The sequence below is a fragment of the Ostrinia furnacalis genome, unplaced genomic scaffold (genome assembly GCF_004193835.3).
Source record: "Ostrinia furnacalis isolate ACB-3 unplaced genomic scaffold, ASM419383v2 OfSCF2887, whole genome shotgun sequence".
Classification (NCBI taxonomy): domain Eukaryota; kingdom Metazoa; phylum Arthropoda; class Insecta; order Lepidoptera; family Crambidae; genus Ostrinia; species Ostrinia furnacalis.
In genome coordinates, this window is record NW_021133126.1 from 156,146 (window position 1) to 300,324 (window position 144,179).

General features: G+C 39.9%; 7 protein-coding genes across 17 annotated transcripts in view; 4 read left to right on the plus strand and 3 right to left on the minus strand.

Annotated features, from left to right (window-relative positions):
* Positions 1-3,165: 3,165 nt before the first annotated feature.
* On the minus strand, positions 3,166-13,487 carry LOC114356736 (mitoferrin-1). Its single transcript, XM_028310074.1, has 2 exons — positions 13,168-13,487; positions 3,166-3,255 (listed from the first exon to the last, which is right to left on the minus strand). The coding sequence occupies exons 1-2, from the start codon at positions 13,285-13,287 to the stop codon at positions 3,166-3,168; spliced, it is 210 nt and encodes a 69-aa protein (XP_028165875.1). The 5' UTR covers positions 13,288-13,487.
* Positions 6,296-7,015, plus strand: LOC114356740 (general odorant-binding protein 69a). The gene has a single exon (XM_028310082.1). It carries the CDS (start codon positions 6,342-6,344, stop codon positions 6,744-6,746), a length of 405 nt encoding a protein of 134 aa, XP_028165883.1. The 5' UTR covers positions 6,296-6,341; the 3' UTR covers positions 6,747-7,015.
* Positions 13,488-15,521: 2,034 nt separating the features above from the next.
* On the plus strand, positions 15,522-17,976 carry LOC114356747 (uncharacterized). The gene is made up of 4 exons (XM_028310096.1): positions 15,522-16,181; positions 16,306-16,438; positions 16,898-16,989; positions 17,263-17,976. Exons 1-4 carry the CDS (start codon positions 16,133-16,135, stop codon positions 17,328-17,330), a joined length of 342 nt encoding a protein of 113 aa, XP_028165897.1. The 5' UTR covers positions 15,522-16,132; the 3' UTR covers positions 17,331-17,976.
* A 289-nt stretch (positions 17,977-18,265) lies between these two features.
* Positions 18,266-94,213, minus strand: Unc-115a (actin binding LIM protein Uncoordinated 115a). 7 transcript variants are annotated; one of them, XM_028310088.1, is made up of 19 exons: positions 93,678-94,213; positions 50,027-50,187; positions 46,778-46,896; positions 46,137-46,378; positions 45,120-45,177; positions 43,984-44,146; positions 41,932-42,117; positions 39,731-39,802; positions 37,029-37,203; positions 35,497-35,624; positions 34,707-34,818; positions 33,896-34,029; positions 33,490-33,569; positions 32,361-32,497; positions 28,687-28,814; positions 26,836-26,905; positions 23,700-23,740; positions 22,240-22,428; positions 18,266-21,124 (listed from the first exon to the last, which is right to left on the minus strand). In XM_028310088.1, exons 1-19 carry the CDS (start codon positions 93,880-93,882, stop codon positions 21,011-21,013), a joined length of 2,514 nt encoding a protein of 837 aa, XP_028165889.1. In that variant the 5' UTR covers positions 93,883-94,213; the 3' UTR covers positions 18,266-21,010. The 7 variants fall into 7 exon arrangements, with proteins under 7 accessions (XP_028165889.1, XP_028165888.1, XP_028165892.1 ...); XM_028310087.1 differs by having other exon boundaries at positions 22,240-22,449; XM_028310091.1 differs by lacking the exon at positions 28,687-28,814 and adding an exon at positions 28,176-28,255 and having other exon boundaries at positions 93,678-94,212.
* On the plus strand, positions 82,186-84,989 carry LOC114356746 (uncharacterized). The gene is made up of 3 exons (XM_028310095.1): positions 82,186-82,298; positions 82,552-82,770; positions 82,856-84,989. Exon 3 carries the CDS (start codon positions 83,281-83,283, stop codon positions 84,811-84,813), a length of 1,533 nt encoding a protein of 510 aa, XP_028165896.1. The 5' UTR covers positions 82,186-82,298; positions 82,552-82,770; positions 82,856-83,280; the 3' UTR covers positions 84,814-84,989.
* Positions 94,214-94,798: 585 nt separating the features above from the next.
* On the plus strand, positions 94,799-97,257 carry LOC114356737 (sodium-dependent proline transporter-like). Its single transcript, XM_028310075.1, has 7 exons — positions 94,799-94,803; positions 95,004-95,094; positions 95,699-95,833; positions 95,942-96,045; positions 96,126-96,363; positions 96,615-96,743; positions 97,246-97,257. Exons 1-7 carry the CDS (start codon positions 94,799-94,801, stop codon positions 97,255-97,257), a joined length of 714 nt encoding a protein of 237 aa, XP_028165876.1.
* Positions 97,258-116,877: 19,620 nt separating this feature from the next.
* Positions 116,878-144,179, minus strand: part of trbd (ubiquitin thioesterase trabid) — a 36,936-nt gene continuing 9,634 nt past the window's right edge. For 4 of the 5 annotated variants that reach the window (XM_028310079.1, XM_028310076.1, XM_028310077.1 and 1 more), the window contains exons 7-19: positions 142,670-142,774; positions 132,894-133,041; positions 131,125-131,210; positions 130,018-130,131; positions 127,638-127,766; positions 126,023-126,164; positions 123,963-123,981; positions 122,910-123,806; positions 122,045-122,153; positions 120,245-120,377; positions 119,320-119,413; positions 119,090-119,238; positions 116,878-117,031 (exon numbers count right to left, since the gene is read on the minus strand). In XM_028310079.1, the coding sequence (XP_028165880.1) occupies positions 116,956-117,031; positions 119,090-119,238; positions 119,320-119,413; positions 120,245-120,377; positions 122,045-122,153; positions 122,910-123,806; positions 123,963-123,981; positions 126,023-126,164; positions 127,638-127,766; positions 130,018-130,131; positions 131,125-131,210; positions 132,894-133,041; positions 142,670-142,774 (2,201 nt within the window). In that variant the 3' untranslated portion in view covers positions 116,878-116,955. Of the gene's footprint in view, positions 117,032-117,759; positions 119,239-119,319; positions 119,414-120,244; positions 120,378-122,044; positions 122,154-122,909; positions 123,807-123,962; positions 123,982-126,022; positions 126,165-127,637; positions 127,767-130,017; positions 130,132-131,124; positions 131,211-132,893; positions 133,042-142,669; positions 142,775-144,179 lie in introns of all 5 variants that reach the window. The other variant, XR_003656242.1, reaches the window with a different exon arrangement.

Here is a 144,179-nt window from a genome sequence, read left to right on the forward strand (position 1 = left end):
ACTCAAGAACTTTTCTGCCCCAGCGGCCATCATCTCTTCGAGCTATGTGCCCCGCCCACTGCCACTTGATTTTAGCGATTCTGCGGGCTATGTCAGTCACTCTGGTTCTCCTACGGATCTCCTCATTTCTGATTCGATCACGCAGGGAAACTCCGAGCATAGCACGCTCCATCGCTCTTTGGGTGACCTTGAGCCTTCTTATGAGGCCCATAGTAAGCGACCACGTCTCAGAGCCATACACCATCACTGGCAACACACACTGGTCAAATACTTTTGACTTGAGACACTGCGGTATTTCGGACGTGACATTTTAGTATTTATCACCAAGGTATCCCAGTGGCAAGTACAGTAGATACTAACTTACGTACTACCAATTTTGTTGAGAAATTATTAAGGTAAAAGACCCGACCATGGGACGGGTTATGTAGAATATGTAGATGTCCTGAATATTGAGAGTAATTAAAAAAAATCTAGACTATAAATCCTTCTTTTTCTTTTTTAATTCATAATTTGATACCTTTTAGAGTAAAAAGGCACTTTATAAGTTCAATTTTAATGCAATTTAAAGAGAAAACAATAAAGTCTGACTGATTATAATAACGTTTTCTTTATTTTTTCCTCAAAATATGAGCCTTGTAAGGAAGTTTCGGTTTCGGTTTCGGTTTCGGCCGAAATAGACACCGTTGCCGAAATTCGTTTTCGGTTTCGGTTTCGGTCGTAAAACTAGTTTCGGTCGGACACTATAAATAGTTATTATGATTTATAACTAAATATTGATATTTTTCAGACCACCACCAGGAAAGGTAGAGGAAAGGTGTTTAAAAATATAGATGCTGAAAGCATGCGCATCTTCATCTCTATGTTCTAGAATAGAAAATAAAATAGCATTCTACGAGCACATGTACTAGGTAGGTACTACTAGTACTACCTATTTAACTCATTAATGATTTCTTGAATCATTTGTAAATAAGGCGAGTCATAAAAATTATACACTCTTTTACAAAATGATAACTTGTTACCAACTAAACCGTCTGCTACACTATCGTAGTTGCCTAATATGGAAGCCTCCACTAATAAACCAATAAAAATTGCCAGTTGATTGACATCACGATAAAAGTTAAAATGTTATCTTACTACAAGCAAGGCGCAGGCTCACGTACACTGATATGACTGATAACTGATAATGTGGCACCTCTCGTCTGCAAAAACTAAGATTGCACCGGGATGCCCGGACTTAATTGTTTTGGGAACATCAGAACTGGTATTCTTCTTTTAATCTTCTTAAAATATACGAGTAGGTACATATGGGCTGATAGATGTGCAACTTTTTCTGACATGACTCGGTGGACCACATGATCCGTGTTCCCTTTGTGATTCATACCCTCCGCGTCAAAAACCAACTCACTAACAGAGGGTTCTTGCATAGGAACACGAGAGGTTAGGTAGTGATCGAGGTTTGAAAGAGACATAAGTACTATATTATCATTGGAACTTTTTGGACCAAACGTGATCCGCTAACCGACTCAGATAAGTGATAACAAGACGAAGCGGCAGACTGGTGTCGTAGGCGCAGCGCGACTAACTTCGTCGCGGATTCATACTACATTTATGAATTTTAAATCGACCAAGAACTAGTACCTAAAATTGAAACGCAGTGTGAGCAGGCAAATATTTGCTATAAATAATGATGCAATTATCAGTCATTGTAGTAATGCACTACGGATGACAGTCATTAACTCATTAATTTGAGTAGTGCAGTAAATCGGAACTGCACTGAGGTGGTAGTCACACACGTGCCGGAATATAGGGAAATATAAACAGTAATAATTTATCAGAATATCATTTAGCACAACGTAATTCCCCAGAGCTGGAAGACGCGCTTATTCATGATCTTGGACTCGTGCGAAGAATATTAAAAATATCATCGCTACCGCAAGCGCACACATGCCGTATGTTCTACATCCTATGTCTACATGCGAGTGTAGCCAGTGAATCGGCGAGAGCATTTTCTATAGACTGGACCCCTAACACTGATTAACCTGCACTCCCAATCACATCAATCAATTCACAGCCAAATTAGTGTTTTGTCAATCAATCAACGGTAAACGCAACCCGAAGCAAATCAAATAGAGTTCTTTACATAAATTGATAATGCACAAAGTCATGTTCTTAGAGAATTTTAGGCTCAATACTCAATTATTTATTGCATCCATAATGTCACAGAGGCTGTCCAAAGGGTGCCTGACCAATAGACTTTAATAATAAGCCTTGGCTTTACGTCTGTCAGTGGGCAGTATCCGTAACAGATAGACGCTTGAACTTTTTTGACAGTGTGTATAGCTATGGCCTCTATAACAAGAAATAATAAGAATGCTTTAAAATTCTATCTATCTTCCTCTATCCAACTTGTTTATTACTACTTACCCGATGTTTGCATTGTTATTTATTTTTAATACCGATTCATCCGTATTCATATTATTATATAATTTCACAATAACTTAATTGCATTACAGATCATGACGAAGAAGTAGTCATGACAAACTTTACTTGTTGAAGTTACCAGAGATACCGTGTGTAATCTGAAATCTAAGAACAGTTTCAACACTTTCAGTTGTTTAAATTTCCTAACAACATCGCAAAGAAAAGTAAGATAAAACATTCATAGTTCACCAGTACATTATACTAATGCATGTATGACATCAAAATTTATAACGGGGTACAGAATAACGTAAAACCAACCAATCCCTGTCTACGAGTATACCTACATTACATAGTCGAACAGTAACTAATTAAAATATAATAGCTAAGATTTACATAGCACCAAAACTATGCAGGAAAATATATTATCCGTGGGTGTGTCTAGAGTTTACTAACCTTATCCATTATTTGAGCGCATTGACAACCGTCGACGACAACAGCTGACCTTTGTTTGTACAGAAACATGCGCAAACAGAAACTACAATGAATACTACACCGTAACAGAACCAATACGCGGTTGTCTTTAACGTACAATGTCCTATCCTAGGTTTGAGATTTTTGACAGCCTGACTCAAAGTTTGAAAATCAGTCAGTTCAAAGCTCTGATTATACAAATAAATGCTATCGCGGTGCGTCTAACTCCCCCACGCTTATTATAATGTCATGCAGTCAGAAAGAAGAATGATGTTACCTGAGCAGACCCTCCCGCTTGACCATGTACCGAAATGTCTCCGTGATGGTGCTGTTGTGTGCTGTCCGTAGCGACTGCATCCGCGTCTGCAACGACACAACAATTTGTTACAAATAGACCATTCAAGATATTATACATACGCTAACTCAAAATTATTGAGATTCAATAACAATACACAAATAGAGTTATACTCGGGATGTATACGTAAAAAAAGTAATGAAGAAGAATACTAAATGTGGCAAGGCATCGAACAATACTGTATTGTAAAACTGCCTAAATTGTAAGACCTAATGTGAATGCTAATGTGGTTATGCAATAAACGATTGAGTATTGAGTACTGAATACCGTGTATTGTCATCACTAGTTAATATCATCATGTCATCGAGCTTTTTTTTTAGTCACTTGACTGTAAATAAGAATCGCAAAAGGACTAGAGCGGTTTCGCGCTACATCCGATCCGATCCGAATATGTACGTAAAAATATGGATTCAGGTGAAATCGGATGACGGATATCGGATCATTCGGATCTAATGTGTAAATTACCATACATTAGCTCTACGACAACTTCGGACCATATTGTTGCAGGTTCAGATCCGAAGTAGAGTCACAGAATAAGTAATAGTACAGGTACAGAAGGATTACTCCGCACGACGATTTAAATAAATGCGAGTCTTGCTGCGACGCGATACAGTGGAATTCAGCTCGCACAGCACTACGTACCTACAATTTTATTCACCTACAAGTTTTGTCTCTTTCTATCGCGTGCCTCTGAACTCTTCTTACGCTGTTAGGGTTGCTGTCTAGTGAAAAAATAATTAATCTACTTATTTGTATTTTCTTATTGTACGGATGTAGGTAAGTAAAAATAACATTTCAAATATACCTAATTAGGATTAAAAAAACTTGTTCTATTACAATGTCTTCATTCATACCTACCTATTTTAACATAAGACAGATAAATTAAACATACTATTACAGAAAAATAAAGAATCCTATACTATCCTAAGAATTTTATTATTGATTACCTACATGGCCAACATACCTTTCAGCATCTTTGGGAAGCGAAAAAATAAATAAATCCGGTAATTTCTCTTCGAATTTAAACACCCGAACCCCGCACAATATTTCTTTCTCTTTTTGTCCATTTTTAAATAATACTTCGATCATAGAATTATAATCATACTAAAACGCAAGCCAGCGTCCTGACGGGCGAGCGCGTGACACTCGACTGATATAATACCCGCCGGCGGGGCGCTTCGCTGTAGGTAATTATCGGATGTACCGCGCGGAGTGAGCCAGGCCTGGTAGAGTGAAACTGCTCTAAGAGACAATATGAATCTTTAAACATTTTTCATGACCTGACATCTTGGAACATGACATTGTGCTTTAATTTCCATGTTCACAGAGCTCTCATCGAGGACTTCTGTTAATTTTGCAGACGAGGGTCATCCCACGCATTTCCTTCTTGCGTTATCACCAGTGATCAAAATTATCTAACTTCTAAGCCTAGTCTCAGTATGTAACATATCTCAACTGGCTTAGATCTTAATATGTACACTGTTACTAATACTCGAACTAACCGAAATAAGGACGCAAATCTGAAATATTATTTATGTACCTTAGGTAATTATTTTATTCGAAGTAGAATAAAAATAGCACAGAAAGCTCAAATAAAAAATGCATCAATGCATCACCATGTCACCATGATTGGAATAAGCAAGAACGTGATGTCACCCTACACGGTTACATTGTCATTCAAAGTAGGCACCAGACGACTCAGCGTGCTTGCGGCTACAATAGATAATATGCAATAGAAACTTGCAAACATAAGTGGGAGCAATTGTACTCATTTAAAAGTGATAAGAGAATAAGAGCAAAGCCTGAGTCATTCGTGGCACGACTCCCGACGGACTGAATCAGTGTTCCTTCTCTGCAATGCTTGTTTTTATAATTTTTCAACTCCATGAATTTACACATTCCACATACAAGCGTAAGTTAACCTAAAAGAAGTAGTAAGTAAGAGTGTCAATAGTGAAAGCAGCAGCAGGCCTAGTAGCACTAAATATACCATCATGCCAAAAAATTCAGCGTATGAGAGATGTCAATTTGTAAATGTACATAAATATGTCACGCGTGTATAATTATATAGGTTGACCTACATACGCATGCCTATGAAATATTTATATACTGAAAGAGACTGTCTAAGGTGGGCGGCATTCTTCATTTTTGCACGAAGAGTGCGGCTCTTGCGGCAGTGCTGCGTGGGATGGCACGGATTGTGAATAGCAGCAGAGAAAATGCTGAAGAATACAAAATAAGTAGCCTTCTTTCGTTTCAGCCCAATCACGTCCACTGCTGGACAAAGGCCTCCTCTAAGGATTTCCATAATGACCGGACCTGTGGTCCTGCTAGTGGGGGAGCTGTCCACACTACATACGTCTTCCAGTCCGTAGTCGCCACTCGACAACTTTTCTGCCCCAGCGGCTATCAGCTCTACGAGCTATGTGCCCCGCCCACTTCCACTTAATTGTAACAATTCTGCGGACTATGTCGGTTCTTCTTAATTAGCCTTATCCCTGTTGCAAACAGGCATCGACAATCAAATCAACAAAGAATTTTGCTTCGTATCAATATAATTAATTTTACTAACCAGATTTATCTTCTAAGGCTTAGAATTGATATCCTTATAATTCAAGGAAGGGAATTAAACCAAAACGTAAGTACTATGCCAAAAATAAAACCATTAGGCAGTAAATTGCTTTAGTACGATAATGAATGATTGGAAGCACGGTCCTCGATGATATTCTCGTCAAGCTGGCAGTTATGTGTTTAACAGAGGTGACACCTCAAAAATCATTTGGACACAAAACACCAGTTCCAGTCCTACAATTTTTCTATGAAAAAAATATGCCCTGCTCGTTAAATGTGTTGCGGAGGCGTGCAATTTTTTCAGATGACTCCACAGAATGGAGCAAAAAATTACAGTTTACACAAGATGCGCAAAACACACCGAGTCCACACAACGAGGATTTTAATCGCCAACTAGAAATGTGTAATTTAAGCGTCAAACTGAGGAACCAGGTGATCACAGCGTGACATTGAAAGGAATGATATAAAACGATGGGAATCCGTTAATCGATCATCAGTCGACGGAAGCGAGTCCATCAGAACCATGAAAGGAGCCTTGGTCTGCGCGGTGCTAACGGCGCTGGCGGCGCGCGCGTGGGGCATGGACGACGAGATGGCGGAGCTGGCCAAGATGCTGCACGACAACTGCGGCGAGGAGACGGGCGTGGACCTCGGGCTGGTGGACAAGGTAAACGCGGGCGCGGACCTGATGCCGGACGCGAAGCTCAAGTGCTACATCAAGTGCGTCATGGAGACGGCGGGCATGATGTCGGCGGGCGAGGTGGACGTGGAGGCGGTGCTGGCGATGCTGCCGGACGGCTTGCGGAGCAAGATCGAGGCGCCGATGCGCGCCTGCGGCACCCAGCGCGGCGCCGACGACTGCGACACCGCCTTCCTCACGCAGGTCTGCTGGCAGAAGGCCAACAAGGTGGACTACTTCCTCATATAGTCGCACTTGTCCGCGACCACTCCAGAATACATTTTTACCATTTAAATTTATTCTATGTAACCGGTGACTTTACTCTGTTATTCATAACCAACAATTTTTAATGCTCTCAATTCCTTCAAAATTACAACTATTTACTTTTTTATGGCAACTTTAAATTGGAAATTTAAATTGGAAAAAGAAACATTACACATAATGATAACGATTTGAATTTGAAGTAAGGCATCTTGTCTCTAGAAAGCAATCTCATCAGAGAAACCGGGAGAGACAGTTATTAAAAATAATGTATGGTCCAAACCAATTTAAATAAAATTTTCAATAATAAAACATGTAGTTTATATTTTTACTAACCCCTCATAGTAAGCTATACAACGTGTCCCAAAATTCAAGGATAAGCCGGCGCCGCAGGATGGACATAGTCATGACTACTTTAGGAAAAATAAGAAAAAAAATCTATCTTAATTATTTTTAAAGTTACACAATAAATTATGAAATTCTTCGAAAATTGACACCCCTTATGATATTTTACATTACCACGACCACTATTTTTTAAATATTTCTGTTTTTTTGTTTGTATCGGCAACTTAAATAGTGCTGCTGTCCACTCCAATTCTTAAAACCCCCAGAATCCTTGCAGTTTTTACACAAAAGTTAATCAAAATATGATATTTCCTAAAAATTTTGAACGATTTTTACTTTCACTCCACTTTGACTCGTCGTTTTGTAAAAAAAAAGTATGAACACTACTGCGGCAAGTTTTGTATAAAGTTGACGCAACTATCCAAGATTCCAAACTGGTATAATACTCTAAGAAAACTAGTCGCAAAAAAGATATGCGTACCATTTTTACAAGCACTTCGCTTGTTAGTTAGTGTGGGACAAATCTTGCAACTGAATTTAAGATCAGTTTTCCTCAACCGATTGAGCTGAAATTTGGTTACATTATGTAAGTACGATGACGATGCATTATTATGGTACCATTGAGCTGGATGGAGTCTGGAGGTGACCATAGGAACTTCTAAACGAAACGGCGGAATCGCATCTAGTTTGGGTTCGTTGGATTTGTCTTTTCGAGCACTTTAGTGCTAGATGATATCCAGGATCCTGATAAGGGGGCGTCCATAAATTACGTGAGACAATTTTGGCTATTTTTCAACCCCCCCGCCCCCCTTGGTGAGATTTGGTGAGATTTTGCCTAACCCCCTCCCCCACCCCCTAATCTCACGTGATATTTTAAAAAATCCGAAATTTAATAGTTTTGGAGTAATTTAACTGAGAAAGTTTGTTTTACAATTTTCTTAATTTCGTCATTTATTCTGCATTTTAATATTCACACATGCAGACGGAAGCATTTTTAGTTTTATTTGTTTAGACGGTATAGAATTAAATGTCGTTATCATATTTTGAAAAAACTTTTTTTTAGGGTAGCTCCCCTACATATAAACCATGAATTTTTTTTCGTCTTCTACACCATCGTGTAGGATATCGTTGGATGACTTGGGGGTTTCAAAGGCTATTTTTCGATTTAGGGATACGTTAAAGTTTAAAGTGCCAATTTTTGTTCGAGCAGGGCGTCCCCTCCCTCTAAAAACTAGACTGTTGGCTTGAAAAATCTGGAAAAATTCATATGAATACTGCTTTTTATGAACTTTCAAGAAAACTATAATGGTTAGGGTAGGTCAGTTAGTTTGAGAGTACCTAATAGTCATTTAACTCATGTATTATAAAATTTCATATCTAATAAAAAATTCTTAGAAGAAAATATTAAAAGCGACTTTAGATGAAGTAATTGCTTGCTTCTGAAATATATTTTGTTAACGACGGACAACTACGGAATCCTACACTGCGCGTGGCACACCACGCACTTGCCCAATTTTTTTTCTTATGATTTAAACCCAGTTTTCTGGCAAATTCTATTTCTCTATTTCTTGCGGAAAAAATTACGTGATATTTCCTGAGACTCCCCCTCTCCCCCACGTGAGATTTAGTGAGGTTTTTGTTGACCCCCTCCCCCCCCCTAAAAGTCTCACGTAATTTATGGACGCCCCCTAATGAGTCAAGAGGTGGCCAGGAGCTGGCCAAAGGAACTCCTAAACGAAATGGCGGAAGCTTATCGAATTTGGGTTCGTTGGATTTGACTTCCCGAGCACTTGGACCATAAGATTGAGAAACAACTAAAAAGTGTAAAATAAAGTTATAATAAAAAAAAAACTTTTTTTAAAACAAGCATTAATGCGAAATTTTAAGAAAAATAATTGTATGCAAGATTCAAATAATTTCGAAAGCTTGTAGCGCGAACAGAAAAAAAGAGGAATAAATTCCATGCGCGATTATAACTTTATTTTAAACTTTTTAGTTGTTTCTCAATCTTATGGCCCAAGTGCCCGGGAAGACAAATCCAACGAACCCAAATTCAATAAGTTTCCGCTGTTTCGTTTAGGAGTTCCTATGGCCAGCTCCTGGCCACCTCTTGACTTCATCATCAGCACTCTGGACATCAAAATCAAAAATCAAAATCAAAAATATTTATTCAGTTTAGACCACAAGTGGCACTTATGAACTGAACATCATCTAGCACTAAAGTGCACGAAAAGACAAATCCAACGAACCTAAACTAGATGCAATTCCGCCGTTTCGTTAAGAAGTTCCTATGGCCACCTCCAGTCTCCATCCAGCTCAATGATACCATAATATTACATTGTCATCGTAATTTCATAAGTATAGGGTCATTCCATCGTTTCGGGTGTTACGTTCGTACACACATATTCAACAATTTCTTGTATTTTGAACTAGTATTCTAATAATGTTAGTGCCTTAATCTGTCCGTTTTTAGTTGTTCTATCTAAATAATAAAGTTTGTGCAGCTTAGAATGTAGGATAACGAAAATATGAGTCGAAAAGTGTGCGTTTCGGGCGTTACGAGATTTTGCCTCTATGTTCTGACTGTTGCTGCATTTACTCGAAATTTAGCGAATTTTCCTAAGGAATCATACCTAAAACTTACAGGACTTCTTAAGTATGAAATTTACAAACCATGTAACATACAATCACTGTTACATAAAACGTGTTACTATTTTTTTATAAATTTTTTCTTTGTTTCGGGTGTTACAATGGTTCTGTTTCGGGTGTTACGAGTACGAAAATTCAACGCGTTTTATCGATAAAATCGATGTTTTATTAGTCTCTAGGTACTACTAAATAAGGAGTACAACAAATAAACATAAATAGAGCGAATTCTGGTTTGAAATTACGAACCAGCTTTTTTTTTAAATATACAAAGTTCAAGTTTAATTTTTCCTCAGCATACAGCTTTTTCTATTGTTTTTGGCTTGGAATAGCATTACTTTAATTTCGAATTACGATATTTATTGGAAATGTCGAACATCGAGGCTTTTTAACAATACCTTAATTTTAGTGTTAAGTCGACATTTCAAAAAAGTCTCAAATAGAGAAATATGACTCCTTTTCCGATGCCAGCGCTAGTGGGAGGTCGAAGGAGCCTCAGAGAAATACTTTTTGACTTCTCCAAGCAATATATACGCATTATCGACTTATAAATAAAAATGTAATACCCGAAACGTTTCGGGTGTTACAGTTTTTAATCAAGAAAAAAACATACTAATTTAGTATCAAGCTCAGATATTAGTATTTGAAATCATTACTACCATGACCTTACTTTTACCAAATATTGTTACCCTAATCCATGTGTAAGGTACAATAATAAAACAAATACCTGTTTTTTTTGTTTCGGGTGTTACATCGCCGAAGTAACAAGAAAACACACTTAAAACTTGATGATTATCAATTTTTTGGGACTATGACGCCATCTACCAATACTATGATAAATACCCTCAAATAATGTAGTGGCAAAATGGTTCACAGATTGATAGTTTTTTTTTAAATCGTATTACCAATAATAAGAGAGAAAATGATCATTCAAACAGTTGACTTATGTATAGACTTTGAAGACTAATAACTTAAAAATTACTTGTTTCTTCCAGATTTTTTTTGTTGCACATTATAATTTGGAATGTTTACTTTCTAAATTCATAACATTTAATGCGAAAAGAACATATTTAGTTTTTCACCCTCGGTAACATTTGTCATGGAATGACCCTATACCAAATTTCAGCTCATTTAGTTGAGGAGAACTGGTTTTAAATTCAGTTGCAAGATTTATCCCATACTAACTAACAAGCGAAGTGCTTGTAAAAATGGTACGCATATCTTTTTTGCGACTAGTTTTCTTAGAGTATTATACCATTTTGGAATCTTGGATAGTTGGGTCAACTTTATAAAAAACTTGCCGCAGTAGTGTTCATACTTTTTTTTTTTACAAAACGACGAGTCAAAGTTGAGTGAAAGTAAAAATCGTTCAAAATTTTAAAGAAATATATTTTGATTAACTTTTGTGTAAAAATTGCAAGGATTCTGGGGATTTTAAGGATTGGGGTGGACAGCAGCACTACTTAGGTTGCCGATACAAACAAAAAAACAGAAGTATTTGAAAAATTGTGGCCGTGGTAATGTAAAATATCAAGTAATAATGTAATATAAAGGGTGTCAATTTTCGACGAATTTCATTATTTATTGTGTAACTTAAAAAATAATTGAGACAGATTTTTTTTCTTATTTTTCCTAAAGTACCCATGACTATTTCCGCCCTGTGGCGCCGGCTTATCGTTGAATTTTGGGACACGTTGTATATAAGTCCAGCAATCAATCAATAAATTGGAATTTAACTTGAATAATAGCTTCAACTTACAAAAACATATTGTAACCTAAATTGATATTGTGCTGTGTAGTACTATCCCTAAAAAATAAAAGCACAGTATGTAACATAGATTTATTAAGATACAATGTATTTGTTTTAAACATAAGATTTGTATTCTGTTGCTGTACCAAAAATAAATAAATACTACATATTGATAGATTGGTAGCGGCCTGAATACCAGCATAGAATACCTTAGATGGAATATTTTAGCAAGTTCGTGTTCCCAGACCCCAGATTAAAGACATTAATTTGTAAAAAGTTAAAAAAAATACAGCGGCGCAAGCTATGCTTAGTGCAGAAGCCGCTAGTTATAAGAATACTCAGTATTATTATTTATTGGCAATAAACATTTTATTATTATTATTACAGTATGCAAACTATGTATGTAATAACATTTTCTTTTTACACCCTACAGCAATACATTGTTTAACCTCTTCTTCTTCTTCTTTTAATTTGACGACGACTATTTATTTAAAATATTTTAAGCCCAGTCAAGGAAACAAATAAACTGAGTTATCATTGTAACTCAATATGTTTTTAGAGGAGTTTAAATATTACTTTCATTTGAAAAAAAAACTATTAAAATGATACAAAACAAATAATTAAGTATAAAATCTTATAAAAATTAATAAAGCTTTCAAAGGAGTTATGTACATAAAACTAGGTACATGATTTATTTTTCAAATAGTAGGTAATTTGTTTTTAACAAAATTACACTATGCATAACATAGTGAACTTTAATTTTATTTTATGAAGTAGGATATTAAACCAGATAACACAGGATCTGTAATGACAAGTAGAAGTGAACAACAAAGATCACAAGTTAACAAATAAATCCTTTAATTGGGAACCTCCCACTTCACTTGATAGTTTATTTTATGATATAATGTTATGATTTTAGATGTTTAATTGAACAGTCAAATGGATTACATTTATATTTAAACAAGAACAGGTAAGGTTATTTATGATTCATTGTGTTTTTTTTATTTAAAAGTAGAATTTTATTTACCCATTAAAGTAACAGACAAGTTGCATAGACCAATGTAGATATAATGTGGTCCCTTGTTAATTTTAAAACCTTTTGTGAATTCTAATTATGGTAAAATACTGAGGCAAGCTGTCAAGGTCATGGGGCCATGGATGTAAACAAGCATGAGATTGAGGTTATGTATACAAATTTGCAACATAGTTAAATGTTAACTTCTTATCATTGGACATAATGATCACTTTAATTGAACATACTGTACCTACTGCTACAAAATCAGAAGCTCCAAGTTAGTAAGTCATTGCCTAGACTGTCAAAACTGATATTAATTTAAAATCTTTTGAGTATATCTAAGTGGATTTCTCATTTGTGTTTTGTTATCCTTAAATGAAGTAAGAAGATATAGATTGTTCGGCAATAACAGATACAGACATATTATTTACGATTAAAATTTTATAGGGACATAATAGAATAGAAAGCAAACATGTTAAGTTAGACAGGAAGTATTATCATGGTATGTAGGTAAAAAGTGAAGCATGGTGAGATGAATGGTTTTACATAATCTCGGGTCACAAATTGGTGGCGTAATAGGCCAGCCGATGGAGCTGTCACTGAAAGAGGTTAGGTCGGGATGTTCGCTCGCAGTCGAGGCCCGGGCCGCTTACCTTGACGGAGTCGAGGGGATACATTATGCAATGCTCCATCACCCCCGCAATTGCTCCGGCAGTCATGTGTGTGGTGAAGTTTTGACTGGTCGGAAGGGTTTCATAGTCCTCAAAGTTCATAATACTCACTGAATACTGACACTTAGCACAAAATAAACACTGATTATATTAAATTATAGGAGTTTCGCCTTTTTTACCGAATTAGCAATATCATTTTCACTAAACACTATTTTCGTCACAATTCGAAATTTAGAACAATCAAAATTGATTCCAGCGCGACTACAAGCACGCGCGACAAATGTCAGTCTGAAATTGTTTTTTTTTAGATAGACACAGATAATATAGCAAAGAAGTCACTGTTATTATCTGTCATCATAGTGATGTTATTACTGAAAATGTGATAGAAAAATCGATTATGAAATCAATTTCATTTTCACTTATAAGATAGACACAGATAATATAGCAAAGAAGTCACTGTTATTATCTGTCATCATAGTGATGTTATTACTGAAAATGTGATAGAAAAATCGATTATGAAATCAATTTCATTTTCACTTATATTCACAAACGTCCAATCCAACGTTTCTGAAATATCAAGTGGCAAAAACAGGAACTAATCTATTGTCTAATGGTCTAACGATTCTGAAACGTCAAATGGCTTAAATGAAAAACTAGTGGCTAAGACCCCAGTGGTGATATTAGCGCCCTCTGGTAATATCAGGGTATTTCGCCAAAAATGGTCAATTTTGCTTAATTTCCTTGGCACTAATTTTATTTTTGTTTTTAACTATTTTTAGTTTCCCATTGCATTAAGTAGTAAAAACTAAGCTAATATATCTAGAAGGGGTGTCATAATTCGTTTTAGAAACAAAGTTATGAGGTCATAAATTTTTGGTAGCCAAGGAAATTATTATAAATATTTTTTTCTCTAAGTTTTCTTCTGTGGTTTGCTTTTTTTTTTTTCGACCTATTTTTGTGTACTTTCGCAAGCAAACATGCCAATGAATATTATATCATTACGACCTTTTTACACAACTAAGGAAGATAAATGCAGTAGATTGAGTTAAAAGTTAAAAACAAGTTTTTCTATATCTATTCTGATACCTATTTCTTAAAATGTAAATTTTAAACTTATTCCAATAAAGAAATACTCAAAATTTGACTTTACGCCGAATTATTAATGGTCTTTTATAATTTCCTAGGTCATTTTATGCCACGGAAAACAAGGAAATTAGGACCAAAGAAATTAGATTTATGCCTAAAAGACACCACAGACAAAAACCTATTTACCCTATACATTTACTATTTAAATCATGGGTTTACCCCTACAGACACTACATTTGTGTAAATAAACAATAAAATTAATCCATTGTTTGGTTGCAAAAAACCGTCCAAAGAAATTGACTTTTTAGTAAACAAAAACCCAAGGAGGGACCTATTTATGCGATTTGTCGCAAAACTGATCAACGACGTGCTATCCTGCCTCAATGGCCTCTTGGGACGAAATGGCCGAGTGTAGTGGTGCAGTGCGTTCCATTCTAAGTTTTTTCGTTTCGTTACAACAATGGTCGAAACGAAGACCCAGGGAAATTATACTTTTGACCTGGACAAGAACTTAACTTCACTTTATTTTCTTCCTATAAGTATTTGACATTTAAAGTTTTTATTTTCCGATAGCCAAACGTTTCTCAAATGTAAAGAGAGTGCTATTAGAATTAAATTACGCTTCAATTTGTTATAATGAGCCTTCATTTTGGCAAACAACAGTAATGGACATGACAAGGAAATTAGAAAAACGACTTTTGATTAAGTTTTTCTACGGTATTATTTGCAGTTTCTGCTGTTGTAATAGCGAAAACAAATAAAACTTTTGATGAACTTTCCCATAAAAATAGTTTTATACAGATAGATATAAAAAAACATGTGTTCGCCTGCCTGGACACAGAAAATTTACTGTTTCGGCGAAATACCCATCATCATATTATTTGGTTGTCCCATGAAGCTAAAGATAAAATTCTTCTTTTATAGTTCTAAAATACTGGACTGTCCTATCGATGACATTGACAGTGGGGCGCCACCGTCAATACCGGATCGCTGGTTCCGATTTTTGCCATGTTGGAAACCATATAGTTGAACGATGGTAGCGCCCCCCTGTCATTGAGTTTGGTGGGACAGTTCAGCGTGGGTCATCTATATTTTGGCAACGAAAAAAGGTTGTCAAATGTGGCAATAATCGAAACAGAATCCAGTACTGATAGTAGCGCCCTCTTAGGCTGGGACGGTTTAGTATAGGTCATCTCATATCTACATAGAGTTGGTTAATATAAAAATCGATTGATAGGCTCTACGCACTTGTTTCTTTGCTTCTTAAAACAATAAAAAAAGTGTAATCATTAGGGCGGGATTCTTACGACTTACGATCGCTGAAGAAAAAGGCGCTAAATTAATTAAAACGATTTAAAAATAAATTAATTATGAGCATAATTTTATCTATCCTGTAATACTTGTACAGTTACATACATAGCTCATACTAACCACTTACCTTGCATACATCAGCGGTTTACTAATCTGCACAAAGCCTGTGGTGCACTGCACAAGTGGCACTTTTTGTTCGCACCGAAAATTGAATCCCTAATCTCTTCACGGAATGAAGAAACTCCTTATAAAATGCCGGTGCGACGAAGGCCTTTCAACATTACAACCACTTGTGGGACGTGCCATAGAGTAACTTAAGGTTGTACTTGTATATTTTAGGTACTTAACTGGTTCGACCATGTATCCTTTATTATTTAATTAAGCATTTGTGGGGGACATGTCTGTCTACTACTTGATTGACCCTCATATTCAAAAGATAATTAGTGTGACGAATCAAACCTTCCAATCATCATTAACGTTCTTTACTAATTACTTATAGTGAGAGTAATAACTGTGATTTGGATTAGTTTCTACATGCGACTGCACGAAAATGAAGTCGGTTATATTTTTTATAGGTATTGTTGGATTTGTGGTATATTGTAAGTAGTGTAAATTGGAATTACTCTACATGTTTGATTTTTACAATTAATATTTAATACATAATATTATGTGCTCAATTTACTTTAAACCAACAAAATTATAATTGCAAACGTTGTCGGGCAGCGTCCACGCGCGCTCAGCTGTTCGAGGACCCGTCCAAGACGTTCCAGAACATGACGTTCGACATGGTGAACCGCGGCAGCTACAACGCCACCGAGTGCGTCGTCGACATGCTCAACTGCTGGGAAGCCGTCAAGTGAATACATTTTTCAATAAAAAAAAATCTAAATCAAATCAAAATTATTTGTGAAATCCACAACGACTGGTCCTGCGCCGTCCGTTTTCCGGTTCGTGGTTTTAATAGAGATAAAAATGAAGAAACACGATTAAAATGTTTTTTTTGTAGACTGCTATTTTCTTGCTGTAAAGACATCAGTAAACACCCCTCGAATCCTCAAGCTGAACAAGTCAGTTCTTTTTTAAGATTATTAGCTATTTGTATTGCCCAAATTACTAATAGTCCCGTTAGCCCCTCGTGTTAAGCTAAATAAGCTTGTGTTGCGAGTGGGCTCACCACAATAGTCGAGCGGCGGTGGGATTCGAACCCGCGTTGCTCGGATCTCGAGTCGGCCAGTCCGACCCCTTCACCGTTCGGCTATCGTGGCTATAAAGTTATCTTGCTGCACGTTACATATTATCTCGGCGCACTCCGCAGGCCGGACAAGATCTGCACGTACTGGTACTGGTACGCCAGCATCTGCAGCATCATGCGCGAGTTCTGCGCCGAGTGGCTCGGCGACCAGGACAGTGAGTACACGCCTATACTTGCTATTGTATTATGTTATTACTTAATTAGGGTTTTCGAGAATGAAAAATCCGCTAGATGGAAATACGTAGACGCGAGGTCCAAATGCTGCATGATTGGTTATTTTTGACATGACATTGACAGATATGTCAAAATCCACCAATCACGCAGCAGTCAGACCCCACATCCACGTCCCGCCGTCTAGCGGATCTTTCATTCGCGAAAACCCTCAGGATAATCATACGGGCTAAAACCTGTTTATTTATAATTTTCAGATTTCTACAAAAAGTTCAGCATAACTCAAGGCATGTGCTTGTACAACTCGGAACAGATGTGGTCGTAATCAAAATCAACGTGAACGCGCGTCTCGCTTGCACTAAATCCTAAAGTAGATGATATAATTTTTAGAAATACATATTATATGTGTTTAAGTCGAGGTTTTGTTTCAAGACATAGTCACAATTGTATTGAATGTTAAACCTAAGTAAATAAAAATAAAATAAAACTTTATTTGTAGCCAATTACAATTTTGCATAGACAAATTGAAACGTTAATTACTGCAGTAGTCAAAGAGGAAGTATTAAACAGCGCGTTGCGCAGTCTATTAATTAAGTATAAAGTGTTTAAAAATAGTTAAAATAAAGACAAATTTAATTTGAAATGCAGGTTTTATTACTTCAAAAGCATAGTCTTCACTTTAAAAATCACTGATATAATTCCTTTCACTCGACTCTCAAATTGCCATAATATTATGTAATTTACATTACTAATTATAAATTATAATGTACAGCGTGACCCGTTTTGACAGCAATTCTGTTGAATACCTACAGATGTAATATGAATTTCTTATCATAGAGATATCAACAGCTTTTACGAGATTTCAATAGGGATGGTGTAGTAATCAGTTGAAGTGTGTGCAGTTCTGTCGAGACGGGCAACGCTGCACTGTGAAGTGAACGCCGGCGCACACGCCACCAGATATATTCTCTGTCGTACATACATATCGGGATATTACAAAATAAACTCTATATACATCTACATAGTACATACAATATAAATAATTTAGATCACTCGCACACATTCCGAAACATCGAAAGCGACGTCGACTATCACGCGGCTGTCGGCAGTAGTCCACCTCATCGGGCCCTCAACTACAGACAATGGGCGGGAAACTGAAGTCCAATCGTTTTAACTGGTTCATAGACACACAAATAATTTAGTACACATTGACCAAGGCTTCAAGACTAGCCAGAGACATTTAGCGAAATTTATATTTACTTATAGTAAAACAGTTGGACTAATTCTTCAAGCCACTTATTTCCTAAAAAGAGGATTTTGTTCTTTGAGAACTTTTATTGCGTTTAATATAAGATTTTAAACTTTATTGCGTTTGTTTGTAATTTTGATTTATTTGTTTAAAATAACATACAATACGATACGATTTGGAATTGATATAAATATTTTTTGATTGACTCGTTATCAGTGTCCCCAAGTGCCCATCCGTCTGTCACGTCATTGAAAAGCAAGTCTTCCTACGATCAACCCAAACTCACACACATTTAACATAATTATGTAATGTGATACTAATGATGAACCATAACAGCAAATATTTTGATGTATCCAAGTATAAAGATTTATTATTAAGCGACTACGGCTGTAACCTCAATAAACGCATCTCTAACGAACAAGCGAAAAGTTCTGAAATGTACAATGTATACAAAACTTTCTAAGCTGTTAGAAAAGTTACACTATAACGAAAACTCTTAATCTTCTGATGCTAATTTCATGTTAAATATTTTGATACACATTTAAACACTTAAATATAATTGAACATAATATCTGTATAAAGTTACTTCGCTGTCAGATTAACATTTCGTACAAATGGTAGATAAAGATATGTCGATCCAGTTGATGACAATGTTTACGACGAGGACAGAGAAGTCGGTCGTCTCTTTTCTCCAAAAGCAAAAGCGCAGTGAGTAAAAAAGACGACCGAGATGTCGGGATTAAAGTGTACTTCGCGACTTCACTAATGGTAACGAGTTAGGCATCTCAATTGTTTGTAAGCTATCTAACCTTACAAATAACCTTACGACTATACATATATCGCTTATAAGCCGTCCGAACGCCGAATGAAACGCTTCAATGCTTTATATCAATCTATATTGCAACCAAAATAATATCTGCCTATAATAAAATTAAAAACAACGACGGGCGACGCACTCGCGTCAACACTCACACGCAACACACACACTAGCATAGTTTAGGAACATTCACGTGTACACTGACGTAGCCTAAAGTGTTGTAAGAAACGTAAGTAAAGCAATCGTGTCTACGGTCGCGGTCGATTCGTCTCGCTTGCATTCCTTACCGATACCTAGCACCTTTCGAACGTATAAACTACTAGAAGTGCAAGTGCAGGGTCTGGTCGGGCGGTCAGCACTCGCGGGGCAATGTTCCTGCGCGCGCGCAAGCGGGGTCACAGGCGAAGGTCAGTCCAAGAGCACCGCCATTCATCAAATCAGCCTTATACAAAACAACGAAAATCTTGCGAAACTATAAAACAGATTGATAACCAGAAACATCAGGGCATTTCTCTTTACTGCTCACTGAGTAGCCTTTAACTCCAATTTTTTTCTTTGAGACGAAATAAATATCTTTGCTGGACCGCTTCCGATCACTCGGGCGCCTTCGCCCCGCTTGCGCGCGCGCTCGCCACTTACTCTAACGCAAAATAACATCTCTTACATATCGTAATATATTTGGTTCTCACTAACTTGTGACGGCGTCACGCGAACGAAGGCTTCCACCCGCGGCCACACGGGACGCGGCAAGGACAAGGCAGGTAAAGTAACAATGGGTAAGTGAACAATCTAAGGTTAGTCGTATCCTAGACACCCTGACACTTGCGCACCATAAAATATGCAAGTGTTGTAGTTTGACAAGTGTGCACGTCACGACCGGTAACGACATGTCCGTACCGCGAAACGTAAGTGTGGACCGCGCCTTCTACTAAAGCGGTGTAATCTGCCGCCTTGTTTCCTCTTTAATTTACATCATAGGTATCATTTATACCACACGACGGTGTGGCCAGTAAGTAGGTGCCTCATTCAGAAAAATTTTGGGAAGAAAAGAAGCTACTGTGGGAAGAAAAGAAGCCAGTTTGGGAACACAAGCTAAACCTGCAAGCAACAAGGCGGCGGACGACACCGCCACCAACTAAATATGACAGAGCAAGTTCTATGAACTTCACGCATTACCGTCAAATCACACCGCATATACCCTAATTTAATTTAAATATATTATTATGTGTAATAGTTATTATAATATCATCACTATATTATTTAAATAAAATAAAAAGAAGTCGTATTTATAAAAGGTAGCAGCGTTTAGCTGCTCTCTAAAGTTACATATTAATTAAATAAAATAACGGTAAAATTGTAAAATTATGCGAACCTCAGCGCATACGCTACGTACGCGGCGAGCCCGGCCCGGGCACCGGAGCGTCGAACAAATCGTCTCGTATTTATCAACGTCAGTACCGTGGCATTGCCGGGGCAATCGCATCTGAACCATAAGAATAACACGTCAATAACTAAAACCGGTTTTTAACTTATTTTATGGTAAATCGCCATTTTCTCAATTCAAACATTGCGACACAAGCCAAGAAAATTTATCTATTCGTTCACCTAGTCAAACGATTTCTGCAATCGACTCGTCGTAAGACGGAGATCCGGCTCGAAGGACCAACCGAGAACTGCCATCGGCGCCGGAAGCACTGTACCATTCAGGCGGATAATATTTAAAAAATGTTTATGCCCGGGTTCTCCAGCATGTGAAAAATTTGAAATCGTGTTTCAATTTAGGAAAATTAATGATTATTGCACAAAATTTGTGGCCTAAATCAGCGAACTGTTAAATTAAATTTTTCACGATGACAAAGACAGCCGGAGCGGCTTTAGCGCGCAGTAACATAAGATAAAGAGCGGCGTGTTGTCCTTCCGGCTGGCCCGAGTGGTGCGCCTAGAACAGGCGCGCGCGGCGCTTAAGCTCGTTGCGGCGCCACTGCGGCAGGCGGTAGAAGTCCTGGCGCCCGATCTGGAGGATCGCCTCGAATTCCGCGTCCGATAGATGCCTCTGTAACATGAAACGAGTTTGTTTAAATTAAATACACACTCGCTAAAAGTAATTAATTTAATCATCATGATCATTTCAGCCATAGTACGGCCACTGCTGAACATAGGCCTCCCCCAATGACTTCCAAAATGACTGGTTGGTAGCGGCCTGCATCCAGCGCCTTTATGAGGACGTCGGTCCACCTTGTGGGTGGACGTCTTACGCTGCGCTTTCCGGTCCACGCTCCACTCCAGAACCTTACTGTCCCATCGGTAGTCAGTTCTGCGTACTATGTGCCCTGCCCATTGCCACTTCAGCTCACTTCACTATCATTGCATTAATTCAATAGTAATCATTTTACTATTCTAACCCTCGAAGGTTCCATAAAAATTTAAGAAGAATTATTTGAACTGAAATTCTAGCAAGCGTCATGATTTGGAAAAATCCTTGAAGATGATTTTACTCCCATTGTGTGCAACTGGTTCTGTGAGTGTAGCAGTTCATACCCACGAGTTGTATGTGTTTGGTTGCGGGTGCAACCTAATAAGAAAATAATCTTCAAAAGTTTTTCCAAATCATGTGTGTAATGTGTGGGTATAGAACTATAGATCGTTTCATCCACGAAGACGCGCCCCACCAATTTTTGGTCTCGGTCGCGCGGGGTGCGGGAAGTTAGATCCGAGCAATCCGAGCGTCATTATTGTAGTGTGCGTGTGCATACATGGATAATTTAGCGTGTACCGTTATCCGATAACATTAACGGAAGAATGGTGAGGCGCGTCTTAGTGGATGACACGATCTAATAATAGGGATGATGATTGGGTAATGAAATCGAAATTCTATTTAGTCTGTCAGACAGATAATAAAAAAAAAATTTGGACACATATTTTCCACGCATATAATAGAATAATTACAGTATTATATTGAGTTGAAATGTCGCGTGACGTCACTTATGAGTAAAAAATCTACTCAAGCGTGACGTAACGCGCCATTTTAACTCGATATAGCACTGTTATTATTTAATTATGAAAGAAAATAAAAAAATATGAGTCTAATATTTTCTAATTATCTGCCTGACGGACAAATAATTGAAATTTTGTCATCTAGCCTATTGACGCGGGTAGGTATACGCGTACCTCGAGGTTGAGGCGGTCGACGTCGGGCGGCAGGCGGTAGTTGGTGATGAGCAGCAGGTGGTAGGGGTAGAGCTTGGCGGGCTCGTGCAGCAGGTGGCTGGTGGCCATGTTGGGCAGCGAGCGCCGCACGCCGCCGCCGCGGGCCACGCCCAGCGCGCTGCCGCCGCGCGCCGCCGGCCCGTCCGTCGTCTGCGGGCGGAGCACGGGCGACTGTCACCACCACACCACGGCACGTTATACACACACGATACTCAACGCTACTGACCAATGTTAATAAGGCGTACCTGAATGGACTGTAGGTTAGTACTGTGGGTCTAGTGGAAAATATTGCACATACGGTACAATAACGTCATTTATGCAAATGGTGTAATTTTTCTGCATTTGAAAATTCAACATCCTATGGCCGGTACAGTTCTCCTCGACTAAACAAATAACGAAAGTAAAGATAAAACCAAACATCTTACTAATTACTATAAAAAAAATTCCTCATACTCAGTTCAATTTTGTGTAAAGTGGCATAAATAAAAAGTAGTCTTGATGAATAGGTATTTTATTTTTCAAACGAACAGAGTTTCTGCTTAGCAAGTGATCAGTACAAAATAATAATCAAAATGAGCTCGCACGACATTATAAAGGCTTGCCCCCCACCAAAAGTTCGCTCGGCTGACAGGCATGGCACGTGGTTGGGTGGGGAGAGGCTTGGCATTGGCGGGAACGCTTCCCATTGGCTGGCGCTGGCAGGCTCGCTGTGATTGGCCGTTACATTTGACAAAAATTGCAGAAGTGACGTTATTGTACCGTATGTGCGAATATTATGCGATATAAAGAAGCGGGAAGAGCCTGGATGCGGGCAGTGCAAGACCGGTCGTTATAAAAATCCTTGGGGGAGGCCTTTGTCCAGCAGTGGACGTCATTTGACTTAAACTAACGAACGATAAAGAAACAAGAATGCTGTTTTTTCCTTTATACTTCTTTTAGCAAAATATCGTTTCAGCCAAATAACGTCCACTGCTGGACAAAGGCCTCCCCCAAGGATTTCCACAACAACCGGCCCTTCAACGCCTGCATACAGACACCTCCCGCAATCTTCACCTGATCTTCGTTCCACCTAGTGGGGGACCTGCTAGCATAATATATTTACCACCAAAGGTTACAGTCCACGATTATTTATATTATGTATAGCAATTCTTGCCCTGCACCCTGCAGTTGCCCTTGCAGTAGATATTATTATGATGTTCCGCTTTTTACACACGATGCATTTTCATGTCATCGAAAAACATTTTGATGGAAAAGAAGAGATCTTTTAGAATTGATCTCATTCTGGATTAAAACATTATTCTTTAGAAAACTAAGTCGGAGTAATGACTGAATAATATCACATCTCTTTTGTAAATCGGATCATAAATAAACTTGAGGACTATTATATTACTATGCTATGTTTAAAATAATTGTTGACTCACCACAGCACTCCTGTCTACGTCAGTAATGGAGCCGGCAGATACTGAAATAAAAACATATTGATACATTAGATTATTATTATAGTGTACTCGCTTATGATTGATACTTCTGCTGTATGATATGTAGAAACGTTTCAAATGTAATATGTAGGTACTAATACTTTATATAAAAATACGAAAACTATTGAAAAATAAAAAGTTTTTAGAGAATTAAGTACTTAATAGACCTTTAAAAGTTAATGAAACAATGTAATTTACCTTAAAAATAAATTATTCAATGAAAAAAATACCGTTAAATACGAATTTACGAAGCTAAGCAGTCATGCTATGAGACGGCACAAATAATTTACCATAGAGTAATATAGACATACTAGCGGCCGCCCGCGACTTCGTACGCGGATCTCGTTTTACCCCCTACATCTATCTTACGCGGTTTAGATTTTTTCATACAAATGTTTTTTCCCGCTAACTCTCGATCCCGTGGGAATTTTGCAATATCCTGTTGTAACTAAGCTTTAGGTTTACTAAGGTACCTGCATACCAAATACTAAGGTACCTGCATGCTAAATACTAAGGTACCTGCATGCCAAATTTCAAGCGTCTAACTTAAGTGGTTTAGATTTTTCATACAAAAGGATTTTCCCGCTAATTCCCGTTCCCGTGGGAATTTCACTTAGCTTTAAGTTTACTAAGGTACCTGCATGCTAAATTTCAATCGTCTATCTTACGTGGTGAAGATTTTTTCATACAAATGTTTTTTCCCGCTCACTCCCGTTCCCGTGGGAATTTTTCAATATCCTATTGTAACTACGCTTTAAGTTTACTAAGGTACCTGCATGCCAAATTTCAAGCGTCTAACTTTAGCGGTTTAGATTTTTCACACAAAAGGATTTTCTCGTTATTTCCCGTTCCCGTGGGAATTTNTTACTGATTATTACTTTTCCGCTTATTTTCGTGAGTGTGTTATATTAGCCACTTCTTAATGTAGGTACATGTTACTAACGTAAAATATTAAGAATCGTTTTACTGCAAAACACACACACAACAAAAAGTATTTTCGTTATTTCCGATCGATAAATTAATTTTAAAAACACCATCACTTATCTTTATTATTACAACGGGAATATCACTCTTCACACATTTACACTTTGGTGGTTGAGAAAAAATAAAGTAAACACTTCATATTTAAGCACAATCAAAATAGATACTTTGTTTGAAATTAATAATGTTCCGTGAGTTAATTTATAACTTTAACTTATACGTGTACCTACTCACTTCTTTTTTTTTTTTTTATACACTCCTTTTTAATCCTCGTCGCCATTGTATTGTACACCTTTATCTCCGCCATTAGATTATTATTTGGCTCGCCTACGCACACAGCACGACCTGCCCGCACCACGGTCGGACGCCGAATGCCCCCACCGCTGACTGGGCTGTGACGTATGCGCTCGAGACAAATGTCTATACACTACAATTATTATTAAGGTACCTGCATGCCAAATTTCAAGGGTCTATCTTAATCGGTTTAGATTTTTTCATACAAATGTTTTTTCCCGCTAATTCTCGTTTCCGTGGGAATTTTGCATTATCCTGTTGTACCTAAGCTTTAAGTTTACTAAGGTACCTGCACACCAAATTTCAAGATTCTAACTTAAGCGGTTTAGATTTTTCATACAAAAGAATTTTTACGCTAATTCCCGTTCCCGTGGGAATTTCGGGAATTCCTTTCTTAGTGCACCTCTACCACAGTAGATAAATCAAACAGTACGGAAGCTTCATACAAACGCTCGAAATCAGACTCACGCACACAGACGCACGCTTTACACGAGCTCTAAGCGAACCTCGCAGTCCATCCGTCGCGAGTGTCGCGCGCGTTGTGTTTTTAAGGCGATTAGAGTCCTCAATGACCTTGGGCGTTTGACCTTCACGCCGCGAGCAACACCCGCGTACCCCGCACCAAAAACTCCGATTTGACACCGATCAAAAATACACGGGCATAGGTAGATACAAAATAGAAGCTCTTTCTTCACACATTACTGCCTATTATTTTAAACTTAAATTGATGAACCTTGATGTCGGTGTCATTTAACTCAGGCGTAAAGGTATTTAATAAAAATAACAAAATCCATGAACATTTTGTACGGGATAAAATTNTATATATAGAAGAAGATGACAAATATTGGGTTGTTTTGTTTATTATTTAAATAAAATACATTTATAAACAATAAACATGTATACTAAAGGCGTGTGCAATATGAAGACGCAATGATTATTTCATGTTGCTGGGTGTTGATGCCTAAAAATGTACTAAATATACCTAAATCTAACGACAATAATAATTCGTAAGCTTGGATATCCTCAAAATGATAGTAAATGTGTCGTATAGCGATTGGATAATATTATGCCACGTATGTAAGCGCGTGAGTGGCGTGGACGGGCGAGGCGAGCGGTGGGGCTACCGTCTCGCTCGCACGTACGGCGACTGTCTCGCTCGCACGTACGGCGACTGTCTCGCTCGCACGTACGGCGTGTTTCGCTCGCACGTACGGCGTGTCTCGCTCGCACGTGCGGCGTCTGTCCGGTTCGCACGTACGGCGGCTGTCCCGCTCGCACGGCGCGGCACAAGCGAAGCGGCTACTTACTGCACAGGTCCGTCCGCACTGCGCGCACAACAACCAACAATACCAACGTACATTTCTTATATGTACACATTACAATAAATAGGAACTGCTCTAATATTCTGCTTTTCAAAGACATTTTGATTTTAATTTGATGAAGGTATTTTATTTAGCCCCTAAAAAACTTTTAACTGGTGAATACAATTGTGATTATGGGATATTTCCTATACAAAACATCAATCACGTCTTTATACCTACTACATTTACAGCTGGATCTCTGTGTTATGGATACCTATTCATATGAAAAATATATACGCAGTTGAGTATACTTTAGTCGACCTAATAGATATTAATGGTGGAACACATAACACAATAGTAAACCTTATAAAAATACACAAATTATGATTTTAACTTGGTGAGTAAGGAGAACTTGAATTTTATAGTGTATATTAGTTGGGATGTAACAATAATAAAATTAATTTGATCGTAAACACACGAAATAAATAAGGGCAGACACTCACTGTCAGACTTGCCGCTGCTAAAGTCGGTGCTATGCGTCTTGTCGCCCATGCCGCTGAACGTGAAGTCTCCCTGCACACACACGAGGCAACTATTATAAACAACAGTCTACTTTCACGAGGAATTCATACAATACCTTCAATCGTAGCAGCAGCTATACCAAATTAAATTATAAATTAAGAGTAACTTAACATAAACATAAATGTACACTTATTAAAAGTAAATAAAAACGTTACAGAATGGCCAAGTTATCCAAGAAATTAACTACTAAATGTCCTGCTTACCGCATTCGTGTGGCTTTAATGGTCTAAAATCTTAGTTCTTTAACATCACAATTTATTATTCCGTTTTACTGGTCTATGCTAGCTTATACATAGCTTACTTAATTTACATTAAGCCAAATAAAATAAATGTCATGACTTAAGGCGCTACCTCGTAAAAGTTTTCGGCCGACTGAATGCCTCGCACACAGAGGGATAGAAATATGATTTCTCAGTGCGAGGAAAGGGACAGCAATAGCGCGCGCGGCGCGGAATAAAATAACGTAAGCGACATAAATCGGAAATCATGTATTTATTGAAAAACCAAACACTATTTAAAGAAAATAACTCGACCAGTACTTAGAATATGTTATTACCTTACCAATATACAAAATTTGGTATTGAAATATTAGCCTATCTGCTTATGAAACGAAAAACCGAGTAATAGAAGGGTCATCTTTGGATTTTTTTCTATCGAGAAAATTGTTTCCATTCATGTTTCGGCTTCGACCAGACACTAGATTTATTAGTCAACTATGACATATTTCAAAATAAGAACATAAGTAATAAGAAAAGTACGATTAAAACTAATTCTGCGCTTCTTTAAAACGCCCAATATTCGCAAGGCATCACCTTAAAAGCTGTTGAAATACTATTCTTTTCCTATAGATTTTGTATGACCACGGAAATACTGGTTTTCCAACTCGACTAACTTTTTTAATGATTTCAAAGCTACCAAAAATCTTATTTAACAGCAATTTGATAAAAAAAAAATTTAAGTTGTGTGAGTTGGTAAATAAAGGTAATTATAGTAACTAGGTGTCCATCAATTACGTATGAGGGCTATCGTTTGAGTTGGCATCAATGGCAATTGATATGACTACTCTACAGTGGCGCCATCCTGGTGAGTGCAACTGCAAATGTGAAAGTCCTACCGGTCCAGCGCTCACGAATTGTTTTTACCCCAAGCATCAGTGACCTCACTCTACAGCGTTGCCAAGTGGTGAGTGCTAAACTGATAGCCCTCATTGCAATGAAATCCTTGGCCACTCTCGGATGTGAAAGCTAAGTGCGGCACTTACCGCGGTGCTTGAAGAGAAGGTGTGCGAGCGGTTGGCCAGCCCGTAGCCCGGCCGCGGCGCCGACCGCAGCGACGACACCACTGCAACACCAGCCTTGTACCACACGCCTCACGCCTAGCGCTAGCGTCTACCGCCTAGCCTAGCCGGCCCTACTGCCCTAGCCTTACGCTAACTTACACCTACGCGAAACGCAATCGGCGAATACTTCAACAGTCGTGACGAAAAGCTATTTTAAATTTTTCAGCAACAGCAACTATTTTAAAGTTCGATTATTGTCGACAACTTTAATACATATTATTGGTAGTTCATGACCGTGTGCTATAGTATTGGACGATTACGTTTCTTTATCGTTAAAAGCTAAACTTAGCGACTAATTATTACTAAGGTTATATGGGACAAAACGCACAGTTGACATGTTCCTACCATAGCTCATGTAAAACAGTAAACACGCTCAGATCCAAGCCTCAAAACTATCAGCCAGCACACGTCAACACACGCCCTTCCCAGTTACCTGTCGCGCCGAGTACGGCAGGGTGCCGGCGGTGCGCGCATAACTCACGTTGTGGTGCGAGTGGCCCACGCCGGCCGGCAGCGTGCTGGAGCGCAGCGAGTAGCCGGGCCGCGGCGCCGCGTGCGACGCTACACACAACTCCGCTACACTACGTGCTCACAACGCTACTTCACGAGCTATGGCGTACTGATCTTGCATAGGCTGTGCCATCATTTTGCCAGGTTTGTAACGAAAATGTCAATCAATGCGGTTCAAGATGTTTAAAATTGCCTATGTGATTAGCATAATCAAATAATTTTGCCCTTCAAGTATCAGCGAATCGAGACACAATAATAGAAATCGATTGTTACCGTGGTCTCATGCAACCACTTCGGGTTCCACAAGTTAAAAAAATAAGTTTATTAATATCACAAAAAAAATAAGAATCTTTGATTGTAACTTTGAAAAATATATTTTTATGTACCCATAGCTCTTGAAAGTAGAACATTGTTCTCACACATTAACACATGTGTGGCCAGAATCATACTTCTAAAATAGATCTGTGATAATAACAGAAACTGCCTGATTCTGACCTCACGACATCACTGACAAATGCATAAATAATTCAGTCGATTACAAGAGTTGATGAAGAAATTTTACCGGTAAAATAATATATTATCCTTAAAACTATGACCAACTATGACTTAAGTCATTCATAAAATCAATAGTGTTTAAAACCGTCTCAAATTATTACCATCTTTAATCTTTATTTGCAAGAAATGTCCACAATGGTAAATTGGAAACATTTAGATTGGAAAATAGCGATAATTATGCCAATTTTGAGCTATCACTATTATGTGGATAATAGTAGTAGATTATTTCCACTAACATCATGTATTTATGCAAATGTCAGAATCATGCAAAAACATTTCACAATACAGCAGCAACATAAAATAAATTTCAAATTACTAAATACTTATAATAAACAAATTAAAAATGTAATTATGTAAAATCATAATTAAGCGTTTTACTGTAACGTAATGTAAACAAAATGTTGTGTTTAATGTAATCTTAAAAAGATATGATTGTAAATGTAGAAAATATGAAATAATGTATTTAATGGTGATGATAAGATCAGACGACCATAAGTGACCATAACATAAAATTTCAGCTGTCCCTGAATTTTAATAATATTACTGTTAGTATTATTGTTAGTATAATAATAGTGCAATTAGATAGGTTTTGTTGGTTTTACACAAAAATAAAATAACGCAGAAGCATAATACATTTACTTAGATAAATCGCTGTATAAGAAGCTGTAAGCACCACACGCCCACTGCTACACAACCAAAGCTTGAACTTACGACGCCTATACAGAACATGCACTTACTGCCATATCATACGAACCGAGAGAAATCATTTGAATTAACCGTTAAATACAAAGATAAAACCAATTATTAAGTAATTCCAAAAGTGGAGAACTCTATAAACTAGCCCCTTTTCAAAAATCTCTCTAAGTAACAGACGAAACTAAATTATATTCTTTTATCTGTTTCATGGCTGTCAGGATAAGTAGTAAGATTTTGATTGAGGCCAAGTATTAAGTACGCCAGTTCATCCAAGCTGTCTGAGTTGGTGACAGTCACTGTCAAAGTGCTGTTAAGACCTTCTATTTCCTGATACTGAAACTAGATCCCAGTTTAAAACCCAGGTGTAAGGCGTCGCGACACTCTTTAAAGGTACGTGCAAACTCACCTGCTCTCGCTGCTCCAGGATCGCTCTCCTTACGGCTAGTATGCGCACCACAACCTCATACTTTTGTTGCTACTCAACTCAGAAGAGAGAAAATAACCAGAATGTGCAAGAGAAAGAGAGAGAGAGAGCGAAAGACATGGAACCGAAACTATGAAACCGATTTGCGATGTAAAATCTCTCAATCGTCTGACTGAAATTGGAAAGTATGAAATTGTGATGCCGATTATAATTCATGGTTAAGTACTTAAATTCTTAATTTAGTGGTATGCGATGAAAGACAAAGCATAGATGTATCGAACGCATGAGTTTATGTAAATATAAATATAAATCTGCTAAGCAAAATCAATAGGTTCTCAATCAGCTTATCATTTGACATGGTGATATTTTCAGCTTTTATCCAAATAAGGTATAAAGCCAAAATACTAGCTGATGCTTCTGTAAGACTCACCATCTTCTATGTAGTAAGAATGTACTGTAAACGTGCAAACGCGTCAGTTACACTACGCTCTGTCACTTCATACGTATTGAAGAGCAATCAGCAAAAAATATCAAGATTACTTTTTTGATTAATGTGTTTAGTTTACTTTATACTATGTAACGTTATCGTTTATGAATTTTAAAATGGAATACATTGTTTTTTTTTTGCTGACTACCTACTTACTGCTTAATTTAACTATAGATCAGAGAAACACTATTTGTAATCAGCGAATCGAATGAAGTATGGTAAATACTTTAGTTTCTAATAAATTCGCAGAAAATTATGATTTATGAATTGTGCCGTTTTATTGTAGGTATATTTTTAAGTTTACATACTCAATTATTAGAAACCGAAGTACCCCAAGAACACGTTAGCAATGGTCGTGATGTATTTTCAGCTGAAAATATCTCACAACCACTTAGAAATATGAGGGTAGTTTAGGAGGTCTGTGCACATTAGTCGGTTACACCAGAGAATAGGTTTCAGAATTAGTACAAGTAATGATAATTATCATCCGCAGCAAAGAGAAAGAACATGTCACCTTATGAAATGAATGTTTTATAACAAATTGATTGATGATAAGGGGCCATCCATAAATTACGTCAAACGTTAATGGGGTCAACGAAGTGTAACATTGTATAAAATTTTAAAATATGTGACGTCACAATAGGAAGGAGGGGTATCACAAATGTGACCAACTGTGACAAGGACGGGGGAGGGGGTCAAAAATCACGAAATTCGTGTGACGTAATTTATGGATGCCCAATGATGATTTTGATTGATTTCTGTGTGTAATGTGAAAGTATAATGTTTAGTACATAATATGCACCCACAATAAAAGGGAGAGATATTACGAGGGTGCATCATACGTTTTTGTGTGTGAGACTTTTTGGGTAATTGCGTGTATGCAGGTTGACATTTAAATCGTTGGCATCATTTTATACTAAGAGTCTACTAAGGATACATAGTACATTCCCTGAATACATATTTTTGAACATCCTGGCAGCTCATATAAAATTGAGAACAGTGTTGCTTACATGATATTGACTATTTTGGGTGTCTCAAACAATATGCTTACTTTGACTGGTTACATTAATATTAAATATTGAATATTAGATCTATTTGATGTTGACTGTACCATGAGTAAAGCCTGGTCCGTGAGCACGTAGAATTTTGTCCAATGACCCCAAGCTACCCATCCTTATCGCTCTCGTGTAATTATGTTGCTGTCGCGCTCGCACACTCACTGCGGGCGCCCGTCGCACAGTCGTGACAGCAATATAATTACGCGCGAGCGATAAGGATGGGTAGCTTGGGGTCATTGGACAAAATTCTACGTGCTCACGGACCAGGCTTTAGAAGGATGCCAGCTAACGATTTAAAAGTCACCCTGTATACGTATCTGTTGTTCGATTGATTTCTGTGTGTAATGTGCACGTGTGAGGTGGGTGTGGACACGTACCGTTGTAGGTGGGATGGTGGTGCGCGGGGTAGTGCTGCGCGTCGTGTCGCGGGTGGTCGAGCGAGCGCGACGGCGACGCGCCCACCGGCGACGAGTAGCGCAGCCGCGTGCCCGCCTCGCGTGCTGCTGACGGCGTCCTGCGACAACACGCGACACGTCACAACTGGCCTGAGCCCCGATTACTTTGGTCTAGCGATGGGCGTTATTCGTTATCACTGGTTATTAAACGAGTGATTAGCCTGACCAGTGATCACTCGTTATCCAAAAACGCCTAAACTAGTTTTTTTCTTAACGTCATACAACGTTAGAATCTCTTCGTTATTCAACACGATTGTTTCCACAACGCTCTAAAGCTAAACTGAATTCACTCTTAAGCAAACAACATAAGGTAGATGTTTGGTTGACACAAAAAATAACGTGTTTCCCGCTTCGTTATGACAGTTTTGAGGACAACGTCGTACATTGACGATTATTAAACATATTTTTTGTAACCTAAAGGAGTAAAGCGAGTAATGTATGGTGTCCAAATAATAAGGATCGCAACGAATCGAGTGCGTGTGCGAGTGAGAAAGCCATAGGACGTTAACATAATTGTGGATGAAATAGGTATAATCTTCGTCATACGTTAGATATTCAATCGAATTTGAGTCTTATTTTGAAGGTCATAAGTTCCTAAAGGCCTTGCAGCTAACCAAACACCTAACGTTATTATTATCACTCTTGCTTGAGCGTTGTGGAAATAACTTCGTTTAAAAAAACTAGTTTTGAAAACGTTATTCGTGATTCGAAAACCGTCGCGTTTCGTTATTTCAAAAACCCATAACGACACATCTTTACTTTGGTCAGCGTAATGATCAAAACAGCGTACGTCAGCTGTTTTGACCAATCGTATCGCAAAATCGATGAAGCGCGTCTGGATTGGAGACGTTAAAAATTACCGTAATCAGGGCTCTGATATCACACGCGATACGATCGCTATCACAAACAATGGTGGTTAGAAATTACAAACTTGTAAGCCAAAATTTCTTTCTCTACATTGTGTTTTTATTGCTATATTATTGAAAATTCATCTGCTATGATGCTGGCATGACGCTATGATAAAAAAATATAATTAAAAATCAACGGTTACCTGCTAGCATTTCTTGGATCCAGGTTCTGTTTTTTCCACTGTTGAAGTTTTTCCCTTTCTTTTACTTCTTTTAAAAATACCTGAAAGGAAAAATTTTATGCACTAAAGATCATGGTCATATTATGGGCATATTGAGGCAGCATATCCACTTGCTCTGTCTCGGGGCGAAGCAGTCACTCGGCCCGAGAATGCCTCTAGTGGATACGCGGCCTTAGAGCTTTAGATAATAGCGTTTGATGAGTAGTAAACAACACTAGATGGGCACTGTTGCTGACTGCTGAGTTCCGGTAACGTAGGATCATCAATCTCAGGATTTGTAGCGGTGGAAATAGTCCTATAGAGGAGTTATCACGGCGCTAGACGGGTGTTATACAGGGTGTCCCTGGTCTCGTAGGGAAGTGCGTACCTGCGCGATGCCGGTCTCGATCTTGGCGAGCTCCTGGTGCTCGCGCTGCAGCTGGTGGTCGCCGTTGACGGCCGGCGCGTCCTCCGAGTCTGACTCAACTCCTTTGTACGTGTCCGACCAGCGCCGGCGCCTCTCTGTACACAACAAGAGATCGTTACGGACGGGCATCAGCTAAAGCCTGGTCCGTGAGCACGTAGAATCCCGTCCAATGACCCCAAGCTACCCGTCCCTATCGCTCGCGCGTAATTATGTTGCTGTCGCGCTCGCACACTCACTGCGGGCGCCCGTCGCACAGTCGCGACAGCGACATAATTACGCGCGAGCGATAGGGATGGGTAGCTTGGGGTCATTGGACGGGATTCTACGTGCTCACGGACCAGGCTTTAGCAATAAATAGGCCACGCCCACTTGGCACTCATTACAATGTTTCACCTTAAAGCCGCGCCCACTTTTCAGTTATTGTTTCAACTGTGACATATTTTATCAAGTGGTGCGTGCAAGCTGATACTTGAACATGAAGAGAACTATTAGTTGTTCTTCTTCTTGATATGTCGACAACAAATCTACGGTGTCAACCCAAAACTTTGCTACAAGAGTATCGTTGTCAGTAGAAAGAAGTTTAATAACGGGAACATAACCACATTCGCACTCCAAGTTTGAATCATCTGGTAATCCCCACCTGAACAAATTGTCCTTACTACGGCAGAGTTGAACAGTAAAGACAAAAGATATTATTTAAAGTTTTTCATTTGTAGTAACAATATTCTTAATGGAAACATATTCCCAGTTAGTAAAAACTTCAGTGACTCACCTGGGTCTGTGTAAGGGTAGGGCGGCGCGGGGAAGTCATCTCTCTCGATCTTGGGCTTGGTGCCGGGCGGCGGCTTGTACGCCGACGGGTAGTGCGACAACTCGATGGGCTCCTGCCAATACGCCACACAGCACAGGTATTAACATGGTCTAGGTCCGATCAGGGCGTACCAAACAAGATAATATGCAGAGTCGTAGCGCTAATTTTAATATATTATTCTTTATTACAGAACAAGCACATTAACATGTGTTCTTGCGGTAGTGAAGCGGTGACGGAAAGGTGTTTTTGCTGTGTCAAAACCATACCGGTCCCGCACCACTAACGCAAATTGCTTACAGTAATATGTAGGTCATTTTTAGTGTATTTATGTGGTCCTGATACACTTGCGCGAAGACACAAGCACGAAAAGTCATTTGCGCACATGGACACTTGCGCGAAAATACATTATCACAAACAGCTTGCTCTACAATTACTTCAGGAGAACATGTCGACTGGTGCTTCGAAGCGGTAGAAGAAATATGTTCCCTATGTAATGTAGGACGCTGGATTCAGGCCGCTACCAACCGACCTTTGTGGAAATCATTGGGGGAGGCCTATGTTCAGCGATGATGTGATGTCCAAATACTCTAAGCTGCCCATCCTTATCGTTTGCGCGTAATTATATTGCTGTCGCGACTGTGCGACGGGTGGCCGCAGTGAGTGTGTGAGTGTACGCGCGAGGGATAAGGATGGGTAGCTTGGGGTCATTGGACGAAATTCTACGTGGTCGGCGACCGGGCTTCAGTGTTACCTCGTTGTTCATGTGCGGCGACTTGGGGCGCGGCGTCTCGGAGCGCATGGAGTCCACGAGCGCGCGCATGCCGGGCCGCGACGACGCCTTGCTGCCCGCGCGCGACGACGCCCGCGTCGACGCCGCCGCTGCAACAAGCAAACGCTCATTGTATCTGGGGGCACGGACCGAGTCGAGCAAAAAAGCGGCACGGCCGTACCATCCTTTTCTCGAAGCAATTCAGGCCATTTTCGACTGCCTGTAACTTCGTTGTGGATAAAACTAGAAGGCTGAATTTTCATTAGCTATGCAGGCATTGTAAAGACACGGTATATTTAAAATTTCATTCAATTTGAACCAGTAGTTTAAGAATTATAACGGGTCAAAGTTACTTAATTTTGTCACTCACTGAAATATATTGACTTGGCCATCGCATGAAAACACGTGTAAATTAAGTTATTTAGTGCGATGGCCAAGTCAATAATTTATGTAAAACGTTAAAGATTTCCTGGCCTGGACTTGGTATTACATGGATCTCACAACTTTTTACCGTAGAACAACTAAGTTGCGAGACTTGGTTTTTTTGACAAGTATTGTTTTTGATGGGATTCTAATTTCAAGATGCTTCCTTAGTACACAAAGTATCAAACGCGTACATCATCATGCTACATGTAGTCACGGTAATACTATCTATACAGTATTCCAACTCGGCCATATTTTTGAAATAAATGTCAACAGTCGCGCGGTACGTCACAGTATGACAACATGCGATAGGGCTGCCCACCTACATTACCCATTAATTACATCTGCCTACTTAGAATTTCTATCTAGTTTTGTGATTGTATTTTTTTATTTAGTTAGACAAACAAAAAACTTTGTGAATAGAATAGGTTAAAAATGTGTGTTGTTTTGTGATTAGTAGATTTAATTTAATAAAAACTACTTAAATAATTTTGAAACTTTAATAATCATAATGATCTGTTACTTTAATTTCGGGCGGGCAAAGTCGTGGGCAAAAGGTGGTTTAATACAATATAATTTTCATTTCAAATCAAACTGACTGAAAATGACAATTTGACTAGTTTTTGACCAATTTGACCGTAAATGAAGGTCAGTCAAATTCAATCAGTTTTGTCATTTTTAACACTGCCACCGACGTCCATTCGGCACATTCGCGACACCCCCGACTTTTGCATACCGAGCGCATACTGAGATTTGAATTTCGAAAGAAAGTTCTCGTTTCGTCTGTTTATATGAAGTTACAATACTGTATGATATTATTACCGTGGTGTAGTTGACTGAATAAACAGCATCCATATTCTTTATTACACACCATGGCAGCGACAAAGGTCACGCCACCATGTTGGCTAGCTCTAAGAGCTGCTAAATAGCTGCATTTTCAGTTGTTGGCAAAAATTGGTTGCGCCACCGAGCTGACACCAGGTAAACGGGACTATTCCCACTTCTCGTTCCCACCACTGCAACTCCTGGTGGGCGGGCGGTCGTAGGGCTGCACGGGCGGGTAGTGTGACGAGTGTGACGAGTATACTCACAGGGCGGGCGGTGGAAGTGCGGGCTGGTGGGCGGGCGGTCGTAGGGCTGCACGGGGCGCCGCAGGTAGGCGGGCTCGCACGTGAGGTACGAGTACGTGGTGATGCGGTGCGGCGAGCCGCCCTCCGAGCGGTACTCGCGCAGCGCCAGCCCTGGCGACACCGCGCGGTAGCCGTACTGCACACCACCAACAACCACGTCAGAAACACGCCACAACCAGAGTAAATACAAATGAGTAGGTCATCTTCATAGAAACGCACGGGCGCGGTTTGTATGTGAGCGCGCGCCAACACGTATGCGGCGCGCACGCACACACTGACTAAATTTAGCGGGGATTAGCGGGGAGCCAGTCGTGGTTGCGTCGAATTTTGTCAGTGTGTGCATGCGCGCCGCGTACAAAATGTTAGTTAAGGAGGTATTGCTACTTCACCGTCGGTATGTATGTTAATCACGCCGTCAAAGTGTTTATACGAGTATTGGCGTGCTCACATACAAACCGCGCTCGGTGCGTTTCTATGAAGATGACCTACTCATTTGTATTTTAATCTGCCACAACGGCCGATAAAGTTATTGCGACGTGTGTAATGCGAGGATCAGACTAGCGATAAAACTTGCAGAAGTTGACTTGCGCCAGCTGTTTACCACTGTTTAAATAGCTGTGACAAGCCAACTTCTATTCTTCTTCTTGTCGTGTCGACAACAAACCTACACAGCGTCAGAACAAAACTCCGCGACATGAATGGCGTTGTCAGTAGCCTTCATTCATAAATCTTCCTGCGTGCAGTTGTTTGGGCACACAGGGCACGACATCTTCTATAAGATTTACACAGTGGTCACAGCTTGCGGAAGTCAACTTCTGCTTTTGCTAGTCTAAACCTCGCTTATGAGACAAGGAAGAAGCCCGCTTGCTTATTACTGATCTTTTTGTGACGATCGTAAGCCGCGGAGATTTATTGCTCGTTCAAACTGGCATTAGTTGCCATTCAAGGGAGTGGTACAAGTTTCCACAATCATAAATGCACTCAGCGATTACTTATTCGTCTCGCAGTTGCGTTGCTATTGTTACAATTAGCAATAAGCATGAAAGATCGGTAATAAGCATGTCGGACATGCACCACGTCTCATAAAATGAAGCATGTATTATAAAGTAACCAAACTTAATTCTCAGAAACACTATGCTTGAGTATGAAAAGGGATTTTAAAATCGTTCAGTAACAACTTTTTAGAAAGAAATTATGCAAATAACCCTCCTTCTGCCGCAGTCGGGTAAAGATGATAATTTTTCATTCTAACAAAGGTTGTTACTTTAATGAACACTCACTTGCACAATAAACTTGATAAAATTCGAATCAAAACCTTGACTCTTTGTAAAATCCAAACGAATGACAAAGGCAAAGCGATACTTGAAATATAAATAATTCACTAGACCTTGTGCAAATGAGTACTTAATTTAAATTGCATTAAGTTGATAAGAACCTTTATACACATCGATTTACAAGAGTAATGATCATCAAATTGAGAGACAGTAGTCAAGTAGACGAAATTGTGAAAAAAGGACTTTTTAGAAAACTTTATTCTGTGCAGAAACTTCAAGCCTACTTATTAACCTAATTTTCTTTTATTTTCGCTGTGTGTAAAGGCCTGTTTAAAACGTAATTTATCCAAATTAAATAGATATTATGCAGCGAAAGAACTTGTTCAACAGCCAACGATTTTAAATTTAAATTAGTTTCCAGGGAGTCAAACTGTAGCCATAAAAGATATCATTTCGAAGGCAACCTAAGTCGTTTACCAATTTATACTTACTTTTGTAAAGATTCAAAGTTTTTCTTTTTTTGTATTGTTTCAGTTAAATTAATATTTTTAAGAAACAAGCGACTGCAACGTGTACTGTATCTACAATCCAGTTAGTCAACACATCCACATGCTTGGTGCCGGCGGGACAACATAAATACATAATAATTTGGGCCAAGCCTATACATTCAATGATACTACGATCCGATACCTTCTCTCTTTGTAGCTAGGCAAGTTATGACACTGCCTACTGAATAGGCTTTTTGATCGGCCGTAGAGGATTACGGCAAAGTAAATCTATACGAAGTAAAAATCACGATAATTAGTAAATATCTTGCTCTTCCTTACCCTATAGATAATTAACACATTAATAGAGCGTAGGCAATTGTTGTAATTCATTGAATGTAAAGGCTGGCCAAAAGAAACATCGAATAACAACCAAGGGAACTGAAATAAATAAACCAAAAGAGAAAGAAACGTGTAAATGTGTCAACTAAAAATAAAAGTAAAGGTGTGCTTTTGAAAAAGTATGTTTCAGAAAGGACATAATTAAAGATTTCTAACACCAAACCAATGTTGTAGAAATATCAGTAGATACTTGTTCAAGAGCACAATGCACAGAAAACTGTTCAGATGATAAAATATTGTTTCGATTCGTTGCTGATGTAGAATGGTATTCGTACTTCGTAGTATTTATTTGAAAGTTCGTTAAAGATCAAAGTAAGAATTTTCTGATTTCTTTCTTTGATCTCAAATTATTGTTGTAAATAGTACCTACTGTCGTATGAAAGTTAGCGACAGCAATTTTCGATGAAAACAAAATTGTTAAAAACTTATCAAAACAATTTCCTGTGCATAAAAGTAAAAGTAAAAATAAAGTAAAAAATAAAATAAAAAGAATGTGACGGACCTTCCTGGTCAAGCTACTGTAGGGGCTGCAGTACGAGCCGTTGACGCTCGGCGTGCGGGACCGCAGCGACCACTGCACACACGCATGCGCTACACTACCCGTACCCGCCCTCTCCGGGGCCACGCCCACCGCTCTATCCGTCTCGCTCGCTCACGCAGCGAGGGAGCGAGACGGATAGCGCGGCGAGCACGGATATAGCTCCGGAGTTGGGGCCGGGACATTGGTACACGATTTTCAACCTTAACTCGAGAGTGTAAGGTTTGAAATTGAGCACACTTTGTATCAGGTGTAGAAGGCATCGATTCTGTCACACTGAAAACTGTTTTACAAATAATTCATGCTAGCGAATCTTAATATTTGACATCATAAGTCTTCCATATAAATAGATTTCCAATGTAGAGTTTTGTGACAGAATCGACGCTTAAGTACATTTTCACTTCTTTTATTTTCCATTTTTGGATATGGCAAAATTTCGGTTTCAAAAAAAAGTATTTTTACTAAACATATTCCAGAACAAAGGAAGTGAAAATTAAGATACACATTATGGTTTTACGTTTGTCTATAAACAAATAATAAAATTATAATAAGATAATTTACTATAAACATTTGACCACAGATTGAATATAGACAAACGCAAGAGGACCACAACAACACAGCTTGCATATGACAACATCTAGAAACATAAATACAACAATGCTACAATATACATACAAAGAGAGAAACAGGGTGTATTACACATTTAGGAACAATATCGAGGGGCAGTCACATGCAAGACTATGCTATGTGGGCTACAATGTAAGCACAATAAAACTCTGAAGAAATTACAATTTAAAACTGAATTATGTGGAAAATGGTTCTTCAAAGTTTTAGTGCACAAACATAAAATAAACATCTTGTGCTGGAAATGGAAACAAAATTATAAGAAACTGAAAAGGAAAATAAATTATAAATGTACACAGTAAAAAAGTGACATCTTTGTAAGGTAAATTGCTCATACATTTCTCAAATGCTCATACTGAGTTTTTGTGGTGGTTTGTTTAAAAAAACTGTGGGTATCATAATATTAATTAGCAAGTTACTTTACAGCGTAACCGAGTAAACAGGTTGAAAATACTGAAGTGCAGGAACAAACAGCTACTTCAAGGCTACAAAATTATTCAAATACTACTATGCGAAAAAATATTATTGTGTATTTACATAAGTAGTTAAAGTTAGAATCGAAATATGTAATATTGAATTTTGTTGGATTCAAGCGAGTGAATTACCAACAGGTTTTCATAATCATTCTATTAAAATGAGTGTCAATGTGAGACGCCTTGTAACGCCTTAATCCAAAACCGAAACCACCGACCGATCAAGTGATCTTACGGTCTTCTCGACCTCAAATATGAATTATTTGTAAAAAGAGTTCCAGGAGTTCTATTAAAGATTTTGATGCTAATACTCGTAAGCAAAAAATATTATTTTTGTCTGCAGACCCTAACAAAATGTCGTACGGTTGCTACTTGGTAGGAGTATCCCTTTATCGTAATGGAAATTCATGGAATCAGTAAAGTGTGTCAACTGGAAAGTGGAGATTGGAGTGGTAGATGGCGTAGAAGAGGGAGGTGTGGAAAAAGGAAGAGGGAGGAGTGGAAAAGGGAAGAGAGAGAAGTGAAAGGGGGAAGAGGGAGAAGTGAAAGGGGGAAGAGGGAAGAGTGGAAAAGGGGAAGAGGAAGGAGTCAAAAGGGGAAGAGGGAGGAGCGGAATAGAGAAAAGGGAGGTGTGAAAAAGGGAAGAGGGAGGAGCGGAATAGTGAAGAGGGAGGTGTGGAAAAGGGAAGAGGGAGGAGTGGAATAGGGGAAAAGGGAGGAACGGAATAGAGAAGAGGGAGGTGTGGAAAAGGGAGGAGTGAACAAGGGAAGAGGGAGGTGTGGAAAAGGGAAGAGGGAGGAATGGAAAAGGAACGAGAGAGAAAAAGTGAAGAGTGGAAGAGATAAGACTGCAAAAGGGAGAAGTGGAAGAGGGAATTGTAAAAGAGGGAGGAGTGGAAAAGGTTATAGCGGACTAATGTAAACATTTAAGATCTGTGTTATTGTATTACCTATAACTGACACAATAAATGTTTTATTGATTGATCGATTGAAAGGGATGACCTACACTGTGAAATGCAATAAAGTATTAAGTGGTAGAGGGTCTGAGGGTGTAAGGTGGCTGGGTACCTGCAGCTCAGAGCAGGACGGGTCGGGCAGCGCGTCGGGGTCGTCTGCAGGCTCGAGCGGCGCGGGCCCGCAGCGCGGGTGCCAGATGGCGGCGCCCTGCAGGAACATCTCCTCGCCGTCGCCGAACGGGTCGCCGCACTTGCTGCAGCGTGCGCAAGTCGGGTGGAAGTGGTGGTTCTCGCCGGCCTGAGGATGCACGGAGAGTTAGTTATCGCAGGGTTTCCCTATTTTTTTTTGCCAAGGAACCCTAATTGATTATACTTTTCCTAGCGGAACCCCCGTACTACTCCGCCCGCACGTCCTGCCCCTCCCTTGTGCTTAAACAAGTCGGTGCACGTGAACAACGTCGGTCACGAAACGTGGGATAATATTTTTTACGGAACCCTTGCGGCCTTTCCACGGAACCCCAGGGTTCCGCGGACCACCTTTCGGGAACCGCTGAGTTATCGTATGTCGAATCACGAAAAGGCGTAACTGATTTTCATCAATTTTACAGGAGCGACGTTTAAAGATAATTTGAAGTGTGGAAAAATGCATTTCGGGCCCTTTTTACCTACCAATACTGGCTTCCTGAAAATAATTCAGTTACGATCTTTTGTGACGTTACAAAATGCAAGTTTTTTAATAACATGGTATGTTTAACTCATTATCGCCATTTTGTCAGGTACGCCTTTTCGTGATTCGTCCCACGTTATGGCAGCTGTACACTCTTGCCGAGATACCACAGCCTAGGGAATGCCAAGTGCTGTACACTTACAGGGAACTCTCGATACTCGGCGTGTCTCGCTGTCGCTTGCTCGCTATCGGTCCCGTCGGTTTTCCGCGTACGAGTCAAAGGGTCACGCCCACGCGAGCGCACCCATTTACAGTCTTTTAGTTACGAGCGTGTCGTTGCACGGTTTAGACGCAGGCCGCGATCGTCCATCTACTGATGACGCGAGAATAAAAACTCTCTCTCTCGCACATGGGGCTCTCGGATGATCTGCTATTGAAGGGTACAGGGGCAAAACAAGGAATGTCCCTAAAATTCAAAAGTATATTTTTGATGGCAATATTTTCGATTTCTCGCGTATTTTTATTTGAAATTATACAAAAAGCGTAAAAACAGGTAATAGTCATATGTATTTATATTAGTAGTTTATAATTTTAAGTGACACAGAAAAATTTTAAACTTTAAAAAAAATGAATGTTCATTAAAGCCTGACCAGGAACATAAAAACCCTCGCCATGTTGCGGAAAACTAATGGTACTAATTTCTTTTAATGGCAACAGTAACTGAAAACTTCATTGACATGTCACTTTGCATGTCAGTCTATTGCTGTCAAAGTGTAAACAAACTTTATTTTAAATGTGCGCAATTGGTTTTATGAATTAAATTGCTAAAATATTTTTATAGTCGTGAAAGAAAAGTGGTTCACAATGTGTTAAAGTATTTGTCGAAAAGAAATACTAAGGGTTCGGACAATATTTTCATTGAATAATGTTCCGACAAAGGTTGTCAAATTGACTGACATGTTTATCGTATAGTACAGTCCACTATGAAAATTAGCTGTGGTTTGTTTCAACTACCTATTTTAAATTTTTTTGTCACTTTCTAAGTGTTGAATTTTATGGGATTAGGAAAGAAGTAAAGTAGAGTTTGAAGCGTTCATGAGCAGACATTGCAGTTGAATATTCAAGTTCTGAATTTGATTATTGATGAATAATAAAATAAATCCTACTAGCTCGATTGATGGTTTCATTTAATTTATTTAAATCAGGTTACCTATAATAATATTTTTTCGTTAATTTATGAAAATATCAAATTAGCCCGTAATCCTGAATCCTGATACATAAAGTTAGCCTATTAATTTAACACAGGTACGACTGTACTCAGTGTTGCACTATCAAATGCAATTGACGCGCCTCTGTGCCAGGGTTTTTATGTTCCTGGTCAGGCTATACGTAACTTTTTGTTTTTGTGACATTTCTTGTTTTGCCCCTGTACCCTTCAATCATTATCATAGTACAGGCTAGTGACTGCGCAGACAGCAGCTCGCAGCAGGTACGCACCTGCAGCACCTTGCCGGAGATGTAGCGCTGGCAGTAGGCGCAGCGCACGCCGTACAGGCGCTGGTAGTCGCGCTCGCAGTAGGGCACGCCGCCGCGGCCCATGTACTCGCCCGCCAGCACGGCGCCGCACTCGCCGCACGAGAAGCACCACGTGTGCCATTGTCTGCAACCGCCAACGTTACGACTTTAATGCCCGTTTTCGCCATCAATTCCTAATTTTTAAGTGACACCTATGAAAACAAAAAGCCTGTTATGTGTTACCATAGGGGTCATTTAAAAATTAGGGATTGATGGTGAAAACGGGCATAAGGCGATTGTCACACTGCGCCGTGCTCCGCGTGATTTCATGTAAAAAATCCCACGCGTTGTCAGTGTGTTGTGCCGCGCGTGTTTTCCATACAAACTGAGGTACTTGCATACAATGATTAAATCTGTCGTCCCGCGTACCGCGGCGGAGCGCGGCGCAGTGTGATCATCGCCTTAGATAGAATCAATAGCGGCACATGATTGGGAATGCTGACCCTGCGTAACGGGATAAGGCGAGGCAGAAAAAGAAGAGCAACGTTACACACAAGCATCATGACTTCATAGTCTCCACTCCGCGGCAGGAGCAAGACCATCTCGGATTTACCAGGAGGAATAGATATGTTGACACAACCAATCAATTGACGTACTTTTTAAAACTGTCAAAACGAAACTCTCCCATAGATTTTGTATGGCACTACAAGCAAGTGACGTCACTATTTTTTCAACTCAATTAAACTACTTTTTTCAATCACAATGCGAACTTAAATCGTAATTTACAGGTAATTTGATATTAATTAAGTTTTTAAGACCAGAATGAAGGGTCTTTTTAAAAAAGTTGTGGTTTTGAATTATTGAGGTATGGTGTCAAACTGTCTATTAGAGGATTTGGAGCACACTCCCCTGTTGATGGGTTGGAGAGGCATTATGGTCGCATATTTGTCCCTTAGTAGCCTTTTTATGACATTTAAAGTATGGGTGGTCTTATTCCTTATTTATATTAATATTAAAAAGATGCATTAGTAACGGAGGAATCAAAAAGTTAACAACATAAATATCAGTGAAGTCTGACATAATAAAGTAATGTTGTAGACAAAGGTATCTAAACTCACCTGTCTAAAGCAACTAACGCTTGTCCTTCTGATAGTTCCTGACCGCATCCCGCACATTCTGCAACAAATCATCACATAAATGCCAATAATTTCGAGAGTCATAATGCTGGGAATAAGTAGCAAATTGGCGGTTCCCAGTCGGCAGGCAATTGGCTAATGCGATCGCGATTGGAATGCGGGAGCCATTCGCTCAGTGACGCGATATCCTGCCACGCTCTCTTCAAATGATCTTGCCAATCTATAACCACAAACTCTTTAATGACGGAAAGTAAGGCTATTCCCTTATTGTACAACATTTATTCAAAGAGTTTCTTAACATTACCGTGTAGTTGTTTTTGGTAAATATGTTGGAAATGTTTAGAAAAGCATTGAAACTCGGACTCCACCTATATTTATGGTAGTAAAACATTTAATATCTTCAGTCAATAACGTCTTGTAGCGTTGCAATAACAATGCAGTTGTTGTACGGCTCTGGCAATAAACCGGCATTATCGTTATTTATTGCTCTTACAAAGTTACCCAGACGGATAAAGATACAAATAGTCGTTGTTCACGTTAAACTCTTGGCATTATCATCATCTATCTACTATGTGTCTTTTACTGAGAAATAAAGCTAAGATCCTGTTCTGAGAGAAGGTAAAGATGGTAAACTCGTTGGTATCAATCAATCAATGTTATTAATTCCTTCCCCAAGGAATGCCACAAAGCACGATTAATTTATTCATTTTCTTGTCAAATGTTCGTAATAACAGTTCTTGAAATCAATAGTCCTTGGAAGCTATCCTCTTGAAATTGTCAGTACCTACATTTCTTTAAGTATATTGTCAAAATTGCTTTTTCACTATGCGCGGACCAGTTTCATACAGACGCCAGCACATTAAGTTAAACACTGTGGGATCTTATGTAGTTGGAATGGGGTTAAGTTTGCAATAAAAAATGTTCTGTTTGAAGACATGTCGTCTTTACATGGCGTGCTTACAAAACAGTCTATAACAGAGGTAAGGATATAGAGCTCACCGTTCTCGTTGTGGTTCCTGTTGTCAGCTCGGTCGGTGGAGTCGCGCGAGGCGTGGTTGACGTGGTTGGCGTGGTTGACGTGGTTGGTCTGCGCGGGCGCGGGCGACGGCGCCGGCGACGGCGAGGCGGGCGCGGGCGCGGCGCCGGTGCGCGCCGTCTGCCGCTGCGGCGCCGGTACGCACGCAGAGCATACCACTTCTGCGCCCGTGTATGTCACTTTTTCGCCTGATGGGAACGCGCGTCTGCAACCAGACGGGGGCTCCGTTACGATAGCCTTAACAACTAAAACTAGCTACACGAAGTATTCTTGACCCATTGCTTTGCCTTTCCTTGCTGCCTCCTTGATATGGAAAAGGGCGGCTTTTGAAGCCTATTTAAAGCTGTTCACAAGCAGTTACTCTTATGTCACGAAGATGTTGTTGTTGTCAGCAGGTAAAGTCACAGAGCTCCAGAGTGAGAGGGTGGATCTAATCGCTGTCTACTTATAAGAGGTCCACAAAGAAATTGATTAGGTACTGATCTCGAATTGAAACCTCAAACTTCCATTTGTCAAGAAAACTTCCTTATCAAAACACCAATAACAGAAGTTATAAGATTGGAGCACCACCGCCAATTTTCTTACTCTGGTGTGGGGCACTCACTTGCATCGTGCGCACGTGAAGCACTTCTGGTGGTAGGTGTTGCCGAGCGCGGACACCACCTCGCCCTCCACGTACTGGTTGCACGCCGCGCAGCGCGTGCCGAACGCGCGCTGGTAGTCCTGCGGAGACACATTATGGACACTTAGTCGATGACACAATGTAATTGATACTTTCCACCAACTCGCACTATGCGTTTGGATGACTCTTTTATAATGCGAACAGCTAGGGACTGGAATTCGCTGCCCGCTGCTGTCTTTCCTGAACACTATAATCCGGACCTTTTGACCAGGGCAAATATGTACCATCCTAGACTGCATCTTACTTAACACCAGGTGCGATTGCGGTCTAATACCTGCCTTTTCTTGCATAAAAAAAATCGATGATCTACATAAGGCAGAAGAAACTGACCCATCTTCCCATCATTGTTAAATTTTGTCCCCAAACCGATACTCAAATTAAAGTCGCAAGTCATCTAAAGACGCTCCGTGACTTGCAGCAACACCGGCAACTACCCGCGTGGGATACCCAATCTACGAGTTTCACGCAATTGAAATCTTAAACAGGATGCTTTCAAAATTATTGCTGGAACAGTATCAAAAGATACCTCGTAGGATATCAAATCTTGACTTAGGTGGGCTAATGAAGACTCATTAGTTAGGAGGAACATGTATCAATTAACAGTTGGCTACACTCAGTTGCTAGAAGTGATTGTCTTTACGTGACCAGACTCAGGTTTCCACCAGGATCTTATGGCTCCTGTCATCGGACACGATGGAAACACTAATGTTTATGTATTGCGGAACCTTCGGAGGTGTTCCATGACCGCCAGCCTCGGAATGTGGGGCACATCCGCGCGTGCGAGTAGCAGACTTTAAAACATTTGAATTTATGGCCTCCCCGCGTTATTGCACGGAAATGAACTAGGGCGAGGACGCCGCACTAATGAACCCCACTACATTGGGGGCATTTGTGTAACTACCATTAATACATAATTAACATCTAACAACGACTGTAATCGTGATAATTTAATGTCAAGGAAAAGGTTTATTATTCAGGCACTCAGAGTCAAGGTCTAACAGGTATGAGACAGCAAAATAATGCAAAATTATTGACTGTATCTCGGCAACATATTTGTATTTTTTCAAGTTTATCCTTGGAAGAGATTCTGGTTAGATGGCATTGCAATTTAACTATACTTTATTCGATCCTCAATGTGTTCGAGCATAAACGCGTTGCAATGTTGTGAGAAGTAAGCTTTGGCGTGTGGTAAATTGGTAACCAGATCACTATAATAAATCATTATCTATCACCGCAGGACGGCGCCCGTGCTACGCGTGCCGACAGCACAAACTGACATCGGAAATGTAAATGCCTGTATGCACAACACATGCGCGAACAGGAGGCTCTCCCTAAGACACTTTTCTGCACATAGGTATTCCGAATGGTACAGATAGTGTAGTGGTCGATAGCATCAAAATAAAGAAGTTCATACAGAAGATTGGGTACTCTTGTGGGTGATTCTTCATCCGCTGAACATTGCTGAAGTGAACCTACGGCATTCTACTCTACTAATCCACGACGGGACCCGCCACCTGTCGCTCGCGTGCGCCCCACACGCCTCTTATCACGTCAATCACGTAATCAAGCACGCTTCTTGCAGTCCAGTGCATTCATTTGCCTGGCTAAGGGAGTTAACTCCTGAATTAATGCAGCGCGTCGAAGTGTGAATGCTAGCTATTAGCTGGTTGTACAAGACAACCAATCTATAAAGAGATAAACAACAAAAGTCGTGCCTTTTACGGAATATTCTTCCTTAACTAATTTACTGTTAGCCTAGCGAAATTAATTTGAAAAGGCCCATCATTGAGTCCACTTCCAAAACAAACATTTGTAATGTAGTAATGTAATGTTTCACAATAAATAATTTTGAATTTGAATGTTTTCAAAATGGATCAGTAAACTGAGGTAGTCCCATGTGGCAAAGAATACCCAATAGTTTATTTGCAATACATAATATAGAAAGTGTTACATATTGTGATAGTAAATAATCAAATAGCTACAATATAGAGCAAGGCTATTTTGTCGGTGATTGAGTATAATGGCAATGATTATAGTTTTCAAACTGCCGTGCTAGATAAACGTAACACTCGAGTATTTATCAACACTCAACAAGTATAGATTTATGCCTATGATTGACATTTGAAATTCTATATTTAAAACCTGTAAACCTTTGAAAAAGAGGCTGACAATAGTGACTGAGTTTCTTGCGCTGCTTCTTCTCAGCACTGGCCCATTTATTGTCCTGAAGCAGTGGTAGGGTTAATACTGGGACGTGTAAAAGTGGTTTTTTAAAGCCTACTTACAGAAATAAATGAGTTTTACTGAGTTTTTAGTTACACCAACAACAGGTAGGTTTGAATCCACTTGTGGTAAGTCAAAAGTGCCACTTGTGGTCTATACCAACGTAACTGTGAAATACCTGGCCAAATCACGGGAGATGTAAGCGGAATTGCGTCTGCCCAGGCCAAGTTGCAGATAGCACAATTAATAGTTAGTTAGTAGTGTAGTGTAGTTCTTTGTCACCTGTCATCCGCTTTGCAACGGAGAGAAGTCGAACCTTAACTTCTAACTCCTCCTATATTCTTCTGATTAATGTCGTTGCGGGTCCAATGACAGTTTAACTTTCCCCCGGGACCAACTCGACCTTCTCTTCTTCTTCTTCTCAGTCGGTACACTCTTGTCAGAGTGGTCGTGGTCATCATTTTGAATCACGATTCAGAGTGATGTTCCTCGTAATACGGCGCCATTCCTCGCGGACTGCAGCTTTCCGGGTACTTTCGCTAACCGAGCACTTAGTTGCGGCCCTGATCTGGTCCGTCCATCTCATTGGTGATCTACCACGTGGTCTGGTGCCCTCAACTTTTCCCTGCACTACGAGACGCTCTATGGAGTCATTACTGCGCCGAGATACATGGCCGAAGAAGGTTAAAATGCGTGACTGAACCGTGGTTGATAGGCGCTGCCTGATGCCGAGTTCTTTTAATATGGAGTCATTGGTACGAAACTCGGTCCACGATATTCCCAGCATCCGTCTCCAGCACCACATCTCCAATGCGACCTTCTCTTATTGGGTTTTAATTGGCGATCAAGCTGTAGATCCTGGCTACACAGGAGTTGCAGCGGTGGGAAAGAGAGCTGGGAATGTCCCTTTAGTGTAGTGTAGTGGATATTATGTATAGTGTGGTGTACCTGTGGGCAGTAGTAGTGTCCGTCCTTGCAGAAGAAGCCGCCGCGCGCGAGGGACGCGGCGCAGGCGCGGCACGTGAAGCAGCCGGTGTGGAAGTACTTGTCCGTCACGCGCAGCACCTCGCCGCTGCACTTGCCGCCGCACGCGCCGCACACCACCTTCCCTGCAACACCAAGGACAAACTATTAGTTCGTTTCCGCCGAAAGACGTCCACTACCCAAGGATTTCCACAAAGACCGGTCCTGCGCCGATTGCATCCAGGTACCTCCCGCGACCTTCACCAGATCGTCGGTCCACCTAGTGGGAGGCCTGCCCACGCTACGTCTTCCAGCTCGTGGTCGCCATTCAAGAACTTTCCTGCCCCAGCGGTCATCAGCTCTTCGAGCTATGTGCCCCGCCCACTGCCACTTGATTTTAGCGATTCTGCGGGCTATGTCAGTCACTCTGGTTCTCCTACGGATCTCCTCATTTCTGATTCGATCACGCAGGGAAACTCCGAGCATAGCACGCTCCATCGCTCTTTGGGTGACCTTGAGCCTTCTTATGAGGCCCATACTATTAGAACACCACATCAACCAATGAGTCGTCGATGAAGTCAGCTTGCCACAAGAAACGAGAGGGAGGAGTGGTTAACTACTTGTTGTTTAATTTGTCATTTCTTGTAAATTAATATTATACGAAAAAGGAGACGTAAAGTCGTAACCCCATGGCTGTGGTTCTCCACGATAGTTTTGACTATACGGCACAGCAGCATGGAAAGTTCATGTTTACGAAAGACAAAATAATGTAAGAAGGAACGGGACCTAATGGGACAACTCCATGAAGATGCGACACAGACAGGGCAACTCAGCAAGATTTCAGCCTGATACTAAATGAAGACATTTAAAATATTTAAACAACGTCAACCAAAATATTACGAATTGATTTGAACTTGATCTCCCTTCCGCTGTTTAAAGCACTAGAGCCTTCAATTGCCTACTCAATATCTTCATATTATGTTTGCAGTCCTGCTTAATATTAAAGGGGCCTACGTTTATTACTCAATAGCCCGACATAGCTTGGTGATCGCTATTTGTATTACGCACATATCTGACCTAATAACCGTCCCCTTTGCCCCGCAGCCCCATTGACGGCCGCCGCAATAAAAACTGTTGCGTAACAGATTAGCGACACAGCCACCAAAGGACAGCCAGTTCACTTGAAAAAAATCTTAATATCAGCAACATTTCAACAGGTTCATGTAACGATAGCGCTACCGCTACCGTTCACATTATTTAGCACATACCTACATTTACTTCTTGAATTAATCTGTTAATATCTTTGCGATTATAAACAAAACGAGCTTACTTTCTTTTCACCCTCTTTCTTTGTTGAACAGGCTCGTCTAATTTTTTAGAAATCAGCAGAAATGTCATCAAATATGGCCAACTGACATAAAAATATTTTTAGTCTGTGAACTAGTGATGCGACAAAACCTCTCGTTAATCGCGAAGTGAAATATTGTAGTACTTGCGTATCATCACCGGGTGAACAGATTATGAAATTTTCGAGAACAGGAAACAAACTGTATGCACAGATGTAATCAAAAAACACACTGGACAGTAAAACAATCAATGATATCCGTAAAGTTATTAAACTTCAAATAGTTGCAAAAAGTTCTTTTTGACAGAGTTGCTACTAGTGACATCTCGCTCGCTCAGTTCTTTGTTGCTCTATTCCGCTAGGGAGGTAATTTAAGATGCTATCAATGAGGGTTTTCGCGATTGAAAAATCCACCAGATGGCAATACGTAGACGCGAGGTTCAAATGCTGCATGATTGGTTATTTTTGACATGTTATTAACAGATAATTATGTCAAAATCCACTCATTGAAAGAAGTTTTTTATTTTCTTAAAAATAAACAATGAAACAATACGTAAGCATAATTGCATAAAAAAGTAAAATAATTTCGTTTAAATAAAACCGACTAAAAATTAAACTGCATCCGAAAAAGTAAACATTAAAAGTAGAAAAGTAATTTTACGTTATCTCCAATATTGTCGAAGTTATCGCTGGAAAACTAAACAAAGTATCGTATAAAATATTTTTTATTTAAAATTAATCAGTAATCGGAATAAGTGAATAATTTAAATAATATCGATTAAATTTACAGATTATTGTCTATGACTCACAGGTTACGGCACTGATGTGTCAGAGACAAGTCATAGACAATATGGAGATAACACATGATTTTAAACGTCAAGTCAATTTGACAAGTCTCACAAATTTTCATCGTCCACGTATTTTGCTAAAATATTTGTTTCAAAGATTGATTTCAAACTTGTATAAACGTGAAAATAAAGTTGGTTTTATGGGCTTGTTAAATAATGTGTATGATATTATGAACACGTAAGTGATTATGGTGTAATTGTGTATGAAAGCGTTTGTTTACATCTCTGCTGGATTCTAAAAAATCAAGGTATAATTGTGCTGTGCGATATGTATGGCGCAGCGACCGCGCCGCGGCTCGGGAATCCCGGCTCCTCCCTGCACTGGTGCAGCCGATCGATATGGCGTGTTACATTAACACATTTACACTATTACTCACTGACACGAATGGCTGGATTACGCAGTTGTTTTAAATTGCTTTAAAAAACACATTAAAATCCCGAAAGCCCAATCAGATTCGAGGGTAGAGACGCCTCGTTAAGTTAATCGTTGCAATTTTGTTCGAATCACAATAATCGTCTATTAAAACAATACGCACTATGTATACCCAGGCACAAAACGTCAAGGTTGAAGATGATCCCGCGGAGATAGGATAATTATCTCAAAGGCTGGACGGTCACAATAATAATTGAAACATTTTGGTACAGGTGATATCGGGACTACACAATTTGTGCTCGGCTGTACAGCATCAAATCTGCGCCCCTTTCTGTATCCGAGTCACGCAACGTCAAGGTCGCCCCCTGAGGAGACCCCCGGGGACTCCCAACGTTCTCGCCGAGGTCACGAGAGCTTTTCGGCGGGATTTGAACAAATTACTACATAATGTAAGTACACATAGATATTCTTTATTTTTGCTATTTTAAGAACAGCAACATCAGGTAATTACGGGAAATGCACGCTCACTGTTTGACCAGCTCTTTGAGGTCGAAATAGACACAATCATCGAAATTGTGTAATCAAGTTCGAATAAATTTATGTCCAATTCAGACTAATGAATTACCAAATAGTCCCACAGCGCCAAACTACGCTCCTCGGACCCACCACGATTTCGTTAATTCAATCAGCACTCAAATGGGCACTTGCCCCCGGGACGAGGTTAACTCCACTCACACGTCCGACGACACGGCCACGCAGTTCCCTGGGGCATCGGGAATGTCATTGACTAATCTAGGACGCGCGTGATTACCACTTGCCACGAATTAACACTTGCATATTACTGCATCATGTATGCAGGACTTCGTTAAGGTAATAAGGGCCAATAGCTCCATTCCATATTTAAAGATAAAGAATTTCCTAAGATTAATGTTATTATGATCATGCTTATCAAAATAATCTCCACTTGACTTCAGCTCGTGCTATTGACCGTCTGGGAACAAAGTGCATGTTTGGGATTTCTAAACATAGCGCAGTAAAGCAATCACCCCCGCGTGCGCGGCATAAACAAACCAATCAAAAATATTACATAAACAAGCCGTCACTAAGGATTCTTGATTTATTAAGAGTATTTAAGAGTAAGCATGGTTATTTTGTGACTAAAATTCTAATATAGCAACCGCATTGTATCTCTAACTTGACATATTAAGCTGGTAAATTGGGATAACAACGTGATTTAGATCATCAAATCGTGATCGCAATCTCCCTCGTATTTCAATAACTTTGATTAACCGATGCGAGATCAAAGGAATATTAATTACGCATATTTCATGAATTCAGTGTTCATTCGTTACGATATTATAATTAGAATGAATCGGCTTAGAAATAGCTTGATCTATGTTTATTTATATGCAGCCTCGTGCAAACTCATAATTTCGTCAGAGAGCGCATCTACAAATTGAGCATAACTAATAGCTGTAAAAACAGCTCATTAGGTTCATTGCCACACTAACAGCCGGTCCGTATGGACATTTTGACACCTGCACATTCCAACCGTTGAGCGATTTTTTGCATTGACTACCCACTCCCAGAATGGCTTAGATTAATATTACTCTATTGACCGATCTATAAAATTATAGTGAAAAACTTTCATAATATCACGCACGCCGCTGCCGCAGCTTTTAACTCTAGCTACAGCGCAAAAAAAAACAAAGAGCAAACCTGGTGCAAGGCACGAAGCGAGCCAAGTTCTTCTGCCCTTTAGTTTAGTTAGCCGCAATTGGGCACGATAATCGCGAACAAAGTAAGACATTCGGGTTATAAATTACCCGGTTTATCGTCTGCCGCGGAGGCGCGTCACGAGCTGCACAAATAAGCTCGCCCATGAAATCGATGCAGGCGTTAGGTCAGCGCTTTCCTTTTAAGTCAATTGGGTGCATTCACCCTTGTTTATGTTTTTCATTTGTCATTATTTGTTCTGCTACTCAGACGAACGACGACTTAGGAGTAATCGTGATCATGAATCTTCTTATTTGGAAATGCTTCTTTTGAGAGCTAAATCGATAGCTGCATGAGGTCAGCAACTTCCTTATAGGCAATAAGATGCATTCACCGATGTGATAGTGGGTGGATCGTTTAAGAGCCCATCCTTCTAATCACAACGTTTTCCTAAATAGGCCTTCTCCTTGTTAGAACATTACAATCAACAAAGCTTTTGTCTAATACGAGTAGGGTCACATTTGACTTGGTTTCGTGACTCAGATTAGATATTGTGAATAATTTGCTACTTACCCTGACTGTTTTAAGTAAATTTAAACACAAAGCACTGACGTCATCGTTAATGACGCCGAAGCAAGCCAAACAAATAGCGAATTGATTACTGTAATAGTGGCTAGAATTCTCAGTATTCCATCAATTAAGACTCCTGACATACGCAATTTTCCGCACGCTAGTTTTTGCGAGGCGATTATCTTAATGGATCATTATCTAAATTCTCAGCCTGTTTGACGGAAGAGCGCCTCAAGGTGATGAGTGAGTCTGCTGAATGAATGGCAGGCTAAATAAAATCTAGGAGACATCTAATTACAAGTATTATCGTCAATCGGGATTTAGCCCATCAAACTCTGAATCTGCTCCGAACTAAAAACGTGACACTTCCAATTTAAACTAGTTATCAACGCAAGTTTAACTAAATTCACAAATCTACAATATCAGAAGGATTGAAAATCCATTGAACATGTGGCATGGAATGAAAGGTTCCTCGAGCCGGCATACGATTCAACAATCACGCACAGAGCCAGTCCCCTCGCGCAGTTGATTGCCGGCGCATCTGTCGCGGGGAGTTACCATATACGAGGTGTCTATAAATCCCCTCAAAACTCCTACACTATCAAATAGATGCAAAACTGGAGGCGAAAAGTAACATAGCGGCGATCATAATAAATCGAAACCGGTCGCATATAATTTGAAGACTAGGAATGGAGGCATATCTTAAACTCATTAACAGTATCATTTGAATAGTTGCAAACTTGTCGAACAGCTTATCATTTAAATATAGCAGTGCAGAATGATACGATATCAATAGTACCCTTTTAATTTCTGATCAATGCGATAATCTTGAAACAATGCAAATGGATTTGTACTCGATATGAAACGAGAACGAGCAATAGATATCGTCTCTAGGATCAAAAACCGGTGCGTTTTGGTGATCAAAAATTTTCTGATCTAACAGAAATAGCATTTGCTTTTGACGATTTCTGTTGGGGATTATTCTAATCTAATAAAAATCATCGGTGCACCTCCAGCCCCACGTGTGCGCCCATTAGCCGCATCTGCCGCGCGTTAGCGTCGCGCGTGCGCGGGCGCACGCTTCCTCCGATCTAATTAATGCCATCGCCGCCAGATCTATTACAGATTAGCCCGAACCCGTGACTGCACTCCAACTTCCCGGTTCTTTGGGTGAAGAAATTTCTTGAGCGTGAATAGATCGTATGAACTAAACATACAAATATGTTTCATAGACTTGCAATAATTTTTAATCTGGTCAAAGTTACACCTAAATATGTAATATCTTCTTGAATATTGTGTGTCCCGTATGAGCCGTATTCATGAACCGCACTATCATTACCCTCATTGTGTTAGCAGCGGCATGCAATGCGGCCAAAATCAATATCGCTTGTTGGCTAGTAGTGTATTTTGGCAGCGGCTAAGAAGTTTGATGGCTTCCAAGAAAGCGCAGATTCGTAGAAACTGTAACGAGTGTAATTTTCTGAAAATGCAAATAATCCAGAAATGATCACAATCCTATTTTTTGAACAACAATTTTAAAACAGTGTATGATAAATATCGACTGCTGGGGCAGCAGGGATTCGGCCCTCTAATTCGAAACATCGCTTGACTAAGAAGAATCGCCTTTCCTAGGCTCTTACCGCAGATTCATTTTAAAACCGTTTAGTCTACATTTGACATAGTTTACTGTTAACAAAGTTAGAAGTAGAATAAACCGCACCACATTATAGAGAAAATGCATTTCACAGCAGCTGTCCAGTAATCATAATAAACATCACAGATGAGAGCATCAACATCACATAAAACAGCGTATGTTTCCGAAACCTATAACTAAGAATTATAACCCGCGGTCCTGACAAATTTGACACTGCCGCCGTTAAATTAGTCGAGCGTCGCCACTTACAATCATTTAGGCAAATGCTTTTGATATTAATTGGGATTAATTGAATGGGAATTCCTGGACATTTAACGGGTTTTTAAGCCCCTGTTCTGCGCGGTTTGGTAGCGTAATATGTATGTATACCCAAATATATCTATTTGACTTGAAATAAATGAGCTAACTTGAAACCAACCACCTCTAATCGTAAATTATCTTAGCAGCATGTATTTAATACATAAAGGGTATCAGATCTGGTCCAGACTCTGCATTATGGTGTACGGAGTATCGTTACATACCCGTTCTGCACCTACGAATGCAATTTTACTAAAGCTTAATGAGGTTTTGATATGAGATGTCTTTAACAACCGAGATCCATTGATGAAAAGAACGTGTTCTGCGCTCGCGCCGCCCGGCTGGGCGGCTACTAGCCGAGTTAGCACCGTTTATAGTGTAGCCGGCGTACACTATAAACGGTGTAGACGCAGACGGAATGCCGCGCGTAAATATAACCCGCACTTTGGCCGCGCGCCAGCGCTGGAGACTGGAGCCCATCATGAGCTTTAGGTGGAACGACACGATAACGAAACGATTAAGTTTAAGCCGTCGCGTCGATACTTTATAGCTCTACGCTTTTTACGGCTGTACGTAAAGCTTTGACAAAGTCTATAGAAAATAGCTTTTCAAGTGGAGACCACGCATGAACAGTGGTATAACCACGATGATACCTTCATTCTCTTCGGGATGACTTCGAGGACAAGCTTTCGCCAGTTATTTTCTACTTAGTCTTCAAAGGTGTCTTATAAGGTTGACAAGCTGACACCATCAATCTTAATGACAAATGTTAGTAGATAATTGTTTGTAAGTTGAATAGGTTTAGAAACTGTAGTTGGTCAATTTGGTCATAGCATAGGAAGCGTCTCTGCACGTCTGAGCCACGCGCCGGCGCCATCGCCAGTGGAGATAGGCCGCCGCGAGTGACCTGCAAACACACTCTAATAATACTAGCGAGGAATTGCCAGGATGCCGCTTGTATCATATTTCATGCAAGTGGAAATATGCAAAGAATTGGTGGCACTTCAGTATCGTGATCAGATCCTAAACATAAAACTTTACATTCACTAGGTTTTTGTATACCAATCGCCTTTACACTCAGAAAGTCTATCTACCAATCCAGTACCTTAATAAGTCCTTTGACAAAACTAATAAACATGACATACATTGAACTGCTTGATCGATAGTAAAGTCAAGATTAAGTATAGTTACACCTGCAGACTAAACTCCCCAATCTTAATTATAAAATCGTCTCATTACATCGCATCTAATAGCTCAATTTAAAAAATCTTAGAAGAAGCTAAGTCTGCGCAATTACTGGTATCGATCCATCTGCGCGGGCGCGTTGGGTTCGCAAAAAGCCGAACAAAAACTCGTCTATCACACGCGTGAGTCAGCCGCAACACGCGCGGTTACTGACACCTCATTATCATGCGTGACGCTGTTTATGTAACAGGTACTCTATTTATTTGGCCAATGAATAATCTTCGCTAATCTACCGGCAGATTACTATATCCAGTAATGTCGAGATAACCCAACATTTAAATAAGTGTAGGTTTCTGCAGTGCTCCGATCCCGTGAATAGAAGCTGAAGCTGATGCGAAACCGAATCAATTTCACGGGAAATGTGCCTTTGAAGTGTAGAATTTACAAAATAATAATAAATAGTACGCCAACGCACACAAGTGATGGTTGGCATCCGGGATTTGATACAGTTTTGTGGAGATTTTCAAACATTCCTTGAGTGAGATGTTCGAATGTCATTCATTAGTGTTATTTAGTGCTAAAATATTTTCTATCTAATCTAAAGAATTCATCCACCTCCCAGAATTGAGTATTGAGCATTCCATCCATGTATTAGACAATGAAACTTGCCTAGATAGAAGAGTTCAAGGTGCAAGGAGCAATAATAATTCAGTTCTATGTCCATCAATGATTTAAGACATTCATTAATCAATCAATACATCAAGGAACGAATGAGACTGGAATATAAAATAATATAATCATTTGCATAACAGTTCGCAATAATTCACCTTTAATCTTAAAAATTCGGCGAAGTTGAGAGCACGACACAATGACACCGTTACGCTGTTGGGCTTTGTGGGTAAAATGTATATTCCGCACATGAGACGAGTCCCGGGGGACTCGGGGACTCCAGGCATAAGCATCGCCGCAATGCGTCCCCGATGTTTAACGTTTGCGAAAAACTGGCGCAAGCTATGCACGATGGCAATAATGGAATACCTCATGGCAAGCCTACGTACGCTACGCTTTGATTACATATGAAAGAATGCCATTTTGGTTCTATCGCTAAACTAGGTTTGCTTAGCTTTTTCTATTAATTTACTTATAATTATGTATCTATGAATACCGCAGAAAATCCGCAGCTAACTGGTTCAATTAAAGAAGCCACCGCATAGTTAAATGTTTCTACATAGAAAAGATCTTATTACTATTCTTTTACGTGATGTTTAAAAACCACATCTGTGGGTATAAGCCGGGAATATTCGAAACGTTAATGCAAGACATTAAAGCAACATCTATAACCGTAGATTGTATCATAATAACTATTTAGAACTAGAACAAAGTCGTCTACCAGGGGCTATTACAACGTGAATCAGTTTCGATATATTAAGCTAATCTACGTCCATCTCTCTCATTCACGATAGATATTGCACGAGTAAAATACACAGATAGAGTCGACCATCTCTAATCAAAATCGAATTACATAATAGACCCCGCAGTATTACTGCTGCAATCGTAATATTTTGTTCCATATCCTGCCTGCGGCAATTGAATAATTCACTTGGCAGCGCAGTATTACATAGTTCGTATCGCAGAGCCAAGGTTCAAACGAAGCGGAATGCGGGAAAACACATTGTAATTACAACACATTGTAATCAATAGGTAATAATGCCTCACCTCTTGGGGGCCATCCATAAAGTACGTCACACGAATTTCATGATTTTTTGACCCCCCCTCCGTCCTTGTCACAGGTGGTCACATTTCTGAGACCCCCCCCTCCCTAGTGTGACGTCACATGTTTTGCAATTTCACATCGAAAAATTATTAAATTAACAGCAGTTCCGAAATTACTTATAATTCCATTTAAATTAAGTACTTTTTTATGAAATCAACATTATACAGGGTGTTTGGCGCATCGTGTGCCAAAATGATTTGGCGGATAGAATGGGTCATTTCCTATATTTTCAGCCCCCATAACACGTTCCATACCAGGCGGCTACTTTTAAATTAATTTTTTTAGTAATTTCACCAAAATACCCAAATCGCATCATTTAATTTCGATTTCAAAAGAAACTACTAGTCGCAGCCCTAAAGTAAATATTTTGTTTTGACGTGCATTAATGTAGAGTTGCATCAAATCTAAATTTATTGGCAAATATCATCTAGTTTTTTTAAAATTCAGCCTTGAAGTTTTCCGAAAAGTTAAAAATGGACTGAACATTTAAGTTTACAAGGGTATAATTTTTTTTTTAAAAGAGATAGCGATCTTCGGATTTTATCAAAACTTCTCTAGTCTATCCTCATTCAAACGGTATACTAATCTTGTTTAAATAATAACAACAACTTCACAAATTCCTTAAATTAGTGCATTGACTCTACTCGGACTGATTTGCGAAATTTGTGTTTATAGCTCCTTTTTGTGTGAATAGCACGTAGAACACCTAACAGGTAAAAATTATTTATCTTATGCAATGTAAAAACCTTTTCCCTATCGTTTTTCAATGTGGATTTCTTGAAATTAAAGACGAAAATAATTATTTTGATCGTTTATTAATTATTACAAATTTTGTTCAAAATGCCCTCGGCAACGTATACACTCACGACATCTTCTTTTTAGGTTTTCAAGACAGTTATTGGTCTTCAGAAAGTCATAGTGACCAATCACGAAAACAAACCTGCTATAATTAAAACAAGAATATCATCATTTCACCATACTAAAGTATGGCAGGCACACTTCACGTTTTGACGCGAGTCGAATACCCACCACGTCGTTAGCGAGGTTTATTATGTATTCATTACGCATTATAAAAGACGTGAACAATGTTTTTCGTTTACTTTCAAATTACTTTTTTCAGTCATAAATGTGTTTGAACTTCGCCCCGAGTTAGGAGGGCTCGCGAGCATGGGAGGTGGATATTACAATTATGAATAAATTCTTCATGTATAGGAAAATATTTCTATTTAATTTTTACAGCAAATAAATGAATAACCCTCCTTCTGGCGCAGTTGGGTAAAAAAACCTATGAATCATCTTTATGAAATATTCTTATTTGCCATTATTATTGTCTTTATCCTCTACATATTTTATAACAGGACATTTATTTAATTTTACCATGTTTTTATTGCACTTTATTGTTATGAAACAAATAGCTCTTCGTTATTCGTAATCTTATTTGTGGGAAATAATCTACAAGGGGCCATCCATAAAGTACGTCACACGAATTTCATGATTTTTTGACCCCCCCTCCGTCCTTGTCACAGGTGGTCACATTTCTGAGACCCCCCCCTCCCTAGTGTGACGTCACATGTTTTGCAATTTCACATCGAAAAATTATTAAATTAACAGCAGTTCCGAAATTACTTTTAATTCCATTTAAATTAAGTACTTTTTTTATGAAATCAACATTATACAGGGTGTTTGGCGCATCGTGTGCCAAAATGATTTGGCAGATAGAATGGGTCATTTCCTATATTTTCAGCCCCCATAACACGTTCCATGCCAAGCGGCTACTTTTATATTAATTTTTTTAGTAATTTCACCAAAATACCCAAATCGCATCATTTAATTTCGATTAAAAAAAAACTACTAGGCTAAGCCTCAAAGTAAATAATTTGTTTTGACGTGCATTGATGTAGGGTTGCATCAAATCTAAATTTACTGGCAAATATCATCTAGTTTTTTTTTAATTCAGCTTTGAAGTTTTCCGAAAAGTTAAAAATGGACTGAACATTTAAGTTTGCATGGCTATAAAAAAATAAATAAAAGAGATAGCGATCTTCGGATTTTATCAAAACTTCTCTAGTCTATCCCCATTCAAACGGTATCCTAATCTTGTTTAAATAATAACAACAACTTCACAAATTCCTTAAATTAGTGCATTGACTCTACTCGGACTGATTTGCGAAATTTGTGTTTATAGCCCCTTTTTGTGTGAATAGCACGTTAAACACCTAACAGGTAAAAATTATTTATCTTATGCAATGTAAAAACCTTTTCCCTATCGTTTTTCAATGTGGATTTCTTGAAATTAAAGACGAAAATAATTATTTTGATTGTTTATTAATTATTACAAATTTTGTTCAAAATGACCGCCTCGGCAACGTATGTAATACACTCACGACATCTTCTTCTAATTTTGACTGTTGTCGTATGCAGCCACATTTCTCTTTTTATTACTACAAAGGCGTTTTCTACTAGTGGATTAGAAGAGATGGCCCTATACAGTGGCCTGTACGTTCCCCAGACCTATACCGTTAGATTTTTACCTCTGGGGACGAGCTAAAGAACTGGTGTACGTAACGGATTCAAACAATAGAAGAACTACAACAACGAATAAAAAACGCCTTTGTAGTAATAAAAAGAGAAATGTGGCTGTGTGTGTACGACAACCGTCGAAATTAGAAGAAGATGTCGTGAGTGTATACGTTGCCGAGGCGGACATTTTGAACTAAATTTGTAATAATTAATAAACGATCAAAATTATTATTTTCGTCCTTAAATTCAAGAAATCCACATCAAAAAAATAAAACCGACTCCAAAAAACCTACACTAAAACGTAGAAAAATAATTACTAATTACCTACTTATTTATTAGGACGAATTATTAATATTTATGTAGGTATACCACGATTGATACTTCTGGAGTCGGTGCCAAGATTATGAAACATGTAAAGTTTGCCTGCACCGGCTCCAAAAGTATCAATCATGGTATACCTACATAAATATTAATAAAAAAAAAATTATACCCTTGTAAACTTAAATGTTCAGTCCATTTTTAACTTTTCGGAAAACTTCAAAGCTGAATTTTAAAAAAAACTAGATGATATTTGCCAATAAATTTAGATTTGATGCAACCCTACATCAATGCACGTCAAAACAAAATATTCACCTTAGGGCTGCGCCTAGTAGTTTTTTTTTAAATCGAAATTAAATGATGCGATTTGGGTATTTTGGTGAAATTACTAAAAAAATTAATTTAAAAGTAGCCGCCTGGTATGGAACGTGTTATGGGGGCTGAAAATATAGGAAATGACCCATTCTATCCGCCAAATCATTTTGGCACACGATGCGCCAAACACCCTGTATATATATCAAATATTTGAAACAATTAAAATGTGATGTCACGAAACTTAGGACCCCTCCCACCCCTTGTCACACTATGTCACACTTTGTCAACCCCCTCCCCCCCTCTTTACGTGTGACGTACTTTATGGATGACCCCTTGCACGTGGCTTTGCCTTGTATCTATGACTGGAGAACATTAATGAACATTTTGTTCAGTGTGCCTGGGAGAAAAATCGGCTTCGGACATGACTCTACCAACTGGATGGACACTCATTGGGTGTTATGATTATAAGAGAAGAAAGATAAAGTGTCAAATCACTAATCTTGTTAAAATCCAGTTAGCATTTGTAGTATGTAGGACCTATGTTTCTACAATGAATGATACAATGACATAAAACAACTTAGCAATGATATAATTTCATTGTTCCAATTTTATTCATATTTGCAATACCATTAATAATATTACTTTTAGCAAACCACCAACTGCAGATAAGAAATTGTAACACGAATAAATTAATATTCAAATTAATTAATGATGATGATATACTCGTACACATTTGACCGCAGAAGGTTTAAACGGTTTAGTAATTATGGTGAGGATTGTAATTAAGCGATTATTTGCCAAGTGATATTATGATTTGTTTCAGTAGTGATATGAGTTATTTGAGGATTAAAATCGAATAAGTAGTCCTGGGATTTAAATGCAATTGATTCTGCAGAAACTATTGCGAAGCTCTAATTTTTTTAATCCACAACTTATCATTAATAAGTTCCTTAATAGTGTCGAGCGTGTCACAGTTCATTAAGCTGCTACACCCGACAGCAATCAGACCACACTTCGCGACAGTTTTCACCTCCTTATAAACCTTACTAGCTTTCCGCCCGCGGCTTCGCCCGCGTGGAATTTTGTCTGTCACAGAAAAACTTTATCGCGCGCGTCCCTGTTTCAAAAACCGGGATAAAAACTATCCTATGTTCTTTCCCGGGACTCAAACTATCTCTATGCCAAATTTCATCAAAATCGGTTGCGAGGTTTAAGCGGGAAAGCGTAACAGACAGACAGACAGACAGACAGACAGACAGACAGACAGACAGAGTTACTTTCGCATTTATAATATTAGTTGGGATTTACGGCGAATGAACGTTGTGGTACGCATTCTTCAGATCATTCCTCCTAGCTGCTTGCTGGGCGGCAAAAATCAAGTGCAGCCATCCGACGCGCTCGGCCCAGAATGATCGCGGGATAAAAACTCATCTTTATCGACTCGCCTTCGAACGTTTAACGAGTCGTGATCTGCCCATCCGCCGACAATTAACGCGCACTTAACTCTTTTGTTTTGATATTAACGAAATTAGTAGTTGCGTTGAGCTTTCTCTCGCACCGTGTTTTCACTTGAAAAGAAAAACGAAGCAATAAGATAACGATGACTGAGCACAAAATTTAAATAGACCCAACTGGCCGACACCACATGATTCAGTTAGTAATGGAGTCGTCGAAAACGTTGGTGGCAGTTAATTTATTTTCGCGGACGAGTTAATTTGATGGGAAAAGTAAAACTAATGAGGGTATGGCGACAGTTCGCGGCGGAACTCGCGCGTCCATCATCGTCGGTTTGTGACAAATTGTGGCGTCAATACCGGCATTTGTTCGCGGGCCGATGATTTAGATAAATCGGCGCGCTTTGTTCGGACAGCACTCGAGAAAGCCGCGCATTGTCGGCCGCACGACAAATGGTCCGCGAGGGACGCTCTAATAGCATCCACCGCACATGAATTAAGCCTAATAACAAGGTACAATGCAACTTTATCTGTCCTTTTGTCCTTATCGGAGTCATCGTTATTATCGTTAGTTTAAAGACCTTTAAACCGTGCCTTTACTGTCACTCATATCTACAAGTGAAAAACATACTCGTATATGTAACTATGAAGACTCTACATTGTAAAGGATTCTTCCGTATATTCGTAGAAGTAAAAAATCGTTTGACGTTACCCGTTGTGGAATTCTTAAAAATGTATTGGGTAGCCCAGTCTAGACGGACCGAAGTGTTTTACCGTAGTAACATGCATCAAAATCATGTGGTGGGCGGCCGCGGCAGGATGAGCACAATTTCCTCGCGGCCTCGCTCCCACGTCTCATCTACGCGCCCCGCGAGTGCGTGTGTACTGCTACTGCCATTCCATGAAACATGAAACACAGCTGCCTCGCAATTATTCGCCACAGCTCATAACCCTTTGTGAGGAATACATATGAGCATGACTCAACGCCTTATTTGCTTTTCTGCTCGGTCGACCAGCTTTTATTTTCATTTCCTGAATTCAATTGCTTTTCACACCAGCACATCAGCTATGCATTCCGACGCTAATGTTGTTTTACTGCCTTACGTTTCTTCTGGCAACAAAAACCCACCGTTTCCTTGGAGCGTAATGTTTGCTAATTCGGCCGTTCACATTCATTAGCTGTAACAGTTTACGTTGAATGCCTTGATTGCGGCTCGTATATCAAAGTCGGCGGATAAATTATAGGCTTCGGATTACATCGTATATAATTATAATTAAATAATAGCGGATGCATTTGTGCGGAGATCTGCTTTCACCTGCGACCGGGCTGCATAGAAAGCGCAGCGAGTTGCGTGCAGTTCCGAGCAGGAACTGCCGCGGTAACTCAGCGCTGACAGCGACACGGCCGAGCCTCCATCCCGCGCCTGGCGAGGCTCATTGCATTACGAGTGCCCCGCCACGGCCGCCACTCGAGACGGATCCAGTGCAGACAACATCAAACCGAGAAATGAGTCGGTAATATAATACTGCGCCGATGATCGCTCGACTGATTTATGGTGACAGCGCAGGAAGTGTCGAGGTTGTACCTAATCTGAATTTCATTGACACCCAGATGTGACAAGAAGCGTATTAAATTACGAGATATTATTTAAGATCAACTCAGCCGTTTGATTTTGTTTTCTTTTGAAGTATCGCCAATTGAAATGGCGAGGCAATTAGTTGATCGGCGCGTCCGCGGGGCTTTCTACGGCGCCGTGGGGGTGTTCCCGCGATCCATCATCTCCTGAAATTAACAGATGGCAAAAAATAGAAAGCAAAATGCCGACACGTGTTAGATGCAGTGATTGCGACCTTAGTACATTAGCGGCCTTTCACTGGGGCATTTGGAATGCCGCAATCATCTCGGTTTCACATAGGTACGGCTCGTTTTGATGTTTATTGCTAGAAATATGCGTTTTGCCGTCCATAATGCTACGGCATATTATGAAAATAGTAGTCGCGGGATCAATTCTTGCATTTGTGTGCATGAGTAGGTATTGTATTGGTCTGGGTGCTGTATTTACAAAAAGAAGTATTTAAGTATGTTTACCCGTTGCCTGGTATTTACTTTTTTTTAATACCAGTGACGCTATTTAATTTTTTAACGATAATTGCAGTTCGTAGTTTTAATCAATGACTATTGTTTAAATATTTTTTTCGGATACTAGATTATTTGTTTACTCGCTCACTAAACCGTCATTACTGAAAGTTGACATTACATTTAAGTATCGCCTAATTACCATTTAGACATAATTTACATCTACTCAAAAAGCTCTTCAGGCTGTCGATGACTCATTGCTATTTCCATTGGACATGATTAAAGATAAATGTACTAAGATTTGCTTGACAAATCTTATCTTGATGTTTGGTTTAACGCTCGGCTTCCTTCGTCGGCTTCTGCAATTTCCTCGCGCATTATAATCACGTTAGAATCTTGAGAACCGAATAAGCCGGCGGCCTTTTAGTTAATTTGGTTATTATTAGCATTATACAAATAGAGAGCACGAAACATGATTACAGTAAAAAGAAGATAGCACACGCGATCTATTGGAGGCGGACGTTGAAAAAGATCATTACGAGTCGCCAACTTTCGTCGCCGGGCTGGGTTTTGATTGCTTTAATTTCTTATATTCAGTCCCGCTATGTAATGAACTAATGACATTACTTAATCACACGGATCTCCTATCAAAATGACGACAATAATACGTGAGATCAACACGGTATGTTAGACAATCGTGATCAAAATTATTGTACAGGGAGGAAAAGGTGTTATGTTTTTACATTCGACAGGATCTTTTTCTGATGATACTTTTAGCCAACGGACTGTGACGAGAACAACAAGCCCAAGATAAAGCACGCCTTGTCAGAAAGTGCTTACTCATCGCTGTTCTCGAGTACGAAGACTAAAGTAGCGCTGGAGCTGCGCACAAAATCAAAAGGGTTACCGTCTTAGATTTTCGCTGTTTAGACTACTATGAAAGCTGAAAGAAAATTCATTACCTTACCTAGGGAGCGCCTGAATCTCTGTTTTCGGGTTACTTTTCAGACTTAAGAAGTTACCAATTCGTTGCTTACCTGAAAAAAAAGAAAAGAAAATGAATACACATGTGTGACGTGCGTAATAAGACAGTTACTATTAGATACGGCGAGTGAGTCACTCGGCCATTGCGAGGGGCACTGAATCAGTGAGACGCGCCGCTGTTCTTGAACGTGAAAACAAACAGCTCGGGAACAAAGGGGACTTAATAATATTGTGGCTGTTTACAGAGCACAGTTATGCGTGATTGTAATGCACAGCGCGCGCGCATTAACATCATGCCACGACATTGTTGTTGTCCGGCCTCAGGCACATCACAATGTGCCACCAGGACAATTACACAACGAATATAAATAAACTTTGCGCAATTTTTATCACTTCATTTCGTATACACAAACAACGTTATTTAATACAGACACATGCATGATGTTTCACTTAAAAAAATAGATTGTGATATGAATCAAAGTCCATTCGCTACCAAGACGACTGACTCTACTTAACTCGAATTTATGGATACGATGGAAATTTCGAAGTGGTTTGAAATCAGTCTAGTTAAAATCATGATACAAGTTACGTGTTTAGCATAATAAATGCATGAATCCTAATAAATAACCATGTAGTTAACAGTTAACTAACTTTCTAATGCAAGCTTGGAGATCCCTTTGTAACCTTTCAAGAATTTAAATAAAATATGCGTGGGAACGCAGAAAGTTGTTATTATTAAGAAAGTGATAGCATCTAGGACGAAAGTGCATACAGGCGGAAATTACAATCAATTTCTAGAGGGCCCATTACTCTGCCGGGCTCGTTAATAGGCCGCCGAGAAAGTGAAACATTCAGCTTGTAACGCGGCGTTTCCCTCTTGCGCCGAAAGCGAGCCTGCCAGTAAGCCATCGGCCACATAACTGGCCGCAACACAAAGTTAATTAAGATCCCGTGATAACAGCCTTGCGCAATCGGATGGGCATTGAGCCATTGACTATCGTCGTACAATGGTGACGCGAGATGTTATCGCAGCTGCTCATGGCTAAACATAACATGGACCAGTTAAATGTCATTGTATCCTGTCCCATATTAGGTAACGCCATTTTACTACTGCTTCTGCTTTTGCAAGAGGTAGTTAACAACACAGTAAGTATTTACCAAAACCCCCCCTATCCCTACATTGTCTGGTATCTTAATGGTAATTATTTCATAACACCTGAAGTACATTATGGTTTGGTTTGACAAAAAAGGACTGAGTCGACTAACATGCTCGTACTGATGCAAATATGTCTTCATCTGGGAGTAAGCCGAAAGATGTAGTCAATTTGTAGAGACCCATGTTTTATAAGTTTTATACTAAGTTAGGCTTCAATGAGACTCAAAGCATTTTCAAAGGGCATCATGGTTGGCATGCCGTGCATAAAATCGCTTTGCCGACCGGCGCTATCGGGCCATCGCTGCATCGGAGTGACGACACGCCCTGCACTCCATAATGGATGCTTCCTATTGCGGTCTATTTATAAAACATTAAAATTATCGCAGAAAAACATAGAATATTAAGCAGTGAAAATCAGGTTCGCATAAATAATACTTGTGTATGCCGGAAGCGAAACCTATGAACACATGGTAGAGCTGTTGAGTATACTCGTAGGCTCGTAGCCTCGTAGCATATTCTACTACATCATTTAAAGAATATTTTTTAAAGAAATTAATCAAACAAAATAAAAATTCAATGAAAAACAATGTAGAGAGTAATTTTTCGCACAATAGAATCCGATTAATAGAGCTTCGAACCCGAACGTACGGTAACCGAGCATCAATAGGTTAGCTACGGTACAATACTATTGGGCTGTTAAGCGGTTGCAGGCAAGGTTATCCATCAGGCATATTTACACGGTTGCGCAACGCGTTACTACTCGTACAACCGAAACAAAACGTTAGCATGACAACAGTATTGACACGCGGCGCCGGCGTATTGTCTGCCCGCCCGCTGATGTCACGCTGTTGGCAAACAACCCCGCTCATTCATGCCGCCAGGCCGCCACCGACCAGCATCACCCGCGGAATTAGAACGTGCGTTTATTGTTATCGTGGTCGAAAAGGACACCGTAGAGTTCACCACCGACTACAAAATATAATCATGTAGTTATTTTAAGGCCAAAGCTACGACTTGGAGTTTAGTAGACCATACATAAATCAAGTCAAAGTCAAGTCAAGAACCTGAATTCTTTGTAGTACGAATAAAACGATGTATATTACCAATGAGACAATAAGCACTTTTCGAGTCCCAACCACGGTCATCAACCCGGTTCTGTTAACCTTCGTGCAAATGTATCGCAAAAACAGCACTTTAATCAAGCCGTCATCGCAAGTAAGTGCAGTGCGTCTGCTGGCCACAAAGAGCGTCACGCTCCGCCGGGATGCGAACAATCGGGCATCAGGCGGAGAGCCCATCGGGGAGGGACCCCGTCGATTAATAATTAACGATACTATCGATTATCGACTAATCCCTAATGCACGGAAGTAATTAAAACCGTTTTAGGAACAGCTGAGTGCACTATTAACTAATATCGCTTGTAATCGACTAATTTTAATTTTATTACTGATACGATTCTGGTAATAAACTACAGCGTGTTAAATTATTCATACATAAATGACAACCTTTAACACTTTAATAAGTAGAACGAATGACCCTTGACGTTGAATTATTCAAATGTAATCTGCGGTCACCGATGAAAACATCGATGTTTAATTAGGCCTCGACCTCCGCCCCAATGGCGCTCGCGGCTCGGTCGCTGGGTGAGCTGCCAGCCAAGATGCATCACTGTCATTTCAGATTTTGTGTCAATTACATAAAAAAAAAGATAATGGTATATCCAAATACATATGCATAATAACGAAAAGGTTTCTCTTGAAATTCCAGCTTGAAGGTTCATGGTACTCAATCAATTACAAGACCCAGCTTGCCCATGGTGAAACTGAATGATTGCAGCACACTACCAAGTTCAATTTAGTAAACAACCAACCCACTAAAGTGTACATTAACACAATATTTGCTCAATTTGTCCATTTGATACGCAAACATTAAATACGCAGGTTGTTTGCCTGACTCTACATACAGTACGATGACGATGGATGATCTAATCTTATTACATTTTGCTATCTTATTTCATGATCACACTGTGGTCTAATATTGGCTTATGATAAAAGTTAGTAAACAAACGAAACTCGCTGAAATTGCTATTTCCCTCTATGACTTGTTCCGCATGCCACGAGTTATATCGCGAGGCGCCACCATGTAATTGGCTTCCACATTTTTCGTAGCCGCGGTCACGATACAGCCAGATGATGTCAGACAAGCGGGGCCGGTGTAGGCGTCCGTCATAACGATGCGCCAATGCCACTAGAATCGGGTAGGCGATTCTTTGACCTAATCCCAACTATAATATTATAAATGCGAAAGTAACTCTGTCTGTCTATCTGTCTGTCTGTCTGTCTGTTACGCTTTCCCGTTTAAACCTCGCAACCGATTTTGATGAAATTTGGCATAGAGATAGTTTGAGTACCGGGAAAGAACATAGGATAGTTTTTATCCCGGTTTTTGAAACAGGGACGCGCGCGATAAAGTTTTTCTGTGACAGACAAAATTCTACGCGGGCGAAGCCGCGGGCGGAAAGCTAGTTATAATCATAGACTTCTCTAGACATTGGGTAATACGTTGACGAAGCCGCGACGCTCTATCAGCGAATCAAATGACTTAACGGGACAATTAGCCCCCCTTTAAGTAGGACAGAGACTGTTCAGATTAATCATGTTTATAATACTATGCGAATAAACGATTCTAAAACATGCTGGCAGAATTGATCTTCCCATAGGCAGTCAAAGGCAAATGATGCTGCAATATTATATCCAGTAGCGTTTTAACGAGCATGTCTAGTCTAAGCCGACACTTTTAACGGCACAGTAAAGTTGTTATAATAACTGTCGCCTGAAACATCTGCCGATAAAACGTATAATTATCGGCCGTAATCTTAAACACAACTCGTAAACACAAGACAACTAACTTTCCTTCACTGTATAAAACTTGCTTGAGTAAAATCTTTTAGAAAATAAACAATAACAAATTGAATAGTGAAATAATAAACAGTATATTAGAAATAACAATAGTGAGAAATACATGTAGGAAAACACGTGGTGTCAATTAATTAAATCACAACGTCAAACTCAAATGTGCATCTGCAAGAAAGCAAATACTTAATTAGTAAAAGCCTTAAAAACCAACAACTGCTACGAAATTTTTGAGTTAATTTGCAGTAGCTACGAAATCTTTGTTGATTTGGACGTTTGTAAGTTGGAAAAAAATGAAAATAAGACGCGGAACTAATGAGCCTTGTGTTAAAATATTCGTAGGTAAGTAATACCGTTTTACTGCAAAGCAATATGTTATTAAACATCCGTGACGTAAAAACATTTTACGAGAAGTATACCGAACCGGTACAACAGTATGATTTGTATTTGTAATCGTAATAATAAATCAAAATGTACACGCATTGTAGCAGTCGATGCTACGGTCCAGTCGGCGTTACATACTTTACCATTTTCACGCAGCGAATTCTTTCGTGTAATAATGACGGAAGCTATTTTCAGCCACAAACGATAATAAATGATCGGCGCGTTATGAACTACGACCAGATGATCTACTCAATTTATCAATTAATTGGAAGATAATATCATTGGAAGAATATCGATTAAAATTTTAAACTCGATATTATAAATAGAGGTTTTTATCAAATTACAATATATTAACCACTGGAATTTGATATTGAACTACTAATAATCCCAATACAATATACAGTGATTAAGATTAACGTAACTAGTGTAAAAATACATATGGCACTGTAGAAAGCTTACAGTGAAACCATTAGAAAGTTAGCCCATCAACAACAGATTCATAACGATGAACAATATTCGTACTGTAATAAAACAGACAATTTAAAAAAGATAAGTTAACTTGTTAAAACCATAGTTAAGTTTACATTAATGATACTACCAAAGAACTTTAACATTAGATGTTCGTGATAATAACACTTGTAACAAAAAACCAAGAAGGCCATGAAACCTTACGATTCCAAAAAGCAAGTAACATAAAAAGTAATATTATAACAGTTTCTAGAATCCATCTGGCTTTTCACGGCAAACAGATAACGAGTTGGATATACATTAGCATGTGTGGTGCGCAAGAGTCGCGTGTGTGCGTGACCGCGGTGACATCACCGCTGATAGCGCTAATAATGCCAAGGGCAATCGCGTCACCGCGCCGGCCGGCCGCCGCCGGACTCGATGCTACAATCGAATTTGAATAATTGATTCGAATACACCGTTACACAACACACTCGAATGACACTTTGTCACACGAAAATCATAAAGGCTGTATTTCAATAAATAACAAAATTTACCTGAATACCCCGAAAGGTGAAAATTCTTAAATGATATCAATAGAGCGAATCGAATGAACGTTTAAAAGGACTCTACAAAAACTACTACTAACTAATATTTGAACCAAATAAACTATTTTTCTTTCTTTCTTAATACATATTTATTATGTCATAGAGCTCATTAAACAAACGTTTTTATCCGTGGATCTAACTCCTAGCGTTACAAATGTCTGAAAGAACCATACTGAACTTTCTTCGTGTATAAAAAGACTCTACATATTCTAGAGATCATAGTGTAATGAAGAATAAGGAGATTGTTAAGTTTCAGCAAACTAACTCAGCCAAGCAACAGGTTGGGAATAAATATGTGTCTAGCTTGTTGGAGTGAGCAAACGACGATAATCTCCACAATATTTCAAACCTGTTGAATCAAAACTAAACAATCGTCTATGATGATCAAAGCGGAAGAAGATTTAATTGTTTTCTCACAAGCATTTATTTTCTAGCTATGAATACATGTTGTCACACCAAGCCATCTGTTCACAACTGTCGTCATTGTGGAAATCTGTTAAACATCTGTTACTGAATAAACATACTTGATTATGTACCTATCACAATATTTCTGAACCGGATTCAGGTCATGTGAAGTTGGAAACAAAAAAGGCATGATAAGTTTTATTTATAAGTTCACTTATACCGAAAATGATACTATTTTCAGCGTTCACGACTATTATAACTATAGAAATGCTTAGTAAATAGTATTTATTAGTTCGATCTATAGTCGACCGCCATGAAGTGCTGACGCTTGTGTCATGAGTACTACGCCCCGATTGCAAATTCAGCAAGGTTACATCAACCTGGCACAGACGTCAACCATTGTGTACGAGCATGACCTGCCGAAACCGAAAGTGAGCCGTTACATGCTCTTAATTGATATTATTTAATAATGCCGTTTGCGCAAAGCGTTTGCTATAAATACCGGTTAGGCGACTTTATATTTATGGCTTGAACTCACATGTTATTAATTCTTAGAACACGATGTACCGTGAAGATTGTCGTAGGTGCATGCCGTGAGAAAAAATGAATCCGCTGTCGTATATGGGATAAAAACATGACATACCTGACTTAAAACGCTACGCGTGGTGACAAATAGATAAACGGGCAAAAAGTTGGCGACGAGCTGTCGCCTAATTACGGACGCAAACAGATTAGTGACAAACGAAACAATCGGGTGCCATTACGAAAGAGACAAACCTCTGTCGTCACGGGCGAAACAAAGCCCTTAATTGTTGGGCAACAACTTAATAATGTCGTTGTTACACGGTCCAGCGGGCTCAAATCGGCATCCATGTGATGAACCGGCGCATTGTGATCACTGATGAGCACTCACACGCATTATCTTCAGTACCGTTTGTTGAATCAATAAATTCAATGACAGGCTTGTTTCATGCCGGCGATTTCTAATCAAGGATCCTTGCTGGATTCACACCATATTACAATGGTTACATGTTGTACATTTCATGTATTGTTTCACAATAGCGAATTATAGTAGAATCAGTTAGATTCAACAATCAAATTGCTTGAACCCCGGCGAGGGGAAAACATTTTCAGTGGAAACCAAGTTTTGTGTGAAAGTGGAAGTTTTGTTTTGAATCGCATGTTTATAACGAGCTTTGAAACTTGATTTAGGAGAAGCTATAATAAGTTGTAAAATATGATGCCGTGCGACAGTATTATTAATGACGTTGACGACTGAAACTACAAAAGCGAACTTTTATGTAGATGTTGATTCCCGATTAGATACGCTCCAAGAATATCAAAGATCTCTGATAAATAGCGATAGGTCCAATGGCGTCTGGTGACAATGACAACAGAGTACCGTTATGAGTTACATTTATACGGTTCGGTTACCGCAAATGCTGCTGACCGTTTTAACGAAGTTTTATAGTTCCGTATTCTTAAGAATCAGAAGTTTACACTAGAAACTCTAGGACCTAGAGTCCTAGTCAGTCTTACTGTCGTAATTGTCTAGAAATATTTCTTCTACTACTCTACCTACGATAAATAAAATTCAGCCTATGATAAAATATAAAGCCTAGAACACACTGTCGGATCACGAGATGCGGTCACGCAGCGGGTCAACGCTCGGCGACAGTTATTAGGGGCGGCGCAGACGAGCGTCTGCACGCGACGGGGCATGCCTACATTACACTGATATACAATTAATTAGAATGCAAAGGGTTCTCTAGCATACCGCAATAAACATCCGCGTACATAAATTCCGAAGCAGACCGTGAAGAAATGCTCGTTATTAAATCTTGTAAATTAAATTTATCACGAGTGTGTACAACAGAAACAATTACCTAAAATCACAACTAATTAGTTGAATCCAATGTTAAGTGTAAGTATAATTGTAGAGCACGTAATTTTCTCACCGATTACAATGTGATGCTTCCGGATAACGTTCGACTGTAATTATGCGCGAACACAAACATGCCCCACACATCGCAGCACGTAACGTCTTCCTGTAATAGCCAATAAGCCAGTTAACAGCCTAACAGTTCTAGGTTAACGATTTCAAGACAGGAACAGTATTAGAAATCTAGGACCATTTTATGTATAAAATGAGCGAACTAGATTTCATTTCTGTTATGGTTTCCGCACTTTCGTGGATAGGAATGTGAAATTTAGGGCCAAGATTTGGCTTAGGGAGAAGATTGCTTCGACTTTTTTATTAGCCTGCTTGGATTTAGGAAATTTTATAAGAAATTCGTTGTATTTTTAAAATTTTCTACAACTTATCTAATTAAAAGTTGTTCAACGTCTAAACTTTGGACGTCAAGGCACGTGTCACTAAACCAATGTCTCTATTTTATTAAAGGGCTATAGCCAGGACTTCATACTGTTTGTATAATTTTATGTTGTCGATAGGCAATAGAGGGAACAGCTATTTCCACCAAGTGTTACCGTTTAGGCGCGGGCGCGGACGCGGCTCGCGGATGTATAAAGTGTGTTTCCGCGCGCGCGCTGCGTGTGAAATATTAATACGCGATGTACGCGCAGTTGTGTGCACCAAGCGTTATGTAATCCGGGATTGTTAGTACTGGATCGTAGTAAATGCTAAGGGCTTTTAAAGAAAGCTTACGTATGATTTCACATTTTTGTAAATCCAGCTCTTGAACGCGTTTATCTGGCGACTTTTTCCAACAATCTAATTTAAATAAACCTAATTTAGCACATAGAGCAAAACATTAGTCGATATAATTTTAATGATAATTATATCAAATCATTCCAACATAATATTTAGTCGGAATTGAAACCTGCTGCAAAAAAAACTCAACGATTCAGCAAATCAAATATCAGAATGATTGCAGTAAAAAACCATCAGTATTGATAAAAAAGCTTATTACCGGTAACTAGAGACAGGATAATAATAATATAGAGTCGACAAAAAGTTTTCTCAAACAATGCGCATGAGTCACAGCGGCGCGGAAGCGCACGCACGCAGGGTTACCAGACTTCAGGATTTTATCCGGGTATTTTCACATTATCTGATGACTATTTAGGCACATATTATGTCAACAGTAATAGATACAGGATAATAATAACTGTTGAATAGACTATCCTTTGTATCCTTCTACTACACGTAATATAGAAAGTCTTCCGAAATAAATAATTGTTATTTATCTATCAGGAAAAACTTATTAATATCACAACAATGGCAACCCTAAACGCACCTGGGCGCAAGGCCTAATAATGGTGGGGCAGACGCAAGCGCAAGGTGACCTGCCGGCAAGTTGGATGAACCTTCCAGATTGTTATGGAAATACGTACTCTACAATAAAATTATTAAGCGCCAGAGCGCTTTGTAAAGCATAATCATAATACAACAGGTTGTAGAGTACGAATACATGCTCGTTATTTAAAACAGTCTTGAGACTGAAATTGCCTGTCATAAGTTCGATGGAACTGATATCAGAGAATATGGTTCTCTTGGTTCAATAGTCAATATCTTTTTCAATTTGACCACCATAGCCAAAATAACTTTTTATTTCTTCTTGCACAAGTGGTTCGACTTCGGACTAAAAAGCCGATGGCCACGGGCCGGTTTGTATGATGGGCACGATATAATTAGTACCCGAGTCATGGTTGTTTACGTATTCAGCATCGAGCTTAGCTTGATTTGGAGCTTAAAATATTTTCGTGTTTTAGTGATCATTTTGGCTTGGATTGGCCTCGTCAGTGCATATAGGTGGGTGGAGTAGTATGTAACAATCGTCTTGTTTGCATTACCGGACCGATATGTCATAGCCAGGCACACATCCAGTCGCCCACTTATAAAGGAGAACCAGTAGAACCCACATAAGCTGCGTTCTTCTGTTGTGACGTTGCCTGTTTTGTTTCAAATGCCAAAACAGTAACCATAGCTTTGTGACCAACTATGCAGCCTTTGACCCGTGAGTAACTCACAGCTCAAACATGACCCTACATTCTTAACGGGACCTCTACTTTAGGATTCATAATAACATCAACATAATGTAAAAATATGCAAAAAGTATACACAACATGATATTAAGATTTTATCGAGATGAGAGGACACTACGTAGAGATAGTAGGACCGGTGGTTGCTTAGTTACAGAGTGGCGGTAAAAGAAGTAACTAACAGTTGACAGATAATCACTGTATCCATCGAGTTCTGAAATCAACCAAAACAATCTAGAAGTAATAGTAGTAACTAAAGGTTGTGAGATAAAGTCGGTATAGTCAACGAACACGGAATTTTATGAAGTGTTAAGACTGTAATCAATATCAACATTATGAAGCAATGCCTGCAGCAACAATAAGAGCCGACACTACAAATTCTGCTGTCGGTCATAAACTCCCTGCACGACGTAGCGTAGGCGTCTCGACCAAAATAACACCTTTTGCGTATTATCAGTACTATGCCCAACTTGACGTCTACTTTCGCGCAAGATCTCGTAACCAGGTTTAACCCGGAAGGTTGGAATAAATTATAGTTAGCAATAAATATTTGAGTATTGAGAGAGAAAACCTGATTTCTAAGAACTAAGTTTACCACATTCTCTATTATTCCTTCTATGATGATCTCATAGCATAGAGGGTGTATTTCATTACACAAAACTATACAAAATCCATTCAACGCCTTCCCATGTACCGAGTCCGCCAGAGCCCAGACGCAACAAGTAAGTGCGCGTGATTACATAAGCGGCCGGCTGACCCCGATGACGCACGCCCCGTGTGCCTGTAGACGGCATCTACAGCTTGTGGAAGTTTTGACCATAATTGTAAGGTCTGAAATTTATTATTGACGATTCTAGTTTACGATGTAAAACAAAACCAGATAGGTACAATGGACATGACATGTTTGATGGAACAATTGCTTAGATTTTGTTCGTTCTGATTAAAACTCTACAATAAAAAATAACAATGGCAATTTGATGACCATGAATTGGCAGAATTGGACTAGATAAAAACACAACGTGTTTCAGACAAACAAATCTATTAGGATAAACTCTGCAAATTGTTAATCATAGAAAAACATGAATGCCTACAGCGCAGAATAAACATGTTATTTTTAAACCTCTCGCAGGCAGGTCCAAGTTTCAAAGGTCCGTAATTGCATGCAAATGTAAACAAGCTCAATGATAATTCAATGTCGAATCGGATGAAAGGTTCAAGTCGGGCGCGGGTGAGTCACGCGTGAGGGTCGGCGCGCTACGGCTACGGGCTACGGCACAACATTAAGCGCTGGTGGATGATCAAAGGTGCGCTGCCGGAACCAAAGCCCACATTTACACGACTAATCGCCCGCGTGGCCCATTCGCCACGGCTTACACCAGCACCAACAAATCCGACAATGAGCTGGCTATTTTTACTTGCGCCACTGATTACCCGATCAATGTGTGGCATCCGCGGGGAACGATCAAAGGGCTGACGAACGAAGTTACATTAAAACGTGACTAATTGGCTATCCGATGGATAATCCTTGTGCGATGTGTGCTGATGATGACAGATATATTCGTTGTAACTTTTTCGAAAGATTGATTAGACAGAATACTTTAGAATATGAGATGCCATATTCATTGAGGACATCGAATACCGAACAATTTTAAATTTCTAGTTTTAGTACATTTATTAGAGTCCACAACAATGAAGAGCTGATAATAGTAAACGGAATCATTGTTAGTGAGTAAGACAGTACGAAGGCCTCATCCTTTGTGCGTGGACTTCGCGCATGATATCGTCACCAGCCAAGTTTAGCCGCATACAGAATTGTCTCCGACATTTATTGCTCGCCGCTGATTACTAATCTCGCGTACGACGAAAAACAAAATGAAAACATTAGCGTTCAATCGGCGCCGATTGTAAACAGAGTGTAGAAATAAATAAATGTAGAGCTACGCTTGGCTGTGGCTTGGCGTTTATTACTGACCGATTTATGCTCAGTTACGCATCTTTAATCTATTTGATTAGATTTAGCACTAGGCTAACTTTTTGTAACATAGAAATAAACTCTTTAGTGGATTATACTTCAATACTACTATGCTCGCTCTACATTATTAATTATCAAGTCTCCGAGCGACCGAGGCACTTTTGAAAGGCGATTGGCAAACACGCATGTAAATAGTGTTAAATGATCTGTTGCAGTTGCAATGCAATGGCCAGTGGGTTCAAAACAAAGAAAGAGGGGTCATTGATGAGGCAATTAAGTGCGAACGGGGGAAAATGGGGCAATTCCCGTGTGGGCCGGCGGAGTTGCGCAATGCTGACCAATTGACGGTGATGCAACGGCTCGGCTTCTCTTTATGGATTTATCCTGCCGGCCGCAAGTACTCGCGTACGCGGCATTGGATAAGCCAATAAAAGAAACAGACTAATCGAATTTTGTGACCCAAATCGACTATGTAAAGTTGCAAAAATGCTATAGTTAAGTTTTAATTTACGTTACAAAATCTTTTTAGATTGTCATTAGAAATGATCATGTTCTTATAATTTACACATACTTCCATCCAATTCGTTGCTTGCAAGCTAAAATAGCAAACTAAATAACAAGCCATGAGTGCTCTGGCCTTGCAAGTCCAATTTAACATTCGAATGAATCATTGTTTCCTAGTTGTTAATAATTCAGCCAATATTAATATAATCTAGCGTAGCATTCCCGAAAGTGCTCCGCTGTGACGATCAGAATCACGTGTAGCGTTCTAGCTTTTCTCTCGACATTGTGTTACATAATACTTCTTGTTAGTTTTATCAATGAAGCTCTCAAAAGTTTAGTCTACTTCATTCATTCATCTAGTCTACATCAGCTACTCAGCTACGAACAAGATCAGAAACTTCGGAACCCATAATATAAGGCTAGACTTTTGTGTGAGCTAATGTTTAATTTAGAATCTTTATAGAAAAGCAAACTTTGCCTTTTGAGAGTTTTTAGTGATTGTTGACTGATATTGGAAGAATGCGTGTGTAAACTGCTCACAAAAAGATCGTCGGGGAAAACCAAGCAATATTTTTGTATCTGGAGAGTGGCCCACTAGACGGTGGTCCAATATCATCTAATGTCACAGATGTCGACACTCGAGTGATCGGCGAAGTTGTCGAAACGCAAACGGCGCGATTGAGCAAGCGCAGCACGCGTCGAGCGACGCGCGGCAGGTACGCCCGACCTGAGGAATTCGGTAAAAATAACAGCGATACGTTATCACGCCCTAACGCGTCTGTTGCTTGTTCGAATTCTTATAAATAGAGCCATGTGTGAACAGACCAATTGACTTTGTGAACTTGTGTCCGAAATGTCAAGCGATAACAAACGTGATAAGTTATTTACGAGAAATATAAAAAGTAGCTCAAGATAGCCTAATATCTTCATTTTCCGCCCACCAATCAAAAGACAAAAGCAATAACTTTTATAAAGTAAAAACAGTATGTAGAGTGAGCAATTTGTGTTCCAACTAATGTTTATGTGGTGCTATTACAGCACAATAACATAAAATTTAAATACACAAGCATTTGTATGCCGTCCGCGCTCAAGTGGATGACGCGAGATCATCTGACTCACGCTCCGAGCCGATGATGATCAATATTAGTAGTGGTCATTTTTGTTACTTTATGAACAACAACAACAAACTTATAAATTGTTAATAACTTTTTCTTTTCCAAAATTAACCGTATTTCTATCGAGTAACATTATGTTGGTCATCATTTCAAAAATTACAAATTGAACTGATGTGAGGGAAAATTTGGGAATGAGAAAAAAGATTCCCAGAATAAGCATTTCAACGGATTTCGAAAATAGTATTCTGCAGCACAGCTCACTTTTGAACTTGACTCAAAAATAAAATACGAAAAATCCGGATGCTCTTTACGATTCTCCGAAAACACCGTTTAGAAAGGAGATTGCCCATTTATGGTACTGGTTTTTCTCAAGCTTCAAAAGAAAAAACATATGTTAATTAAAATGTTTATTTTAGAAGTCGTTCTGCCATTTTTCTGCTTGTTTTGAACCGGGGATTTAATTCAGTTTTTAAAAAGATTTTTTATTGATTAGAAAATAACATAATTTTTTGCTGCATTATACAAAAATGTTGCCATAGTAAATAAATAATAATGTTGCAAGAAATTCCAGTCGATATTTTAATCGATTACAATATAAAAAAAAATCATTCCAGGAAATATAACGCCATCAGCTCAAATAAAATCGTAAGCCTGTGATTCCGTTATTTAATTAATTAATCGTTTGTGTTCGATTACGATTGAATTCACGTCGACGTGTACGTGTGTCAAGGACAGAAAAAAGTAATTTAAAAGAAAAGAATAAAACGTCACTTTTCCGTCAACCGAAGAAAAATATGGTTTCATATTTTGCTCTCTTCTAATACGAAATATTATGCAGAAAATCAACGTGTGGTAAAGAATCGAATAACATTAAACGAATAATCGATTTTCATATTAAATATAAACTGGCAACATCTGTGACGTGCGCTGTCAGTGTCACGCTCACTGCGACGCGGCATGTGTTTACTTGCTTTAGAGTGTTGATTGAGTTTTACTCTCCACTTTTATTAACTCTTCATTTGTACTGTGATAAACGGTATTGTGCATTGTGTGTGGTAATTCAACGATAGGACGTTTTTACAATATTGTTACGATAGGACGTTTTTCTATTGTTTTGTTGTGTTTTACAAGCTGAGTAGCTTCTTTTGGTTAACATGTCTACAATACCGGACGAGGAAGTGGTGGCAAGAACATTTGACCGGCGAAACCGGTGTATCAATTGTTCATATTTGATACCGAGAAACCAACACTTTCATACATTGGAAAGTGCATCTACTCCAATGATCAATATATTACAGACATGGATTACTCCTACTCAGGTGAGCAGATATCATTTGACTCTGATACAATTATAACTGTTTATATTTTTATTTGATTTGATGCGTATGAGTCTCTTTCTAATCTACTTATTTAAAGTCATGAACTTCCAAGACTTAATCCTAACAGTTATAATGTATGTTTGCTGAGTAATAAGTGGATTAGTACAGCTTTCTTGTACTGTTTTTAATGCAGTGGCGAATCCTGTAAAAATTAATGAAAAAGTGCAATAAATAAAATTATTTTTAATTACAGCTATCTCCAGCAAGCATTATTTGTACAGAATGTTTTGAACTACTTCAAACTGGAGTGAATACAATGAGCGATGGAAATCCAATACCTTTGCCTGCTTTTGGACATAGAAGAGTCTGCTTTCCCTGTGGAAATTCTATTCTACGAGTTTCAAGAACATACCATGTGCAACATGGTCGTCAAGAAAGGAACTTTTTAATGCGATTGGTTCCACTTCACCTGGTAAATATTTTTAATAAATAAAAGTTCTCAAATGGTGACTGGTTCATAGGATGAATACTAATACAATTTATTTATTATCTTTTAGGTATCAAGACTAGAACGTGTATGTGCTGCCTGTTGGAGGTCAGCTACGAGACAAGTACGGAGACAACAACAGCATGACTTAAATCGCCCCACTCTGGCTGGTGCTGGATCAAGTGTGGATTTGCGTATTCCTGAGCCACCTCCTCTTCCACCATCAAGACCACAAATAGTGCCACAGGCAACACCAAAAATTACCTCAGCTTTGTATAAACGAGCTGCAAATTCACCAGGACACTGTGTGTTTGTTAATTGTTTTGAGCCTGAACGTTTACTAATACCATCTGCTATAAAAGACCTATTATTATATCACCATAATTCTATGTACCATCTGGAGCACGTGTATGTAGTCACCACTTAAATCATGGTGCATGGAATGAGTTAACTTCCCAATTGAGAGATTTCACTGGCACACAATTTGACAGTATTATGTCTATGATGCAGCGAGCTGCCAATTACCAATTTGATTTTTCTAATGTTAGGATGATGGCTCCACATTTATGTCATTACTGGCTTGGCATGAGCCCAGATCAATTTTATGAGTTGCTAAACTGCATTCCAAATCTAAGTCAACAAGTACCAAATGCTGCTATAGCCTTATCCGTTTATTTGGTAAAGTTAAGAACCGGTGATAGCAATGAAAGGTTGGTAACTCTTTTTAATAAGCCTCGATCTACACTAGAACGGTGGATGACAAAGACCAGAAATTCCTTAATAAATGATTTTGTTCCCTTTCAACTAGGATTTAATCATATGTCAATTCAAGATGTTGCTTCACGCAATAAGATTATACCAGAAGGACTGTTTAGTAACCCTGATTTGCCAGCTGATGTTAAGCCTGCTATTGTCATCTGTGATGCTACTTATGTATTTGTTCAAAGTAGTTCAAACTATTTATTTCAAAAACAGACCTATAGCCTACAAAAGCTTGATAACTTGGTCAAACCATTTTTGATTGTTTGCTGTGATGGGCACATTCTGGAATGTCTTGGCCCATACAAAGCCACTACTAATGATGCTACAATTACAAGTATTAACTTGAATGATGAAGAATCATGTATCCGGTCATTTTTCAGGAGAGGTGACATTTTTCTTCTCGACAGAGGTTTCAGAGATGTAATTAATGAACTCCAAGGGCATGGGTTTGTTACACATATGCCAGAGTCTCTCCTGGAAAATGAACATCAACTAACAACACAGCAGGCAAATCGGTCTCGTTTTGTAACAATGTGTCGTTGGGTTGTAGAAGTAGTAAACGGAAGGATAAAAAGAGATTTTAGGTTGTTTCGTCACGTATTTAATAACAGAGCTGCTATGCACCTCAAGGACGATTTTAAAATTGGTTGTGCATTATTAAACAAGTTCCACGTTGCCATAGATGATCCACCGGAAGCTTTGGAATATGTGGCAATAGCCAAAAATAGACTTTTTCTTGAAAACCACTTGGCAAGTTATGTAGAAAACGAAAATCTCAACAGAAGACGAGCTATCTTCCAAACTATTGATGGCAATCATCCTCATTTAGTGAGATTTCCAAAACTTTTAATTACAGACCTGAAGAGATTCGCTCTAGGTACCTACCAACTAAAGCAAGCAAGATCCTATTACGGAGAACATGTTCGGCATTCTGGAATATATTCTGTTGAAATAAACAATGAAATCGATGACGATATTCCTCTGATTTTAGGACTAAATAACTATTTGTTGAGAGGAAGAATCAAATCAAGGCATGTTAGCAGTCGTACATACTATACTTATTTGTTAATAAGTAAAGATATTGCTGTAGCAAACAGCTTAGAAGCCATAACTGGTTATTGCTGTAGTTGTCTTGTTGGCAAACGAACAGTTGGTTGTTGTGCTCACATCATGACAGTGGTGTGGTTTTTGAGTTGGGCTCGTTATAATGACATTGCTGCCCCGGCACCTTATTTAGATGATTTTTTCAATGAATATGATGAATGAAACCAATAAGGTAAATCCATATTCAGTAGTTATACTAAATTGATTCTCTACATAATATTTTGTAATAATTTATGAAGAGAGCAAAATGAAAAAGCCATATTTTTCGGCGTTTGTTTGGAAAGTGAAGTCTTTATTATTTTTTCTTATTTTGCTTTTAAATTGTCCTTGACATAAATATACATGCTGATTTTATGTACTCAAATAAACTCAATTACATGTTATTACTTGTGTTTTATTCACTTAAGTTAACAAACATTTAAAAGGATCGTTTATCTACTGATTTTTACTTCAAATAAGTTGTAACCAGTAACAAACACCACAACTAGAAGATTTGAGTTTAAGGTTATGTTATGTTTTCTTAAATAACTTTAAAACTCCAGTTTTGATTCCTGTAATACTTATGTGGATAGTAAATTGTTGTTTTATACACCGTTTAAAACAACTTTGGAATTGATGCAACAAAGTACCGTGGTCCATACTTCGATGGGCAATCTCCTTTGCGCATGTAGAGTTTCCGCGCGGCCTTGCCCGCGGTCGTGAATGGTCGTGAATTGTCTCGCGAGAGGAAGCCCCTCCCGTGGCCTCGCCGACTATTGCCGTAGTCCATCCAGTCTAGGATTCCAGACCAATTGTCTTCGTAGAGCCACTTCCCGGTGGAGCAGGTGACGCAGTGGCGGCCACAATGGTTTGATTAATGAAGTTACAGAGTTGGGGTCTTCTACTATTCGTTCCAAATTGTTATTCTTGTCATACAATAACTACAAAGGGTGAGCAGTAGGTATAGATGCAGTTACTACAGCTAAAGTAATTAAATCAGTATCTCAGAAACTGAGACTTTTTTATTACAATAACAAGACAATTTCATTATTAATGACTACAAAAATATATTTTACTGCACACTTTTAACCTCAGTGTTGTTGCCATTCACATATCATTGAGTTGCTTATTCAATGTGGAATGATATGCCACACCAATAAATGATTGAACGATTACGCAAACGACTGCTTATTATCACATGCATTTTGTTTCTTATCATTCTCAAAACATTTATGTGCCTCACAAATATGTGTGCTTTAGATTTGTTTGTGAATTATTTTGTTATTTCAATTAGAATATTTAACAATACTTGTTAATAATGTCGTGTTGAATAACGAAAATTCTTCAATGGATTCGGCAATTGATTCGCGTGGCTGCCAAAATAGTCACGGTTGCCATGGCTTAGTAAAACATCGTGAATCGGTACTATATCATCAAAACTGAGAAAGTTATGTGCGTCGAATTTCAAAAATTAAGGCAAGCAAGGGGCTATTTTAGTGGCTAGTTCCTCCAGTCGCCTGATGGACGGCCAGCCGCGCACGCGCCGCGGTTACATCAGGCCGCGGTCGCAGGGCCACATGAATTGCCACATCCAGTTGTTTTGGTAATGTATTTTTACTTCTGACGACTAAGCGGAGTTTCTTCGTACACATTCCAGCGGCGTACGCAACAGCAGATTTATGAAATTTGTCTAAGAATGCGTCGAAATTTTAGCGGTTATAAAAACAGTAAACTAGAACTTAGTAGCCATAACTGGGTCTTGTATTACTTAAACAAAGTCACAGAACAAAGTGTTCCACAATCCAGTCATTTAGATCGATGGTTGACGTTAATTTAACAGTTTTCAAACATTCAGAGCAGAACAAATCGATCAGTCGGAGTTTAATGTAAATGAATAAACTAAAACAACATATTATACAAAACAATGTCAGAGTAAATACAAAGTGCAATCGCAACTATTGGTCATCTTAGTAAATATGGAGGTTAACGCGAAGCACAATAGACTCGTGCCTTCACATACATAAGCATTATCATTTATTGACAAACACGGTACAGTCGCAAACACTTATTTTCTAGGTATTCATCTGTAGTGGTAGCAAATGCGAGAATTAAGTTAATGCAATCGGGAAATTAACAGGAATTTCCATCACAGCTTTTCATTTCATAAGTTACAAATAAGCTGGAAGAAAAAAGATAATGCAATGATATAGAAATAGTTTTTCTACAACAAAATTCTAATGCGGATGAAGAACATAAATTCTTACTAAGAATAGCAAAGACGAAATAGGCAATGTTATCATAATTTTAACCACTGGATCAAAAACTAGAATGGTAGACAGTAGTTATAATCTCAAAACTGTTTTTGTGCAAAATTATACGAAATTAAGCGTAGTAGAGCATCACTCAACAACTGGAACCTTGAACTTACAAAAACAGAGAATAGAGGCGCCCACAAGGTAAATGGGTCTTTTTAAACTAAACAGTAGTTCAAAACAAGACAACAGTAAATGTTTATGATTGCTTGTTATGAATTTTATGGTAGTTTCACAGCAGCCAGCAAACAGTTTACGATTGCGACCGTACAGAGCCCTCCCATCGCGCGGTGTATGCAAATACTGACTTCGCAAGGGCCGCGCGTGACCGCGCATGCCACAAATTACTTGCACCGAGTGCCCTCACGCCGACGCGACTTGTTAAGGGTCCCCTACTGGCCCTGCTGCAGACTGGGAAGCAATGTAGAGTCTATAAATTCACCAATGTATTGTGCCCAATTTTTAATGTGGAAATATTATGAAATCGAGGAAATCTTTAATGATAACAGAAGACAAGGAAATCTTCTTAGTCAGAAAGTCATCAAGTTGAAATATTTTTGGGTATAATAATAAAGTCTTACAGCACAGAAGTGTTATTACAGTGTCATTGTATGGAGATTCGAGTGTCGTAGGATTAATGCAAAAATATGTTAATAGTTATACATTTAAAGTTAGACATATAAGTCACGGTTAGAGGAAAAAGTCGCACAAATTGTATTTTTTCCTAACGGTAAAACTCTTATCTAGCTAGCCCGATTATACTCGTATTTGGCTAATAACAACGAAAATTCCGAGAATAAAGTTGATGGTCGTGATAGTCGTGACATTGAGCAACCAAACCGAGCCTCAGTAGAATGTCCAAGTGGACGTGCAAAGCTCTCGCGAGCGCGACGCGGCGGAAAACATGGGGACCCTCCAGACAAGGTGACTTTGGCACACGCACACACTCGTTCAGCATAATGCACACGTGAGGCTGCTGCGTGTGGCGGCGACCCTGGCCTTGGCGGACCCTACCACGCGTCAGCCGCGACTCGCCACCACTCACCTATCTAATCTCGATCGCGTCGCTCAGCCTGACAGCTTGAGTCGACCAAGTGCTGACAACGGATTAACCGGACACGACTGGTGTGCGCAAGAAAGGATTACGTCCCCTCACATAACACACAATCACATTAATGCACGACCACAGCATAACCCCATTTGGGTTACTTAAACACAGAAGCTTTAACTTAATAAAAATAAGAAGCGAGAACGGATCAAGTAACCGTGGTAAGGCACTAATGCATTTTAATATTTAAGTAAATGATTTCATATCTACCTACGTCAAGTACATCTCGAGTTATGTGGTTGGGTTTTAAATGTAAGCAAGTTTTTCCTCATATGGCTTAAAAGGAAAAACGATTATAAACATTTTGTACCTATTCTGATGCAATCAAATGAAGGTAAGATTAAAGGATAAACTTCGAACATAAAGGATAACAAACAATAACTTAGAAAATGTAACCAAAGTCTAATCGTAGAAGTACAAAAGTAATTTAACTGGTGCCTCCATTAGATTTGACAGTCTTTTGAACGAATTCTCGAATATTTCTCAAGTCTCGCGTAATCGGATCGAAGAGCGACGTCTACCAGCAAGTGATGCAGTATCAAATTATAACAAAAGAATGCGGAGGTGAGCATTCTGATAAGTTTAATTTCGAAAGCGGATCGTGAGTGGCACTCCAATGCCGCTGCTGGCTGCTATCGCACCCACACCGCTATATTTACAACCGAAGATAACACAATCACTTGCATACCTGCTTATTGTTTCGCGCATTGCTGCAAGATATCTGCAGTAGCGGATTAAATCTTATCCGCAATATTTCTTTTAGATCAATATGTTATTCAAACGCTTTATGACAGTATAATTACATATATGAGATAATTGATTATTATAATATAGCTCAGCAAAAATAGCTCATAAAGTTACCAAAAATCGAGAAAATGGTGGTACCCATATCACAGATGATTTGATTGTGTGAAAATCAATGAGTTTTTCAATCGCATACGTTAAGGTTAATAACATAGATGGGATAAAGAAAAGCTTCTAAACCATTTATAGAACTCGAAATAGTCTAACGGAATGCATTAATCATAAAAACACTTAACGTCATAAAGATTAACTATTAACTACTCCCCGAACATGCTGCGGCCAGCTGGCCTGGAAGTTGAAATGGTTTCGAACTGAACTCTAGAGATTAGCTAGCATTATAGCTTTGATGACGTCTACACAAGGAATTTAGTAAAAACTTGTATTAACTAATCAAAAGTATGTTTCAAGGGCACTGCTGGCTGAGGATATCGTATGTAGAGACTTGGAATTATTCAAACGAAACCTAGTTTTTAGCATTAACATGGGTAAAGCAGTAACCTACTTGTTCCATTACCTGGATTTGAAGTACATGAATTGATTGACGTGATCCATAAGCTTCTAGTCAGCAAGTGAACAGTCAAAATAACTAAGCATCATACTGTACTGGTTGGCCAAAGCACACATCTACTTACGTAATTATTTGCAAAAGTAAACTTCGACAACAGCTTATGAACAGTGCAAATCATGTTATGGTAGATATGACGTGGATGAATCGCTTATTATTTATTTAGGTAAGATAATAACTACAGATAACAATAGAAATCTATAAATACATACCAAGAATTTGCATTAAACTACTGCATTCTTAGCAAGTCGATGATAAGTAACAATGTGATGCTGATCGAGACAAACACTTGATCACTCGCAAATTTTTACCGATGAAAACCTTCAACTTTTATCCATAAGAGGAAATTCCAAGCCGAAATGTTGGTTTAAAAATAGTGTCTGATTAAGCGGAGTCTATTTTAGTCGACGCGTGTGCGACGACGCGCCCGCGGCGACACGTGACACACCCCTGGCGTTCAGGGGTTGTTCAGGACTACGAACTGTTTTGGTAATTAGGCAAGCGCCGGCGGAAATCACATGTTTACTTATCAAACCAGACACGTGAACCAAATTTTTTGTACTGTGAAGAAAAATAGTTTGCCAAACATTTCAAGATTGTTTTTTTTTTAAGTCCCTTTCAGTCTGTGCAGTCTGAAACATCTAGCGAAGCTAGAGTTCTTTTAACTCGTCAAGTCACAGCATAGCATCGTATCAAAAACGGTTCAAAAACCGGCCAGACATTGTCCGACCAGTTTCTTCCATAGCTCACTATAATCACCGGTCAAAAGCGGTTATTATGAGTCAAACAAGAGTCCACGCCGTAATGTAATTCAATTAATGTAAAGTATGCACTACTTGACTCTAGCTGGACCTCTGCGTGAATGAAACCTCATTGCAAGATGCATTATGAAATTCCACAGAGTTAAAACGATGAATAGGTGAATTTTCAAACGTTTGATGTGAATCGAAATAAGGAAAATGTTTAAGATAATCAAGGTGTTAATGGCGATATTCAAAAAATGAATTTGATACAATCGGTCGAATAGCAAATCACGTCGGCAGTATAAAGATCATAGTGTATTGTATGTAACGGTACATAGTTATTTCCAAACGACTACGATTGCTCATTTTAGTCGCTGTGTACATCTATCTATCTACAACCGGGCCCGTCTAGCTCTACAGGAAAATCACTCCAACCGGACATGGTGAAAACGAGATTGATTTGTTCGATACTATACAAGACACCTGAACATGAACTATCGTAATGTATAAGTCCAAATGAATAGCGAGTTCAATCAAACACTTTGTACGAGAGTAATAAAATAAATCTTGCTAGTCAAATCGGCCGTGGAAATTCTTTTGCAATTCGGAGTTCGAGGAAAAGGACCGCCATAAAAAAGTTTCGATGGTGTCCTGAATTTAAAATAGCAAAGGAACACAGTTTAACTGAAGCGGACACTGGTGACAGCAGAATTACAATTACAAACGAGCGTATTTCAGGCGAAGCATTAATAATAATGCCAATCCTAAAAAAACCCACAATATTAATTTACATAGGAAAACAAAACAATCATGCCAAATTACCATAAATTCTGTGCTCATGTAAATTATTTTGACCAGAAGTCAATTGATGAGGTCGCGAGGGTCACAAATCAGTCGTGTGGGTCGTATCATAAAGGAACGAGGTTATTGCGACGAGTGCCAATGTCGGCGCGCGATGGGAAGTGATCTGCGACAACAAACATCACAATGAATGCATTCTTCGTGGGAACGCTGCTGCAGCCAGCCTTGTCTCCGAGCCATAATGCGCCTGAACCACGGGTGAACGATCTGAGCTCGTGGAGCGAAACAAACAACGCGTCACGAACAATGACACATTTTTGACATCGTCTGCATGATCTCTATGCAAAACTAATTTGTTTAGAATGCTTATTGCCCATAATATTAACAATATTGCGTGAGAAATTCGAGTTCTCGCGTTTTTGATAATAATTAATTACTTCCCATAAAAACATTTTGATTACCGAGTCAAAAAACACAAATAGCCATAATTTAAAAAACTTCGTTTCGGCCGAATCATAATTTGAGCTGTAACGAGCGCGCACTCGTTTTCGGACGCAGCGGAGCCTCGCCTCGCCGCACGCAACGGGTGATATAACTCACGCTTCCACAGGCGGGATGACTCGGATACTGGTTTGACTAACGTTAGTTTACGTCGTACCCCACATTTCTAGAAACACATTTCCGGAAAATGGAATTTCTCGAAAGTTCGCGCAAGGAACAGCAACTAACCTAGATTACAATGGGGATGTTGCCTGGGTCAAAGAGCAAGAGTTTTAATTAGTCCGTCAGTTAACTTATCAAAAAATACTTTACACGTATTTTTCACTTTTTCAAACTAATGAAAATTTAAAGAGATACAGCGCCCCAAAGTTCATAAGAAGAGGCCCGTGACGTCACCGCTTGCTTAAAAATGCCGCACGTTGTGACGTCGTGCGCAACTTCAACGCACCATAACTATGTAATTATTTGTTAGATTGACAAATAAAATTATATGTGTCCAATATTTTTTGATATTAAACATTACGGACTAAAAAAATTTTTTTAGGCAACTAGCCTATACAAAGACAGTCCCAATTAACTCGACTCTCGGGAACGTCAAGACGACATCGTTACACCGTCACAGCATTTCACCTGCGACGACACAGGAAGTCGGCGACCAGCCGGATTTCGCGGGATCGCATCCGCGCGCTTGAAAGCTGGTTTCGCTTAAACTGGCCAAATAAGTAGCGCGACGTGACCAGTGACCACCCCTCGTCGGGGACTTCACAAAAACTGCATTTTCTCGAGGCCTTCGGAACATTGGCCGAAACTCATTTAAATGCAAGCGAAATCGTGACATGCACTGTAGACGACTTTTGTATGTAAAGCGGCGAACATAAATCTTTCTCAAGTCTACACAACGACTGTACGGTGCCGTGCGGTCACGCTCCATGCACTGTTTGTATGAAATCCGAGAATTCATAAGCGATCGCAAATGTATATGCGATTGATTGAAAGAGAAACCTTGCATTTCAATAACATAATGATCGAGGTGAAACTGAAACAGTTACCACCACACAATCACAATAGTCAACAGAAAGCCAGCGATCGGTTCCAGTGGAGTGCAGGAAACGCAAAATAGGAAAATTTATAGAAAATAGTATGGCATAATGCAAATCTGCAAAAGCAAAGAAAGCGCAAAGCATATTGACAACAGCTCAGAAACGATATCAGTAAGGTCAAACGACATAATTAGTGTATCTGAGAATTATTTGCACACGATAACGAAGCTAAATTATACGAATTAAGATAGGTAGAGTTAACGCTAAAGCAGAGAACTGGTTGGTCGGTGTACAGAACAAAAAACTTAGATTATGAGCAAATTAGAATTTTAACAAGGAATAATTATAGTAAGCATAACATGAAATATCTGAATGCCTTGTTATACAAGGATTCCGAGAAATGTGTGCTAGGTGAGACGAGTGCCAAAACCACACTTCGAGGTAGGTACGGGGCGCGTGCGGCGATATTTTAAGAAAATTAAAATTCTAAAAATACAAAGGTAATTGACACGCAGCTTGCAGGGCGTCTCCGACAAGATGGATGCTCGTACGTAAACAAACAATCCACTAACCATTCCAAGTGAACGTTTATTGATATTGCTAGCACAGTTAGCATTGCTAACATCTGCAAATCGTCTTAACACGCCTATAAAATGCAAATCACATTTAAAACCTGTTTTGTGTATGTTTCAAACCTGTTTGTAGTTGTTTTAATCAAATACATAGAATAATAAACCCAAGTAGGGGCAATACTTCACTGCGTGGGTTTTCATCCCGGAAAAAAACTAGAATCAAATTCTAATCTTAAGAATTAAATTATGATTCTAAATACAATCGTCATTACGTACATAGTACATTTTCAAACCACTAGAAATAACTTGACACTAACGTAAAAATAAAAACTTAGATGAAAATTCGACAATCCCCGCGATAACTAATCTGAAGATAATACACAATCAGTAGGTAAACTTATAGAAGTATTTGATAAATGACGTAGAAACCAAGGTCGACGCTAACAATAGACTTTATCCGTGTGAATATTTTTCAAAACTAACACACAAATGTAAAATTGACGACGTCAATCGTACTAGAGTGAACGGCGTGATACCTATAAACAAGAGAGATGACATCATGATAGCATCATTCCGCGAATACAAAATGTGGTAAACGTACCTTTCTTGGCGTGCTTCTCGCGCTCCTTGTCCTTGTCCCGCGCCTTCTTCTCGCGCTTCTCCCTCTCCTGCTTCTCCTTCTCCAGCCGCTTCATCTCTTTCTTCAAGTCCTTGTCGTTCTTCTTCATTTTGGTGTCATCGATTTTCTCGGACAATATGAAAGTTCCCGTTTGGAGCTTCGTGTCCGTATCCTCCTTCGGACGCATTTTCTAGCACTGACTCGGCACTATCAACTCACACAAGGATATTGTTAAATATACGAACAGAATCCAGTGTAAATTCACTCTCGGGGAAATTATCTCGGAGTTTCGTCGACGTGAAAAATTCAATTCGGCACAGATCGGGCCGACGCGAGCGACGGTTTATCGTCCAGGTGCACTGGAACGGCCGCTATCGGCGAGTCCTAATCGAAGTTATCACTGCCACTCGTGAGCGATTTCAAAACGCAAAGAGCGATGATACGGGGATCGAGCGGAGCGCGAAAGAGCCGAATCGCGGCGCGCACCGACCGTGACTGAGGCCTGGGGAGCACTGCGACGGCGGCGCCCTCGCGGCCGGCCTCGGCACTGCGCCCCGGCTTGCGCAGGCGACGCGTGCGACCGTCCGATTCTATAAATAAAGCCTCACTTCCTATACACTATGGAATCAGAAGGCGATTTATGGCCAATGAACCCATGAAAGCTTTTCACGAGGAATGACTAAGCCAAATTTTGAGCCGAATGGTCTAATTTGTTTCGACTAATGTTTACGTCTGCTTCGATGCCAAGGTCTCTATACATGACTGTTACTATTGAACAGCGAATAACACTCATTCAAGGTTAAAGTTTTGTGAGATTTTAAGTGGTACCTACTCGAAAGACTGTACATGTATGCCCAACTATAGCTGTGACGTGTATGTCCATTTTTGTGGGCTACAAATCGAGACAAGTCTTGTATGTGAATGATGAAGGTATTTGATTTATATTATTTGATACGAAGATGGTATTGCGGTCATTTTCAATGAAATTAAAAACTAAAGTAAATGTAACGCTAACGGCATTTCCAATTATGCAACAAAAACAAGTAAGTAACAATCAATTCGTGTTGCTCGGTCAAAACATGACTGCAATTACTGTAATCAAGATGAGGTAAATGCGGTCTGCGTAATTGAAAATCTCGTCTAATTGCTTCAATTAGGCATGTTTTCCAGCGAGTTCCCAAACACAATACCCACGTGATTCAACGGTTGGCTGTCGAACTAATCGGTTCATTGTTTCCCAGCGGGCGCTACCGCCGTCGCCGCCAGCTCCCGACACAAAGGGTAAAAAGTTCACAACTCCTTTCCCAGGCGCATTGAGCCGTGTCGAGGCTGCGGTCGGACGGCCGGCGAGCCCGGCGACCATCCTGAGAAAGCGGACAGCCGATACACGACACCCGACGCATTAACATAGGACCCCATTTCAAGTGAATGATCATTGAACTATCTGAATCGCAGAAGGATATGGTATAAATCGGTTCAGCATTGGCATTAATTCAATTTTGTAATAACTGCAAAGGACATCATCCACGTTTCATATATTTTTGGTCCAAAATCAAAAGTGCCGGCCAACAAAAAAAAGTGCTGTATTCTGAAATAATACGTCTGCCTTAGCATTTGTTACTATGGCACCAAAGCCGTAGCTCCACTGTGCGTCGAGTATTTGAGATCTAAAAGTCATCAATTATTCATACATTTTTTGTTCAAAATCAAAAGTGTCGGCCAATAAAAAAAAAGTGCTGTATTCTGACAGAATACGTCTGCCTTAGCATTTGTTACTATGACACCAAAGCTGTTGCACCACTGTGCGTCGTAGTATTTGAGATCAAAGTCAGTCGTTTCATATATTTTTAGAACTCAAATACTACGATGCACAGTGGTGCTACAGCTTTGGTGCCATAGTAATAAATGCTAAGGCGGACGTATTCTACCAGAATACAGCACTTTTATTTTTTGGCCGGCACTTTTGATTTTGGACCTAAATGGATGATGTCCTTTATTTTCAGATCGTTTACTTCACGGTGATATTCCCCTATGTGGTTCTCTTCTGCCTGTTCGTGCGGGGAGTGACTCTACCTGGTGCATGGAATGGCATTTCGTTTTATATTTTTCCGGATTGGGATCAGTTACGGAACCCAAAAGTGAGTTTTTATTTGTTTACTATTCTTCACATTAGTGGTAGTTTATACCTAGTATTAAATATGGGATATAGTTATGAATTTAACTAAATGACATATTTATGATCACAGGTATGGGCAGACGCTGCCACTCAACTTTTTTACTCTCTCGGACCAGGCTGGGGTGGTTTGGTTAGCATGGCAAGCTTCAACAGATTCAATTACAAGAATCTACGGTTAGTGCACTCAATAACTTAGAATAATACAAATTACTTTACTAATATACTTTAAAAATATTTAAAATCTGTTTTTCCAGGTCATCAATAACAATCCCCCTAGTAAATAGTGGTACTAGCATCTGGGCTGGTTTTGTAGTGTTCTCAGTACTCGGCTTCGCAGCTGAACGGACAGGGGTGCCTGTGGGACAGGTGGCCAACGCTGGGCCAGGGCTGGCCTTCATCACCTACCCAGCCGCAGTCTCTATGATGCCAGCTCCAAACTTTTGGGCCTTGGCTTTCTTTGTCATGCTGTTTTTCCTTGGAATTGATACTATGGTAAGTAACAAGGTAACTATGGTTAGATATTCTATTAAAAAATCTCTTCATGAAAAAATCTATGCTTTTAAATCACAAATATTTTGTACACTATAGGACTTCGATAATCTTGCATAATTTGTCTGTTTTCCCCATTTGGAGTAGGTACCTATTGGCAAAGCGATAAGGAAGTTAAATCTATAATATAAATCTATAATCAAATAACCTTTATACTGAATCAAAAATGACCTTATTCATTTCTTGTTTTTCAGTTTGTGACCATAGAAGCCGTGATAGCGGGGGTAGTCGACGAATTACCAGCTCTCCGCTCCAGGAAGCGCCTCATCACATTCCTCACTTGCCTGATAATGTTCTGCACTTCCATCATATGCAACACTGAGGTTTGTACCCAAAACAAGGTAAAGTTTGAGGTCATGTAAACTACTTATGCTGTCTACCGTCCTTTATAAACATTCCGCCTTTTACGAGATAGTAAGAAAACGGTACAAAAATTTTCATTTTCCTGAACCTATTTTTAGTCTTGCGTGTATTCCACAGTTATTTCAACAACATTCGCGACAATTTACGTAGATTTTTTTAATTGTTTCAATAAATGAATATTCGGACATCACATACCGCCATAGTTCCAAAAATTTTTTTCTATGGGTTACAACAATGGAAACCTAGTTACCAACATAACATATAATATGAACAGAGAATAACGATCATGTTTGTGTTGTACGAAGATATAACTCGCGTACGTACTAGCCGAATTATCACCATCCATCCAGATTTAACCGTTACACTTATCAAATAAGATGCGATTTCCTGTTGGCCCCTTGTAAGGGTCAGTGCCGTCGCTTACGTCGTATTTTTTCAAATTAGATTTGTTTTTCTCAATAGATATTGGCGTAAACAATGACTAATTCTATCTCTTTCCCAGTAAACAGTGACTGGGGGGGAATTGTCGTGACCTTGTCTGCTACGAGTACGTAGGAACTCGTGACAGCACTTTTATAAATCTGTTCAAACCAGTTACGATAACACTGCACTTACTTGCCCTTTCCTATCGGTTAGCAATTAAAACTAATTTCCCACTGTTACTTTAGCACATAGATAAAGTAAGATAATTTGATCTGAAAATTCTGTGCCAATGAATATTAAATTATAATTTTAGCGCATAAATGAGTCAACGCCAGAGGTATGGGAGTGACACAGGAGGAGTATGATAGACAATTCTGAAACATTTCAAACATATTTGAAGTCTTGCTGAAGTTCGACGTCTCAAAAACACCCTCCCACTAAAAAATAAAGCACTAGACCATTTCAGAAAAGGAAGAAAATTATTTATCTGTATGTTTTGTTGGAGGAAATCTTATCAAACTCCACCCCTTAAGGGTAATAAACAAACTTATGTAACTTTCATGACACAGATTTTACGTAAGACATTGGACTGGTTTTTCCGCCCCAGCGTAGGTTAGATTATATTATTGCCTAACCTAGACGCATGTCGCACATCGTCTAGACGGTTTATGACCTAAATATTATTTATACAGATCAAAACCACAGCATTGGAAGTTGGAACACGAAGTGTAATGTTATAATTAAGATTGAAACTGTTGTTTAAAAGACGGACACTTGTGGCGAAAAAATATTTTTTGTACAATAATTTAAATCTACTTTCATTTTATTTCCAAATTATAATTCAATGCACATACTTATGAAATTACTAAGTCCCACTAGGTGGACCGACGATCTGGTGAATTTTGCGGGAAGAGCCAGTATGCGGGCAGTGCAGGACCAGTCGTATTTGGCTTAAACGAACTGTTGTACNGATGTCCTTTCTTCTCAAGACTTATACAAAACTGTAAAAATTTAAAAAAAATAAGTAATCTGAAGATATTTGAAGAAATTTTACACAAACCATTCTACAGAGTTGATTCTGAGACTCTTCAAAATGTAAAACAGGTCCGTTGAATATTTGACAGCATGATTTATAGAAAGTACTTAGGTATGTAAACAATAAAAAGCAACGATAGCAAAAAGGCAACAAAATGCGCCCAGCTTTCATGCGCCAAGCTTGCGAAAGTTAGGCTAAAAAGTTTCTGCTATAGTAATTACATACGATCAAACAATATCAAACCACTCATCTGGGTAGTTTTTTACGACAGGGATCTTCAAAGTCAAAATGACTGTAATAATCAGCTTTAGCTGTACACAAACTTCCAGCACCATATTAGAGCGATAAATGATATGAATATGTACTTTGTAGGCGATCTAATTTCTGAAACGTGGTAATCTCAAAAGATCATCGCCAGAGCGCGATAAGACCCGCGCACCACCCAGCGCGCGCGCAAAATGGACCGTTTAATTAGCACCGACGCGCAAATGCCAGCCTTCCGAGTGCACTTCATTGGCTATTCATTCCACCCAATCGTTATTCGCTGAAATGTGTTAATGCAAATTACCAGTGCCGCCAATACCGCTTCTTGGAATTCGAATTCGTATTCTTTATTTCACGAGAATTCGCGAAATTACAGGAAATCTGGAGAAAACGTTGCTTTTAAAGAACGTAATGAAAAGGTACCTATCTAACTTACGTCTAATAACAGTTCAGTGTGATTTTCGCAACTCTACATAAAAACAATGGAAGCTAACGCAAACATTTTCTTCTGAAACCCGAGTCTCAAAGCGATGACATAACGATCGACACGGGCGCGGCGCACGTACGCCTCCAGAAAAGGCTCTTCGCAGCCGACGAGCCAACTTAGCAGTGTCGTAACTCGGAAGTCACTTAGCTAGATACAAGGCTCGTATTATGGTAGCTTAACTAGTTTCAGTGGGCGCGAGAAAGCTCAGTGTTTCATCAGTGTGATCTTATTTTCAGAGAGCCTCTTAAAAATAAGGATAAGGTCTGTGAAATGTGTGAAAATTATATTACAACGATTTGTTCAATTAAGCATAAAAAAATCATTTTAACATATTTAGGCTGGGTTGCACCACCTAATTTTAACGGTGACTACGACGATTACCGGTGCTTTTTGTATGGAGTTTGACAGATTTTTGACGTTTGTCAAAGTTAAAGTAAGATGGTGCAACCCAGCCTAATTAATTTTAAGCAAATAATTACAAAATACTACACTTGAACTAACTAGAGAACTAGTAGCTCGATGTAAAGAAGACGGCAAGATAGAGTCAAAGTTTTATATGGTACAATCTATTACAATGAGTTCCGCAAATAATCTCTCGCATCTGAAAATATTCCAAATCGACAATCAATCTCTACCGCAATGTTTGACTGGTGACACACGTTTTACGTTTCAACGTCAATTCTCTAAAAAGTTATATCCGTCGATCTTTAGTCACGATTTTTTTGAGCTCACGCTGATTTTCAAGTTTCTCATTTTAGATCGGATTAAAGCTGAGCTAAGTTACTCCATTTAGAAGCAACAAAACGAAGCTTATGCCCGTTTTCACCATGAATCCCTAATTTTTAAGTGACCCCTATGGTAACATTGGTAACACATAACAGGAATTTTGTTTTCAAAGGGGTCACTTAAAAATTAGGGCTTGATGGTGAAAACAGGCTTTACATCCTTCACTCTACATAAAGTAACTAAAAGTGAAGAATTTTAAACATCACTAAACTAAAGGGGGTTACTTGTCTCGAGATACCAACCATGCAAAGCTTCCCAGAATACATTAGACTGAATGTTACATTACTGTTACATTTAAGGAATTTCCAAAACAAATGCGACCCTTCTCGGGCAAATTGGACTAGGCCCAAGTGCAGCTAGGAGCAGTGGCAGCGGCGAGGCACGCGCACGCCAAGGTGCGTCCGCGCTTCCGGGGGCAGCGACCGGCGATCCCGGGACATTTGGACCAATCGTGTTTGCGACATTATTGATATTGAAATTTATTTACAATTCAAGACCTTTGATACCGGGACATTTAGACCAATCATTTTATTGACATCACTTTTCATTACTGGTTATTTGGTTATGTTTAGTGTCCGACCGAATATGGATTTTCAGCCGAAAACGGAAACGAAAACGAAGCTTCGGCTGCAGTCTCATTTTCGGCCGAAAACGAAAACGAAAACGAAAATGACCTTCAACTCTGAAATTTCAATCTGAAATTATATAAAATGTTAATGTTTTGACCAAAAACATAATGACGTTTGACAGTTGTTTTTGATAAGGATTGATTAAAGAAAACCGGCATTAAAACACAAAAAATTGAATTATGAATTCTTAGTGGAATATTATTTCCGGTGTACCTATATTGAAATATTGGGAAGTGAAGAAGAAATAAAGAGTGTCCAGTGGGAATTTTTCAACTTCAAAAATGATTCATACAAATAAATTAATTATTTTTTATTATTTATTACTAATGCAAACTGGAGTTTAACAATGCGGATTTATTTCTTTATAGGCAATGTCTTTTAAATGATGCCCGTTTTACTATAGGTACTCTCACAGCCGGACCCTTACATTCGCAACAATGCGAGAGCAAATCGCGCTAATAATTTTCCTGCAACTTCACGGCGGATATTTTCTTACAGAACCTGAATTATTTAAGGATTATTTGCTGTAAACTTTTGACTTGAGATATCCCCACAAGAAAAAGTCGCACATTCGACACTACATTTCAAATACTTATTGCTCAACTGCGAACGCTCTGTAGGCTCCCGACCAGTGACTCATGGCGTATTTCAGATCCGCATTAGACTCTATTTTGAAACAATCAAACTTAATGAAAACTCTTTGGTTTTATTTGTATTCAATTTTGAACTTGGAAAATTTTCGCTGGACTCCCTTTACAACGTAACCTCACTTCAAAACTTCAAAAGAGTGTGACAATACCGTGTCCGTTCAAGTCTGATTGGAACCATGAGTGCATATTCAGATTCACTCCCGAAGATATCGGAACGATAAACGTCCCCATCTTATTCACGTATTTCTGATATTCGGTTTGGCCGAAGCTTCGGCTGGTTTTTGACTGAAAACGAAAATATGGCCGAATGTCCATTTTTTGGCCGAAAATGGCCGAAAACGAAAACGAATATTCGGTCGGTCACTAGTTATGTTTTACCTATGAGAAGACCCTGTACTGAACTGTGTTTTTGTTTGTGACTGCGGTTTTCCAAACATGAAAATTACTATGCAACTACATTAGCAACTTTGTTCAGTTCAGTATTCTGAAAATCTTGTTTTATACTTTTTCATCGTCGTTTTTTGTCGTAGTTTTTGGGTTTTTGTTTGTTTATTGTTATTTACATTGATTTTACAGGTTTTACAGCCGGTACTGAAAATGCTTGAGTATTTGTGTATAAAAGTTCCTCCTACGTATAAAAGCTCTAAAGAATCTTGTGGCACGTTACAATCATCTAAAACATTTAATTCACATTTATTATGACATATTTTTTACTTTCGTTGATGTTTTAAGTGTTGAAATTACTCGTGGTGAAAGGTATACTGTCGTTTTTTCTCTTGTACAAAAATGGGCTTTCGTTTACTTCTATAAATATTCGTTGACACCTTAAACTCAGTCAAACGCACCCATATCATAATACCGCTCAAGCTGAGAGGATTTTTCTTTGTTTAGGTACTGTGTTTACAACGTACAAGTCGGCGATTTCGGCATCGCTTTCGACGCCCACGCGTGAGCGGAAGATGTGCTTTATTGCGCAGGCGTCATCACTGACGCCGGCGCCGCCACGATATGTACGTCTTTACTACCACCGACTTGGGCGCCAAAGGCTGATGGACACGTCAAAAATGCTGATGACATAATTATGTAAAGCCACGATCAAGCGAGAGTTCGAAATGCTGATATTGGATGAAAGAAATAATATTATGGGGTTGTGAACGCCGTTTAATGGACGCGACAACTTGCCACCTCTTCTTTACTTTGTGGTTGTGGCCGACCACTTTAAGAAAAAATTGATTATTTCATTTAATATACAAGTTCTACTCTTATTACTCAGCTATGCAGCAGACTGATCAATGATTAACGTAATTAGAATAGAACAATCAATTATTTATTAATTGCAAAATAGTAAAACTGTCAGAAACGATCGAAACTATTATTTGCAATAAATCATTTGGACAGTAACAACACATTGACCTAATACGCTGGTTATAATTAAATACAAGCGTCTCATTATCAGCAGCATCAATTACATTGCTGCTCTAGCAGTGCAGTTTTGTGTATTGGACCTTGTAAAGACTGCATTGTATGGGTCCATTAAACCTTTGTCGCGTGGTGCGTCGTCGTGTCCAGTGAATGGGAGAGGCGGGTTATCTTATCGGCTGGCATGTTATATTTTGTAGTCGATTGCGAAATAACCAATCGCGGTCGCTGGTGAAGACATCTCGGCTATTCGCACTCACACCTGAGTTATTACTTCAAATACAGTCTAATTTTTTAGAAATCAGCAGAAATGTCATCAAAAATGGCCAACTGACATAAAAATATTTTTAGTCTGTGAACTAGTGATGCGACAAAACCTCTCGTTAATCGCGAAGTGAAATTATTGTAGTACTTGCGTATCATCGCCAGGTGATCGTCAAAATACTAAAAATATGCAACAAAGTCGCAACATTGAATGTGAACTGATTATGAAAGTTTCGAGAACAGGAAACAAACTGTATGCACAGATGTAATCAAAAAACACACTGGACAGTAAAACAATCAATGATATCCGTAAAGTTATTAAACTTCAAATAGTTGCAAAATTCTTTTATTTTATTTTATTATGTAGGAAAATAAGCAATGGAACAATACGTAAGCATAATTGCATAAAAAAGTTAAATAATTTCGTTTAAATAAAACCGACTAAAAATTAAACTGACTCCGAAAAAGTATACACTAAAAGTCGAAAAATAATTTTACGTTATCTCCAATAATGTCGAAGTTATCGCTGGAAAACTAAACAAAGTATCGTAAATTTTTTATTTAAAATTAATCAGTAATCGGAATAAGTGAATACTTAAAATAATATCGATTAAATTTACAGATTATTGTCTATGACTCACAGGTTACAGCACTGATGTGGCAGAGACAAATCATAGACAATATGGAGATAACACATGATTTTAAACGTCAAGTCAATTTGACAAGTCTCACAAATTTTCATCTTCCACGTATTTTGCTAAAATATTTGTTTCAAATATTGATTTCAAACTTGTTTAAACGTGAAAATAAAGTTGGTTTCATGGGCTTGTTAAATAATGTGTATGATATTATGAACACCTAAGTGATTATGGTGTAATTGTGTATGAAAGTGTTTGTTTACATCTCTGCTGGATTCTAAAAAATCAAGGTATACAATCTTTCGACGCGCACTAACGGTCAGTTACGACAGTAACAGGTACCTACTGGAATTTGTAAATTACTTAAAAACAAAGAAGCTTCTGAAAAATCCTTATGCACATAGAGTGGCTGGCTACTGAATAAACTCTAGTCTAAAGCGTGAAATACGTGATCTAATATCAATCCAACAAAATCATTAAATTCATTGCATACTTACATAATTATTAATTATAATTACGAAATAGTAAGTTCGCCGATCATGCACGACGCCGAAAGTCTAAATTAACAACTACACTATCACTAGCCGCTAGAGCAACACTCATTAAAAATATTCAGTCAGGTTTAAGAACTCGTTAGCACGCCCTGATTAATAAACGAGCTGATCGTATTTGCAACGCATTTCGCGACAAGATCGCGATTTCTTGATAAGAATCCCCGGAGTTTCCAAGTACGTTGCTGAGTAGTAACATATCCTGTCTAGTACTTATGGTCTATATTTGGTCTAGATATCTCATTTTATAGCATATCGTCTGAATATTTTCCCTTTCAAATTCCGTCCAGATCGTTACATCTGTGTCCACAATAGGCCACATGTTGGTTCGGCTCGGCAGTCGCCTGTCATACATACGGCGGCGCGCGTACACACCTAGATGGCATGACCTGCTTCGTACATATCGACACACCCAGAGCTAGAGATGTGACTACGACAAACATTCGGTTCGACATAAAACATTAAAAACTATTCAAAAAGTCCTATCGCTGAAGTTTCTTAAGAGAAGTTTTTATAGGCTACTTCTTATGACTGCTTTCCTGCTTAGGTTTGCTAGGAAAAAAGTGAAGTGCGGGAGCGTCCTGCAACAACCAGACTCGAAAATACTCAAACGACGTTAGGAGAAGAAAGTCCTTAAAATAAATAAAAAAAGTAGTAAAACAAATTGGAAATCCTGAAATTATTACCCTTCATAATCAAAATATTTTCTCTTCAACTGAAGCAATAGGACTATTGACAATTACTATCTCAGAATCCAATCATTACTTAATTAACCATACAAAGACCTTATGTAACCGCTCATTGTCGACCGCTTGGTTTAATTAGCTCGCGGTCACATCACTACAGGAGCCTATTGGAACCGGTAGCTCGTTTTGAGTAAAGGCTGGCTCGCCTTCACCCACTTATTGAAATTCGTAATGGAGCCGCTCCACCCGCTCTGACTCATCGCCATAAATCCTCCGAGTTATAACATGCATCGGCTAGAAAGTAAAAGTAAGACGGCCCACGAGACAAACGGTAAGATTAGTGATGCAACCGGATGACGCCGGAGACCCGCACAGCACCAGGAACAAACAGGTTGAGCCGCACTGACGCCGTCACGCGACGCGACGGATATACAAGGAAAAGGGAAGATTATTCTTAACCTTTTGAACCTTCAGATCATCGTTGTCAAGATCAGCGAGATTCATCATTTCAACCAACAAGGCCAGAGAGGCTGATGAACATGATTTATGTGGCTTTAGCGAAATAAATTATGTAATTTACTTAATTCAGTAATAAATACTAGTAACTTCATTAAAGAATCTATCCTAATAAAACTGAATCATTATAATAACTGTATTAATTAATGCCAGTAGATCAAGGCTATTTTATCGTCATTCCCTAGATATTTTGGGTCAATTAACTCAATAAATCTTTATCAAACTAAAAGAAGCTCTTGGGAAAACAAAGACAAGCATGCCGATCATAAACTCATTGAGGAAAGGAATGAGAATCCTGACTGCGAAAAATGAGAGCTAACGCGGCTGATGGAGGCAGCTGGTGTTTACCTCTCTGGCATTTCGGATCGCACATCATTAGCGCATGTCACCGTCGGATCATTATCTTGGCGACTCAATTATCTGTCCAGTTACTCATCGCAGTGCACCGGGAGAATACCGTTGGCGTCCACGGAGACCAGCTAACGGCGACATGACGGACAATGTCGCGAACGGTACGTGCTGTGTCAATCGAGGCGGATTGTCCGTTTAAAATATTACGAATTATGTGGGTCGAACATAAACGGAATCAAAATGCAGCATGCTGTATGGATAGCATTGCCTTCATACATAATATTGTTTTGTTCCATTAATGATATCTGCTTAAATAACGCTTCACTTTTCGTCGAAACGTTTTGAGACACGAATCCAACAAATGCAGTCGAAAACTTTTCGAAGTCGTGAAATACAAAGCGTATCCAAGCAACCAGTCTCTAACATCTCACAGCGGCCTTCGGCTGGTCGTTGCACTGTCTATTCGGAAGGCGTGCTTTTGAGGCAAGACGAAAACCATTACCACAATATAGGTGTTATGCAAGAGCAACCAATACTTATTTTAACGACGGCAAATGTAACCTACATTCACAGGTGCAGGTCTAGAGACAAACCTTGGCGTATTGGCGCAATAAAACGTTACGCCAAAATTATTTGTTCCAATCTCCACCCAACAATCAAGATCTTGCATTACGCAGGAAATATCGGTACACGTAACTTGAATTAAATAATGTAACTTATTGCCTTTACTTAATAACATTACGCTAGTTGCAGCAGGTTACGTAGAGACACTAGACAGGCAGAACAATAAATAGATAGCGATGGAACCAGTTCTGCACCATGTTTTTTCTTTTGTACTGACTGTGGGAATAGACGAAAATCGAAAGCTTACGTTATGGCAATAACTAAATAACAATGAGATAATAATGGAGCCAGACAAGTTGGTGATTAATATTCCCAATCCATCACCGGAGGAAAGTTTTGAAAGGCTTAACGCTACATTCGTGTCTAGTTTAGCATGTAAGACGTAGAAATCACATTAACTGCAAATGAAATGCAATAAAGCCAATATTCAAGCCGTCCACCATCAATAACGAGTGTTCATTTGAATTACATAACAATCTTTTTAATAAATAACGATTCACTGAACACAAAGAGAGATTTGCCTGATCACGTTTCGCATTATGAAATTGATTAGATTGAAATAAAAAACGCTGTGTATTACATTTACATATTATAAATACGGCTCTAGTGTACTGACTGACTGACAAGGGAATGTTTTGATTGCCAGGCCAGTCCGGCATTTCCACTTGCCGTGTGCTTCAGGAGCAGCTTTTTATAGTTATTCTTACGGTGTTTATGATGCTTCATCTATCTGAAGTATAACGACAGCAATAACAATTTATTTCATGAGTTCCGTAAACAGAGCCAAGTTTGAGTGGCTAGTGTCACGAGCCGTGACGAAGGTCGTGCTGGTGACAGCGTGATCACAGTCACAGCTTCACTGCCCTAACAAAGGACAACTTTGTATGAAATCCGGAATGAAGAGATCAAAGAGCATTTTATCAATTAAGATTCGTCGCAATAACAACTTAATTATTATGTTTATAATACCTACTTAGTACACATAGTAAAAATAAAACTTTCCGTCCATAAAACTGGGACTTCGATAACTTTTGCACTTGTTTTTCTCGACGCTTGTGGAGATTTGCAACAACAGAAAAAAACCGATTAAAAGAAAATAATGCTCTTATTGGACTTTTATGAAAACATCTTATTAGATTGACAAAAAGTCCAACTCTAGGTTTGAACTTGAAGAATAAAGAATGCAACGTAAAATGTCTAACATTTAGATATCAAAGTCATGATAACTTGGACTCCTCCTGTAAACGATTTGTTATTGCTAATCGTCGAAGTGTATCATTTCCCAGACTTGTCGGAGTGTCGGACGCTGTTACGACCGCTATCAAACGGTGTTAACGCTCCTTGCGTGATCGAACACTGGCACTGCCCACGCGCCACTAGCCGAACCTCAATACGAGAAAACAATCATTACCTAATTCATTTAGAGCGAAAGGAATTTACTTTTGACCCGAAAAATTGTATGGGAAACGGTCGGTCTCCGTATTTATCTAGCAAGCTTTGTTAAGTAACCAAGTCATTTTGAAACAGCAATGAGAGCAGTGTCAACGATCGCTTCTTTGTAAAAATTTAAGTAGGAGACCCGATAGCCTTTGTTCCATGGAGCTGCGAATATACCTATGCGATAAGAAATTGTTATTGGCTACAAAAGGGATCACCATCGGAAACGGCCTACAGTTCCGGCAAGATTATCATACTTTCCCGAATTCAGCCATTCCCAGCTTGTTTCTAATGTGAAATTCGATTCTTATCTTTTCTCGTGCCCTTTTCCCAAGAAACGGACGTTAGAGATTAGTAAGCACTTGTCGGTTGATCGGCCTGTAACCGGAGCGCTCGACAGCGACACCGCCACCGGACACCGTGCCGGTCCGCCTGCCGCCTCGGACACCGATCTGCCGACACACTTCACCTGATCAGCGCCAAGGAACAAGGAGCATGGGAAACTCAATGCGGTTTCATAGATCCGGCTTCCGTCGTAGATTTTACTTTGCAGAGTTTGCGTCATGTACCTATTAAACCGGTTAAAATCAAATCAATTTGAATTCGCCTTTTCGGCCTTTGCGGCGAAATGTATTAAGCCACAATTCTGGAAGGAATCGATTGTGGTTCGACCCTTCGCGTTTTTATAGCTAGCGGGCTTTTCGTTCGTTTCAGCCTAATGACGTCCACTGCTGAACTGGACAAAGGCCTCCCCCAAGGTTTTCCACAATGAACGGTCCTGCGCTGCCCGCATCCAGGCTCTTCCCGCGACCTTTACCACATCGTCGGTCCACCTAGTAGGAGGCCTGCCCACGCTACGTCTTCCAGCCACTCGAGAACTTTCCTGCCCATAGCTAGCGGGCTTTTAACTGTAATAAAATTCACTGAATCTAAGATTACATGATGACTTACCTGATGATACCAGGTAAGTGCTGAAGTGACTTCACCTGGATCTGAGCCCCAATTACGGTAATTTTTAACGTCAACAATCCAGACACGCTTCTCGATTCTGCGATACGATTGGTCGTTCAACAGCGTACGTCAGCTGTTTTGACCAATCGTATCGCAGAATCAGAAACGCGTCTGGATTGTAGACGTTATAAAAGTTACCGTAATCGGGGCTCTGATCTCAGAACAGTGGTCTGGTCAAGTGGTCTTTTTGTCTTGACTTTTATGTTTAGCTATCATAGGCGATTTTTTTACAGATTAAAACAAATTGCAAATGAATGTCGTAATTAAATGGCTTTTAGATGATTTGAATTGGAAATAAGAATGAATGCTAAAGTAACCCATCAAAAACAATACTTGTCAAAAAAACCAAGTCTCGCAACTCAGTTGTACTACGGTAAAAAGTTGTGAGATCCATGTAATACCAAGTCCAGGCCAGGAAATCTTTAACGTTTTACATAAATTATTGACTTGGCCATCGCACTAAATAATTTAATTTACACGTGTTTTCATGCGATGGCCAAGTCAATATATTTATGTAAAACGTTAAAGATTTCCTGGCCTGGACTTGGTATTACATGGATCTCACAACTTTTTACCGTAGAACAACTGAGTTGCGAGACTTGGTTTTTTTGACAAGTATTGTTTTTGATGGGATCTCATTTCTTTTTGTATTTTGTAGACAGCAGTTATGTATCTAGAAAACTGGACCGAAAATGAAAAATTTTACTCGACTTGGCGGTTGCACTACCGTGCCCCCAAATATTTTAGTTTTTCCTTGATTCATACACCAAACACTACTTATATTCCAAATTTGAAGCTTCTAGGTCTGCTAGAAGTGCCTTAGAGTTTTGATGATCGGTGAGTCAGTCAGTGAGTCAGTCAGTGAGTCAGTGAGTGACAAAATTAAATTAAGTAACTTTGACCCGTTATAATTCTTAAACTACTGGTTCAAATTGAATGAAATTTGAAATATACCGTGTCTTTACAATGCCTGCATAGCTAATGAAAATTCAGCCTTCTAGTTTTATCCAGAACGAAGTTACAGGCGGTCGAAAATGGCCTGAATTGCTTCGAGAAAAGGATGGTACGGCCGTGCTCGACTTGGTGGGGGCACTGCCGTGCCCCCAGATAAAACATTATGATAATACCACAATGTAAAAAAAACAGTAGACTCAAGGTGCTTTCCTAGATTCTGCCTGCCTAGGGAACTCAATGTTCAAGATGGGGGATATCGCGACGAAGACTATGATGCTCTACCACGATTTCCCTGGATTCAGAGTTGCAGTCCCATTAAAATTAAAACATCTTTTAAAGAATAATCACATAAGGTCATTAACTACATTATTTGGTTTTTTATTATTCATTGAAGTTTTGCTACTGCAAATTATGATAGTACCAAATTTATTACAATACAATACTTAGTCATCATTAGTAGAAGATTTATTTTAATTTTGTTTAAAAATGAATAAATAATATCCCTTATCACTGTCATGAAGGCCCTTGTTGTAGCTATATTTTTGATGACTTTAGTTACTGTTTATAGCAACTTATACTGTGACAATACCGGCTGTTACAAAATTGATAGCCGACTGCATTCAAATACAGAACCATTAGCATTAATTACCTGGGTGACCCAGTTCATTCAACGAATGATTAAGACATTTGTGAATAGTACTCAAGTTAGGTACTTTGTAAAACACAAAGTTGGGTATCAAAATTAGCTAGTTTTCAGTTTAAAATTCATCTGCATTTCTAGAACTTAGTATTTATAAATTCAGTTATCATTGCAGATAAGGTGGTATTGGCTGTAGCCTGTGCTGAAACTTGATAGTCACATTTCAACAGATACCAATAAGCAGGTCTGCAATGCAGTATGCAGAGATATGATACTAACAAATGTTTCTTTACACCAGTTATGTCTGTCTGTGTAAGGCGTCATAGAGTAACTGATGATCGGTTTTAAGACAATAATTTTGAATAATATGAGTACCCTGAAAAATACTGCAACTTACATAAACTTTAATTTATTTCCTGCTTAGAAAAACACATTACACACAAACACAATTATCATGTAGTCAAGGCCGAGGTAATTAGCATCTCAACACCGGCATAATCACTAACCAACTTGCTAATTACTTCACTCTGCTGTTGCCTAATCATAAAACATTATAGAATATGTCCTAAATAACATTTTAAAAATAAAGTAAAAACAATACAAACTGTAGATTATCTAACCCATTAATAGAAAGATAATTTATATAATGTTTATCAAAATAGTATAAAATACTGTGCGAAACAAGCACTTCCATCATCGTTATGTATTTCATTTAGTTAATGGTACATAAACTTTAATATTTTAACCTCAATACTGTCGGAATTTGGGGACGCATGAGAAAAATCAATAATTTCGCCAAAAACAAGTGGTCATAGCGACCACTACAATATCTTATAAGAATTCTATATGGGAAGGCAATAAGCTTTAGCATCGCGAAAGGACTTTGTACAGTTTCAAAGTATGTATCGCGTAAAAACATTTCAAGTTAGAAGTAGCCGGTGTAATGTACTCACCCATTTTGTTTCACCTGCCGTGCTCGCGCGAAGTCTGCTGATCAAATAAACTCTTCAACCAATGGATCTCCTTCTCATTATCACAGGAAACACTTAATATTTCACAAATTCACTGCTTTTAGTACTTATTTATTTTAAAAAACTGTATTTCAGCGCTAGAAATTAAATAATTTGCGAAGCGTTGCGCTCCCACTTACATAAACAGCAACCAGCTGTCAGTGATGCCGCGCGTGCGTTCCGAATCGCAACTTTGCCTGACAGTTTGTCGCGTTCGTTTCTCAATAGGTATGGTCGTGGCTTGGAAGTCACGCAGTGTAAATATCTGCGAATTCACGCCCTTGAATTAGTTTTTCTTATCACTAAGCAAATATAAGTATTTGTACACTTCAACAAAATGTAGAGTTAACAAAGCTGCAAAAATATTTTGTGCCTATAGAGGCCTATCTAGGGCCTGTAGCTATTGTAGCCTTAGTTTTCCACCGGGAATATGTATTTACTAAAAAAAAATGTTAATACTAAGCATTTTGATCTTAAACTTTGACCCAACACGATTTTTAATATTTTTCTGAATTAATTGATGATCAAATCAAACTATTTTTTACCTAGCTGCTACAGCTGTCTGTAGAAAAAATATGTTAATTAATTAAATTATGGCACGAGTGTACGAAAGTACCTACACTAAAATTTTGGTACAAAGGGGTGGGAGATCCCTTAAAATGTAGTGTAATCCATACGAACATTAAAAATAATCTTTACTGGCAACACAGATAACAAAAAGATTGAACCATAGAGTTGGTTAATAACTCTATGGATTGAATACACCCAAAATCATCAAATAACATTTTTTTACATTTAGGGAAATCCCCGCGAATAAAAAAAATAATTACTTAGTACATTTCGGACCTTTAAGATAAAGGGTTGGATATTTTTTTATACTGATGAGATTCTCGGTTTATCTTGGCCGTTTAGAAAGAAAATACAATTTGTTTTCTGGTAAACGACTATTTAGTTTAACTCCCAGTAGAACCAGTAAAATGGAGGATGGATTGGATACCGACCTATACTGACGGATTAACTAGGGAATAATGAAACAAAATCGAACAGCTTCATAAAATAAGTGCTTTATTGATTAAAATTAGTAGGTAATATAGGTACATAATTTAAATTGTAACGTGTTGTTAAACAAAATCTATTACAGGATTGTGGTTCTTTGACGATGTCCTCCTCGACATACTATTTACAAATTTTGGGAAAAAATAACGTTTTTAAATTTTTGAAACATATCGCTCATGCTGAATATATTCAATGATTCAATCAATGTCTTAGCAGAATGATAAAACCCTATTAAAATCACATTCTTTACACATACCAGCAACATTCTGTAGGCGAGTGTGAGATTACTATTATGCTTGCATCTAGAACTATACGAAATTTGAAAGGAAATTATCAAACAGGTGGTAATAATATACTTAATAACAATGCAAACACTAGTTCAGACTTAAAAGAAATTATAAAATAATTACACAAATAGTAAAACGATAGATCTAAACGTTAGATGGAATCTTCCATGATGTGCATCGAACGTATAATTTCGCACTGGTCTACACAACGGCTACGATTTGAAAATCGAAATCTAGCGGCAGCCCTGCGCGGCCGCACTTAGGGCGCTCTCAAATCAGCATTCATTTCAACGATTCTAGTAGGCACAATTACCCGTACAAGAATTATTAAAAATTTTAAAATGTTTTCAACAACAAGAATTTATAATCGAAACTATTTCATAGTACGAAAATAAAACCAGTTGGCGCTGTTATGCAGCGGACTAGACTAGGCTACTTCAGTTTCTAGCAACAACAATATTGAAGTTAATTAATTTACAGCTTAAACTAAGCAGATGTGAATATAAGTAGCTATTAACAAAAAAAACTTTAAATCGCAAGACAGCGCCACCTGGCGACAAGACTTATCTTTAGAGCCTTCATTTGAAAGCGCCCCAATTCCTATGCACAACAGCTTTAACTATACATATAGAGAATCATTACTTTGCGAACCGATTTTTATTTACATATACAACCGAAACTATTTAATAAATATTAGAACCTTAAACTCTCTGTACATGTCGTAAAACTTTTCAATAGACTCTGTATTCATATCGGTTACATTAATTTGAATGATCCATTACGGGCACTGAGTTACATTGAGTTTCGTTGTTATTGATCTCATACAAAAAACTAATGTCACTAACTATAATTTACAAGTGTTTCGTTGTCTCAAGTCCATTTGATATGAGAAAATTAAAAATGTTTCATGAGCACGGAAACTACGGTAATCAGCCCACTTATGCTAGAAATTCTGTAGGTATTTAGCTTTTATATGAGACCAATTCAGTCAGACAAACGTTGAGCACACCGATGAAGTCTTAAACTAAGTCTAGCGTAACAGATTCGAAGCTTTGGGCAGCGGGAGTGGTGCGACAATGGTGCTGCCAAGACCTCGTTCACAAATTACGAACCACATATTCAGCTATTCAGCATCGCATAAAGATTTATATTCTTTCCTTGGGCAATTATGAATAGAAACCCCCTTAATAATAAGTAAGTAGATTCAAAACTCAAAGGCAAGCCCACGAATGGCAGTCGTTGGAACAACTGAAATTTTCTTAAACTACTTGCCGAACAACGACTGATCTCCGCAATTACAAAATAATGTAATTATTGTCTAAGCTAGGAGTGCATACCCTCGGTACGACCCCGCGACGAAGTAAACGCCGGCCGAGCAAGCCCCTTACTTTGTCTTCGCGGCTCCCGCGCACCTGCCAGCACCACTCCGGCCCATAAGCTTGGGGTGACGCAATGTCCGACATAACACCCGACAAAGACACTGAACAGTTTGACCGATAAGTCCTGCCATCGTTTGGTCACTGAATCGAATCACAGCACTTCACTCTTTTATACCTATGTCATATTTTTATTAATGCAATGATAACCTGAAATCGAAACTTTTCGTTTCAATTCCTCGTGACATCATTTTACAGTAAAGGAAACAGTCGTAATCAATATAAGAGAGCGAGCGAGTCTCGATTCGGCGGCCTGATTAATAACAGGTTTTATATGGCCACTCGTCTATTATCTCTCATTGTGATTAAAACTAGACAATTTGACCAATAGGCGGCACACGAGTTATTGCAATTTCCAGAGATAACAGACCAATCGTCTCATTGGTCAAAAAGGTGACTCGTTGAAGCTGTTTGTCAACCACTGAGATTACCCCTTTACCAACAAGTCGCACGCATTTTCTTTAGTGTATTGGAAAGTAGTGACAGTTTAAAATGCGTGTGATCTGTTGCATAGCCCTTAAGCCACTTTCTTTAATCTAGCATTGGGTTTACTCTGTTTTCAACATCATTCAGTTAGTAGTTATCGACTACAAACAACCAAAAAGCAGGTACATCGATGTTATACACAGGGACACTATGCTATATTAAAGCAAGTCGCGTGAGTGGACTTACATAGTCTAGGAGAGCTTGCGAAAATAGAATGAATAAACACCGTTTATTACATACAGGGAGATGTCACCCAAACCCGAAAATACTCCGTTATTAAAAATATATTATTGCAATTCAATAAGTGCTATATAATAAGTAAATTCAACTACAACATAAATGACCTCCGCTATCGCGACCTTAACTAAAATTTTATTTCATCCGAGACATATCACTGTGAAGAAATACTCGGCAAAAACAACACACATTAACTTTAGAAAAAACGGCTAGCTTGGTAGAGTATCATTTCTGAACCACGCTGAAAGTTTAAGTGGTCCTGAAACAGTTTATCGATATCGATTAATAGACCATAGAAACCGAAACGAACATCATTGGCCATGTTTCCAAAAGATAATGTGGATCATTTTTCGCTACATTTGAGATTGGCGCGGTTTCGATACTAGCTAAATCGGTCGAAGTATCGATTTTGCCATTGCACAAAAATCGTACTTACATCGATTTAACATCGTGAGAAAGTAAACAATTAATTTGTTTGTGAATGCAAGGGAATACTTGTGACCGTGTTGTTCAGCTTATTAGCGCTTTGTGTATGTGTGTTTTATTTAGTATTTGTGGAGACAAGTTTTCGAGCATTCATCCTACAACATTTTCGAATTTTTCATGTGAGTCAGCATTTGCACATTCGATTTCTTTACTGTCAGTTTGCATACTATTGGGCAGTTTGTCATTTTAAATTTCTCATTGGTTTCAAATGGCAAATTACTGATTGAAATGAAAAATTCGCGTTTACATGACAAATGACAGACACAACAGGAGTCATTTAAAGTTATCAGTTTGTATCGTTTTCAAAGTTATTTACAAAGACACATAGTATTCAACTGCTAACCAAAAAGGGATTGAAAACCTTGTTTCAAATCTGAAATCGTAAAAATGTGCGCGGCCGTTTTTCTTTATTTTGCTGCCCGCTTTTTTTTAACTCTGCACCATTTTCGTATCCCCGTGTGCCTTATACAGGGTGGAATTTTGTAATGCCACCTGGAGGGAAAGTACCCTTAATACTGTAGATAGAAAAGGACAGTGCCAATCCATGTATGGAAGTTGGACCAAGTGCTGCCCAGAATGAAACCATAGTGCATTTTGTTCCTTAGGCCAATACTAATTTATAAACCGGAGCGCACTGAAATCTATCCCTGGAGTAAAGAGAAAAAAAGAGTTTTGTTTTGAATTATTTACATACAAAATATCATCGATGTATACCTACTATGCATAAGATTTAGCGATTATGGCATTAAATAACACTCGCTATGTTGAACTTAACCATACTGCATCCATACACCTTACTTATGTACGACTTCAACATTCTTTATAAGCGATCAAGCGCTGTTGCAGTAGTTTGGTTACTTGACAGAAATTAATTATTTCCAAAATGGAGCAAGAAGTTTTAGCTTACAATAACTTCAATAATCGATTGTAATACACCAATGAATTGATTTTTTGCAAGGATAGAGAACTAAAAATTCTTGCTTCATTTTGGAAATAATTAACTAGTTAACTTACCAAACAATTAAAACAGCGCTGGATCGTTTATAAAGAATGTCTAAATCGCACTAAAGTAACGTGTACGGATGCAGTATGGTTAAGTTCAACATAGCGAGTGTTATTTAATGCCAAAATCGCGAAATCTTATGCGTAGTACGTATACATCGATGATATTTTGTATGTAAGTAATTCGAAACAAAACTCTTTTTTTCTCTTAACTTCAGGGATAGATTTCAGTGCGCTTCGGTTTACACATTAGTATAGGCCTGAGGAAGAAAATGCACTATGGGTTGATTCTGGGCAGCACTTGGTCCAGACCCTGGCACTGTCCTTTTACTCAAAGAAAACATTCCTTTATTTTTGAAAAGAAAAAAAACTGCATTCAATTCACTGCGAAATTTTTTCGAAAATTTACCCCCATGCCATACACTTTTCTGTAAATAATTACAATAATTTAAGATTTCATGGTTTTCCATTCATTTGATTTATCAAGTTTGTTTGAGAGATTTCATCCTAATACTTAACCCTAACGATCGATTCAATAAAAATACAGGGTGTAATTTTTAACATATTTTAGTTGGTTCGATTCCCGGGTGTAGCAAGCAAATTTTTGGTAATCTTTGAATGCAGTTCTATTTCTTTTCAAAAATAAAGCAATGTTTTCTTTGAGTAAAAATGTCTATCTACAGTATTAAGAGTACTTTCCCTTCAGGTGGCATTACAAAATTCCACCCTGTATATTTCCTGCGGTGTCTGCCACCTGCCTGTCGTCACGCGCGTGTAGTGTTGTGTCGCGTGGCGAGCGTCGCGCGTCACTCGTCGTCGGTGTCGGGGTCGCTGGAGTATTCGTTGGGCAGCCGCGGCGGGAACGGCCCGCGAGTCTGTTGTCTGCAACAGACAAAACTTTGAGTTGACTTGTGCAATGTTTAATGTACAGTCACGGAATGAAAAGGTTCGTCAGTTTTCAAATTGATTCCTTCAACGAATCGCGAGCACATATTACCTTTTGAAATTATGTTACAGAATAATCTCGAGTTAGAGAAAATAATCTTTAACTGTTCGTCAGTAAAGTTCAAAATTATTCAGTTCAAAGTTGTTTGACGATTTAACTTGTCAAGAAGATTATTATGATTGATAAACTAAAAACTTCTTGTTGGTTCAACCTGCCATTATCTATTAAATAAAAAAAACGACATTTTGTAACATTGCACTGATGGGATAGAAAAATAAAAGAGCAAAACCTTATTCGTTAGCAAACGTCATATTTATTTAAATGTTAGCAGCACTGTTTCTTGCACGGTTATGTTGGCAGGTAGTACCTAGTGCAAGCGAAAACCGACACTAAGGTGACGAACCTTTTCATTCTGCGACTGTACAATAAACATAGCATGTGGTGATGTAGACGCGCTACAGCTGCCGCCGCTGGTACACACGCCACTCGCACTACACTAAAGCCCGGTCTGTGAGCACGTAGAATTTTGTCCAATGACCCCAAGCTACCCATCCCAATATAATTACGCGCGAGCGATTAGGATGGGTAGCTAGGGGTCATTGGACAAAATTCTACGTGCTCGCAGACCAGACTATAGACGCTAGGGGCTGTGTGCCGCACTCACGCGAGGCGGCGGTAGTGGTTGAGCCACTCCTCCAGCAGCTGGGCCTGCAGCAGCGGGCGCGCTACAGCTGCCGCCGCTGGTACACACGCCACTCGCACTACACTAGACGCTAGGGGCTGTGTGCCGCACTCACGCGAGGCGGCGGTAGTGGTTGAGCCACTCCTCCAGCAGCTGGGCCTGCAGCAGCGGGCGCGCTACAGCTGCCGCCGCTGGTACACACGCCACTCGCACTACACTAGACGCTAGGGGCTGTGTGCCGCACTCACGCGAGGCGGCGGTAGTGGTTGAGCCACTCCTCCAGCAGCTGGGCCTGCAGCAGCGGGCGCGCTACAGCTGCCGCCGCTGGTACACACGCCACTCGCACTACACTAGACGCTAGGGGCTGTGTGCCGCACTCACGCGAGGCGGCGGTAGTGGTTGAGCCACTCCTCCAGCAGCTGGGCCTGCAGCAGCGGGCGCGCTACAGCTGCCGCCGCTGGTACACACGCCACTCGCACTACACTAGACGCTAGGGGCTGTGTGCCGCACTCACGCGAGGCGGCGGTAGTGGTTGAGCCACTCCTCCAGCAGCTGGGCCTGCAGCAGCGGGCGCGCTACAGCTGCCGCCGCTGGTACACACGCCACTCGCACTACACTAGACGCTAGGGGCTGTGTGCCGCACTCACGCGAGGCGGCGGTAGTGGTTGAGCCACTCCTCCAGCAGCTGGGCCTGCAGCAGCGGGCGCGCTACAGCTGCCGCCGCTGGTACACACGCCACTCGCACTACACTAGACGCTAGGGGCTGTGTGCCGCACTCACGCGAGGCGGCGGTAGTGGTTGAGCCACTCCTCCAGCAGCTGGGCCTGCAGCAGCGGGCGCGCTACAGCTGCCGCCGCTGGTACACACGCCACTCGCACTACACTAGACGCTAGGGGCTGTGTGCCGCACTCACGCGAGGCGGCGGTAGTGGTTGAGCCACTCCTCCAGCAGCTGGGCCTGCAGCAGCGGGCGCGCTACAGCTGCCGCCGCTGGTACACACGCCACTCGCACTACACTAGACGCTAGGGGCTGTGTGCCGCACTCACGCGAGGCGGCGGTAGTGGTTGAGCCACTCCTCCAGCAGCTGGGCCTGCAGCAGCGGGCGCGCTACAGCTGCCGCCGCTGGTACACACGCCACTCGCACTACACTAGACGCTAGGGGCTGTGTGCCGCACTCACGCGAGGCGGCGGTAGTGGTTGAGCCACTCCTCCAGCAGCTGGGCCTGCAGCAGCGGGCGCGCTACAGCTGCCGCCGCTGGTACACACGCCACTCGCACTACACTAGACGCTAGGGGCTGTGTGCCGCACTCACGCGAGGCGGCGGTAGTGGTTGAGCCACTCCTCCAGCAGCTGGGCCTGCAGCAGCGGGCGCGCGTGCAGCTGTTGCCGCGCCGCCAGGACGCCGCCGCTGGTGACGCACGCCGACAGCCAACGCCGGACCACGCCTTCTTCGTCTGCCATCTGTATTAATTAATGGCACTTTAGAATCATGACCATGATCATGACCATAAGCAACTTCAATTGCGCCGATCGAGCTCTCACCTCATCGCAGGTGAGGAAGTGCACCGGCAGTAGCTTCCCCTCGGAGTCCGTCAGCGGCAGGAATGTCATCTCCTCGTTCTCTTCTTGTTGCTCTCTGCAAAAGAACATAGATGGTGGCGTGAACTGTCAGATGATTGACTTCTTCTCCTCTATGGCTATTGTGTTTCCACGTTTGCCTTGTGCCATTTTGAAAGGCAATCAAAAGTTTTTTTTTAATTTTGGGACATTAAACCGTCACACCATGGCACAGAGGCACCCGCTGAAAACCAGTGTCGAGACACGCTTACACGCACGTTTCGATTAATACTGAGCGGGGGCCTTTTAGGCACGAGACTGATGTATTGTCTAATGTAATGTTGTGTGTTTAATGTGTTTTTTTTTTGTGTCTTCTCTTCTATTTGTTCATTTTCATTTGTATTTTCGTGTCAAATAAAGGTTTTTCTATTATATTCTATTCAAACGCAAAATCGGACGTTACAAAAATGTTACTGACAATGGAAACCCAAAATAAAATCTGAAATAGATCATGCAAACCCTGAGAAATGAGAAAAAAAGGAACCAGAAGAAAGCTTGATTCTTCTGTTTCCTTTTTTGTAACCTTTCCTTGAAACAGTAGTGGCGTAATGGGGGGGGGGGTGGGGGCGGTCCGCCATCAGGGGGTGACACACGCGCAGATTAGTACTCACTGGCATATCTGCATGGCAAATCTGCGGTCTATGTCATGATACGGGGGGGTGGGGGGTGTGAATGTCTTTCAATCTTCGAATCGGTAGGTAACCCCAAAAATCCTGGGGGGTACCAGGGGGTGTCTTAGGAGTTATGACGGGGGGGAGGGGGGTGATCGCCCCGGGTGCCAACCCATGCTACGCCGCCACTGCCTTGAAACCCTTGCATCTCGAGGGTAAGACGTGTCGACTGGACTCACCGGCAGATGTATGTGTGCCGCTGCGAGTAGGGCTCGAGCGGCACGAGCGCGGAGAAGTGTCCGCGCGTGTAGCCCAGGCACAGCGGCGAGCGCGAGCAGAACTCCGGCTCCCACAGCAGCGGTAAGTAGATCCCTACAACATCAGGCCTGGTTCACTCACAATGCAACGCGAAGGAAACCAAACAGCCTTGTAATCCATCTACTAGTCTGTTAGGGTCTTACTAGACTTAAGATATAAATTAAAGGCGGACTGTATTTCATAGGTGTAATGATTAAATATATCGCTAGTTCGCGCCTACGTGGGAGGGCCGCGTCTGACACCGGTGGCGGTCGTGAGGCTGAGTGGGCGTCGGGCACGTACGGAGTGTGCCGGCGCCTCGCGCGGAGCCGATGATGGCCGATCGATCTCGATGAAGCCCGAGGACTCGAGAAGCGCCAACAAGTCTATACTTCTATACTAATACTAGCGGCCGCCCGCGACTTCGTACGCGTGGATCCCGTTTTACCCCCTTAGGGGTGGAGTTTCGTAAAATTCTTTCTTAACGGATGCCTACGTCATAACATCTACCTGCATGCCAAATTTCCAGCCCGATCCGTTCAGTAGTTTGGGCTGTGCGTTGATAGATCACTATGTCAGTCAATTAGTCAGTCACCTTTGAGTTATAAATATTTAGATGCAAAAGTAAACCACTGAACCGATTTTGATGAAATTTGGCATAGAGATAGTTTGAGTCCCGGGAAAGGACATAGAAGAGTTTTTATCCCGGTTTTTGAAACAGGGACGCCCGCGATTAAGTTTTTCTGTGACAGACAAAATTCCACGCGGACGAAACCGCGGCCGGGAAGCTAGTATTTTATATTTATTTTATTTTATTTATCAGGTACACCAAGTCACATACAGTGTGCCTTAGTGCGAGTTTGCATTGAACGTCAGTCGCTATAGAACGTTTCATCCACGAAGTCGCACCCCATCATTCTTCCTCTAATCTTTGTGTTATCGGTACTCGCTAGTGCACACGCACACTACAATAATGCCGCTCGGATTGCTCGGATCAAACTCCCCGCACCCCGCGCGACCGAGACCAAAAAATGGTGCGGCGCGTCTTCGTGGATGAAACGAACAATAAACCAAACAGCTTTGTAATATTTAATTCATTAAGTACACCAACAAAGTCACACAGTGTACTTAGAGCGAATTCGCATTGAAAATCGCAATATGGATGGTTCTACCGAGGCCTGCGCGCGCTACTGGCGGCCACGCAGCGTCGATATCTTCGAGGTGAAGCAACGCCGCAGGTGTAGCTTGTATTCGATCTTCATCTTCAGTCAAAGTTTTTATTCTCTTTATTTAAGGAGCTTTGTTAAGATGACAATGTCGCTCCATTAGATACAAACTTTAGGTACAATATATCTAGGTAATATTTTATGACAATGTATTTGTGACATTATCTAAAATTGGATATCTTAAAAGCTAGAAAAACACAAATAAAGGCTCTTGCCTACTTCGACATAGGAAAAGCCAGGACGAAAGTCAACGATATAACACAAATAAGTGACAATCGATCCAGTGTTCTGATAAAGCCTGGCGTAGAATCCCGTCCAATGACCCCAAGCTACCCATCCTTATCGCTCGCGTGTAATTATATTGCTATCGCGACTGTGCGACGGGTGCCCGCAGTGAGTGTGCGAGCGCGACAGCAACATAATTACGTGCGAGCGACAAGGATGGGCAGCTTGGGGTCATTGGACGGGATTCTACGTGCTCACGGACCAGGCTTTAGCAACATTAACCGCACTCACCCTGGAAGCGCGCGAAGCCGAGCGCCTCGCCGCGGAAGGAGTTGACGACGTTGACGCCGTACACGATGATCGGCCGCCGCATTATGTGCGCCAGCACAAACACGTGCAACTGGAAACGATAACAAATGACGATACTGGTAATGGAAACATAATTGGACATGGAAATACGACACGCAAAATTGAAACTGTAAATACAAATGTCATCATCATAATGGAGAAGATTCCAAGTTTTTTTTTAAAATAAAATTTGAAAATATAAGTAAAACCAATAATAATTGTGAAATAATCATGAAAAAATATCTCTACAAATACAGAAGTTACAAGGCCCCAAAGTTGCGCATAACAAATATTTCGCGCCATTTGATCGGTGACGTCACGGCACTCATTCGGGGTAGTACAAACAGTGAATCACCCCTGGTCCAGTGCTGTTGACAGATCAAATTTTAAAAAATCTAGTAGTTTTTAATTTTTCAGCCAAGGTCACTCAAGATTCTTTCTTAGTAAAATTATTTTGTAACTTTTTTTTGACATATCCTAGACCTGGCCATATACAAAAAGAAGAAGAAGACTTTGACATAGTAAGTGTCGATCGCGACAACGCGCCAGGGTTGTGGTTGAAATTAGAACGAGTGGCGTGAACTGGCGTGAATTCAACGCATCGCCTATGTTTGAGTTCCACGCGAAAAAGTGGATTTAAAAACAAACTTCACCGTCTTTTTAATTTTGGTCTATATTTTAATCCCTTTCAGTAAGATATATTTTTTTCAACATCACGAAACTTCTCCATTTTGATTTGCAGCAGCGCCGCCTGCACGCGCTCCCAGCCCTGCCGGCGGTGACCCACGGCGCGGGTCACGATGCGTACCTGGTGCAGCGGCGTGCCGGGGCGCGCGGCGGCGGCCACGAGGCGCGCCCACTCCGCGCGCAGCTGCGCCTCGTCCGGCGCGTACTGCAGCAGCGCCGCCTGCACGCGCTCCCAGCCCTGCCGGCGGTGACCCACGGCGCGGGTCACGATGCGTACCTGGTGCAGCGGCGTGCCGGGGCGCGCGGCGGCGGCCACGAGGCGCGCCCACTCCGCGCGCAGCTGCGCCTCGTCCGGCGCGTACTGCAGCAGCGCCGCCTGCACGCGCTCCCAGCCCTGCCGGCGGTGACCCACGGCGCGGGTCACGATGCGTACCTGGTGCAGCGGCGTGCCGGGGCGCGCGGCGGCGGCCACGAGGCGCGCCCACTCCGCGCGCAGCTGCGCCTCGTCCGGCGCGTACTGCAGCAGCGCCGCCTGCACGCGCTCCCAGCCCTGCCGGCGGTGACCCACGGCGCGGGTCACGATGCGTACCTGGTGCAGCGGCGTGCCGGGGCGCGCGGCGGCGGCCACGAGGCGCGCCCACTCCGCGCGCAGCTGCGCCTCGTCCGGCGCGTACTGCAGCAGCGCCGCCTGCACGCGCTCCCAGCCCTGCCGGCGGTGACCCACGGCGCGGGTCACGATGCGTACCTGGTGCAGCGGCGTGCCGGGGCGCGCGGCGGCGGCCACGAGGCGCGCCCACTCCGCGCGCAGCTGCGCCTCGTCCGGCGCGTACTGCAGCAGCGCCGCCTGCACGCGCTCCCAGCCCTGCCGGCGGTGACCCACGGCGCGGGTCACGATGCGTACCTGGTGCAGCGGCGTGCCGGGGCGCGCGGCGGCGGCCACGAGGCGCGCCCACTCCGCGCGCAGCTGCGCCTCGTCCGGCGCGTACTGCAGCAGCGCCGCCTGCACGCGCTCCCAGCCCTGCCGGCGGTGACCCACGGCGCGGGTCACGATGCGTACCTGGTGCAGCGGCGTGCCGGGGCGCGCGGCGGCGGCCACGAGGCGCGCCCACTCCGCGCGCAGCTGCGCCTCGTCCGGCGCGTACTGCAGCAGCGCCGCCTGCACGCGCTCCCAGCCCTGCCAGCGGCTGTAGAAGCTGCCGACATAACTGCACGTTACACCATACACTCGAAGTCAAAGTCAAAGTCAAAATTTCTTTATTTGTTTAGACTAATAAATAGTTCTTCATCATCAACAGCCCTTTACAGTCCACTGCTGGACTATGAGCCTCCTCCACTATAGTGGAGGGTTTTGCCATAATCTCCACGCTTGGCAGGCGGGTTGGAGATCGCAGTTTAAAAGATTGATGTTTTTCAGAGAGCGCTGCTGCCCATTCTCTGTTTGATGTGTAGTCCCTAAGTCACCTCTTACGACACCCGCGGGAAGAGTAGGGGTTGGTGACAAATGTATTCTACTCTGCCGTCACCATACGGCAAATAGTTCTTACAAATCGTCATTTTGCTCTTAAGGAGCCTCTACATGTCTCATAATCTTTTTACCCTACCAGCGCTTCGAGACCAACATTTGGCAAGTGCTGAGAAGAAGCGCCGCAACAAACTCAGTCACCACGATCTGCCGGTTAATATAAATAAATAGAAATAGCAGTAGTAGGTACATTCGATTCAGGAGCAGTTCACTGAATTTACCATGCATTCTTGTATAGTGTATCTTATAACAAAAGATGGAGATTGGACACAATTGTCATTGTATCTTTACGTGATCGAATCAGAAATGAGGAGATCCGTAAACGTACTACGCAACATCTTCAACAGCGTTCGGGAAACTACGCAACATCTTTTCGTCCAAAATACCCCAGTGCCTGAAGACGAAAGTCTACAACCAATGTGTGTTACCAGTGATAACTTATGGCTCGGAAACGTGGCCTCTCACTTTAGGCCTTATACAGAAGCTCAAAGTTGCACAGCGTGCTATGGAGAGGGCTATGCTCGGTGTTTCTTTGCGAGATCGAATCAGAAATGAAGAGATCCGTAAACGAACTAAAGTCGCTGACAGCCCGACGGATTAGCAAGCTGAAGTGGCGATGGGCAGGGCACATAGTACGCAGAACTAACGGCCGATGGGGCATCAAGGTTCTGGAGTGGAGGCCGCGTACCGGAAAACGCAGCGTGGGACGTCCACCCACAAGGTGGACCGACGACATCACAAAGTAGCAGGAAAGCGCTGGACGCAGGCCGCTACCAACCGGGCAACATGGAAAGCATTGGGGGAGGCCTATGTTCAGCGGTGGACGTCCTGTGACTGAGACGATGATGTTGTCATTGCCTATTATCCGACATTTCCTTCGGCTACTTCTTACCGAACGGGTTGGATAATTAGTGGTATGTTTATTTATTTATTTATTTACACTTTTGCACATACAATTGTACAGTGGCGGACTTAATGCCAGGTGGCATTATCTGCCAGTCAACCACAGGTCGAGTAGAGAGACTAAGGCGGTGCAATAAATACCTATGACGTTTAATTAATATACTTACATAGCATTAGATAAAATAATAACATAATACATATTAATATAATAGACATACACCTAGATACATAAACATAATAATAATATCGGCGTACACAAAACACATGTCAGAGATAAGAAAAAAGTTTTAGTCTTTAAATTAATTGCGCAGAGCCTTTTTAAATGTAAATTTGGAGGTTGCTTTTCGCAAATTCGCCGGAAGGCCGTTCCAGAGCCGTACTGCTGAGACTGAGAAGGAGTCAGACATGAAGCCGGAGGTGTGGCGAGGACGTATGTTATAATAAATAAATTACTAACATAGTTGTATAAGGCACCCATTTACTAACCATGTGGATCATTGTTATCTTTAAATGAATAAATTGAATTGAATAGACATGTTGACACCACCAATCAATTGACGTACTTTTTAAAACTGTCAAAACGAAACTCTCCCATAGATTTTGTATGGCACTACAAGCAAGTGACGTCACTATTTTTTCAACTCAATTAAACTACTTTTTTCAATCACAATGCGAACAAAAATCGTAATTTACAGGTAATTTGAAATTAATTAAGTTTTTAAGACCAGAATGAAGGGTCTTTTTAAAAAAAGTTGTGGTTTTGAATTATTGAGGTATGGTGTCAAACTGTCTATTGTGTGAGTACTCGCCTCCTGTGCGCGTGGTGCAGCGAGTCGGCGAGCGCGGCGCGCAGCGCGTTGTGGCGGTCGAACACGCCGTAGGCCGCCTGGCACACGGCGTCGGGCAGGCAGTCGCCGGCCGAGCGGTTCCACAGCGCGTACAGCCGCGACCCTGCCGACACAAGACACAAGTGACGTCAGCACCTGATGACTATTTTTTTTAATGCTGGACAAGGCAGGTATTTGACCGCAATCGCACCTGGTGTTAAGTGAGATGCAGTCTAGGATGGTACATATCTGCCCTGTAAGTGCCTATTCACTCTCGCCTTGAAAACGCCCGGATTATAGTGTTCAAGAAATACAGCAGCAGGCTGCGAATTCCAGTCCCTAGCTGTTCGCATTATAAACGAGTCGTCGTAACGCTTAGTGCGAGCTGGTGGAATGTCGACTATGTACGCTAGCCTGCGTCTGGTTCCCCGGTGATGGAAGGGGGCTGGTGGAATTAGGTAGTATAATTTCTTCGCACATTCTCCGAACTGTAGCCTGTAGAAAACCGTTAGAGAAGCAACTTTACTGCGATGGTAAGTTCCTGGAGCGACGCTTCAACAAGGGTCGGGCTGTCGATTAGTCTCCTGGCACGCCTTTCCACCGAATCCAAAGCAGCCAACCATGGCTTTAGCAAGCGTACGCTTGCTATGCCATCCGCGTGACACGTCAGACGTCACTGTGCCACGCAGGTGGCTAGCGACGTGTGCCATTGAATAAAATATCTCTCACTCAATTTAAACCAAGTTTGAGCACTTATGGATGGACATTAAAAATACATTTTACAAAAAGGTCCTAGCCCTTTAAGGAGTCTTTTGCCCGTTTTCACCATCAATTCCTAATTTTTAAGTGACCCCTATGAAAACAAAATTCATATTATGTGTTACCCTATGGTACCCCTATGGGTAACTTAAAAATTTGGGATTGATGGTGAAAACGGACATAAGTCTCTCATATTTTGAGCCCAACTAGGCTTCGAGACAAAAGAAACGTCAGAACAAATTTAGTCACCACTATGTAATCGCCAGCAGTTACTAAATTCAAGTAACGAACAAAAGAAACATAGGCTTGCATGCAGGTTGTGTGTGTGTGTGTGTGATGGCGTGTGCGTGTGTTTTCATTTACCTACTAAGTCGCAAATCTCCCTCTTGAAAGAGTGCCTGGACGCACACACAACCTGCATGCAAGCGTTTCAAGCAAAGCAAGCAATATGTTTCTTTTTTGCCCCTTTGACTGTTTTTTTACGAGATTGTAATAATATATAGAATCCATTATTGGCTGTAAGAACAAAAATACATGTTTGTATATTATAAAGAGCTGTGGTTTTCTGAATAAAGAAAAATAAATAAATAAAGTATGCGCAGACTAGACTGACCACGCATCCTTGTCATTAATGTAATCTTGAACCTTAGACCCTTGGACATAAAGTTTATTTATTTATTTATTTATTTATTAGGTCTACCAACATTGTTACATAACAACATGTACACCTAAAAATAACAATTTATGAACAATGAAGTTACAATGCAACAACAATTATAGGCTGACACAACATGCAATACATGTTATTTTTATTGTGGAGGAGAATGACGGGAGTTACCCAGCGTGACGGAAAGCTCGTGGCTCCAGTTGATGAGCGGCGGCTCGGCCTCCAACGTCTGCTGCGCGTCGCGGTCCAACAGCTCGGAGAACAGCTGCTCCTGTATCGCCGCCGGGAGCTCCTCGATCTCTGCACAAATAAACAATAGGCTAATTTCCTAAAAAGAAAAACTTTTATTCTGTCAATGAGGGCTATCGTTTTTATACTTAACAGTTGGCACCCCTGGCGATTGACAGGACCTTACTCTACAGTGGCGCCATCTTGATGAGTGCAAATACGATAGTCCTCCTACCACTTTCGCGGCTCACCAGTTGGTGCCACTGTCTTCGCTACTAGCAAGTGACAGGACCTTACTCTACAGTGGCGCTAACTGGTGAGCGCTAAAACGATAGTCCTCATTACATTATAAAAAAATATTGGACACGTATATTTTTGTTTGTCAATCAAACAAGTAATTCCGAAGTTATGATGCGTTGAAGATCCGCGTGACGTCACAAAGTGCTAGACTTTTAAACACGCCTTGACGTCACGGGCCTCTTCTATTAAACTTTGGCGCACTTTATCTCCTTAAATTTTCATTAGTTTGTAAAAGTGAAATATAAGTGTCAAGTATTTTTTGACAAGTTAGCCGACGGACTAATCCAAACTGTTGCTTTTTTTACCTAGAAAGCATCCCTATTATTAAATATTATCAAGCCAAGCTTAAATATTATCGTTTCGAAAACATTTTTATTCCTTTGTCAATCTTTTACAAATTCATAAAATGCACACGTAACTAAAATAGTAATTTACAGAACACCACACTAATATTATAAAGGCGAAAATTTGTGTGTACCATTATTACTTGGCCTTACGTAGATTTGTCAATAATACAACACACTGTTTACTAGAAGTAGAATGGCTTACAAATTCGAGTACAATTTATTTATTTACATAACACAGCTACGGAGAACAAACACATCGTAAAGTCTCATAATTTATGATTCCGTCAGATAAATTGTTTGAAACGTGGCTTTCTATTTAATAAATGAAAACTTAGAGACTTGGCGCGTTTAAGAAACAAGGGCCAAAAGCTATAATAATAACAACATCAACAATACTCTTCGATCGACGCCGCGTGCACGTGCCAAATTGATTTTAACGGCACCGTAAATCAATGACTCGACGAACAACAAAGGGGGATTAGTCGATTCGGCACACTAATCTCCAAATTAATGAGTCGATATACGTCACAGTCCTCGTCTGTGATAGACTTTAAATAACTGTACCTACACTAAAATACGACATGCATAAGTAATCGTTGACGATCTCAAATCGATTAAGTTACCTGTGTATAAATGTATTAGGTTTTGTATTATGTTTTTGTGTCAAATGTACTGTTATTGCTTGTTCTCTGTGTCATAAAATTTTTTTTTTTAAATATTAATTAGTTTTTGTAAATAAATATTAAATTTGTAATCAAGCAAATAAATTGATTTTGATTTTTTGTATGAACTCGATTAAACCGCCCGGTTCGGACTCATTTAGCAGGTGAGTGTGTGGACAGAGACGGGTGGGGGGTGCCAATAGCCTGTTAAAATATAACAAAATGGATCGGCTCGACAAACGAATTACTAAATGTAATCTAATAGACTATGTTTTTGGTGTTCGCACATGTTTAGTTACGTTTATAGAACGTTTCATCCACGAAGACGCGCCCCACCACTTTTAGTTCGAGGGAAGCGCGGGGTGCGGGCAGTTTGATGCAAGCAATCCGAGCGTCATTATTGTAGTGCGCATGTGCACTCATGAATGCGTCATTATTGTTGTACACGCACACTACAATAATGACGCTCTGATTGCTCGGATCAGACCCCCACCCCGCGCTTCTCTCGACCAAAAGGTGACGGGGCGCATCTTCGTGGATGAAACGATCTACAGGGTGTTGATTTCAATCCTCGCCATATTTATTTAGGTGATCTATTATGACACGCATTATCCACCAAAAAAAAATTACAAACGAAAGTGGAATTTTTATCGAATATTTTCCGTGCGACATCAACTGTATTATGGCTCACAATACTGCAATATGTTTACACTGCAGCACCATCGAGCTACGCGGATTGCTCGCTTATTATGTCGGATAGCCTACTGAAGGAAGCCAAGTAAAGTAGGTAGTGTAAATTAGGTATTTTTCTTTGACTGACTAAAAGTTCGTTTTAATTTTTTTTCCAAGTCAATTTTTTTACTGATTCGTGATCAGAATAAGCTACTAAATCAACTCCCTAAATATGGCGAGGATTGAAATCAACACCCTGTATAAATGACTCGCCACTCGAGTAAGCGACTCGATGAGTGCGAACTAGAATAGGATTTAGAATAGGTCCCGGAGGCAGCGTACCTGCGGGCAGCGCGAAGGTGCTGAGCTCGTTGATGTAGCGGCACGGGAAGCTGCCCTTCTTGTGGCGCACGCAGCCCGCCATGTGCCGCCGGATGGCCGCCGCCAGGTCCGGCGCTGGAAACAACCATACTTTGTTTTATGCAGAACGAGCTGTTTGCCCGCATCCAGGCACCGCCATGGTGGCGCCCTCTTGCAAATATCTTATTGTTACAACAACCGACAGTCAGTGTCATGGCTGAGACGGTTAATGTTGGGCATCATCTACATATTTACTTTTTTTTTTAATGTTGTATTTTTTATTTTGTTTTTTCTCTTTTGTTTGTTTTTTTGTGAGTTGTCTCATGTTTGTTAATAATTAATTATAGGCGAGTATTCCAGCTCTCTCCAAAAATGGTCACCGCAGAATAACAGCGTCATGTTCTGGGTTTTATTTACTATTCCAGAGCATGACACATGCTGAGCGGTGGCCAATTTTGGTTCTAACTACTTGTACTTCTTTTTTGTTATCTGTGTGTTATATTTTAAGTTGGAACCAAATAAATGTTTTTCTTTCTTTCTTTCCTGCGACCTTTACCAGATAGATCGTCGGTCCACCTAGTGGGAGGCCTGCCCACGCTACGTCTTCCGGCTCGTGGTCGCCACTCGAAAACATTTCTGCCCCAGCGGCCATCAGCTCTGCGAGCTATGCGCCCCGCCCAAGCCACATGATTTTAGCGATTCTGCGGGCTATGTCAGTCACTTTGGTTCTCTCCTCATTTGGGCAGCGCAGGACCGGTCTTTGTGGAAAACCATGAGGGAGGCTTCTGTCCGGCAGTAAACTTCTTTCGACTGAAATGAACGAGGTATTACCGCAATCGCACCTGATGTTAAGTGAGATGCAATCCAGGACGGTAGTCGGTACATACCTGCCCTATGACTCCTGTGAGTGTTTGTTCATTCTCGCCTTGAAAAGTATTGAGAGATTGAGATGTTTTATAATTACTTTGGCTCGGCTGAACGAATACGAAGTGCCTTAGCTGACGTGCGAATAACTTAATAGGAAGTTATAATTGTTCTTAGAATCGTTTTTTGACCATAGTAAGGAAAAAACGTGTAAAAAAAGCTTACCTATGTAGGAAGGGGAACGTTTGAGGCCGGGCCCGCCGCCCGATATCCGGGATAATAACGTCGACAAGATGTCTTGCCTTTGAAATCTGAAATAAATACATTTACATCATTTACTATTATTATTATTAAAAGCAAAGAAATCATGAGTAAAAACATTTATTTATTGCCGAACTATCAAAACCTTTCAATCAGACTTTCTGAAAATCATAAATTCTAGAGGTGAGATAGTTCAGATTAGCTATAAAATACCTACTATAGTTTCGATAATTATTAGGCATCAAGTACAAAAAAGTCACATAAGATCACCATAAGTCACTAATATAGTCACATAATGTAGGCATAATACAATACAGTTAATTAATACACACACATTTACCGCAATTATATCATATTAATTCAATGTTGTCAACAATTTGTTCAATACAAAAAATATCACGTCGAAACAGACTATACACAAATACAATTTACAATTTAAAAACGTTACAAGTTATAACACAAAAAGTCAAAAATACGTCATAGAAAAACAGTTGAAGTTGCAGAACTGAGCCCCGATTACGGTAATTTTTAACGTCAACAATCCAGACACGCTTCTCGATTCTGCGATACGATTGGTCGTTCAACAGCGCACGTCAGCTGTTTTGACCAATCGTATTGCAGAATCAGAAACGCATCAGAAACGCGTCTGGATTGTAGACGTTAAAAGTTACCGTAATCGGGGCTCTGGGTTGTCTTGAGCCTGGAGCGTGAACAGCCATCGATGATGGGCGGGCGCACGCCCCAGGGAACCATTCATTTTGTTACCAATATGGATGGTTCTACCGAGGCCTGCGCGCGCAACAGTGATGTCGGCGACAAGGCATCTTCGATTTCGTTCATCTTCGACGATGAAGTTACAGCGTTTTAGTACCTAGTTTTTATGGGAGCTACAGAAATAAATTCTTGCACACGGTTTTATCATGAAATAGCTGCATGAAATAGTTGGTATAGAACTATAGAGGGTGGAAACTATGGCTGGGATGATGATGATGATCCGAAAATTTAATGTTTCCAGTTTCCATACACTATAGATTGTTTCAGCCACGAAGACGCGCCCCACCATTCTTCCGCTAATGTTTGAGTGTTAGTGGTACACGCTAACTTATCCATGAGTGCACCACACGCACACTACAATAATGACGCTCGGACTGCTCGGATCAAAACTCATCGCACCCCGCGCTTCCCTCGACCAAAAATTGGTGGGGCGCGTCTTCTTGGATGCAACGATCTATAAGGTATAATAACACAAAAAGTCAAAAATACGTCATAGTTGTCTTGAGCCTGGAGCGTGCACAGCGAGCGATGAGTGGGCAGGCGCACGCCCCGGGGAACCATTCATTTTGTTACCAATATGGATGGTTCTACCGAGGTCTGCGCGCGCAACTGGCGATACGGCATCTTCAATTTCGATCTTCGTTTTCTTCTTCGACGATGAAGATACGTGGAAACAGCGTTTTAGAAGTTTTCATGATAGATACAGAAATAAATTCTTGCACACGGTTGTATTTAGAAACAGCTGCATGAATTAAGCCCGGTTTCCACCGAGGCGGAACGGAACAGAGAAGTGTTTTAAATAACCCATCAGATTTCATTATTTTCAAATCTCTTCTATGCTCCGAGCCGCGCAGCCGCCGCTGTCTTTTATAAAAAAATGAGAACCCGAAACTTTTCCGCTCCGTTCCGCTTTGGTGGAAACCGGGCCTTAATTCTATCTATGTGTCGTGTGTGTGTACCTTATGGCCAGGTGCACGAGCGTGTGGCCGGCGTCGAAGGCGGAGGCGCGGTTGAGCAGCGCGACCTCGTGCGGCGTGAGCGCGCGCGCCGGGTCGCCGCCGCTGGCCAGGTACGCGTCCACGCAGCGCGGGTCGCCTTCCACCACGCCTGAGTGAGAATACATATTGCAAACATTCGCCGCACTAAAGCCTCGTCCGTGAGCACGTAGAATCCCGTCCAATGACCCCAAGCTGCCCATCCTTGTCGCTCGCACGTAATTATGTTGCTGTCGCGCTCGCACACTCACTGCGGGCGCGCGTCGCACAGTCGCGACAGCAATATAATTACGCGCGAGCGATAAGGATGGGTAGCTTGGGGTCATTGGACGGGATTCTACGTGCTCACGGACCAGGCTTTACTAACATCAAGAGATGAATAGGTCAGTGGCCTATTTCACGTATTTTGACAGTCAAGATCTCGCTGACGTTCTGAAGTCGTCCTATTGAAAAACAGTTCTAAATCCGCATTCACAAGGGTCATTTTGATAGAACGATTACTCGATAGGATCGCAACTCGAGTGTTTTGTTGTTGAAATTTTGTTACGTGAATAAGGCTACAGGTCAACGCCTCGCATGGCCAGGTGGGGATTCTTGGATGGCTTGAACATGGAGTGCAGGTGCGGTTTTGTTCCCCAGTCTATGAGGCACCTGATGTCATGCCCTGAGTGCCCAAGCAACTGCACTCAGGAGGATTTGATGAGTGCTACTGACAACGCCACTCTTGTGGCGGAGTTTTGGGCTGACACTGTGTAGGTTTGTTGTCGACACGAAAAGAAGAAGAAAAGAAGAACGCCTCGCATCGCATGGACAACACTGTCAGTCTCTATAAATGTTGTATTCACGATCTAACCGTGCGAGCGCAAGCAAAGAACGTAAACCGCACCGCTTGTCTGCGGTCAGGTCTGGACCTGACCTAGATCCACGAACATTTGTAGAACGATGCCAGAAGACGTTCCCGAATCCGAATGCTACCCAATTAACATTTCGACAAAATAACTCATCTATCGCCATTTTATTTTCTTTTCTGCGTCTTTCTTCACTTTCGACGATTCACCTTCTCGGCCACTCAATTCCAAATAATTGAAAGCGAGTGTTTTAGCTACTGTCTATTTGGTTTAAGAAAACCGCAGACCTTCCCTGGCTTACGTGGCGTGACTAATGAATATTATAATTTGCACACAATTCACGTCTTTTCTTTTCTTTTCTTACCTTGTTCTGTTCAAACATCTTGACCGATTTCTCCAGTAAGTTTTTTTTTTTTTTTTATTTATTTACACTTTTGCACATACATATGTACAGTGGCGGACTTAATGCCAGGTGGCATTATCTGCCAGTCAACCACAGGTCGAGTAGAGAGATTAAGGCGGTGTAATAAATATGACGTTTAATTAATATACCTACTTACATAGCATTAGATAAAATAAATAACATACGAATACATATTAATATAATAGACATACACAAAGATACATAAACATAATATTAATATTGGCGTACACATAACACATGTCAGAGATATGAGAAAAAAAAAAAAAGTTTTAGTCTTTGAAATAGTTGCGCAGAGCCTTTTTAAATGTGAATTTGGAGGTTGCTTTTCGCAAACTCGCCGGAAGGCCGTTCCAGAGCCGTACTGCTGAGACTGAGAAGGAGTTTTTATTTTATTTTATTTTATTTTATTGTTAGGAAAACAAACAGCATTCTATAACACATATAGAGTTACCAATTAAACTTCACATTTGCCAAAATAGTTTTCACAAATAGTTTATACATAGGTATCGTTTTTAAAAATTGAGTAAACAGAAACAGAAAAAGAAAACAATTTTTTTAGATTCTATGTTAAATATACTATGACTTGGCAATTAATTTAAACTCGAAATATCACATCGTTGTTAAAACAATAAATAGTTAGACATGAAACCGGTGGTGTGGCGAGGGGTGACAAGCTGAAGAGTCTGATTAGAGCGAAGATTTCTATTGTGAGTAGAATGAAGGTACTGGAACATCTCTTTTAGATAAGGTGGAGAGTCAGGATTGAAGAGAATCGAGTGAAGCATACAGAGAGAACGAATGTTTCGACGCTGTTAAAAGTTTTTAGCCTGTATTCAAGTTTAAGTTGTTAGCCTGTATTCTTGCTGCTTCAACCATGGTAGTGTTTTCTCTTGCTGCTTGCCATTTTGTTCAGATTTAGGGCGTAGCTACAGGTTGTGGGTGTGGTCGTCGGACGTTGCTCAGAAAAATTGGCTTCAGTTCTATCAACTACATTGTCCCTTCAGTTATCTTGACGTTGTCCCCGGCAATATTTATTTGTTTTAGGTATTTTATATTTTATTGCTTTTCATAATAATAATCATAATCATAATCATTTATTTGCAATTAAACATGGTATATAAAGATGTTAGGTACAGACAGTGAGAACTATACATGTTTAGCTAAAATTATTAGCATGCAAAAGTTAAATTAGGAACACCACAATATTAGCGACGATTCTAAAGAAGAACAAAACTACAGCAAGTCAAAGAACTCTTTTAAATCGTAAAGTGTCAGTGATAGCAACCATTTACTCAAATGTTTCTTAAAATTACAAATGTTTAATGTCCTAAATTCTTTGGGTATTTTGTTATAGATTTTAATACACATGATTAAACAGCTATTTTTGTACTGCACTGTTTTTGGGGTGACCTGAAGTACCAACCTGTTTGCATCTCTACTATTTCTTGGATAGTAATCACATGCCCGTTTAAATAAGTGCTTATTCTGCATAACAAATACACATGTGTCAAATATGTAAAGAGAAGTCAGAGTTAGTAATTGCGTCTGACTAAATAGAGGACGGCAGGACGTACGCGGGGGAACACCATACATTGCTCTAAGGCATTTTTTTTGAGCAATAAATGCTCTATTGATATGAGGGCTATTGCCCCATATCAATAGTCCATACCGTAATAAAGACCCCACATAAGCATGGTAGGCCGTGATTGCCGTACCTAGATTAGTGACTGATCTGACACACTTTAGAGCATATACAAATGAATTGATACGGCTACAAATACTATCTATATGGTTTTTCCAATTAAGATCTTTGTCAATTATTATTCCCAAAAATTTAATTTGATCTACTTTATTAATGTCTATATCTTTATATTTAATGTCAAGATTAATATGTTTATATTTATTAAATTGTATATATTTTGTTTTAGTCAGATTAATTTTTAAACTATGCATGTCAAGAAATTTAATTATGTCATTAATAGTTGCATTTACGTCATTCTCATGTTCTGTCACTATGTTATTTGAGGTTACTGTAATAGATATGTCATCTGCAAATGCGATACATTGATGATGTCCAGTTGCATTAAAAATGTCATTGATGTATATAATAAATAAAATTGGCCCTAATACGCTACCTTGTGGTACACCACATTGGTTATATTTATATTGTGATGAGCACGATATTATCTCATTTTTATTGTTTAATGTATCTACAACTACACATTGTTTTCTATTACTAGTATATGACATTATCCATTTCAACACGAGTCCCCGTACACCAATCATATCAAGCCTTTGTGCTAGTAGTTGATGTGATACATGATCAAATGCCTTAGACAGATCAATAAATATACCAGTTGTCAATTTTTTATTATTTATACCTGTTAAAACAGTTTCCAAAAACCTATGTATGGCCAAAGTGGTGGATTTATTTTTTTGGAATCCGTATTGATCTTTATGTAATAAATTAAACCTGTTACAGTATTCAACCAGCTGTTTGTAGAAACACTTTTCAAATATCTTAGAAAAAACTGATATGATGGCAATAGGACGATAATTATCAATTTCATCCTCGTTACCTTTTTTATGCAAAGGTTTTACAGTAGTGAGTTTAAGTTGTTCTGGAAATACGCCAGAGGAAAAAGACAAGTTAATTAGGTGAGTTAGAACAGTAATAAGTTCACTCACACAATCCTTCAGAACTTTAGATGAAATTAACGAACTTTGATGAAATTAACGAAATTAATCAATGTGGAAAGCATTAGGGGAGGCCTATGTTCAGCAGTGGACGTCCTATGGCTGACATGATGATGATGATGATGAAATTAACAGTTTTGAATTTTCAGTAGTGTGCCGGTATGCACAATACTCAATCTCTTCATATCTTATCTTAATCACGTTCACAGTGTCAGCACATTTATCACGTATAGTGCTGATGCTGTGACGTCATTTACCTTTGATCTATATCGTATAAATAGTCACGCAGTTCACATTAATAAACAGATTAATATCAGAGACTAACTACAACCCGTGTCTCATTCATACGGTCCCCCAACATGGCACAAATTGGTGACCCCGACGAAGAAGACGAAGCCGACGGAGCCGACGACGAACCTGACGACGAAGATGGCACAAATTGGTGACCCCGACGACGAACCCGACGAAGAAGATGATCCCGACGAAGTTGCCACAAATTGGTGACGACGAAGATAAACGTACCAAGCCAACGTGATGTGAGACGTAACCTCCATCACCCACCACCATCTTCAGCATCAGCCTCCGCCAGCTTTCATCTGACATGGAATCAAATTGGCTACCCCGATTGAGCAGAGCAAATCCGTGACGTCACTTCAACATCAATCATCGTCATCATGTCAACTCCGTGCAAGTCGTGAACACAACACTACGAGAAGTCGCTGCCAGTACCCCTGTCACATCCGTATTCCCGATTTCTGAAAGGACCAACCTCGTCTGTGCAGCTGGAATCAGTCTTGGAACTTCAAAAGAATCAAATCGCTAATAAAATATTAGAGAATGCAAAAATAATGAAGTCTCAGCAGTTCAACAGTCAACTACAACATCAGCAAAATTCAAGACCAAACAATGGAAAATGTGCTAACACAGCTATAACATGTGCAATTGAAATAATAATTGTGCCATGACCGTGAAAATTTGCGACGCAGCAGTTACAGGCCAAGGTCGCCTAGTCAAGTAAGAAGATTTTGTTATTATAATATGTATCAACGTATGCAGAAAAATGTGAAAAATCATGTGATTGGAAAAAAACGAAACAAGGAAACTAAAATTCGCACAGCCAGCATGGCTTTTGTGCTATCTACCCGTCTAACCGCCTCATTGTTACCGACTGAAAAAGTGGTATGAGGTTTTTTAATCGTTACGGGAGCAATGTAAAAGTGATAAGCAACAATGCTAAATGAGCAATATGTTATATACCACGAATGGTTCAAAGATAAACACTTACGGTGAGAAAACGCTGACTCTTAACTTGGGAATTCAATCATTTAGAAAAATGTGAGTCCCTCCAGAGCGAATATTTCTTAGGTTATCCGATAACGAGCCAAGGAATCGCCCAACAGAGCAGAAATACTAAGCAATCGATGAATTGAAACACAGTTAAGGAATTGAGAAAATTACGCAGCCGCGTATCGAAGTTGAATACTTTGAATATTTCAAGAATGATAATTCGCCTATCCTTTGGTCTTCAGAAGCCGATAACGCTTATGAAATGTGCAAGGACACAAGGCATGAACGCTGTGACTACAGCGCACCCATCGCGTAACGCCGAGCTTGCGCGAGGGCAACCCACGACTGTGAAAACGCCAGCTAAGGAAGAAGCCAGTGGTTATGTTTTGTTATAATCTAATTTTTATAAAAGTTTCCCCATTTTTCACCACATGATTTGTATAACGTAGATAGTTATTGTAATTTGTATTATGTAATTAGCACATTATTTTTATTTCTTGTATGTAAGTATGTAGTGATTGAACATTGAACCTGTATTAACGTAGATAATTTATGTTATTGTAGTTAGCGCATTATTTTATTTTTTCTTATTTAAAGGGGGGGAGTACTGTGCCGGTATGCACAATACTAAATCTCTTCATATCTTATCTTGATCACGTTCACAGTGTCAGCACATTTATCACGTATAGTGCTGATGCTGTGACGTCATTTACCTTTGATCTATATCGTATAAATAGTCACGCAGTTCACATTAATAAACAGATTAATATCAGAGACTAACTACAACCCGTGTCTCATTCATACGGTCCCCCAACATGGCACAAATTGGTGACCCCGACGAAGAAGACGAAGCCGACGGAGCCGACGACGAACCTGACGACGAAGATGGCACAAATTGGTGACCCCGACGACGAACCCGACGAAGAAGATGATCCCGACGAAGTTGCCACAAATTGGTGACGACGAAGATAAACGTACCAAGCCAACGTGATGTGAGACGTAACCTCCATCACCCACCACCATCTTCAGCATCAGCCTCCGCCAGCTTTCATCTGACATGGAATCAAATTGGCTACCCCGATTGAGCAGAGCAAATCCGTGACGTCACTTCAACATCAATCATCGTCATCATGTCAACTCCGTGCAAGTCGTGAACACAACACTACGAGAAGTCGCTGCCAGTACCCCTGTCACATCCGTATTCCCGATTTCTGAAAGGACCAACCTCGTCTGTGCAGCTGGAATCAGTCTTGGAACTTCAAAAGAATCAAATCGCTAATAAAATATTAGAGAATGCAAAAATAATGAAGTCTCAGCAGTTCATCAGTCTACTACAACATTCAAGACCAAACAATGGAAAATGTGCTAACTCAACTAAAACATGTGCAATTGAAATAATAATTGTGCCATGACCGTGAAAATTTGCGACGCAGCAGTTACAGGCCAAGGTCGCCTAGTCAAGTAAGAAGATTTTGTTATTATAATATGTATCAACGTATGCAGAAAAATGTGAAAAATCATGTGATTGGAAACAAACGAATCAAGGAAACTAAAAATCGCACAGCCAGCACGGCTTCTGTGCTATCTACCCGTCTAACCGCCTTATTTTTACCGACTGAAAAAGTGGTATGAGGTTTTTAATCGTTACGGGAGCAACATATGATGTGATAAGCAACAATGCCAAATGAGCAATATGTTATAATATACCACGAATGGTTCAAAGATAAAACACTTATGGTGAGAAAACGCTGACTCTTAACTTGGGATTACAAACATTTAGAAAAATGTGAGTCCCTCCAGAGCGAATATTTCTTAGGTTATCCGATAACGAGCCAAGAAATCGCCAACAGAGCAGAAATACAAAGCAATTAATGAATTGAAACACAGTCAACGATTTGAGAAAATTACGCAGCCGCGTATCGAAGTTGAATACTTTGAATATTTCAAGAATGATAATTCGCCTATCCTTTGGTCTTCAGAAGCCGATAACGCTTATGAAATGTGCAAGGACACAAGGCATGAACGCTGTGACTACAGCGCACCCATCGCGTAAAGCCGAGCTTGCGCGAGGGCAACCTACGACTGTGAAAACGCTAGCTAAGGAAGAAGCCAGTGGTTATGTTTTGTTATAATCTAATTTTTATAAAAGTTTCCACATTTTTCACCACATGATTTGTATAACGTAGATAGTTATTGTAATTTGTATTATGTAATTAGCACATTATTTTTATTTCTTGTATGTAAGTATGTAGTGATTGAACATTGAACCTGTATTAACGTAGATAATTTATGTTATTGTAGTTAGCGCATTATTTTATTTTTTCTTATTTAAAGGGGGGGAGTACTGTGCCGGTATGCACAATACTCAATCTCTTCATATCTTATCTTAATCACGTTCACAGTGTCAGCACATTTATCACGTATAGTGCTGATGCTGTGACGTCATTTACCTTTGATCTATATCGTATAAATAGTCACGCAGTTCACATTAATAAACAGATTAATATCAGAGACTAACTACAACCCGTGTCTCATTCATACGGTCCCCCAACATGGCACAAGTAGCCATTCTATAAGTCCTACAAGATGAGCCTGAGTCATTGATCGATTTTCGCTATACGTGCGTGACGCGCATGCGTGCCCCACTCAGTTATTTTTTCGTCATTGTCCTTGAAAAAGTCACATCCTAATCGGCAACTGCCATTTTTTTTCTCAGGCATCATTCACATCCGAGAAATTAGTTTAAACACGATAATTTAAAAAGAATTCAATTTTCTTTTTTTTATGCAAAACAAGGCAGGTATTTGACCACAATCGCACCTGATGTCAAGTGGGATGCAGTCTAGGATTGAACATACAGGGTGGAAACGTTAAGTGATCTCACACGATTATTTCTAAACTATACAAGATATTGAAAAACTGGTTACTGATCCTAAAAGTGCTTCATGAGCTCTTTCAAACAGTACCAATAATAGGTTACAGAATAAACTGGATCTATCTGAAAATTCAATGTTTCCAGCTTCCATACTAAATGTATGCCAGACACATAATATCAGAAGTGTTTTTTTTTATTGAATAATAAACTCTTAAAATAAACTCGTAAATTGTATTCTTCTTTAAAATTATTCATGTAAAACATTAGTTTTAGGCTTTACTTGCTATAATATTGTCAAGAGATGAGTGTCATGACTATGGTAGTACTAAATGTATGGAAGACGGAAACATTGAATTTTTTGATAGATCCCGTTTATTCTGTAACCTAATATTGATACCATTGGGTAGAGCTTGTGAAGCACTTTTAGAATCAGTAATTAGTTTTACGATATCATGTGTAGCTTTTAAAATAATGTGACTTTACCAAATGTATGGAAGCTGGAAACATTGAATTTTCTGATAGATCCAGTTTATTCTGAAATCTATTATTAATACCATTTGATAGAGGTAATGAAGCACTTTCAGGATCAGTAACTAGTTTTTTGATATCTTGTATAGTTTAGAAATAATCGAGTGAGATCACTTATCGTTTCCACCCTGTATTATCTGCCCTGTAAGTGCCTATTCATTCTCGCCTTTCTCGCTTTTCTTGACGCAACCAAAATTTTAATATAGGCAGCTAGTTTTTCACGGGACTCTTACACGTGTTTTATATTTGCAAAACTTGCGACGCCGCATTATAAGCTCCAATTTTGAATCAAAAATCCATAAAATAACTATTCTTGATTTGCAATCGCTCACGTTGCACGACACCATTTGCGTAAAATCTGCACGAACTATGAGGCTACGGCTGAGTGAGCTCTTAAATCAGGGACGAATAATCAATAAAGTCTAGGTCGTCCCCATCCCAGCTAGACCGTGCCGCCATCTGGCCCATTCCAGACGCACTAGGTCATCCGCGCTAATCCTAGGTACAACATTTTCGCGGGAATCTTTCAAATGTGTTCACGGTCACACTCGTTATTATTCTGTAGCTCCTGTACTCCTTATTTTCCTTAATTTTTCGTAGGCTGCGAACGTAAACGAGGAAGGAAACCCCTTTATTATCCTTTATTCTTCAATTTACCAGAAATGGCCAGAAAATTGAGAATTGTAGGTTTTCGTCAGACTACATTAAAACTTAAATCGTAGCAATTTATCAATTAATTCGGCAGATGTTGTCTTACCACTTTTGTACCTCCCGTGGTACTGTCACCCCATATAGTAAATAGGAACGTTTCGTAAATGTTAAAATGTTTGATTCTTTCCAACTTTATTACACTGCTTTCTACTATTTTCTGGATTTGTGCCGAAAAACCAGTTGATATTTTTTACGAATCCTTTCATAGAGATATAGGCCTAGACTAATATAATCTTCCGGCATTTTTTACGCAAACCACATTACGCCTATAACAGCTCAACCAATATCAGTGAGAGACATAACTCTTTTTATAATTATACTTGTACATAGCTTCCAGGAAACAATATAAGGTGTGTAATGTGCGACTCACCAAGGCAGGCCTGCAGCCAGATCCAGTCGATATTGTTGTTGCGGCGCTTGGAGCGGCGGCCCTCGGCCTCGGGCGCCGCCTGGCTGTTGCAGATGTCGTTGATGCCTGCACAACAAACATCACTCATCATCACCATCATCATGATCAGGTGGCCGATGATATGTGATATATTGTGGGAGGGGGTGAAGCTTTTGACTAAATACTGGTGTAGTCCCCAGTCAAAAAGGGAACTGTTGGTTACTCCGAAGAACGTCATCCAAAGTTTCGAATGTTGCCATCTCTCTTACACAAAGCGAGATTACCGCATTAGCAACGATGATACTCGTAGATAGACTCGAAACTACGTAAACAACGTTTCGAAGTAGCCTTCCTGGATCGATAGGAATAAAATCGTAGATATTGTGGGATGAGGTAAAGCTTTTGACTAAACAGTCAAAAACTCCACCCGAAAGCCAAAGAAATAAAGTATGGGAGCAGCACGGATGGGTGTTTTGTGATGTCAAACGGCAGCAAGACTACAGTATGCTCTTTCATTTTATGTACCCAGTCCAGTCTCAGTTACGCACCCGCGTCCTCTGTCATCGTTGAGTATCGAGTCCCAACTGTGCAAGTAAATAAGTAACAGCGAGTCCAAGCTGGAATTACAGCCATTTTAGGGTTTTCAAATCAAATAATTTATTTGCATGTGTGTAAGTAATTATAAGAATATTATTATATCATAGTTTAGTGTAACCAGTACACCGCATGAGTGTATCTGGGTCGATGACATACGCGACCTCAGCGTGTGACGTAGTTTAAATTAGAATATAATATTTTGTAATGCACTTGTTCAATCTAATTATTACAAGACTATCATCGAGACAACATCTTTTATTCATCTTCACGATACCGTTACTACAACCACCATAAATATTTACACGAGTTCTCCCTCTAAGTTTCGCAAGGAAGCCGAGGTGAGTGTGAACTTGTGAAGGTAGGTACAGTCCTATCAACTTAAGCTGAGAATTGCATTTGTGTGAGTGATCGCCAAAAGTACCGTTAGTAAAACACATACAAATAAAATTAATGTTTTATTAAAAGGAAGTCTATAAAACACTTGCTACCAATTGGGCCGATGTAACGACACTTGACACATCCTTTTAAATAAATAAATAAATAAAAACAGGTCCTCGCTCAGCATATGCCAAGGCACGAAGTACCTCGACGCTGATATTCTGCGAGCACCGTTTATAGAGAGGGCGTCCAGCCAGCCTTACAAAATACAACAAAAAGACAAAATTTATAAAATTACAAAATAAAAACAGACTAAAAACTTTTCGTTCACACATTTAAAATACGTATTCAATTTGCATAACATTTCTTTTACTTGGCTGCTTAATGGATTTCGTACAGGAAATTCACTTACAGTAGGAGCCATTTCACTAATATTTGGAACACAATTACATAAAATTACACGTATCTGCTACCAGTACCGGGGGTGAAGTGAAGTATGTGAGCGACAAGGAAGCGG

Bases quoted from the DNA above. Each gene is read 5' to 3' on its own strand.
- LOC114356740 (XM_028310082.1), top strand. From the start codon at position 6,342: ATGAAAGGAGCCTTGGTCTGCGCGGTGCTAACGGCGCTGGCGGCGCGC.
- LOC114356736 (XM_028310074.1), bottom strand. From the start codon at position 13,287: ATGAACTTTGAGGACTATGAAACCCTTCCGACCAGTCAAAACTTCACC. The intron at 3,256-13,167 runs GTAAGCGGCCCG...GTGTCGTTGCAG, and splicing joins ATCCCCTCGACTCCGTCAAG to ACGCGGATGCAGTCGCTACG.
- LOC114356747 (XM_028310096.1), top strand. From the start codon at position 16,133: ATGAAGTCGGTTATATTTTTTATAGGTATTGTTGGATTTGTGGTATAT. The intron at 16,439-16,897 runs GTGAATACATTT...CGCACTCCGCAG, and splicing joins AACTGCTGGGAAGCCGTCAA to GCCGGACAAGATCTGCACGT. The intron at 16,990-17,262 runs GTGAGTACACGC...TATAATTTTCAG, and splicing joins GTGGCTCGGCGACCAGGACA to ATTTCTACAAAAAGTTCAGC.
- LOC114356746 (XM_028310095.1), top strand. From the start codon at position 83,281: ATGTCTATGATGCAGCGAGCTGCCAATTACCAATTTGATTTTTCTAAT.
- Unc-115a (XM_028310087.1), bottom strand. From the start codon at position 93,882: ATGCGTCCGAAGGAGGATACGGACACGAAGCTCCAAACGGGAACTTTC. The intron at 34,819-35,496 runs GTAACACTGAAG...GCGTATTGGCAG, and splicing joins CGCCGCACATGAACAACGAG to GAGCCCATCGAGTTGTCGCA. The intron at 32,498-33,489 runs GTAACCGTTGAT...GTGTTGTCGCAG, and splicing joins GATCCAAGAAATGCTAGCAG to GACGCCGTCAGCAGCACGCG.
- LOC114356737 (XM_028310075.1), top strand. The intron at 95,095-95,698 runs GCATTAACATAG...CTTTATTTTCAG, and splicing joins GCCGATACACGACACCCGAC to ATCGTTTACTTCACGGTGAT. The intron at 96,046-96,125 runs GTTAGTGCACTC...CTGTTTTTCCAG, and splicing joins TTCAATTACAAGAATCTACG to GTCATCAATAACAATCCCCC.